The 142,812-nt window shown below is 33.7% G+C and overlaps 13 protein-coding genes, 1 long non-coding RNA gene and 1 pseudogene across 26 annotated transcripts; 8 read left to right on the forward strand and 7 right to left on the reverse strand.

Moving 5' to 3' along the window:
• Positions 1-1,562: 1,562 nt before the first annotated feature.
• On the reverse strand, positions 1,563-8,262 carry LOC129294467 (protein EMBRYONIC FLOWER 1). Of its 4 annotated transcripts, none has more exons than XM_054932865.1 (8): positions 7,986-8,262; positions 7,100-7,244; positions 6,822-7,012; positions 6,021-6,436; positions 5,835-5,939; positions 4,362-5,695; positions 2,108-3,775; positions 1,563-2,005 (listed from the first exon to the last, which is right to left on the reverse strand). In XM_054932865.1, the coding sequence occupies exons 3-7, from the start codon at positions 6,917-6,919 to the stop codon at positions 2,135-2,137; spliced, it is 3,594 nt and encodes a 1,197-aa protein (XP_054788840.1). In that variant the 5' UTR covers positions 6,920-7,012; positions 7,100-7,244; positions 7,986-8,262; the 3' UTR covers positions 1,563-2,005; positions 2,108-2,134. The 4 variants fall into 4 exon arrangements, with proteins under 4 accessions (XP_054788840.1, XP_054788839.1, XP_054788841.1 ...); XM_054932864.1 differs by lacking the exon at positions 7,100-7,244 and adding an exon at positions 7,508-7,640; XM_054932866.1 differs by lacking the exon at positions 7,100-7,244 and having other exon boundaries at positions 4,374-5,695; positions 7,986-8,261.
• A 16,849-nt stretch (positions 8,263-25,111) lies between these two features.
• Positions 25,112-29,225, forward strand: LOC129294593 (protein tesmin/TSO1-like CXC 5). Its single transcript, XM_054933010.1, has 7 exons — positions 25,112-25,174; positions 25,331-25,522; positions 25,605-25,664; positions 25,961-26,058; positions 26,135-26,229; positions 26,715-27,130; positions 28,702-29,225. The coding sequence occupies exons 1-6, from the start codon at positions 25,112-25,114 to the stop codon at positions 26,930-26,932; spliced, it is 726 nt and encodes a 241-aa protein (XP_054788985.1). The 3' UTR covers positions 26,933-27,130; positions 28,702-29,225.
• On the forward strand, positions 26,938-35,156 carry LOC129294594 (uncharacterized; annotated as a pseudogene).
• A 2,691-nt stretch (positions 35,157-37,847) lies between these two features.
• LOC129294279 (uncharacterized) lies at positions 37,848-45,318 on the forward strand. Its single transcript, XM_054932503.1, has 13 exons — positions 37,848-38,146; positions 38,366-38,439; positions 38,523-38,606; positions 38,725-38,853; positions 38,962-39,048; positions 39,336-39,389; positions 39,558-39,648; positions 39,729-39,799; positions 39,890-39,959; positions 40,394-40,446; positions 40,621-40,714; positions 44,010-44,107; positions 44,927-45,318. Exons 1-13 carry the CDS (start codon positions 37,882-37,884, stop codon positions 45,014-45,016), a joined length of 1,260 nt encoding a protein of 419 aa, XP_054788478.1. The 5' UTR covers positions 37,848-37,881; the 3' UTR covers positions 45,017-45,318.
• A 355-nt stretch (positions 45,319-45,673) lies between these two features.
• Positions 45,674-49,509, reverse strand: LOC129294281 (protein PEROXIN-4). Of its 2 annotated transcripts, none has more exons than XM_054932505.1 (7): positions 49,241-49,509; positions 48,557-48,701; positions 48,382-48,432; positions 47,929-48,048; positions 47,710-47,838; positions 46,982-47,111; positions 45,674-45,964 (listed from the first exon to the last, which is right to left on the reverse strand). In XM_054932505.1, exons 3-7 carry the CDS (start codon positions 48,385-48,387, stop codon positions 45,876-45,878), a joined length of 474 nt encoding a protein of 157 aa, XP_054788480.1. In that variant the 5' UTR covers positions 48,388-48,432; positions 48,557-48,701; positions 49,241-49,509; the 3' UTR covers positions 45,674-45,875. The 2 variants fall into 2 exon arrangements, with proteins under 2 accessions (XP_054788480.1, XP_054788479.1); XM_054932504.1 differs by having other exon boundaries at positions 48,557-48,619; positions 49,241-49,508.
• A 2,887-nt stretch (positions 49,510-52,396) lies between these two features.
• LOC129294324 (TOM1-like protein 9) lies at positions 52,397-59,362 on the reverse strand. Of its 2 annotated transcripts, none has more exons than XM_054932584.1 (10): positions 59,011-59,362; positions 57,754-57,832; positions 56,636-56,734; positions 56,430-56,543; positions 56,121-56,281; positions 55,278-55,359; positions 54,656-54,741; positions 54,317-54,511; positions 53,386-53,879; positions 52,397-53,142 (listed from the first exon to the last, which is right to left on the reverse strand). In XM_054932584.1, the coding sequence occupies exons 1-10, from the start codon at positions 59,109-59,111 to the stop codon at positions 52,538-52,540; spliced, it is 2,016 nt and encodes a 671-aa protein (XP_054788559.1). In that variant the 5' UTR covers positions 59,112-59,362; the 3' UTR covers positions 52,397-52,537. The 2 variants fall into 2 exon arrangements, with proteins under 2 accessions (XP_054788559.1, XP_054788560.1); XM_054932585.1 differs by having other exon boundaries at positions 53,401-53,879; positions 59,011-59,350.
• Positions 59,363-60,396: 1,034 nt separating this feature from the next.
• LOC129294325 (D-amino-acid transaminase, chloroplastic-like) lies at positions 60,397-63,397 on the reverse strand. The gene is given in 6 exon segments (XM_054932586.1): positions 60,397-60,718; positions 61,208-61,360; positions 61,363-61,880; positions 62,322-62,500; positions 62,753-62,799; positions 63,019-63,397. Coding segments are annotated over 6 exon segments (1,191 nt in total). The 5' UTR covers positions 63,218-63,397; the 3' UTR covers positions 60,397-60,623.
• A 2,806-nt stretch (positions 63,398-66,203) lies between these two features.
• Positions 66,204-71,834, forward strand: LOC129294137 (uncharacterized). The gene is given in 10 exon segments (XM_054932282.1): positions 66,204-66,459; positions 66,462-66,866; positions 67,196-67,527; positions 68,613-68,662; positions 68,665-68,850; positions 68,853-68,950; positions 69,904-70,052; positions 70,393-70,486; positions 71,353-71,424; positions 71,534-71,834. Coding segments are annotated over 10 exon segments (1,569 nt in total). The 5' UTR covers positions 66,204-66,321; the 3' UTR covers positions 71,579-71,834.
• A 3,317-nt stretch (positions 71,835-75,151) lies between these two features.
• Positions 75,152-79,980, forward strand: LOC129294138 (aspartate aminotransferase 1). 2 transcript variants are annotated; one of them, XM_054932283.1, is made up of 12 exons: positions 75,153-75,422; positions 76,102-76,173; positions 76,527-76,588; positions 76,679-76,762; positions 76,884-76,983; positions 77,089-77,209; positions 77,332-77,495; positions 77,741-77,878; positions 78,135-78,256; positions 78,830-78,924; positions 79,144-79,264; positions 79,691-79,980. In XM_054932283.1, the coding sequence occupies exons 1-12, from the start codon at positions 75,207-75,209 to the stop codon at positions 79,773-79,775; spliced, it is 1,380 nt and encodes a 459-aa protein (XP_054788258.1). In that variant the 5' UTR covers positions 75,153-75,206; the 3' UTR covers positions 79,776-79,980. The 2 variants fall into 2 exon arrangements, with proteins under 2 accessions (XP_054788259.1, XP_054788258.1); XM_054932284.1 differs by lacking the exon at positions 79,144-79,264 and having other exon boundaries at positions 75,152-75,422.
• A 1,092-nt stretch (positions 79,981-81,072) lies between these two features.
• On the forward strand, positions 81,073-82,162 carry LOC129294442 (uncharacterized). Its single transcript, XR_008589391.1, has 2 exons — positions 81,073-81,753; positions 81,824-82,162. It is a non-coding gene; the product is annotated as an uncharacterized LOC129294442 (long non-coding RNA).
• A 1,112-nt stretch (positions 82,163-83,274) lies between these two features.
• On the reverse strand, positions 83,275-89,501 carry LOC129294441 (uncharacterized). Of its 5 annotated transcripts, none has more exons than XM_054932824.1 (7): positions 89,246-89,501; positions 88,537-88,664; positions 88,109-88,212; positions 87,905-87,992; positions 87,539-87,600; positions 86,946-87,094; positions 83,275-83,641 (listed from the first exon to the last, which is right to left on the reverse strand). In XM_054932824.1, exons 1-7 carry the CDS (start codon positions 89,356-89,358, stop codon positions 83,632-83,634), a joined length of 654 nt encoding a protein of 217 aa, XP_054788799.1. In that variant the 5' UTR covers positions 89,359-89,501; the 3' UTR covers positions 83,275-83,631. The 5 variants fall into 5 exon arrangements, with proteins under 5 accessions (XP_054788799.1, XP_054788797.1, XP_054788798.1 ...); XM_054932822.1 differs by having other exon boundaries at positions 87,530-87,600; XM_054932823.1 differs by lacking the exon at positions 83,275-83,641 and adding an exon at positions 86,643-86,781 and having other exon boundaries at positions 87,530-87,600.
• A 1,452-nt stretch (positions 89,502-90,953) lies between these two features.
• On the reverse strand, positions 90,954-94,055 carry LOC129294145 (sulfite exporter TauE/SafE family protein 3-like). 2 transcript variants are annotated; one of them, XR_008589302.1, is made up of 12 exons: positions 93,673-94,055; positions 93,285-93,444; positions 92,970-93,170; positions 92,807-92,871; positions 92,619-92,646; positions 92,451-92,521; positions 92,277-92,363; positions 92,101-92,176; positions 91,772-91,993; positions 91,585-91,678; positions 91,344-91,484; positions 90,954-91,262 (listed from the first exon to the last, which is right to left on the reverse strand). XR_008589302.1 is itself a non-coding variant. In XM_054932292.1 (12 exons), exons 1-12 carry the CDS (start codon positions 93,892-93,894, stop codon positions 91,186-91,188), a joined length of 1,419 nt encoding a protein of 472 aa, XP_054788267.1. In that variant the 5' UTR covers positions 93,895-94,047; the 3' UTR covers positions 90,954-91,185. The 2 variants fall into 2 exon arrangements, 1 of the variants encoding a protein (XP_054788267.1); XM_054932292.1 differs by having other exon boundaries at positions 92,101-92,151; positions 93,673-94,047.
• A 37-nt stretch (positions 94,056-94,092) lies between these two features.
• LOC129294595 (purine permease 1-like) lies at positions 94,093-95,020 on the forward strand. Its single transcript, XM_054933011.1, has 2 exons — positions 94,093-94,111; positions 94,389-95,020. Exons 1-2 carry the CDS (start codon positions 94,093-94,095, stop codon positions 95,018-95,020), a joined length of 651 nt encoding a protein of 216 aa, XP_054788986.1.
• Positions 95,021-118,579: 23,559 nt separating this feature from the next.
• On the reverse strand, positions 118,580-125,545 carry LOC129294596 (sulfite exporter TauE/SafE family protein 3-like). Its single transcript, XM_054933012.1, has 13 exons — positions 125,368-125,545; positions 122,141-122,367; positions 121,783-121,942; positions 121,504-121,696; positions 121,332-121,395; positions 120,635-120,662; positions 120,457-120,530; positions 120,255-120,341; positions 120,123-120,173; positions 119,821-120,042; positions 119,641-119,734; positions 118,946-119,086; positions 118,580-118,823 (listed from the first exon to the last, which is right to left on the reverse strand). Exons 1-13 carry the CDS (start codon positions 125,543-125,545, stop codon positions 118,747-118,749), a joined length of 1,596 nt encoding a protein of 531 aa, XP_054788987.1. The 3' UTR covers positions 118,580-118,746.
• Positions 125,546-128,539: 2,994 nt separating this feature from the next.
• On the forward strand, positions 128,540-133,935 carry LOC129294771 (signal peptide peptidase-like). 2 transcript variants are annotated; one of them, XM_054933253.1, is made up of 12 exons: positions 128,540-128,750; positions 128,859-128,976; positions 129,718-129,833; positions 129,939-130,090; positions 130,197-130,282; positions 131,049-131,176; positions 131,674-131,724; positions 132,111-132,197; positions 132,285-132,354; positions 132,800-132,936; positions 133,093-133,170; positions 133,709-133,935. In XM_054933253.1, exons 2-12 carry the CDS (start codon positions 128,937-128,939, stop codon positions 133,787-133,789), a joined length of 1,026 nt encoding a protein of 341 aa, XP_054789228.1. In that variant the 5' UTR covers positions 128,540-128,750; positions 128,859-128,936; the 3' UTR covers positions 133,790-133,935. The 2 variants fall into 2 exon arrangements, with proteins under 2 accessions (XP_054789228.1, XP_054789227.1); XM_054933252.1 differs by having other exon boundaries at positions 128,541-128,737.
• The last annotated feature ends 8,877 nt before the right edge of the window (positions 133,936-142,812 follow it).

Genomic DNA, 142,812 nt, shown 5'->3' on the forward strand with positions numbered 1-142,812 from the left:
GGAAACGAAGGTGCGAAACTTTATCAGGGTTTGGCCGCGAACCATAAAACTGAAAGTAGCTGGTTATTAAAAAAAAAATGTGGATCTTTATACCAACAAAAAATTATGCAATGATCTCATCATATCTGTGTTTGAGAAATTAACTTTAAGAGAATAGAACATACAAATAATCTTCACACTCACAATAGCCAGGTGCTGTCCATTGATTCCATGGCAAGCTCAATGGTCGTGAGAGTGAATGAAGCTAGTGAATGACGAAGCATGAAAGAGCAATGATGATAACACACAATCAAGGGTTGATTTGAATTTCCAACTTTCTATCCCCAGTCATATTACTTTATTTGTGACTTTAATTAATTGGTGATTCGGCACTATCACACACGCACAAAAACCATCTTCCTTCCAGTAGCAGCTCTACTACTACAAATATGCAGTTTCTTGTAAGATTCGTGAGGATAATTCTTTGGTCAACATTAATTTGTTCGTGTTTGGCTTTTAGACTTAGCCTCCACGTGCAAATTCTGTGGTATGTCCTGCCATAAAGTTATGGGTATGTATCAACGTGTATAAATAGATCAATATTCATTTAACTTATTGGACTTTTATTTTCGATAAATACCTTCGATATTTAGTATTTTATAAAAAAATTAATAGAAGTTTAAAGGCAAAGCAAAGTCATTATTATAGTATTTTGAGATAAATATTAAATCAGAAGAAATTTGTTCTTTGATCAAGAGACAGTTTCTAATAATTGGGAGAAGTACATTCATGTCTCCTATAATATAATTAAATATCACAAAATTCATTAGCATTGCAAAATAACATCATTTGTTATGTGTTGTGTGGACCTAATCGTATCGTATTTCTAGACAAATAAATATAATTTTCCAAAATTTGAACTCTTTATTGTCACATGATGTTGAAACGAGTAGAAAGTAGATGATGATGAAACATTATTTTCCCCGAAAAAAAAAATCAATGATGAAAAAAATAACGCCTTATATCTCCTCATAATTGCCTCCAGAAAGTAGCGAAAAAGCACTAAATTACAGCGTCCACCTTTATATCTCTGGAGTCTGGAATGGCATCATGACATTAGACTTCTTCGTTTCTTTATGCTTTAAATGAAGGTGGAATAAATGAAAACTGGAATGTCTATGGAAGATTACTATATTGAGAGATTGAGAGTGAAGGAAACAATTTTAAATTTTCAAAAGCATAGAGCTTGCCAACTTGGCGAAAATATAAATTGCAATTTGTAACGGAAAATTTGGTACCATGGCACTTAATATAATTACTCTAAAGTTTATATTTTTCATACTATAATCTTATACTGAATAATATTGAGGTCATGTTTAGACATTATCAAACCTTAGGAATAACTTTTTTTTTTTTAGAACAGCCTTGGGAATAACTCGATCCGGGAAAAGTAAGTTGATAATTATTGTGCTAAATAATTGAGCTTTCCCGGATATCCCACCTCGGTAAAAATCGCGACAGCCCAAAATGTCCGACTCACTGCCTCAGTGCCCCTTTGAAATATGAGTAGGAAGAAACTCGCATTTGAACAAACTATATCTGTTACATTGATTTTTGACACTTTACATGATAAGTTACAGCTACAGTACTATCAACGTGAACTTATTAGATTGACCAATTACATTGTTCAATCTTCCGTCTAGTGGCTGATGGGGCCTGTCAGACAAAATGCACCACAACAAGCCCTAAAAAGCTGAGGGGGCTATCCCAAGGCTTCCCCATTAAACACAAAATATAAATTTATAGTAGCAAATCAAATGCTACTCACAGAATGTTGATTAAAATACATAGATATAAAGGTCTTCTGCTTGCTTTATATCAGCTTAACATCAGGCTTCGCAATCAGCCACATATGAAGTGGCGGGAATCTCACTTTCAAAATCGAAACCATGCTCTTGCCCTGAGAGTCACTTTGATACTCCTCCTTAAATATTCTCATGCAGCATGTAAGGGGGCACAGCAGTTGCTGACATTTTTTGACAAGAACAGAAGGAGCAGGTATCAAAGAAAAGCTTTATGAGTATAATTACATTAGACTTGATAGCAAAAAGAGATTCTGAGAACCTACCAGATTCTTGAATGTTAAAGGACTTCTCTAATTTTCATGATCCTTTATTTTGGTTTCCTTCAAATTTCTCTGCTGTTTGCATCCCTGAAAAGTAACCAAGCTGGGCCTTTTCTTGTGATTACTAGGTTTCTCAAATTTCAAATCTTCCCCTCTGATCATGTAGATATTCCCCAAATCTGGCAGGGTGAAATCAGCTGGATTTCTATTTATGCTGCAAGAATTGGAAATACATCTGTCCTTTGAAGGTGCTAAGGTCACACAACTACCAAGAACTTCCAATTTACGTTGCAGTGAAGTTTCTGTTTCTGTTTCGACATACGTCCAACTAAACTGTTTATTTCCTCTATTCTGCAAGACTGGGTTGGAGCTCTTAATCTTCTTCTTTCCAGACTTTGGGGATACTTGATTATTGAAGCTTCCAGATTTAATAAATTTCTCTTCATGCTGAATTGATGAAGATGCACCCAAGGTTGGTGAACTAAGAAAACAACCATGTGATTTATTTGATAAGTAATTCTTGCTGTAACTATCAGATGATGGTTGTTTCAGAGAACTGAGCGCCTTATCAATCTCCAATTTACTATTACAATTGCCATGATAAGAGGGCCTGTTGAATATTTGAGCACCAACACAAGCATTGATGGGTTTAACAGACCTCATTCCCGCATCCATAAGGCTGAGTAAATGCATGGCTGGTATTATCTCATTAGAATACGAATCCAGAGATCCCCTCATATTTTGTTGAGGCTCTATTCCATTATGTTTGCATGGAAATGGGTATTCTTCATTCATCTTATTGAAGGTTCCAGAATCTGCATTCCTACTAAGCTTTTCAAGGCCAGTAGCATTTAAATTCAAGCAATTAAGATCAACATCCCTGTTCATGTTCTGCTTACGTAGCTTGTCAGTTTGGAGTGAATTCATACCTATAGCAGTACGAGTAGATTGAGAGACAGCCCTTTTGGGTATGTCATATCCCAGGGACAAATGATTTGGGGTTAAGGATGCCCAAATATGAGAAGCTTTATCATCTGGATGCAAAATAGTCTTGTGCAAGCTACATCCTCCCGGGACTTGCAAAATAGAATCAGTGGATTCACGCTCTGCATTACTTCCATTCATCTTGCAATTTTGAGCACTACCACAAAGGCTGGATCCCATGGGTGAAAAATGAAATCCATTTGGTGGCCTCTTTTGGGAACTGGAAACTTCAGACTGAAAGGAGGACTGAGGTTGACAAAGACTTTTCATATTCAAATGGTTTCCAACATCAATTGGAGAAGAGTAGTGAACTGACTTTCTTTTGCCTGACCTCACATTCTCTCCCCGCAAGGTCATGCCATTTTCCCCATGTCTTCCCTGAGGTTTTACTTTCTGACCCTCTTGTAACAAGGTAAATTCCCCTTTTCCATAAACGCCAGCGCCAACTGTCATCTGTGTTTTCCTTTCGTTAGTAGATCTCGTCAGCTGATGGCTTCTATTTTCTGCTTCAGAAAGACGCCTCTCATGCTGATTCTTTGCCATCAGCTCCACAATTTCTATGGGTATATCATCTAATGTCCCCTGCTCAGACACTATGTTAGCTGTTTGATCACCACTGGTTTCCATGACACTTGCATGCTCCAGAGCTTCAACTGGTTTTTGTGTGTTTTTTGAACCAATAATTTCCTGCAAACATAAAGTTATTTCCTTTGAAACACTTGTACCCTATGTGCTTGATTATTGAGCCAATAAGAAGACATTCATGCAATGAATACATCAGAGATAAGAATTTCTTTTCCAAAGTAGTGGTTCACCACTAACACAAACTAAAAAGACCAATTCACAAGAAGCCCAACTGGCCACTACCAAGACAAGCACAGGCTATTGATAAGGAACTAAAAGTACTTTGAAGAATCATAAGAAGAAGCTAATCAACTAGCACGAATGATTACTGGACACATCACAAGATTAATCTGACTTTTCTTGTTGATGCCAAAAATCCATTTTGTAATTCAAAAAGTAAAAAAAAAAAATTCACAATGGAAAAGGATGAGGAAATTATACGAGTACAAAACTGATTAACATACTAAGATACTGTTCGTGCTCCACAAAAAATAAATATATCAGTAATTGAAGTTAAGAATGAGAAAGAAAAACTAACTACAAATACCATTTGCTTGTCCTGGAGATGATTCCCATCTTCAACCAGAGAGGCATACTCATGCTTTTTATCAGTAAAAATCATTCTAAGGGGCTTTTTACTTCTACTTACCTCACGACTTACCCCTTTGTCAGAAATAGCATCTGTTATCTGCTTGTAAGGAATGCTTGACTCTCCTACAACATCAGTTTCTCTGCCTTTCCTTATAAGATTATGTGCTTTTGATGTGCCCTCTTGTGAAGACAATGAGAAAGGTAGTTGATTCTCAATTTGACTGATGCATTTTTCGTTGTAAGCCTGAGCTTCCAAAAAACTGTTTGGAGAAAGATGTAGTCCCTCTATTACTCCTTTTTCATTCGTTATGGAACCTTGTGCTGAAGGAATCGGAAAAACTACAGGCATATTTGACATTAATTTTGCTCCTGTAACAGCAAAGGAATCTTCTACAAGCTTGTCATTTTTCCAACAAGATAAGGAAGCCAGATCCCCACCAACTTGCAGCATCTTCCCTTTTTGTTTGGACAAATTGCATTTATTTCCTAATTTTAGAGCATGAAAAGGAAAGCAATCCATCCCTTTTTCTGAAAAGGCACAAGAAGGTGATGTGATAGAGAGAGTTTTAGATGCATATGCCTTACTCACAACATGCATATTCTCCTCGTTTTGGTGTGGATAAGATCTCAAATGTTTGTCAACAACTTGTATCTTCTTCTTCTTCTTATTACCCATTGTAAGGCTTCTACCAATTTCAGGTTTACTCCAGTAGCTCTTCACATTTTCTTGTAAACCTATTGTGGAATGCACATCTTTAGATCCAGTATCCAGAATAGTGCCATTTACTTCTGCATCTCCCTCTAAGTTTTGACTTTCATTGTCCACCCTATGTGAGGAAATTTCAGCAGGTTTCAGCTCTTCATCCAGGAGAAATTTTTTTACATTCTTATCTGGATTTGTCAAGTCTCCCTGAACATCAGCAATACACAGAGAAATCGGCGGCGTCTGGAAAGCTGCAGATGCCTCGGAAGTACCATCAGATGGGAACCCTTGCATGGCAAACTTGCCAGTCTGTGTCTCAACACTTTCACTTAACAAGTCAGTTAGCAGGCGCACCTTTCGAGGCTTCCTGCGAGGCAAACCAGATGACTTTTCTAGATGATGATCCTGAAAATCATTTCCAACCAAATTTTCTGTAATTGTTGATAAAGCCTTTTGACTAGCAACTGACTCTATAGGGGAATGTCCAGTTGTGTCATGAGTAGTATGGTCTGCCACAGCAACTGCCTTGCCAACCTCCAAAACTGAACAAGTTTTGTTTAGTTCTTTCTGGCATTGGTCATGAGCAGAAATAAGTGTTCCTCCGTTACAAAACTCAGAAGAACTCGGGTCTGCACATTTGAGATTGCTTGTTGCAAGCTTAACATCAGAAACTTCATTACCTTCAAAGACTATCTCGAAAGAAAAAAAAAAAAAAAGATACTTGAGCTGCATTTGAAATCAGTGTAGTGTTGCTACAATCCATAAAAGTATTCACAGGTAAGGGGGAAAAATTACTGTTAGTTGACAGCTAATATAATTAAAATTTACCTTTACCATTTGTAGGTGCTTCCAGTGTGAACCATGGATAAACGTCAGGTGGTGAAACACTAGTTATTTGATGATTAAGCCTGCCCTCTACACCACTCTCATGATCTGAAGAAAACATAGAAAATCAAACCACACATTGTAAAAGACTGACCATAATACTCATGTAAAACTGAACCTTTAACTTACCTATCATTCTGCTGTTTACAACTTCAGCTGTCTTCTCTTTCTCATTATTAGTCCATGAGCAATCATTTTGACAGCTTAAATTAGTAGAACTATTAAGATCAATTCCTCTATTTTCAATAGTATCAGGTGTTGAAGCTAGCTGCAGCTGAATATCAGACCTGACAGCTGCATTACTAAAGCAATTGCTAGCAGATTTGCATCCAGTACAGCAACAATGAAATTCTCCTTGGTTATCTTTATCACTGCCTTCAGCAACAACTTCTTGCTGACAAGTTTGACAGCACCGCCATCTGAATTTGGGTACATCTAATGGCGGAAGCAAACATTGTTGATCCTCAGACTCACCATGGTTCCCTTGTAAAGGAAATGGCCAACACAATTTCCAGTCCTTTTTACGAATTTCAGATACATATCCGCTACATCAACAGTAAAAATATATCGGACATGAGGAACATAACCTTTTGAAAACGGACCAAAGATCTGTTATTCCACAGAAGAAAAATTAATTAAGTATTTTTTTTCTTTTTCTTTGCAAAAAGAATATGACTAGCCAACAACATAATGGATATAGCAATCTTCAAAACTATTCATTTGATCATAGTCTTGCCACTAAGTTAATAAATTGACTTCAACTTTGCAGTTCTGGAATCTGTTAATCTGAACATAGTGTGAATGGAGATATAGAAACAATATATGTCTAACTTGTCGTTCAAATTGCTTTTATATATCAATCCACCAAAAATAAACGATACTCAGAAATCATGCAAACTTAACTAGAATGTTTGTATCTTCAAGGCCTACCGTATTGAGAAATGATGATCACATTTTCCTGCATCACTCTTTTCAATAGAATTGGCAAGATCTATGGAGATGGAGTCAATCTGGATAAGTGATCCCATGACTTTGATGACAGTGTTTCAAGACATCCTTTGAATGAATGGTTCTCCACAGCGATGTTTGCTCATCTCCGCAGTAAATACAAGCAACCAAAGCTAGAATAGCATGAATAGAGTTTATATTATTCGACAGTAGTAGAATACCATAGTTGTATAATGGAAACAAGTTAAGGTTCTACGTACAAACTGAGTCAAGATTCACTAATTGAGTTATGATAATCACCACATTGTGAGAGATTTATTTTCATGTAAGCAAGGAAAACACCTTGAGACATATGAAGATATATTAAGCAAACTTCCCGGCAAACTGCTAGGGTTTATGCAACTCCTTACAAATCAAAAGGAAAGACGTGTTAAAGAAGACGACTATTACGGTCAAAGTGGAATAAATTATATGAAATCTTCAAACACGGTGATTAGACACATAAAATAACAACATTAAACAGTATGAAATCACAGAAGCCCTAGTTTCCCATCAATAACTCCAACACTACATAAGCTCAAATTTAGTATCTCCATTGTTTAAAATCATATAACGTAGATAACAAAGCCCGCGCAACCATCTAAGTTCATAAAAGGAAGAATACGTACATGAACTAAGACTCACTACATACTAGGGTTTTTTAAATTCCATGAAGAAAACTAGTCATGTTATGTCGCAAATATCTAAGGATAGGAATTGACTTCCGAAGCCCACAGCGCGCCCGCATTATGAAGTCAGAACCTGGTTAGAAAACAATCTGTTACAAAAAACTAAAATTTCAAGGTTCATCGGTCAAGATGTATAATTCACCTCTTATTGACTCACAAGCTCCGTTAAATTGAAAGTGAATAACCCAAATAGCAAGGAAAATGCGAGAAAAGTGTTAAACGGCGCCAATAAGGTCAAACGCAGATAAAATAACACAAAGCAGAAGCTAAACTGGACATACCATAAACAGTACTGTCACTAAAATATCTCCAAAAAAAAAAATCTCAACAACAGCCGGAACTGGTCCCGATTAACACGGAATCAACAACCAACTCCAAAACCAGAGCAATAAAAAGCAATCTGAAGGCGAAAGCGTACCTAAACTAAACTGAGGGCCAGCCCAGACGATCCATCCCAGCTAGGCACCGAATCTTAACGGCTCATCGAAGTGGTAGTAGTGAAAGATAAAGCATTTGACGGGTAAGAGATAGAGGGTAGCTCAGTGATGGGATTCCCAGCGCGGTGGCTGCAATTTGAGTGCGAAAGACACAGAAACCCTAGAGAGAGAGGGGCTTTCGATTCTTTCGAGAGGAGAGAGGAGAGGGAAAGAGAGAGTTTTTATCCTTGTCCTTGCAAGATGGTGGTGCTGTCTGGCGTTGTATTTTAAAAACGCCATACCATGTCATATCTGTATGTGATCCATCCCCTTAGAAATTGTAAATCTAGAGAAAGGGTGTGAGGACAGAGAAACTTACCACCAATCATCACCTGCCAAGTGGCGAAAGTGTGCGGTTCTCATCACTAACTAATTAAAATAACCAGCGGGCGATTGTAAATCGCAAGGAAACCCTAGATGGGAGGGCGGGGGAGGGAAAAAACAAAAAGGAAAGGAAAAGAAAAAGAGGGGAAAAGCGGGAACAGTCTCGCGCGTTGGCGACACGCCCTTTGTTTTCGGGTTGGATTTAACAATTTGTGCCTGTCGTGTCAACGAAGGCTAAAGGTGCTCATGCTCTATGCACATAAAACGGTTGTGATTAGTGCGTGATTTTTACGATTTGTGAAGGAGGGTGGGCGTACGTGGAGAGATATTCGAAACCCTAGGTCTTTTTCTTGAAAGGGAAATTAAAACGAAGGGCAGCGGGTGCGTAACCCTAACATTTTATTGCGGTTGGAACACATAAGCATCTCTATCCAAAATCCCTTGTTAGATCTGAAACGAGTGAAAGTGAAGATAAGGTTTGCTTTCCATCAAATGAATGAATGACATGCTCAAGTGACATTTTAATGGTTTTATCGATATCAATACCTGTATATCATAACTTCACATAAATGCATCTTAAATTTTGCATCTAAAAGTCAATTAATTAATTAAGCTTGGCATGTAGTAATAGATTGTGAATATAGATAGACACATTTGATGAGCTACAAGAAAATTACGGCGAGATCAGTTTATTGTAACTGATTAGGCATTCAATTGTCGTATCGACTGTATTTCGAATGTTATGTGAATTGTCATAAAAAAATAATAATATCATATGCACGAACGCCTGTTTGAGGGCTATCCAAAATATAATATATTGAAAACAAAATTAAATATTCAGTAGAAGACTCCAGATAATTGATGCTTATGGTTAATTTTTACATTATCCGAGTGATTGCTTTTATTTTGAAATTTTAATTTCATAATATGATCTGTTTAATGTCAAAACTAGCATTTCATAGAGGTCAGGGCTCTGTGTTTGTTGCGTGTTAATGATCCCTGACATATTTCCAAAATTCCAACTCCGCAGCGCAATAAATAGAATTAGAATAGGTTGCTTGGTATGAAGCTCCTGATCGCACATGTATAATGACTTTTCCGATTTTAGAAAATTATGCAAAAGTACAAACGGCATTTCAACTGGAATCACTCGAAACAAAACTCCCAGATTAACTTCTGGGCTAATTAGTTTTGATTTGAACGGAGTAACAAATAAGAGCAAATCCAGTGAACATTTTCTGGGTTTGGATTGATGCTGCCACTTTATCTTTATGACTTACTTTTTCTCACTGGGCACACTTTATATCATACAAAAGAATAGTTATAAGTTGATCATGCATGAAAGACCTAGCTATATGTTGGACCATAACTAAGAAAAACGACTCCTTTATGTTTTAGTTTCTGCGTCTGAATTTATTTCATCCGAATTCCAGATCTGGAGAAACATGTGCGTGTGTGCATTAGTGGTTGTATGAGTGGCTCATGGTGGATAGGTTGCTCTTGTTATGTTGGGAGAGGGGGCCCTATGAGTCATGATGCATACGGATATAAAAGCCACCATAAAGAAACAGTGTATAGTCTTTCATGCCCCATGTGGTCATTTTGTAATGCCAAATAAAGCCTGTACAAATTTTACACTTGTCCGACACACACACACACACACACATTTTCTTCGCTCATCATATCTCAAATTTTATATTGACGACTATAGTGTATACAACTAAGCTTGTTAATTAACCCAAACTTTTCGTTCATTCCTATAATTAATTTAGGGGAATCTAATGCTTTCCTCGACCAGACTTTAAGCCGGCGCATGCCTCTGCGTTGGTCACATCATTCTTGTTTAATTAAATCTCTCTCCCAACATACTAAATCTAATAAATATCATATATATCATATATATATATATATATATATATCTTGCCGCCGCCAGTATCCAAGTCCTTATATATATAACGCTCAAAGCAAGCTAATCTAACGAGGACAAAAGGAAGCACCAGAAAAGTTCGTTATAACTTACAATACGAAAAGTAATCCTTCGCGGCTTTTTTTTTTCTGGAAATAAATTACCAGCTGTCTCCAATTTTTATGGGCTTTATCATACGAAAATTAAATCGGTGGCTCCCTAATTTCGACAGAACCATAATTATAGCCTATGAGGTGTTTGATAAGATCAACCTTTTTCAGCGCACTTGATGCAAATTAAATTATACATACTATTATTGTTTGTCTTTCTGCAGCTTATTACTATATGTAAACAATAAATGTAAGTGTACGTGTAGTATATATAAATACCACTCTTCATTCCTTACTTTCCTTCTCGTTTGCTTTTGCCTTGATCTCTGACCTAGAAGCATGACCAGGGGTTTTACTTCACCTTAATTAATTCATCGATAACAATTAGCACAATTATCTTCGTTTAATTATTTAGAAGTTTCGATATTTAATTAGATAAGATTCGCAGCCGGCGATCGAGCTATCAGTGATGAAAAAGTTTCTGACATAATTAATCCCGTTCCTAACGGCTGGTAACTAATCAAGCTCAAGCTTCGTCATCGTAGTATCATTCATCACGATCATCAGATCCATGGGTCGTTGAAATTAGTTAATTGAAGCTTTCAGATCAAAGCGAGTCTAATAATACAAGATTTTGGGTTTTAATCTCTGACGAACGAGCCTCGAATGATGAATTGATTCAGGATTATGGGGCTTTCAAATTACCTGTTTGGCCGAGGAAAACGAAAGAACGAAGGCCCCATTAAGATCGTATATACAGCACTGGATCTGCTTTTTTCAGCTTCGCATTACTCGTCATCATGTCGTTTTCGTGTCTTTCTGATAATTCACAATTCGAAAACCTCTCGCATCAGATGAACTGCCTCTTTTATGGACCTGGAATTCAACACGTTCGCCGACATATGTATAATTCCAAACAGACACTCGTTTTCTTAACAGCCACCTCTGTCCTTGTCCTTAATTTTAACTGGAAAGTGACTCGCTCTGAGTAATCTCATGGATGAACAGTTGTGAATGGGTAAAAGAACAAAGATCTCGATATAACTTGCAGTCTTGCAGCAATGAAAATAATGGAAGCCGAACTGCTTCAGGGTTGGCAGGGCTTGATGGGACAACACTGTGTGATTATATATTTGCAAAAGCCAACATACATGCCGACTTAATGCGCAAATTTAGGCTTTGAAAACATAGGTGCCCACCCCCAAATAAAATGGATATGTAATTTAATTTGCGTCAATTGATTAAAGCTAATCATATGGCGTTAATTAAAACGAATAAAGTGCGAGGGGATGATTTAAATTGCAGATCCGAGCTCTGCTTCGTCTTCTGAGCAAGCTGTATGCGGTGGGAAATGTATTCACTGCGAAGAAAAGGTCAGTGACGTCGGTGGAAATGACTTGGGAGAGGTGAGACGGATAAGTGAGAAGCTTATGATTTTTTTACGTGTCGTTGGTTTGAAGCCCGAAGGATCATTTTCAAGCGAGAAACAAGACAGGTCAAACTCAAACGGATGGCCTTCGATCTTTCGTGCCTTCCAGCATGAAGTGACACGTATATTCGACTGCGGGATATTTTCCATTTTTAAACTCTTGATTCGTTTAAGAGATAGTTGGACAGGCGATGCTTGATTTGCATTGAGAATTAAATTCTTTGCAAATGCAGTTATGGCCAATTAAATTCATATTGTCCGCTGTTGTTAATTTATAAGATATTTTTAAAAGTAATTTAATATTGTCTTAGAATATTAGATGTTTTAATAAAAAAAACTTATTAATGGTAATTATTTTAAAGATAAGAGTGTAAATTTAATAATAAATTATTTTTCAAGAAGCATCTTGTATCCTATGTTATTGGGTTGAGTAAAATAAATTATCAATTATAAAAATAGAGCTTGATGTCCAAACCGCCGTTTATTTCCTAACCTGATGTCCAACGCATCTGCTTCACATACACTCTTCACATATTTCATCTTTTCTGTCATACCACCACCACAGCTCCGCCGGCAAGTCTAAGGAATTATCCAACTTAAAGTCTAGGGATGTGCCTAGCGATCCTGTTGTGGATCAGGGAATCTCGGGCATCTATCGTCTTGGAACACACAATTCTCAAAGTCTCGTTGAAGACACTGGTTAACGAAAGCTTCAAAGTGGTATAACACTGCCTTCGAGTACTTGGCGTTCAGGGACAGCTTGAATGGTTGGGGAAGCTGGTTAAGATTATGAGGGTTTTACATGATTGCTTCACTGATAACCTGCCTTCCGATACTATCTGCAAGAACCCCTCTACCATTACTTCCTCACTTACAGGCATCACATTTTCCACGCTTCCAAGCCCCACCAGATGGTTTTCCTCTCTTAGGCAGATTTTTGAGCTTTTCCATGAACACGGCAATCCTTAGTCAATCTCGATGCTTTTTCCAGCTCTTCACGACGATAACTCTTCAAGTACTCTAACTTTTGTTTAAGCTCCCAAAATTAAGATTTCATCTCTAAAACCTCCGTTGAGGTGGCATCTCTTTTCTCATTTGCTTCAATGAGGTCTTTCATTAGTGTCTCGATTGACACGTTTCCCAAGTACTTGGGAAGATGAGAAACCTCCTCGGTCTTTATTTTGTTTGGGGAAGTCTCGTCCTTGTCATGCTGCTTCTTTAGCCGAGGGAAAACGGCTAAGAAATAACCCCCTTACTCTTAGGTTGCGATGGAACATCGAGACGAGCGAGAATCTGCAAGAGAGACAAGAATAGTGGAACTGGAAGTGTTGGCGTTACTCGTGTTTTCAGATCCTGCAGGGATGAGGGGAGGCTAACATCTATTGCAGGAGGACAGAGAGTTGAAGTCATCCGAGTTGTTTCTTTCCTGGACTTGAAGTAGTCATTACCGTTGGTGGTGGGTGATGGTTGAAGGACAGCAATGTTGTTGGCACTCGAACCATTTACGGATTTGGAGTCATCAATCGGGCAAACATGAGTGCGAAGGCTGGGGAATGGGGTACGGTGATTTTCGAATAATAGAAATATGCGTTTTCGTAAGAGTGGGGTGTGGCAGGTGAAAGCTCGAAGGTGGACGCGTGTGTTGGGCCCCATATATCTGAAAAGAAACGGCCATTGTGACACGTTCAGTTTTTTTTATAGGTAATGATTTATTTCACACTATTTTACAATATACGTAAAAGATATCAAATACTTATTAAAAAATAATTTATAATTAAATTTTTATTTTAATATTGCCTCTCAATAATTCACTATTTAAATAATGATATTTTTTTATTATTTTAATTTTTTTTGTGTTAATATAAGATACATGACGCAATATTTATTATGTTTTTTTAATATTACTTCTATTCATTAACTATAAGAGGAAATGCAGTTCAAATTTTTTTTCTTCATTTAAATAAAGATGAAATTGAAAGTTTACTAGGATAAAATTTTTGTCCCTCATATTAATTTTTATTGATTTAACTGTTTAAATTTGTCCTTGTTATAAACTTGGTCTTTATTATTTAAAGAGTATGTAACACTGTTAGAATTTGCCAACGTGAATAGTATAATATTGATGATAGACCGCGTCAATTACTCCCTCTAAACCAAAATATAGAATATTTATAACTAATTCATGATTTCAAAAAATGTTAATTGAGAGCTCAATTCTTTTAAAAATTTATCTTTCTAATTATACCTTCATTAAATACCTTATACAAGTGCCTTAGTAATGATAATTAAAATTTTAATGCATCATTTTTTTAAAAAGAATAATGATATAAAACGTTTTAGTTGAAAAATAATATAAAATTTACATAATATGCTATATTTTGGATTAAATAAGGCTTTTAGAAGATGCCTTGTATTGCGTTATTGTGTGAGTAATAAAAAATTGACTTGAAAATATTAAGAAATAAAATAATAAAACACGGCGCAAGGGATTTGATCGATGAAAATTAAACTCATGGTTTGAGAGTTAATTTGTTTTTATTTGTCTACATATATATGTTAAGTTATCATCAACATACCTTACATATTAGATTAACTTGATATTCAATTTGCATTTAAAAACTTAAAAGACTAACATGATAAATTAAGAAAATGTAAGGGACCAAATCAATAAAAATAAAAATTGAGGGAAAAGTTTTGTTATTTCAAGTTAACTCTTCATATAATCAATGTTGATCCTATTTATAGGACACTCACAATTTCTTATGTTCATCTTTGCTCTTTTTTCTTTTATTAAATGCTATTAAATATTAAAATTAATTATTTTTGTCTTTATTAGAGGTTGAGGTAAGAAATTATCAAATTTTAAAATAGGGTTGATGAGGTTAATAATTTTATTAATTTCAATAAAATAAGTTAAAAGTAACTTATAAATGTATCAAATGGAGTATTTTATTTTTAAATAAAATTAATAATTTATCATATGCTTTTTAATTCCAATGTGTGGTTAAATATGATTTATGCTCTCATTCACAAATAAAAATTAATACAAAATAAATTATTATTAAAAATAAAATTGAATTTTTTTCAAATAAAACTCATTATTAATTTTTATTTAAAAATAAATTTTTTGAGAAGTTCTTTACAAGCTTATGTGTGGTTAATATTAATTTGAATAACCTTGTAAATATAAATAAACGCGGTGATGAGAGGATATGCTTACCGGCCGGAGTAATTAATGGGCATGGCTCTAATACAGATTGTCATTATTATTGAACAGCTTGATCGCTTGTCACTTAAGTGAAGGGTGTGTCAGAACGTACGACTTCTCCAGCTACACTTAACATCGTGCTCTATGAATAATTCCTCTTATTCTATCAATAAATCACATTTTTAAAAAATTATTTAATTATACTTATAATTATAGTGTGATTTTTTAATAATATTTAAAAAATATTTTTAAAATTATTTTTATAAAAAAACAATATAATATTATTGTTATATTTATTTCATGAGAATATATTTAAAATTATATATATTTTTATTTATTATATTTTTATATTAATATTAATGAGGTTGACAATGATAATTTATGAAAAGGATCAGTATAATTTAACTTGATTTCTCACCAAACCCTGCTGAGATACGTGGCCTGCTCAATGTTCTAAAAGAGTCAGAAACGGAATTATCTCTAGTCACGCGTCAAGTTTGGGCTGGAGCTTGGGACAACGGCTGTGCAAAAGTTTCATGGTCTGATTTGATTTGGTCTGACTCAAAAAATCAATCCTATTCAATCTTATAAAATAGTGGTTTTATAGGATCAAAAAAATTAAAAAAAACAAGATTAATTTTTCAAGTAAGACTAGACTAGAGATCAAATATTTGGACTAAATGGTCCGATCTAATCTTATATAATTATTTTAATATAATTAAAATTAATTTATAAATTGTTAATTAATAAGTTTTAGTCTTGTAATCGAAAAAAAAGTCTTAGTCTTGCTTGCAGTTTGCACTTTGATCGAAAAAAATCAACATTATTGCACAGCCTACTCAACAACACTCTCAATTACTCACTCGACTCTACTCTCATTCTCAATTTCTTTAGTACGTCGAAGCCCTAGCTCCTGCCCTCCTCCGGTGCATCACCAGTCCACCTCCGTCAATCGCATTTGTATATTGCATCATCTAATTATATATTACATTTTTATAATTATTAATCACTTTATATATGTGTATATATAATTTATTTTTAACAAATGCTTCAAGTGTTATTGATGCTAAGGAGATAATTATTTGAAGATTTGTTGAGTTTGTTTCTGTTGAAGCTAGGAGGATAATTACATGACAGATGTAATGTAGTGTTGAACTTTGTTGAGTGTTTTGTTGAAGTTAGATTTAAATCATTTGGAGTTTGGATTGTAATTGAAACATTTTTTTCTTGATGTTGGAAATCATTATGAATTATTAAATTATAAGTATTTTTATTATCTTAATTGAGTTTATTAGGTATAAAATGGGTTATTGTTTATCATAGAGAAGAAAAGGAAAAAAAAAGACTAAGTGAGTACTGGACTAATAGGATCAATCTCATAGTCTTGTGAATTAAGTTTAGTCCTATTAATTTTTAAATTATCATAAAATCAAATCAGACTATGAATTGTCTAATTCAATTGTTTTTCAAAAAAAAAAAATTAGACTCCAAATTAAATTAAAATTCAGTCTCATTTCATCTTTTGTGCAACCCTGTTTGAAACAATCAACAGCTATGCTGCGAACTGCAATATTACCGCCACGCCGTATACAGTGACAGGCGCAATAAAGACATTTTGCCGGGTTAACAGAAAAAAGGATTAAGACATGTTAAAAAAAAAAATCATCAGGCAAACATTTCTATACTTGCACGTCCAATGATCTATTATGCGGAAGTTATCATTTACGCGTAATTAATCAAAAATCGCATAAAATTAAGTGAATATATACTGATCTGTCTTCAACTTCAATTTATATACTCTTTGTTGGTTATTATGTACTGAACATTTATAATCATTTTACGATCATCAGAAAAAAATTAGATAAAATCTTAATTTCTTTAAAAACTTTTACATCTTTCAAATATGCTTTTATTAAATATCTTATTTAAACATTTGAATAATAACAATTAAAATTTTAATAAGTCATTTTTTAAAAACAACAATAATACATAATAAATGAAGTAAAGATAGATGTAGTTAAAAAATAATTATAAAGATTATTTATATTTTTATATTTTGCATTAAGCATGACTTATATAACACATGAGAAAGTATTTACCATTGACTAACCTAGAAGCGAGGAAATAAAAATATTAAATGGGCTTATACTTATTCATATTTTTAAATGGCCTGGTATGGTCTTCGTGACATTTGCAAGCATTGGATGAGCTTACTATTCTACTAACAGATAATACTCTCTCCATCCCAATTCTTAAATTATAACACACTTTTAAATAAAATTTTATATATCAATAAAGTTCATTAAATACGTTTTATAACCTCACTTTTATTGAAATAAAATATAAACTTTTAAAAATATCCTTCATTTAATAATCTATTGATAAAAAAAATATTGAAGAGAGAGAATATATGAGAAGAGTAATAATAAAAAAATATTATTAATAAAACTTATTTTTTATCAAAGTGTCTTATTTTGAGATACTCAATTCTCCTTAAAGCGTCTTATAATTTTGGATGAAGGGAGAACTTAAATACAGTAAATATTTTACTGGCACGTTGCAAACTTTGATAAATTATTCAATAATTCATTATTTTTCCAACGGAATCGTGGCTACACCAGTTACCCCGAGACGTGCACAAAATTCAGAAGAACAATAATAATTTACAGTTCATTTCAAAAAACTTCGAAGGTAAGCCCCTTGCACTTTTTTTTTTAAAAAAGCCAATAAGTGGATTTTTTCCTTTAATTTTTAGTTTTGAGTTACTGGAAATCTGCATGATACGTGGAAGAAGAAGTGGTCCATGAACGATGTCGAGTACGTGGTTGTTTCCTCGTTTATGGCGAGCCCCGTCCTCAAGTGCCATCCATGCGTTTCCACGCATTGTATTCAGAGAGAATGACAGTTAGTGTATGTAGATAAAAGATGTTTTTAACCAGGGGTAGAGCCCTCAGCTTTTATTAAGAGGGACCAAGGTAATAAGGCATATATAATGATTAAATGAAAGTTTTGTATATATACATCATTGATATAATATAAATATTTTACACGCAGACACACACACACATATATTTATATTTAATTTTACACATATATAACAATATATATAATATATATTAAGTTTTACTCATCAATTTTTCACAGTATAAAAATTATTAGTTATTATGTTTATGATAAATGTTTTAATAATTTCTTCTTAATATAAATTATCATTAAATTGATCAAAATTTTATCATTCCTTTGAGTATCAAATGATTTAAATATATCATTGAGATTTACTATTTTATTCTTTCAATTGATAATCATAATAAATAAATATATCAACATATTAATAATGCTAAATTGTCATAAAATTTTTACGTCAATAAGATCATCAAAATATATCAAAGTAAAAATCATTCATATTATAAATTTTCATAGCTTGATTATTTAAAAAAATAATTTTTTTTAGAAGAACATTTTCACCAAGCTTCTTAACTTTTACATGGGTGATTTTATGATAGCCATCAAACACGTAGCATTTAATGTATTTTGAGATTTTTGTTGCAATGCTCAACAAAGCTTGTTAACAACAATTCTCATAATTTATTTAATTATATATAAAATAAAAGAAAAAATGAAATTAATATTTTAAGAGCATGTATAACATTATCTTATTGTGAATCATATCTTTAAGCTATTGAAATAGCTGTTCTATATATATGTAAAAGATTATATATGAAATGAAATGAGAATTTCATCTAATGTTTTATAACTTTATAATGCATTAACTTAATTATTGGAGCCAAAAATATATAACTTTTACATTTTGTGAGGGAAAAAAATTTAAATGTCAGGGGGCCGTGGTTCCTATTGGTCTCCTTTTTTCCACCCTTGTTTTTAATTGAATCACACAAGTCAATAAAAATTGATTATTTACTTAAAAAGCACACTAATATTTCAACTTTGCCCCTAATTCTTATAAATACAAAATGAATCATTTTTTTGAAGTAAATTTATGAGTACTTATCTTTTTTCCTTTACAATTTAATAAGAGTATAACGATTCATTTATTAAAAAATATACTCACAACTTCTTATATATTGAGATACAGGGAGTAAGTTTTAAGAGAAACTAGCTAATTTAAAATAAGTTTCAATCAATTTTAGAATGCTATCAAAGTCCTTTGATTTTTTAGTGATAAAATATTAAGTTCAACATCTTTAAGAATTTACAAGTCTGATTCAACTTGTTTTTTAAATTTTAATAAAAATATAAATGTTCATCTTTAATATTAAAAAATATTAAGTCTAATTATTCTAGAGATCTGCAACTTATTTTTTTAATTTTAATAGAAATAAAAATGTTCATCTTTATTGTTACAAATAAAAGGCGTAATAAATTTTATTTATTCTTCAACACTATTAAATTTTGAAAAAGAATACAAATTTATCAAAATAAAGTTATAGAATTTAGAGTTAAACTTGCAAATCCTTAAAGATTTTAGGCTTGATATTTTACTAATGAAGGACCACAGGATTTTGTTAGCACTCTAAAATTAGTTAAGAGTTAACTTTAAATTAATTGATATCTCTCGGACTAAATGTCATTCTCCCTTACATTTGTGACAGTGATCGGCCACCGTAATTTAATTTTATCTGATAAAAAATATACATTATCTCGTTGCTGATAAGGGAATTGAAGCTTTTATTTAATATCCAAGTTTGTGAATGATACGAATTAATACTCTTTTGTTATCTCAATGGTATCGAAGTGAATTTTTCTTCTAAAAAAGAGGACTATAAATTGGGTATGTTATGAATAAATTAGATTTGACAATAACAACTTAATTTTACACTTAGCTTAGCTCAGGTGAAGACAAGTGATCAGGCCCGTGGTGGCTGATAAGGGTTAAGTTGGGGAAAGCGCATGTTTATAATTAAACAAATAAAGCATTAGTTAAATTACTTATCTAATCATCTGAATAAATAGGTGCCCCTGTTACACGTCTTAACAAAACCTCGCGTGCGGGTCGGGGGGGGGGGGGGTAAATCAATCGAATTAACTCGTGGCAAGTCACTTGAGACAGAATCTCGAAGGAAGGGGATAAATCAGTTTAATTTATCTGGTGAAAATGAAACCATTGTCCACACCTCCAGCCATGTAATCTTCTGATCACAGTCAAGAACACGCAAAAATCAATATCACACGGTATGCATATTTTAAGGGCTTCTTCAGACGAGGTAAGAAGGTGATGAAGTACTACGAAGTGAAAGAACAATGAGAGGTGACAGCCTTGTTTCATCGTGTGATGTCATTATTTTTATTCTCGCCGTTAATGTTTTTATTGGTCCATGCTAAGTGTGTGTTTCATAGTTCAAAGTGGAGGCGAGTTGCGTTGTTTCACTAATTAGTATCAATTGCAGCATGCTTAAGCATCTTTTTGTTGCTTTAACCCTACTGCACGGTAGGCTGTAAAATGGATGTTACCAATAACACCAAACGTAGTCTAATTTGCTGGGCTATACCGTTGAAAATAAAGTTAAAATTTATTCGAGGATAAGATATATGGAAAGTATAAACTTTTTACGTTAATTCTAGTTGGGTTTAAAATCTCCAATATTATTGGTGTAAACTGTAATCGTGATTTTGAGAAGATCTGGCCAGAGATGTAGTCTCGCTGTTCGAAAGATAATGAGTATATATTTTTTTTTTCTCCCAGCAAAAGATGGTCTGAACTGAGACGAGATGGTTTATATGGTCTCATGCATTCGTTATGTTTTTATGATTAAGATGAACCTTATAGTTTAAATTTTTGACTGAGCATAGAAATGGTTAAATTTAACTATACACAATGTAAATGCTCATTTCTGATGAGTCAACGAGGTATAAATTATTTTATATAGTAGCAAAATGGTTAGATTAGAACTAAAACATATATACATGCCAGTACATCAAGAAACGAGTCACAATTCAAGCATCAATTTATGAAACTGATAGTAAGGGCATATACATGCATGATAAATTAAAGATTCTGTTTTGACAATGCAAAATATATAGAAAATAGAAAATAGACTCTGCATAATATATAGAAAATAGAAAAATGTTGCTGCACTATAATTAATTAGCCCAAAGAAAGCCAAGAGCATTATATGTTTGTTTGTTTCTCAGGACGGGGGGGGGGGTTTGCCAATTCATATCATTTAAAAGAATTATTTTATTCTAATATAAAGAACTTGATCAGATATTTATTACTCCCTCCGTTCAAAAAATATAAGATATTTTTAATCGAATCTCATCTCCTAATAAAGTAATTACTTACTTTCAAACTAATCCAATTTTTTCATATTTACTTCTATTAAACACCCTATAATAATTATAAAGTTACTATCAATAGGGATATAAAAAAAAAGGTACTAATTATACTTCAAAAAATTAAAAATATCTTACATTTTTTAACATTTAACTCCTTAAAAAATATATTATATTTTTAAATGGAAGGAGTATATTTTTTTAATATTCCTACTATTTAAATTTATTAGTTGTGAGAGATAATGTAATGCAAATTAAAAAATTACTTAATCAAAAATGAAATTAAAAAATTGTTTTATTCACTGACAGAATTAATAACTTAATTACTTTTTATTAATTCAGGCAAGATAGTTAAAAACGTTTTATAATAAAAATAAAGAAAGTACTCATCAAAAAGGAAAAAAAGGAGCACTATTCAATACCGTGCAAGACAGAGATGGATCAAAAGTACTGTATTACATTTACATATATTGGGGTGGGGGATTCTAATGACATAAAATATGAGTGGATTAGAATTCATGTTACCAAGTTATTTTAAGAATTCATCTTTACCATTTTTATGTATAAAAATCTAAACTAAATGCAAAGAAAAAGCGGATTTCCCCTCCTAGATCTGTCTCTAGACTGTAAGATGAGAATACGAAATTACGAATAGAGGACTCCTCCTGCCTGTAGAGATACTTTATCCGATGATTTGTGAAACAAGGTTAACATAAAAAAAAAAAAAGAAAAAAAGAAAAAGAGGGATGGGGCGGGGTGAAGAAAAGAAAAGAAAAGAACTCGGATAGTAACACAAGGTCACATGCCAAACACTGCCCTTGTTTGGTTCAAACACGTCAACGATAAACCGAGTCCCTTTCTGCTTTGGATTCAATTAGCGCCAAATTCTGCACGCGTCATTTTCCGGAAAGGGGTCGCTGCTCCTTTTTGAAATCCCACGCTCAACGAACCCTTTCGGAGCCTACGCAAATCTCAGCTGTTAATTACAACTTTCAATTTTGCCCGTTCGATCGTCCACTGCTCTCATCTCGCCGTTCATTTTATTCCATCCAATTTTCAAAATCTCGAGAGGGAGAGGTGGCACTGGCATGGTAGTGTCTTCCTTGCAGTCTCTCTGGACAGATTCCCTATCAGCTCACCGGCATCACTCTCCGGTCACATTGTCTCGCATTGCAAGTGAATTGGGTGTCTGCATGCTTCTTTTCTTCAAAATCGGAATCTTTATTCCTCAATCGGCGTCATTCACGATTTTTGTTGATTACATTCAGTTCCCAATGGTTTTCTGTAACGTGCAGTTATTAATAGTGGAAATCTGTGCTTAGAGTGGACGACGTTTTGTTGTCTTTAGTATCCGTATGGGCCGTTTTATTTTGTATCCAGTGAAGGCTTTGACCACATGTCTCGGAAATTCACTCCGAGACATTAACGTGGGATTTGAAAGCCAAGTGGCTAATTGGTGTTAAGAGTTTCCTGCCATCGTTGATGGAGCAGAGTGGAAACAATTCTGATTTAGCACCGCGGAAATTGGCTCGGCAATTGGATTTCACGGCCATCGGTGGAGATTCAGTGAACGTAGAATTGCCGAGGGCATCTGAATCTCAGACACACTTAGAACTACTACAGCAGACGCAGAAACCACTGCCACAATCGATTTTGCGGCCACAATCACAATCGTTGGAGTCGCTGGCATACTTGCCGACACAACTAAAGCTGCCTTTTCGGTCGCAGGGGCAGCAGCCATGGTCTTCTTCACACCGCCACAACAAGCATTGCAATCTCAGGTCAAGCAGCAATCGCAAGAGCGGCCGCAGCTAGTTTCACCTGTCCGTCGAATTCCGCACCTGCGCAGAAAATTTCGATGACGACGTTACAGTTGTAAGTCTCTTGATCTGTACCATTATGATTTCTCCTGTATTTGCTACACTCACTCATGCGGGGAGAGTAAAATGCACCCGGGTACCTCAAGAATGCTCAATTCGGTATATTCGAGTGGCACCGATGGTGAAGATAGTAAAAAACTAAAGACATTTCCTCACAGGCATGGGTAATCTTTATCGAAGAGAAAGAAAAAATGATTATTGGCAAAAGCAATTTCATAACATAAACTGATATATATGTAATTCTTCGTGGAAATTCAAGAGATATGATCTGGAGACAGAGCGACATGAAAATTGGTAGCAAGTTATCACAGAAAAGGGGGTAGTTTAGTATCAAGACTAAATATTATTCTTTACCAAAATAATAATAGAACTAGAAAACTAATGTTTAGGGTCATTCCTAAATCCAACTTCTTGTAGTTATAAATTATGCAAACAATACATGTTTATGTTTTATTTTATTTTTATTTTTTCTTGTCCTCATGTAGTTTTGGAACTTAATAGGATCATCTTGAGGGTTATTTTAATCTATTTGATGTATGGCTGAAACCTGGAAACAATATAATGTGGACTTTCAGAAATTACACTATTAAAACTCAAAAAACTAAAATTTATGTACAGCATTTTTTTTTTTAAGGAGTAGCACTCAGATTATTGTCAATAAAAGGTTCAAGTTTTTAGTTGTTTTCGTTTCAATGGGTACAATTAGAATTTTATTTTTTTCTCTTCAATTAAGTTTCACCTTTTAGGGTGAGGCCATATTGCACAAATTGGCATTTCTTATATATGTGGGCTCACGGGCGCGCGCGTTTTTCCTTCAGGAAGCAAGAGTCTCCTAGTTCACGACCTTGGCATAATGTGGAATCAAAAAACAGAACTCCAAAGAACCAAAAAACAGTGCAATTGCAAGAATTCTCGATGCCTCAATTGTAAGCACTTCAGCTTCTCTGGACTTATATCTTATAAATAGCATTTTATCACATAATACTTAGCTATATATGGATATCTTGTGTGTATGTTTCTTACTCCTTTACCCTCAAGCAAAAGCTAATTTTGCAAATTTTAGGTACTGTGAGTGTTTTGCAGCTGGGATCCATTGTGATGGCTGCAACTGTTTAAATTGTTATAATAATGTGGATAATGAGTCTGCTAGACGGGAGGCAATTGGAATAATTTTAGAGCGCAATCCAAATGCTTTCAGACCAAAAATTGCTAGCAGTCCACAAGAACCACGGGGTTTCAAGGTCGGTAATTCAACTCCCTCAAGTTTTATAATATTGCTTGACCAAGCTCTTTATATTGATTTTAACTGAATAAAATGGGGCTTGCGGTATCTGTATCATAATTTCTGTTTTTGAAGGGCCTATTGTCAGGCAGAGTTAACTTATATATAATTTAATTTCAGGAAGCGACTCCTTTTAGAAATCCATAGATGCATTGTTAAATGCTTCAACTCTTTTGCCTCTCCCATATTGGTAAATGACAGTTCAATTGCATTCTGAGACTTCAATTCAAATGTTCTGATCACAATGATAAAATTATTTCGGTGGCATTCCTTTTTGCCTTTTTTGTGCAGTGAGGACTTAGATCTGTATTGAAAAAGATAAACACTGCCTGTATTAACAAGACTATATGGCATGAGTTGATGTGCCAAAGAGCCAACAAAATTCAAAATTAGATGATTCTTTGTTGTCATTCTTGTGAACCGACTTACCTCCTTAGCATAGAATGACTCCTTGTTCCTATGCTGATATGCAACATGTTCTTTGCCTTTTTTTGCTTTTGAATTTTAATATCACTTATAGCCTTCTATAATAATAATTTATGCAGAATCAAGTAACAAGCTAACCAATGTTGATCACTCACGGTTAGTCAACAGACTTAAGTGTTTATTTTGATTAAGATGTATGCTTATACAGAATCATGGCCTTCATATCAGAGGGGACAGGCATATATGTTTTTGAGTTTTTGTTAAGCCTCAAGAAGGTGCTACTTCATAAGTCAAATCACGAATACAGATTTGCCAAGAAGTTTAAGTGCTTGAGCTAATGTACTTGATGATATTAGCTATTCTGGATCTGGCTTTTTTTATTTCAGCTGACCTTGCTTGTGGTGCTTAATAAATATCCTGAATAAATTCAGGAAGAGGCTGAAATTCAAGTATTAGGGAAGCATAATAAAGGATGTCACTGCAAGAAATCAGGTTGCCTTAAGAAATATTGTGAGTGCTTCCAAGCTAATGTCCTCTGCTCTGAAAATTGTAAATGCATGGACTGCAAGAATTTTGAAGGAAGTGAAGAAAGAAGTGCTCTTGATCCAATTAACCTCAAACAGGCAGCTAATGCTGCCATCAGTCAAGCAATTGGGTCCTCTGGCTATGGGATCCACATGACACCCAAGAGAAGAAAAACTTAAGGAAATATTTTCTGGCAAAGCTGCCATAGATCAAACTGTTTTGACCGCTCCATTTCAACAGGTGCTCCATTCTCCCGCTCCCTTGTTATATTAGAATGATTTAGATTCACTTAAATTATCATTTGGCAATTTTTAACATGCAGCTTCCTTACGTTTGGAAATCATATGAATTCAATATATTTATTAAGCCTTCAAATCATGCCAGACTATGAATATCAATCTCTTACCTTTAGTTCCTTCAGACTTCTTTTTGATTTGCACTTCAATTTCCCTACTACTTTCCAGCCCCTTTCAATTTTCTCCATTTTCTCACATTAAAATTGCAGAAAATAGTTAATATATTTAAAATTTAATCAGGAAAATGATCCAGTGGTTGCGACACCTGCTCCGTTTGCGTCTGTTGCGTCTGACATTGGCCATGCAACAAATCCAGGGTCTTCAAGATCAACATACAGGTATGTGTTTTGAAAACATGAATTGAACATTTTATCTTATTTTCTTAAATTAAGTTTACAATTGCTCATGCTGAAGGTCACCATTGGCGGATGCCCTCATGCCAGAGGATGTGAAATATCTCTGTTCACTTTTTGTTGTTCTATCAGGAGTAGCCGCAAAGACATATGCAGGTTTTGATTAACACTTAGATGCATCCTATCTTCTCTTGTTTATGAGTATTTTTGTGTGGAGTTTTTATGGTAATAGAAAAGTAACTATCCGTTGCACACGGGAGTTGAGTTTTATAATCTGTGTAATTAAAAAAAAAAAAAGAATTTGGCTCTAAAAATTTAGTACTGATTGTATATCGTTTGAAGTTAAGCACTAAATTTGCATTGCTTAGAATTGTGTTTATGGGGAACTAGTTACATTTTATTAAGCTTGCGGGAACAAAGGAATATATATTCATTGAATTATTGGAATGAGGAAGGGGTTCAGTGAGTTCCCATATGCTGAATGTTTGGTTACAACAAAGTGTTTTCAGCGCCGGAAAAATTTCAATTTCAGCATGAGTTTTCAATGGTCCTTCGTGCAGGAGTTATATTATTATGTATATCAAGTCAATACTTTTCTGTCAGAATGTAAATTGCATCCCAATTTTGTTTCAACTTTTCAGAGTCAGGAGGCAGGGTAGACCAGCAAACGGAGATCAAGAAATTTGAAGCTTCTGTTGCTTCATCAGCTGAATTACTGCAAGATAATGAAGAAGTCCACAAGCCTGTTTTGATGATCATGCAGAGAAAAATGGAGCAGAGAGAAGTGGAACTATTGATTCTGGATCAGATGGAGTTGATATACAGAACTACGGGAGGCCATTGTCACCAGGAACGCTAGCATTGATGTGTGATGAACAGGATGAGATGTTTCTTTCCGATAGTTCTGCCAATGACTTGGTTTGCAATGATCAAAAAATGATTCAGAAGTCATCAAATTCTGATGTTTACATGCATATTTACGGAGAGCAGGAACGGCTTGTGCTCACCAGGTTTTGGGACGTTCTCCGTGGACTCGTCACTCGTGGAAGCATAAAAGGTCAGGGTTCTAGTGTTACGATATATATCTTTCTAAATGAAAGAGAAATTCTATCCACACCTATTTACATGTCCTTGGGAACCGGTATCCTGTTTACACCTTTGCGATGATAAATTATTGGGAGAATTTTAGTTAAGAATTAAGGAAGAGATTTAATTTCAGGTGGGTATAAAAACATTATAAAATTTTAGTTTAGTCTAAAGTAGAAAAGTCGAGAGAATTTCGATGGTAAAAGAACGAAAATACTTTTCATTTGTTATATAGAATCATTAATTGTTAATTTTCTTATTGTACTTATATTAATTTATTAATATCATTTATAAATTACATCCGTTTGTCAAATAATCAATAACATTAGTTGTTAATTTGCTAACTTTACTTATTGATTTACTAATATCAGTTGTAAATTACAAAACTTGTCGGTGATTTACAATTGATATTAGTAAATTACAAGTTTTTAGTAACTTACAACTAATGTTACTAAATTAACAAGTAAAATTAGCAATTTAACAATTGATATTACTACTTATAATTGAAAAAACTGATGTCAATTTTTATATAATTATTTACATGTTAACTCATGTAATTTACAACTTATATTTGTAAATTAACAAGTGGAGCAATAAAATTAACAACTATTGATTCTGCATAATAAGTGAAGGGCATTTTTGTCTTTTTACCATCGAAATTCTTTTGACTTTTTTTTTTGGACTGAATTGAAATTTCAGAATGTTTAGAATCTACATGAAATTAAATTGCTACAGTGATCTTTAGCTGAAATTCTCTCTAAATTATTTGGTATGTCAGGCATAGTAACTCAGCTGACTCTGGGACAATAAGAGATCCCCTTGTACTGAATTGTCCAGCTCAACATACCTGTGGAGATAACTTGGCGTTCATCATCAATATGATGTGTTTATATATATATAGATATATGTACATATAAATTAAACTAGCGAAGTGTTAACAATCTTTTTTCCCCATAAAATATGTTTGTGTGTGCGCGCGCGCACATATATAACAAAATTTTTGAAGACATACTATAATTTTCGGTGATGTAACAATAAATTTTGTATTCACTTTTGATTTATTAAACCACACGCGCTCTCGCACATTATAAATTGTTTGGCATCCTTTGATCACAAATATCTTAGTTTCTCGAATGCAATGAGATACTGTGTTATTTGTGATACTTTATTTGGTTTGACAATTAGCGATCTCTTGCAGTATAAGATACTAACGTTTAATTGCACATCTTAACCAATGTTCTTTATTTCTTAAATTTTTAAATTTAACATTTCAGCGTTCAGCTTAAATAAATTATATTTTATGGATTTGTACTATTTCTATTTTTAAAATTTCACAAAATATCCATATTGATATTTATTCCCTCTTCAGCCCTATAAAAAATGGAATTCTTTTTTTTTTTCCCAAAAATATCTGTATATCAACAAATAGTTTTCTTGTAGAATTACCTAGCAGAAGATGATACTTTTGCTTGAGCTTCTTTGAAGATTTATTGCAAACCTGCGATACTGTTTTGCACTTTAACTTATCTGTTAATTCTGCAGAAGCGATGTGCTCTTCATTAGCCAAGCAAGAGGAGGAAAGCAAACAAGAAGCAGCTGATAATGGCAATCATGGAATTGAAACTGATTTAAGAAGTGAAAGAGAAAGGAACTTCACAGGCACTGCAATGGCATAGCAAAATCCCACATCCCATTAGCCACTGAAGTATCTGTGACAAGCAGCGCAATGCCTAACGGCCACGATAATGATGATCTGTCATTGAGGATAGGTCTGCCGACGGGAATTGCTGGGTTGATATAGTCTCTTGCATTGCAAAATACTTTTGATTAGTAAAGAACATGATTTTTTGGGTGTTGAACAGCCAGGAAAATGTGCTGGTGACGTGCATATATTGTTAGCTATAGGTCAGGTTCCCAGCTAAGATTTGGGAATAACTATAACTGGAATATCTTCTTTCATAGCATCGATGTCTAAATCCAAGTCTCAGTCAGTCAGTTCCTTGCTTAATCTGACGTTTCTACATGCAAATGTATGTTATCTCGGGCAGAAAAGAGTTTATTGAATGTGGTTCATTGCAGTCAACGTTTGCATCATGCTGTTGACTATTGATAGGCTCTGCCATCCGCTCCAGCCTCGTTGGTTCTCACTTCTCAGTTCCCACCTTTTTATTTCTTCCCGGTCTTCTTTCGTTCTTCTTTTCTCTGTTTTTTGTTTTTTTGGGATAAATACTGAAAGAAATTCTTTCGTTTTGGTTCAATTTAAGCCCTTCCATGAGGAACCTATTTGGGCCCTTCTCATTAAAGCTGGTAAAAGGCTAGCGAGGATATAATTACCTCTTATCTTAACTTCATTTAAAAACGGAAAAATTGACATAAACGAAATTGGAAGAACTTTGATATTAAATATTAATTTTTGTTTCTGGCAAAAAAATAAATTATTAAATTATATAAAAAAATAAAATGATTTAAATTATAGAGAATACTTTACCTTCTTTATCATAATAATAAGCAATGTGAAGGCTTGACTTCTTATGGCTGACATGAATGGAATATGATAGATATACTATATTGACTGGCTATCTCGACACAAGCCTTGAAGGGATGATTCAATTTGCTCTGCGCTCTGGCGATTTTTATCTGGTACCTGTATAGATTGAAAGACAGGCTTTTCGAGCTGAATACTAAAAGGAAAAAAGAAAATGTACTGAAATGCTAAATGGTGAAAAATAAATACTAAGATATTATTACGCTTTCTGGAATTTATTTATAAGTCTGAAACAAAATTGTTTTTAATCAAACGAAAAAAATATTGGAGCACATAAAAATGTCAGGACCCATGTTTAGTTACTGATATACTTCTCCAATTCCCTGTATAAATCATTTCTATTAATTTTATCAATATTAATATAAAAAAGTATAAAGAATAAATGTGTATAAAATTTTAAATATGATCCTATATAATAAATTCTAAAACTAATGTGAGGTTTACTTTTTTTTCTTTTATAAAAAATATTTTTTAAATATTACTTAAAAAGTTACATTATAATTTATAAATAAAATTTATTTTTTTAAATGTGACTTATAAATAATAGGAGTGGCTAGAGGACAGCAAAACTAAAAATAAATTAATCATATTAAACAATACGTGCCTATTGCTTAAGTTCGAAGCAATCATCAAGTTCCCCGTGGTTGCAGTGAATTATTGATTCCCCGATGCTCTCATCGTGTTTAAACCTGGAAAATTTTTTTTTAAAAAAAACCGAAGATATCCACCATAAGCACTCTATTCTCTTCGCAGAAAGAAACTAATTCCTCGCTGTTCATAAACAAGCTCAAGACGATCTTGCGAAAGTAGTTAAGCCAGAACGTCTTCAGCTCAGGACCTCATATGGTCAGACGCAGTGATGATGAAGAAAAATACTAAGCATGAGGGTATAATAGTAAGTTTTGCAGGAACATTTCAACCAACGCCTCGGGGGGAAAAAAAATGAAAATCTCCACTACTCGTTGTTTGTTTCATATCCATCCAAACATGGCAAGCATGTCGGGCTTGAGTGGAAAAAGAAAGAATCCGAATGGCCAAGCTATCTGGTTAACAAACATGAAAATGCTGATAAAGCTGACAACATTATCTGCATGTATGTTTCCCTTGGGAGAAGCCTCAGAAGCTTCGATCAGATTTCCACCAAGTCCTCCAAAGCAGACGAGTCTGCGAAGGTACGTACTACGTAGAATTAATATCCGAATCTAAGCATCTCTTGTTACCCTGAACAAGTCTAGGACTAACGAAGGAAAAATGCACGTCTCGATTTTATACAATTTCCAAGCTATCGAATTGACCATAGTTTGTGAACTAGCTAAAGAGATCAACGTATTTGACTAGTCTGTGTTTTCTATTCGCACTTGACGATTGAAATTTGTAGCCATGTTTCAGTTCCGCTGCGTGTGGAGTTCGCGAAGCCAGTGGCCAAGCCTCTATATCAGGACTGTACTCTAAATTCCGCTAAGGTTCCCGCTTTCCATCGAGAGTCGAGATAGGGCCTTTTCGCTGGCATCTGATTCCCCCCCCTTGTAAATTCACGCTCTTAAGTTCTACCAGGCAGGCTTGGAGTCTTGTCCAAAGGCAAACATTAGTAACATTGAAAACTCACTAAAAGAGGAGAAAACTCTATTTGATTACAGAGGTAATTTGAGTTGATCAGAAAAGCTTTGATTCTACATTAATATGCATTTTTTGGGATTTGGACACTAAGCGATGACCGTGTATACATTAGGGAGGAGAGCAAGGACGTTTGCCTGCTCTGATTTTGAGCTTGAAGGGAAAGAAACATCAAAGAAGGCCTGCCGTTGTTCTTCTACATGCCACGGGCAATTCTAAAGAATCCTTATACCCCTTACTTAAGGTCCCTACTTTCCGGAATCTCCTCTCGTTTTCTGCCCTTTCAAGTCCTGTAATAGATAGATTAAGTGGATCATTTTTCACTATCTTGAGTTTCTAATTTTCTTCTCTTCATATTTCAGGCATATGCTTCACGAGGATATGTAGCAATTGCCATTGACTCTCGCTATCACGGTGAACGTGCCAACAGCACAACCGCCTATCAGGATGTATGTATTTAATTTTCCTTTGTTTTCACTGAGTTTTAATGTGATCGATGATTTACACTATAATTATGGAGGAAAATAGATTAAGCTAAGTTCAAACTTATAACTTAAAAATTTAGGTACTTTCATTTGTATGATATGATTCAATCCACCAAATAAAGTAATCTTTAGGATTTCTCGTTATTATTCACTATTCCTTTCTAGAGAAGAAATGGACTCTTTTTCTACTTAAATATGTACTCAAAATCTTTCATAAATGGATTAGTTGCAGTATAATTCTTGGAACTGATCGTATTTCTGTTTACATAAACCAGGCTCTTATATCTGTTTGGAAAACAGGAAACAATGCCATTCATATATGACACGGTAATTTACGTATCTACTTATTGTGTTTTTTATCATACAATTAGTTATTCAAAGATTGAATCACTATCTATTCCAAGATTTGAAAAAGTTGGACGTAGATGATGGGATTTGTGGCCTAACAAATGATTAGTTCTGTTAAAAGGAGGCGCATAATTTTATGCTGTGGCAGGTCTGGGACTTGATGAAATGGCAGATTATTTAACTTAGAGGGAGGATATAGACATTTCTAGAATAGGGGTCACGAGAATCTCTTGGACGTTGGTTTAGACTTTAGACATTGTCACAGGAATATGTATGATGCCACGCCTGATTTAACTCGTGATTCATGTAATTCCTTGTTGCAGGAATGCATGCATGGTTTGCTGCGTTTGCAGACACCCGTTATGGTGTGGCAGTCCCAATGATTGGTGTTCAGGTGACATTGAATTGTTGAATGAAATATATATATTAGTTGTGATTATGTGCTCTAGAGACAGGAAGTTGAAAATTTATGTGCTATCTTCCTGTAGGGGTTTCAATGGGCCATTGACAATGATAAGTGGCAGGCTTGAGTTGACAGTATAAAGCCTGTGTTTGAGAGTTGGAAAGTGTCAAAACACATGAAGATCTAAAATCTTATTGCATTTTGATAAGCTTTTTTCACTTTATGTGGTTTACTATGCTTTTTATGCTAGTATTAGGTTGTCCAAGTGTGGGTAGATTTCATACAACATGAGAAGTCTCATATTGAATAAAATTGGGCTTAATAATTTCTATAAAATAAAGAGGAAGGATTTATAAACTTGAGTTTTGAAGTGTTGAGTTAAGATGTGGAAAATCTCAAGGACAAAACTTGGCTTTGGTACCACTTGGTGAGATTGTCAAAATGACACCACATCTTTACTTTTAATTCAAAACCTTAAAACTCAAGTTTATGGATCCTTCTTTTTGATTGTATATTAATTATTAAATCTAATTTTATTCGATATGGGACTTCCCGTATTGGCTTTGGTCCACTTACATTTAGATAATCTAATACTTAGATTCATGCATCATTGACATTATGATTCATACAAAATCAATATCTGGCAATTACCGGTTTGTATATCTATTGCTTGATACATATTTGATATGTTGCTTCAATTTTCCCCTTGTAAAAGCGATCTCTTCTTTCTCGTTGTGCCATTCATCATAGATTACAATTGCATCGCAAAGTTGAAATAGTATGAGTAAAAACCTTTAGTGTAAGACAGAAATCAAACTGAGTCATATTGCGTATTTATTGAAGAATGATGTTAGTGAGTGCATATCCTGATTTGTACATCCCTGATGTCCTTAGGGTGATTAATGCAGTGGCTTGTGAAGACTTGGGTAAAAGTGCTATTGACAAAGAAGTTGTGAAGAAGGTCAGCCAATTTTTTATGACTATTATCATGACTCTCCAAATGAACTTGTATTGCTTTATCGATCATGCATTGTCAATGCATGAAGAAATGGTACAGACCAATAAAACAGCCTTGTTCAAGTTATTCTAAGCGTCTAGGCACAGATAATGATTTCATAGTTCCATATTCTTAACATGTACGGGACAGGATTGCTCCCGGTCTAGCTTCCAAGTTTGACTCACCATACTCAATTCCAGCTATTGCACCACGTCCCTTGCTTATTCTAAATGGTAAGATCCTTGCTTGGGCTTCAAATTTTTTTGTTTTAGTTTGAGCTATTAAACATTTTCAAACTGTACCTAGCAACATTATTCTTCCATACAAATTTATAAATGGACAAATCAGTACGGAGAATAATTCTTCTTCTTCTTCTTCTTCTTCTTTGGTGGGAGGTTTAGTGAATTTGGAATTGAAGCATTCTCTTGGACAATGTTAAGGGGCTGAAGATCCTCGATGTCCCTTTGGAGGTTTGAAAATTCCAGAGTCAAATGCACGGCAGGCATACGGAGAGTCTCACAGTCTGAATAATTTTAAGGCATGAACTTCTACAGTTTGAATTCAAACTAAATATACGTTCCTTCTTCTTTAGTGGGCTGCAATTTCCAAAATGTGTAAAGCAGCATAAAAAACCTCTAATATTAAAAAATTGGAAGGAAAGTTCCTTGGATTGGAGTAATTTCCTTGCAAAGTACATGGGAAACACATGCTGGTATATCATTTGCGCATAGATGATGAGTTTTTAAGCCTGAGCATCACCATTTTGCCATTTCATTTCCAAAATCATACGCCATGATCTTTTTTGAGTGTATGTGTTTTATTTGTTTCTTTAGCATGCCTTATATTTGCGCTTGCTGGGATAAAAAACTGTAGTTAAATACAGACCAAAGTACTTATAATCCAAACAATTTAGGGGTTTAATGATGGTCTGAGCAGTTAGGATGGAGCTCTAGTTGATTTATTCTCATGGGATTATAAATTAATGAAAAATAAAGTTACCAAGACTAGTGGGGGACAGTTTTGAATTTTATTTTGTTGAAAAGTTTATCTAGCTTGGCCAAAATCAAGCTCGTGATTTCACCCATGACTTAATCAAATGGAATCAATTCATATTATTTTTTACCTAGGAATAAAAGTTCTGCCATGCTATTTTCTTTCAATGATAAAGTAGAACTGCCTTACTTATCGCCAAGATATCTGTTTCTTCATTTATATTTAATCGCTTTAATATACAGTTGATCGCAGAACCTGGAATTGCGCACCAAATGACACCTTCCATGACTAAAGAAGCATCTGATTGGTTGGACAGATTTTTAAAGGCCTAGTTTGGGATCTAAAATTGTTCTTCACGCCCTATTTGAGTGTAAATTTTCATACTAACTTGCTGGCTTATTCCTGACGCCTACGGCCTACTTGCCCGGGTTCATATTTTTTGTGTCTGAATTATGCAGCACTCCTTATCTGTCGAATGTATCCTCTAGCATTTCTCTACAATATGCAGAATTGCAGAATGCAGCCCCATGATTCTTTGTAACTTAAAATTAGCCTTTCATGGTTGCTAAGGTTGGAGTGTGTTTGATTGCACAGTAAATTTGGTTTTCATCAGTTGCTTCATCATTGTATTTGCCGTAGATCCAAACCACTCTTAATGGCTGTGGGGGGAGAATTGTGGGAGAGTTAAAACAAGGTGTTCTAGATGGACCAAAGGGCTTCTTTCGAAACTCTGATGACACCAATAAAAAGAAATAAATGAGTTTCGATGTGTTGTCACTTGTCAAGCCGTCTTATGAACTGAGTTAAATCAAACTCATGCTTTAAATCTGCAAGCCTCATTGGCTTCTGTAAATCTCAAGTTCTTTTACAGAGTTCGCCGATGGCTATGCCTTCATACCACAGCTCATATCCAAATGAAAAATATTCAGGTGAACCAAAATGAAAAATGGTGATAGATGCATGGTTATTTCGTTTAAGAGATAGGCTGAGAAGAAAAATTCACGGAACCAAAAAAACCAGTAGCATTAAGATACTAGGATTAGAGTAAAAAGTAGGCAATAATAGAGATGTTTTCTGTCACTAACTCGAGTGATGGTTAAAAAAATTTGTCTGGAAGAGCTGATACTTTTCCTTGAGGTTCTATCAAGCTATATTACAAATTAAACTTCCAAGTTCCAACATGTTTAACTTGTACTCTCCGTCTTTAACTTACATAGAAACAGCGAATGGCATTATGCTGTTGGCTGTTGAGATGCAAAATCACATTATAGCCGTATGGCAAACAATAAGTTAACTAGCACTACTTAATTGGCCTACTTGCGAGCGCAATTTCCTTGAATTTTCTCCGAAGTCTTGATTGTTCTGAAACACTTTCCTCAAAAGCACAAGAGTCAGGCCCTAATTTGGCCAGTTGCTGTGCCGTTCTATACAAGTGTACTTTGTACTGATATTACGACATAAAAGGCAGGAAATGGAGCTTCCATGCGACTTCTTTCCCTTCAAATGATGGGTCCATGTCTGGTTGGACAGCCTAGAAAGAAGATGATTTAGGTCCTCTTCATTAGAGCAAAGGCAATGGAAAGATTAATTATTCTTTCTTTCTTTAATTTTTTTTTTACCATGATAATGATTTTTCTTTCACTTCCTGCGAAAAAGATAAAATATGAAACAACTGACCATGGGAGATTGCTACTTTTATTTATAAACAAAACCAAAGAGAACTCTTTACCTTTTTTCACAAAATTAATCTCAGAAATTGAGAGACAAATAAAATAAATGAATAATAATTTCTTATTACATAATTATCTGACGGGATCGACTTGTCATGGATGACTTGTAAGGTGTTCGGTTTGATGCCTAATCTGTGATCATTTATTGACGATTAAAAAAAAATTCTTTTAATAAATAATTTGTTTTTTGTTTGTTTTATTTTTCTTTTACTTTTTGGCCAACAGGCAGTCAGGACTTAACATGTTATTAAATGTTTGACTGACAAATTTTTATATATGCAAGGTGTCATACATCAATCATGATTTATGATATTTTAATTTAAAATATAAAATATTTTTAAAAAAATAAATATTTTAAAATGTAAGATTTTCATATTGTTTTTAAGTGTTTATAATAAAAAAATTATTTTACAATCAAGTTAACTAGCACTACTTAATTGGCCTACTTGCGAGCGCAATTTCCTTGAATTTTCTCCGAAGTCTTGATTGTTCTGAAACACTTTCCTCAAAAGCACAAGAGTCAGGCCCTAATTTGGCCAGTTGCTGTGCCGTTCTATACAAGTGTACTTTGTACTGATATTACGACATAAAAGGCAGGAAATGGAGCTTCCATGCGACTTCCTGGCATATTTTACAATTATGGGTTCTTTCCCTTCAAATGATGGGTCCATGTTCTGGTTGGACAGCCTAGAAAGAAGATGATTTAGGTCCTCTTCATTAGAGCAAAGGCAATGGAAAGATTAATTATTCTTTCTTTCTTTAATTTTTTTTTTTACCATGAAATGATTTTTTTTTTCATGAAACAACTGACCATGGGAGATTGCTACTTTTATTTTATAAACAAAACCAAAGAGAACGCTTTACCTTTTTTCACAAAATTAATCTCAGAAATTGAGAGACAAATAATAATGAATAATATTTCTTATTACATAATTATCTGACGGGATCGACTTGTCATGGATGACTTGTAAGGTGTTCGGTTTGATGCCTACTGTGATCATTTATTGACGATTAAAAAAAAAATTCTTTTAATAAATAAGTTGTTTTTTGTTTGTTTTATTTTTCTTTTACTTTTTTGGCCAACAGGCAGTCAGGACTTAACATGTTATTAAATGTTTGACTGAAAAATTTTATATACGCAAGGTGTCATACATCAATCATGATTTATGATATTTTTAATTTAAAATATAAATATTTTTTAAAAAATTAAATATTAAAAATGTAAGACTTTTCATATATTTTTTTAAGTGTTTATAATAAAAAAATTATTTTATATTTTTTTAAATTAAAACATTTTATTAAATATAAATAAATATAAAAATAAAATTTATTAATGATAATTAATTATTTTATTTTAAAATTTATAAAAAGCATTTTACATTTTTTAGTTAGGGAGTGTTGAGTATTATTATTTTTAATAATTTTATTGTTAAGTAATGTCATGAGTTCGGTGAATGCAAGAATTTCTTTCAACAAGGAGGAGCAATGAAATAAATTTCAAAAGGGGCAAAAATATTAACAGGAAGTGAAATACTTAAATGCAAGACATTGATTAAATATATTTTAAGGAAAAGAACGGCCTGCGAAATCCCGACTTGCGACGGAGAATGGCGGCGGTGCCGGGAATTCCCACTGGGACCGCCTACTCATCCTTGAGCTGCCAGGTCCGTCTGTCGCACGTGCGTAATCTGTTAAGGCACACGTGTCACATGCCCCCGCCAAAATATATTGTCATTCATAAATACGGATCGCATGCCATAGTCAACGTGGTCACTCGTCGCTGCACAAATCGCAAAATGGGAGAAGCCATTGATTATCGGAAGCTCCAATCAGATTTCCTCCTTGTCCTCCGTGGCAGGCGAGCCTCTGAAGGTATTCAGAATCAATATAGGATTACCGAAGGAAGCATCCGCGTTTCACTTGAATCTTCCTTTTTCCATTATTGTTCTCGATTTTATTCGATTCCTTAGCTATACAATTGAACGCGAGTAGTGAACTGGCTGATAAAATCATCGTGTTGAACGGCGTGTTTCGACTTCGTATGCAATGAATATTTTTACTCGATGTCTGAAATTCTTACTGTTGTTTCAGTTCCGCTACGCGTGGAGCTCGCGAAGCCAGTGGCGAACCCTTTGTATCAGGATAATACTCCACCTTCTGCTGAGGTTCCGACTTTCTCTCGAAATAGTCCCTCTTCTCTTGCATGTGATTTCTTTTTCAGTTGATTTGATTTATGAACCTATACCAGGTAAGTTTGGAGTCGTCTCTGAAGGCGAACATTGAAAACTTTGAACACTCGCTGAAGGAGGAAAATCTCTATTTGATTACGGAGGTGATTTGAATTCATTGGATCTTTTATTTGAATCCAGAAAAAAGCTTTAATTCTACAATGATATGCATTTGTTGGTATTGAGCGTATGGTAATGTATCAAGTGCTGACGGTGCATTAGGAAGGAGAGCAAGGACGCTTGCCTGCGCTGATTTTGAGCTTGAAGGAGAACACAAATCAAAGAAGGCCAGCCGTTGTTTTTCTACATAGCACGAACAAATGTAAAGAATTCTTACGCCCGTTGCTTAAGGTGGCTACTTTTCCTATTTTTCTCTGGTTCTCTGCAAATTCTGTAATGGATTAAGAAGATGCTTTCTCTCAGTCCATGGTTTCTAATTTTGTTCGCTTTATGTCTCAGGCATATGCTTCACGAGGATATATAGCAATAGCCGTTGACTCTCGCTACCATGGTGAACGCGCCAGCAGCACAAATACCTATCGGGATGTGTGTGTGTTTTTTTTTTAATTTGTATTTCCCCTCTTTGCTTTACTAAGTTTTACCTTGATCGATTATTTGCACTGCATTATGTAGAAAAAGAAATCCTGCTTAAGTATTGCCTTAATTTTATGTTACTTTTATTGATCATTTCTCTTTTAACTGAAGAGATCGAAAACTTTTTCTCCTTGAATGTGTGTCTGGGTCCTTCATAAATAGAATATTAATTACAGTATAGACTTAGAAACTGATTATAGTTTGCTTTTCTTCCCCTGTTTCTTTGTTTTGGAAAAAAGGCTCTTATTTCTGCTTGGAAAACGGGTGAGACAATGCCATTCATATATGACACGGTAATTTCTTTATCTATTATGTATTTATGCTGTTTTTCTCATAATAGTTACTTAAGACTGAATTGTGCTATCTTCTCCGAATGAAAATTTGAAACATATCATGGAATTAGTGGCCTAACATATGGTTAGTTTAGTTAAAAGCAGGTGTATTATTCTCTGTTGTGGCAGGTCTGGGACTTGATAAAATTGGCAGATTATTTAATTCAAAGGGAGGATATTGACTCTTCTAGAATAGGAATCACCGGGATATCTCTTGGAGGTTGGTTTAGACTAGTTGAAAGGAATATGTCTGACGCCATGTCTAATGTAACCTGTAACGCATGTTATTCCTCTATGCAGGAATGCATGCATGGTTTGCAGCATTTGTAGACACCCGCTATGCTGTGGTAGTCCCAATGATTGGTGTTCAGGTTACATTGAATTTTTCTAATGGAATATTTGTTGATGGTGATGTGCTTTAGCGACAAGTAATTGAAAACTTATGTGCTAAGATATTGTAGGGGTTTCGATGGGCCATTGACAATGACAAGTGGCAGGCTCGGGTTGACAGTATAAGGCCTCTGTTTGAGGGTTAGTACCATTCAAATAAATTAAAATATTTTCACTAAAAAATCATTTCCCAATTTGATTTTTTTTTCTTTCGCTTTTCCTGTTTTATTGTCTTCAGCCTGATTCTTTCTTCTTCTTCTTCCTAGATTTATATATTATTGATTTTATGCCTTATATAAATTCAATGATCCTGCGTGTTTCAGTTCGTGCATGCACTGCTTGATTTATATTTGATGTATAACTTAATTGTTTTCACAGCGATGACATTTTCTCATTCATCATAGACTAAAGTTGCATGACAAAGTTGGAGTAGAGTTTGAGTAAAACCTAGAACTGCAAATAAGACATGAAACTGAGTCATATTGGGTATTGATTGAGGCATGATGGTGGTGAATGCATATCCTGAAGTTGGTGTTGTATATTCATTCCTAATGCTCTTAGGGTAATGAATGCAGTGGCTCGTGATGATTTGGGAAAGACTGCTATTGACAAAGAAGTGGTCGAGAAGGTCTGCCAATTTTTTATGACTTTGACACTCTAAATGAATGTCTATTTGCTTCGATAATTGATATATTTGTTGCTTTGTCATAAATGTAAAACTGGATTGTCAATGCTTGATGCATCGGTACTGACCCATCAAACAGCTTTGTTCCAGTTATTCTGTCTGTCTCTGTTATAACAGGTATGGGACAAGATTGCTCCAGGCCTAGCTTCCAAGTTTGACTCGCCATACTCAATTCCAGCTATTGCACCCCGCCCCCTGCTTATTCTAAATGGTGAGATCCTTGCTTGTGCGTTTAAATTTATTTTGGAAGAGTTATATACGAGCATTCACAAACTTTAGCTAGAAACCTGATTATTCTGTTCGAGTTCTTAGATGTACAAATCAATTAAACCATGCCATGATATAACCTTGTATTGTAGTCGAGATAGTATGATAGACCTAACTCAGTTGAATTATTTTGGGTGTTCAATTTTTGTGTGGTTCTGATGCAACCCAACAAAATAACCAAACTTGATGCAGAAAAAAATAAAGGAACAGTGAGCAAAAGTTGAGGGAAATGCTGAGGTCTAATGTTAATGTATTCAAAATGCTAAGCCAATGTTACAAGAGACACCATTGAGTTAGATCAAACCCTATCCCTTGTTACAACCAAAATACCAGATCAGAAATAACACAACATAAAACACAGCACTGCGCTACTAAGCATGCCCTTAGGCTTTCGAGAGGCTTGTCTCTTCTTACAACCATATTCAAAATATAACCTCCCTTTCAAAAGACACTAACAACTACTTGATGAAATATAAGGATATCATATTTTGAAGAAACCTAGGCTAGTAGATTATTATTATTGTATTTTGCTTTAGCTTGTGAAAAACCTACGTAGGTTGTAGCTTCTTTTGTGTTATTTTGTAAAGAGGGAAATTTGAACCTTTGCTTTATATGGATGAGCTATGAAGCACCAATACTTCAAAAAATTAAACGTATTCATATTTGATATGATACTTGTAAGATATTTTAGCATTTGTATCCCATATCCTAACATTTGTAATATAATTTTTTTCAATAATTGTTTACTATATCACTTAAAAACTTGAAAAAACCCTTTATATTTTGGTTGATTGTTATAAATATCCTTTTATTGTTTTAGAAGTTCTTGTTTAAAAATCAAAATACCTACGCCTCTATCATAAAATGTTGAAATATATATTACAAATATCCCTACACCCATATCCTTAACTTTTGAAAATTTTTCGTATCCCTATATCATGCTGTATTGTATTGGATACTTATACCCATATCTATGCATCCTAGTGGACGAGTGATTAAGGTTTCCTTAATAGGTAGGAAAGTTTACTTTAACTAAATTAGGCTTTGCTTTTGTAATGCAAACTTGAATGAATGAATTTCTGGGTTAAGTGAATATTCTCCCTTTCAATTCTGCGTTTCTCTCCCTCCATTCCCCCTCCCTCTCAGTTCTCATCTCTCATTTCTCCCTCTCTCTGTTTCTATATTTCTCTATTTTCTCCCTACTCTCTCCCTCAGTTTGAATCCGTACAAGTATGTGTGAGTGCCTCTTATATCAGTTTGGTATCAAAGCCTCATTTTGAGCGCTCTTAGGCTCTTCCAATTGCTGGAGAACAGAGAAAACTCGCCGGAAAGTCCCTGCAACCTTTGTTTTAATGCTGCCTTGCCCAGAAACCCTGATTCGTGTTTAAGATACCACCACCACTATGTTTAGGAGGACAAATTTGGTCAAAACCTGAAGTCTTGCTGCCTTCCGACATCATACACACATCCACATGCCAGTGGACTCTCTGCGTGTGAACTTCACACACTAGCCATGCGCTACCATACAGAAGCCTCTAGAACCTATTTTTTGTTTTCTGAGGTGTTTTGCAAAGTTCCCTCTGTTCTGACCAATTTAAGAGACCCAAATCATCAGCTAAAGCCTAGTTTGGGATAAAATTTCATCTTTTAGTCTATAAAGCTATGTTGGTGAGGCTGATAACCCTCTGAGAGCCTGTGTTTTCATTGTTTTCTGTGTTATTTTGCATAGTTCCTTCTATTCAGACCTATCATATGTGCAAGAAATCATTTACGGAAGTTTAGTTTGTGTTCACTAGGTTCCAAATTACTAATAGTTACCTTGAGAAATCTTAGAAGGCTCATAAGGAATATGAGGATCAAAAAATTTAAGAGTTGAAGGAGTATATGAATAGTAAGTTTGACAAAGCCTTAAGAACTCTCAAATGTTTAGGCCACCAAAGGGGTATGGAGATAACTTTCTCAAAACAAGATTATGATATTTTCAAGGCACAAGAGAATGGTACACTCATCAAGAAGGCTTCACCAATACCGGTTGTACCAAAAAGAAATTCTAATGATACTAGTGGTCTTGAAATTGGAAGCTTAGCTATGGAAGAAGTCAAGGTAGTAAATGAGGCCAACACAAAGTTTATTAAGAAACAGGAGAATGAGGCTGATTCAGAAGAAATCTCCATGAAATATGAAGGCATGAGTCTTGAATTGAATCAAGGTTTCAAATTGGTAGTCAAAGATCTTGAGTCATAGGCTTTAGAGATTTATCAAGTTAGGGAGCATGACGAGAGGAGTATTCAACTTCACCAAAATTCTAGTTTCCCATTGGTTATGAAAGAGAAGATTGTTTTTCCACTTGATGATAACCTCAATAGCAACCTTGTTCATCGAGAAGGTTTTCCAAATCACTATGATCAGCTTGCTTACTCTCCACACTCTCATTTTCCACTACTTTATATGTTGGAAAGGATCTCCAGATTAGCTTTAGTGGAGTTGCATTAACTTCTTTACTCTCCGGGGGAGAGTTTCATCAAGTAGGAGAGAAATGATAAAATATAAGAATATCATATTTTGAAGAAACTTAGGCTAGTAGATTATTATTGTAGTTGCTGTTGCTGTTGTAGTAGCAGCAGCAGCATTTTGCTTTGGCTTGTAAGAAACCTATCTAGGTTGTAGCTTCGTTTGTGTTATTTTAATACTTTTAAGGTTTCTGTTATTAGTAGGAAAGTTTAGTTTAAATAGATTAGGCTTTGCTTTTGTAAAGCAGACTTGAATAAATGAATTTCTAAGTTATGTGAATGCTCTCCCTCTCAACTCTGCATTTCTCTCCCAACGTTCCCCTTCCCTCTCAGCTCTAGTCTCTTATGTCTCCCTCTTTCTGTTTCTATATTTCTCTAATTTCTCCCCTGTTCTGTTCTTTTTTCCCTACTCTCTCCCTCAGTTTGAATCCACGCAAGTGTGTGTGTATTTTACATCACTACTATAAGCCCCAAAAACACCTTGCACAATCTCCGACACCACTTTCTGCTAAAACGGCCCTAAAGCCACCCTGAGTCAACTCTAAGCCTGCATAGTTTGCTCCTTAAGAACAAGAAGAGCAAGGGCAACGTTCTGCCTCTCCTAAAGTGGCTTTCCCTTTCTTGTATTTTCCAATGTTTCCTCTTATAGGTTTGTGCAGCTAAAGTGATTCTATCAGGTTCTTTCAAGTTGTTTGGAATTGAAATACTCTTCTACATTGTAAACTTCAGGTGCTGAAGATCCTCGATGTCCCCTCGAAGGTTTGGAAGTTCCAAAGTCAGATGCACGGCAAGCGTATGGAGAATCTCACTGTCTGGACAATTTCAAGGTATAGAATTCTAAAGTTTGAACTCGAACATGTTATTCTTTCCTCTGCTTAATAAGAAGATTTCATATGTAGAATGCTGCACCTATCTCAGTGATGCAACAATTCGTAAAAAACCTGCCATACCAAGGGGGGGAAAATCTTTTTTGGGTTTAAAAAAATGATGATGAGGGCAGCAGATTTTAAAATTTTTTGGGCATAGTGTTATACATACATACATACATATGAAAAATCTACCCCCCCTCCCCCCACCTCTTTTTGGGGCGAGAGGAGATTGGGGCAAATCACCCCTAAACTGAGTAACTCCAGCCCGCCCTTGGCTAAAGATTGAAAGGAAAGTTACTTAAACTGCAGTCTTGCTCTGCTATCATAGCCACAAAAAAGTGCATGTACACATAAATGGTGGGTTGTTTGCGTGAGCGTAATCCATTTTGCCATTTTATTATTGAAAATCGAATCATGTGATATTTTGATGACGTTACGTGTTTTATTTGATTCTTTCTGCATCGCTCACATTTGCATCTGTGCTTAGACAATGGGCCATTGTTGCACACAAATAAGACTATTTGTTCAAACACAATCAAGGAGGGGCTGGGGGGTAATGAAGATATGAGTAGTGAGACGAGGCTCTAATTGATTCATTCTCGCTGTATCAATAATTAATGAAAACAAAAACTGCCGAGATTAGTTGAGTAAGTCTTGGGTTTTATTTTATGTAGTTTTTTTTTTCATATTTTATTTTGACATGGGGATAAAAGTTTTTCCATCACTATTTTCTCTTAAGATATACATTTTCGTTTACATCTGATCTCTTTGCTATAGCTGATCGTGGAACCTGGAATTGAGCACCAAACAACACCATCCATGATGAAAGAAGCATCTGATTGGTTCGATAGGTTTTTGAAGGCTTAGCTTGTGCCCTCAGATTTCTCTCTCTCTAAAATTCCAGACCAGCGCATTTCAGATTCCTTGGTATATGATCCGTGGGAAATAATAGCTTGCTTTGTCCCTCAATGTATCCCCAGGACTTTCCTGTCTCTCATTCTGTCATTTAACGATGTTTAGTGTGTGCTTGGTAATCAGTTCATTTTGATCAACGTCTATATCCTCCTGATGTAATAAAAAAATAAAGATGTTTGAATAGCGGTGGTTTCTTTCACAAATATGACGAAGTAGGATTGTTTGAGGGGAATAAAAAATTATATATTCGTTCTTGTCCGCTACAATACAAGGTTTGTTTGAGAGTTTTGATTCAAATGCTAGGGTTCATTTCCTTGTCTATCATATTATTTTTTTCCCATAATACACCTATTTATTAGATTGTTTTTATCTTTGCAATTTTTTTAACTATTGAAAGGCAGAGATATTTTTAGAAAGGTGTCACAAATCATCTATGCAGTAATTTGAAATAACTAATTTGTTTTTTGGGAACATTTCGGAAAATTTCTGATGCCAGTACAGCATTAGTGATCTGACACTATCGGGTATGAGCATCTGGATATTCTTGGCTGGATATTTATTAATTATTTTACTACAAAGAAAGTCATCACTTTTATAGATACCATCAAACACCATGAGAATCATCTGCTCGTGTCTTGAAATCTATAATTTGAAGTGAATATAGACGAAGAACTGCCCGTAGCAGTTGCTGGCTACCTTAAAACATCTGAGGGTATTAACACATCACACATAACATCCATATATTTACGCAGGACCATTTCCTGCAGCTAAGAAATACACAAGGAACGAGTTCTCTGGATTCTCAAATAATTCAGCCCTTCTTTGGCATTGCTGCTAGTCGAGTGTACATTCTGGCCATGGACTGGTACCCTCTAACATCGCCTGAACGCAAAAGATTACCTGTGCACAAAAATGCATAAGTAGTAGTAACTTTCATAACACTTAATCTGGTTCTTTTTATAAGTCATTTTTACCAATTTCATCAATATCAATATAAAAAATAACACAAGGAATAAAAATAAGTAAAATTGCAAATATAACTCTCAAATAAAAAGCAAAAAGTAAACAAATAATATAAGATTAGTTTTTCTATCTTTCTCTCTCTTACTTTTCAAGGGTAGTTTGGAGGTTTCAATTTGAAACAAAATAATCCAATTAGCTAGTGACTTACAAAGTGAACCAGATTATGCTTCTAAAAGGTGATTAACATACAAGACTGGAGGAGTAATCTTCAGAAATTTGGATTCTTACATCACAAAAGTGAACATAAATATGATGCTTTCAAATAAAATAAAAGAGCCAAAAAAAAACAATGTAATAATGAAAATATGAAATATGAATCCCATATTTCTTGTGTCACTCTTCAAATGTATAAATCCATAAATGCGTAGGATCCAATTTACTTCCCAATTACATGTGCATGTTCAGCCCAAAAAAAAAAAAAAGAGTATAGCAAGCATACAGCTCACTCTTAAATCGTCAAAAAAAAAAAAAGAGATAACTTGAATTTGTCAATTCATCCTAGAATAGAAAAATGTGATAGAAGACAGTTATATGATCAATAACAAAATTCGGAAAAAAGGGTGTCAAATTCAGGCATTATGTGCAACTTAAGATATCATAACGCCTGCAAAACAGAACCTCTTCTAATGCAAGGCGCCTCTCAGTTTCTCGAACACAATTGATGCAGAAATTACGGTTTAGAAAGAAAATTCCCATATGACCCATACCTTACGAATTCTGTGTCTTAAATTAGATCTTAAAAAACATGATGAAATACATTACCAGGGAGGACAACTAAATGAGGTCTTGTACTTGAATAGATACCTTTCTCCTTACTTTTAAATCCTATTACTAGAGAAGTGATTATAATCATAAATTATAAAATTGATCAAGAAGTGGAGAAAGTTCGTGAACCTGAATCACAATTCAATGGACTGTCAGGTTCTGGATGGGCCATCAGAGCTATTATAGCCCTACAGACAGATTGAAGTGTCCAAGCTGGGCTCCAAGCATTTTTCAAGATATCCAGACATATCTCACCTGTCTGAAAAGGAAGATTACTGTTACTAACATATTAAAACATCACCAAACATCAATTTGCCAAAGATAGACGTCCACTGTGAGTTGTTTATAAAACTCAACAAAGCTAATAGTGGGCATAGAACTAAGTCTTTTCTAACCCATCAAATGCTGATAACCACAGAGTTCATTGATTTTTTCTGCCATAACGAAGCATCCTAGACAAGTGGCTAAGACATATTAGTTACATTATATACACCTAGAGCATATTTGCATGAAGAATTGCAGATTTTATTTTTAATTTTAAAAAAGATTTCGAGATCCATGTTTACAGAAGACACAAGGACCCATTGCTTACAACATGGATTGCAAGCGTATTTAATCCATTCATTCCCCAATCCCCGCACAAACCATGTATAAAAGATATGACATTGGCATCAATTTCGACCCAATTTAGAGCAAAATCTCACAGATGGCTTGATTGGGAAATTGTTCTTCAACAAAATAAATCATAATGATACATTTCTTATAAATGCCTTTTTCCTCCCTAGTTATAGTATGCTCGAACTTTATAGGTGAAGCACCACCAAGATGAACTGATAGTCACCTTGTGGGGATCCTACCTTAAAATGTACATTTGGGTGAAATATTTTAGTCAAAAACCGAACTTGAGGAGGTTGTAGAGGATACTGCTCCGGAACAGCAAAAGCAAGCTGGAAAACACCCCCCTCATAAGGAGTCTCTGATGGTCCCTACAGGGAAATGAAAGGAATCAAACTAAACCAAACCAACTTGAGCAAACCAAAGATGTATTATGCTTTCTTCTATATGACTAAGCATACCTTGATAAGGGCTGTCCATTTGAAAATGTTAGAATCATCACAGACAAGTTGAATATCTGGGTCAGCTGTTTTCTCTCGTTGAACCTCTTTATATTCCTTGAACAATCTTGCTCGTGATGCCTGTATAGAGCACATAATCCAGGTTGCATTGTAAGGCATTTATTAAAAGTTATGCTAATTAAGAAACATTGCATCCGGAACCCGCAGAAAGTGCAATAAACCATAATTGTCAGTGGGAAGATAAAAACTAGTGGGGGAACTTTGAAACAAGACAGTATTACAATCGTTGCATAAAATATTAAGAGCACATTTGAGTACAGCCATTCAATTGCTTCTATTCTAATAAAATATCCAGCTAGTCCTTTCAATTTGTAAAATATCTCCATAAAATTCACCAAATATAACATACATAATAAATCAGCAGAGCAAAGAAGGTATCTAATGGCATCCAACCTGCATGTCTGATACGATCACACTGGAAACAAACCTCAACGGAACTTGTAACTGCAAAGATAAATATTCCATTATTCGTGTGCCAAAAATGAGAATCATAGGCAGACTATATTACAATCAGTGGGGGCATCTGCCCCTCCTGAAATCTCTGAAACATGCATAATTGATATCATACCCTTTTAATTTTTGCTCCAGATGCCTTAGCAAGCTAATTGATTCAGGCAGCTCCTCCAAGCCACTGAAGAATGACAATGATAACACTCTCACAATTAATAATCTTCCAATTTCATCTTGCAATTTATGACCATGAAAAGTGTTGCCTGGAGTGAGTAAGGTGTGCAATTGATTGTTTCTGTCAGTTGCTTCTAAATTCACAAACCAATAAGCAGCAGAAATGATTTAAACCCAAGCTTCAATCAAGCCAAGTCATTTAAGAGATCATGCATCACAAATACTTCGAGAATTTTCTAAATTGATGATAATCTACAGAGATTAATAAGCATAATGCCGATACGGAACAAATCCAACAGTGCACAAGCAACACAATCCAAAGCATACAAGTCGCTGGTAATAAAAATGAAGAGGGCACAACTATAATGGCCAACACACCATTCAAGCGAAAACTAGAGTAATCACAGTTAGAAATCAAACTCAATCTGTAAATATTCACAGGTGCAAAAGCGCCAATATACAAACGGTAACACCACTTCCAAAGCCAGAATATAATGAAAAAATTAAAATAAAGAAAGAAACGGTGAGATGGCGTCCGCCACAGGGTTAACAACCACGCAAGGAGCAGATGAGGCGGGAAACAAATTCAAACCTAGATTCAAAGCCAGATTAAACAAGTCAGTCTTACCAGAATTTTGGGGAAGACGAAGCCCTAGGGTTCGAATCTTCTTCAATAACTGCCGGAGAACAACCACGCAGGGCTGATAACGGTAGACGGCGTCCAACGGCGAACTCGACCAAGTGCGGAATACTTGTGCGTCGACCAAGAAAAATGGATCCCCTTCTTCTATCAAGCGAGATTAGGACTGCCCGCGGGCGTTTATTTTTTCCCCCTCCCAAAATTACCAGAAGCGGGCGGGTTGAGACTTGAGAGTATCGGATCGGGCTGTCATCAAGTGGTTATGGGGTCGGGAAACGGATCAAGAAGTCGATTGACCCGTCCAATATCCTCTTGGGAATTAGGGTTAGGGAGGGCCGGTCCAATTTCACTCTGGGCGTTATCCTTAATGTGGTAAAAGGAGTTACAGGCAAAACAAATAACTTTTAATCATATTTATAGGAAAATCAATTGATGCATTGATCTTTTAATCTACAAAATATCGAATGAAAATTTTGATATAATTTTTTTTGACAATCCATCAACAGATTGTAAAAATTTAATGACTTTAGATATGATCTAATTTTAGTTGCTTTACACAATTTTTACCGTGATTTTATATTAAAAAAAAAAAAGCAAGGTCGAGCCCATTAGTAGCTAACGGATTCATAGGGTCAGGAAACCATGAACTTGCTTTTTCGTAACCCTAAGCATAGAGTTCAGTAGCCTTCAAAGATGGGTTCCAAGATGCATGGGAAATTTAAATGATAAAATCAAAAGAAAAAATTATTATAAATTATTTCATATGTAAGATAAAATTTAAAAAACCTATTTAATTTTCCCTTAAAAACACATGGAACGTTTTCGCCTTTATCTGAATGTACTCGCGCTATGACTGGAGTGGCAAAATCATCCGTTGTGACTCCTAATGAGAAGCCCCCTCGTGTCAGACTCTTTTCTTTTCCATGTCTGTATTTTTATTATGTAAAAACAAAAATGAAACATTTCGCGTTAAATATCAAAATTAGAGAACAAACCTTATATAAACAATGACCAGATAATCTTAACCCCCAACAAAATAAAACGATAACCAAATGACCGTCCTAATTGTCTAATGGATTAACGATTGAATGACGGTATGGTGCCCAACATTTTTTGAGCAATGACTTTTTATAAACATCATGTGATACTCTGTTTCTTTTTATCCTCTTCCCTGGATTTCATTGCGAGAATAGAAGGAAAATAAGAAAAATTATTGCTTCTCATTTTATTAAAAGGAAAAATATGTTTGGAAGAATTACAATTAAATCTCACATAAAAAAATTAATTATTATAGGGCCTATTGATAATTGAACTAAACTGCATTGACAATACAATTTAATTCAGTTATTAATAGATCTTACAATAATTAATTTTCTTATATAGAACTTTAATATGATTCTCCCAACATGTTTGCATACATAGACACTAATTATTAAGGTACTGAAAATCAGATCGATCATTGAACTAGTTAAAACACTGGATTAAGGGTCAATTGTTTAATCGGAGGTCAAGCCAAAATCAGACCGGTCATAATAAAATATAATAATTTAAACAAAATCACATTAATTCTCAATATATTTATTCATATTCAAGATTTAATATCTCATATAATATACAATAACAATTCTAACAATAATAAAACACAACATTTTAAATATTCATCCTTACATTCTTTCAATCATTAAATAGCCTAAACTTAATCATCATCAATACTAAAATTTTAATTAACTTCATAATTTATACTATCTGAAATGATAAGAATTATTCCAAAATAACAAAGACTATAATAATATAAAATTAAACAATAATTCGTTTATAGGTAAAACCGTGCAGGTTTTCAAAATATGATATATTAATAATATAAAATATTAATTTTTTGCCTATAATAAGTATTTGTTTCAGCTTTTAGGCTTTTAGGCTGGAGCTACTAACCTTTCGCCCTGTGCACCACCAATTAATAATGCACATATATCCATTAGTTGTCCTCTTTCATCCACCCACCCTCAGATATATCTGTTGGTTATTAAATAGCCTATCTCAATTTTTTCTTGGACAGATAACTTTTTTATTATTGATCAAGTCAGTTTTTATTTTTCAAATTTATTTACTATTTTTAATTTATTTATTTTTCTAAAAATAAAAGTGTAATGTATCGCAGTAACCAGAGTCCAAAAAAGTAAGAAACTTTCTCCAGAGCAAAACAAATCAAGTATGATAATGCATCTTCTTCATCTTTCCTTCTTTCTTCAAACTAGAAGCAACAGACCACGATGAGCAACTGAACGAGAAAAAAATGGATAAACCTAGACGCACAATCGAGAACGTCGAGGGTGAGACAAGGAGGCAAGCATTAAGTTGCTGAACTGCTAAAGTGAAGGGAAGCAACAACGTCAACAGAAGACAGCAACGCTGGCATCGACGGTGAGGTGAAGTTTTTCAAACAAAGTGCACAGTGAGATACAAAGGCCAGACGGCGATTCTTCAGAGGGGCAGAGCAGCGAAAGTCAAAGAAGATTTGAATTTCTAAAATTAAGGGCTAAGGATTGATCGATTTTGACTTCAAACAGAGAAGACGTTTCAATTTTTTTTTAACCCAACCAATTCAGTGAGTTATCCGGTTTATCCCGAATTAATCCCAAGATGACCCAGTTAGGCCGGGTTAATTCAACAATGAGTTGGTGCTTAAACTAAATCGGACAACTGACTGGTTCACCAATTGAACCAGCCGGTCCAATCCAGTTTTCCATTCCATGCTAATCACCAAAGATGTTTGATACTGTAGTTTTCACACCTTAAATAATGCTAATGGATACCCCATGCCTGTGGCCCAAAAAATAACGAAGGGATATTTACGAGCTTCTTCACCTCCTTTACAGAACCATCATCAGTCTACACTCAACAGTATCTATTTACAGCTCTATAATCGCTAACATGGTACCTTCCAATTTAATGCAGTGTTGAAAAGGAAACCATCCTAGCTTCCTCGTCCACATCTCACATGGTGGTTAATGCCTAACGGCCCTCCTGCCAAAACAGCTCCCGCGAGAGGGGAGGAGGAGCGACAACTCTTGATAACTTAACTATGACGAGTAGGAGTAGGATGCTCTGGCCAGTTTTCTTTTTAGTGTCTTTTTAGAATGAATGTACATAATAATCACGATGCCATTTCCAGGCAAGCAGCAGAATATGGCACAATAACAACATATATATGGGAAAATGGGGGGAGGGGAAAAATTGCAGACCGAAAGTTAGCAAATAGGTGAAAATTGCAAGCCAGTCATAGTTTTACATGCTACCAGCTCGACCTGGAGTGGGTTTAGATTTGAATTTTGCCATGTCAACAAGGTCCCCAAATAACTTGTCCTCTGGTTTGGAAGGTTTGCCTGGTGGCATATAAGATGAGGAAGAAACCTGGTAGGAGTTTCTCAAACCATTATCATCTCTAACAGATAGGCCGTACATTTGCTGCTCAAGGTATGGGACCCCTTGTTGCTGACCGTAGCCATATCCCGAGAATTGGTTGCCATACATCTGTTGAGGATACATAGAAGCCAAAGGTGCAGCTTGCAACTGAGGAGAAACCATACCCATATATGGTCCTGCCCCACCCTGCATATGCTGAGGGTGAAAGCCCAACGGATTGCTGTGAACAGCATGGCTATTCATCGGTGACACAGGGCCATTAGCATTCGGCTGCATATACATTCCAACAACTTGGTCATTCGCCAATGCCGGAATTCCCTGAGCATGTGCACCACTCTGAACATGCGTCATAACCACTTGAGTGACTTGCAGTGATGCGGGATAATTGCTGCCTGCTACTGGACTACCGTTATCAGTTGGTTGAGCTTCCCACGGCGGTGGTGGCAACGATTCACTGTTTTGCACACCTAGAAGACATAAAAACGTGAGTTACACAATTACCAGAGTACGGAATTTGAGAGCGCAAATCCTAACATTTACATTCTCCATTAGACAGCAACTCATGCATTTTTTGACTGCTAATCAGCTGTGAAATTTGAAGACAGATGAATTTGTCATCACAAGAGCTTGCTGAAAAGGCAAGAGAATGTAGAGCAGGATTTGTGCCCTGTAGAAAATGTTTCAATTAAAAACTAAAGAACAATGTGCACCATAAACTGGTGAACCTGACGGCAGCTGCTGCTGCTGCTGGGCAACCTGACCATTCCAGGTAGGACCTGTGCTCTGTGAGTAAAGTGATTGCTCAAAATGAGGTGACCCAACATTAGTCACACTTCCATTAGCATAAAATGGACCTTGTGAAGTTATGGCCGTCTGCTGTTGTTGACCGTGGGGGGCTAGTGGACTGGTCTGTCCACCAACATTAGTTGGCTGGGTTAGCTGTGTGGAAGTCAGTTCACTGTTGCCATTTGAAAACACATCAAAAAGAACAAGGGCATTCTGCTGAGACACGGGATTTGTTGGTTGCTGTTCTCCTAGAGAAACAAGAGCAAGTGAAGTCTCTGCTTTTGGCGAGGCATAATCATCACCACTGAGCAAGTCCATCTTGGGATCAGCCTTAGCATGAGGAGCTGAACCATTAGAAGTGGGAGGAGCAGGAAGCAATAATTGATTCAATGTTTGAGACCCACCTTCAGCGCTTGAACTGAACATGCACAAATGAAAATATTAAGGTGCAAAGAAACAAAATAATAAGAAAACTTACATAACTGGAAGCACCTTATTCTAGTTAAGTCAACATGAAATGCAATTTCATACATCAAGCTGTTTCTACCTTTGCCTGGAGAAAATTCAGACTCCGCATGACATGAAAATACATAAAACCTATCATATTAATAATATGTCTGCAGCCGAACATCCAATACCTAGTTCCCCAAAGACAAGATCCTAAGTGAAATAACCCAGATACAAACACAATTGACAGACAATAGTTGAACATGATTTGACTAATAGGATTAACTATTGCCAACAAAGTCCAATTATCATTACATAAATTCTGCTGGTCAAAAAGAGAATTAGTTAGAAATACAGCAGCTAGATAGCATGGCCAGCAATGTAAAGCAATAGTAAAGAATGGATTACCTCCCATCAGTTTGTTTACTTGCCTCTCCATTATCAACCAAAGGACCAACATCTACTAGTGCTCCAGCAGGCTCAGACTTCACTTTCTCTGTTTGATTTGCAACAGAAACACCTGAAGCGATGGCTTCATGCTTTGCTAATACTCGCTGAAGATCATCATTGAGAGCTAGACCTTGGCATAGCAGCGATTCATCCCTGAAAAACAGAAAACACCATAAAAATAGCTTTCTTTATTTTATTTTATTTTTTAATTCCATTGGAAGCAAGACCAAAATGAAGAGAATAAGATAATATTGCACCACTATATCATAGTTTGAGGATAAGAATATTAGGGCTTACGAAGTTGAATTAACAAGGTGTACCACCCTTTGCTTGTAGGTTCGACACTGCTCCACTAAATCAACAATAACCTCCTGCCTAAGGCCCTAAAAATAGAAATAATGGTTATATATAGGACTTTGTCAATGCAAAAATGATAAAAACAACTTAATTTTGTGTTAGAGGAAAAACATATTTAAAGCATGCTTTTCAAGGGTTCAGAAAGGCCAAATTAAACCAAAGAAAGAAAGGCCAAATCAAGCACAAAATTTTAGTTTAAGAGAACAATCATATAATTGTTTACCAGTGTCTGATTTTGAGTTTTGCATAAGCTACACCTAGATACTTGAGTGTAGTACATTACAAGGACATAAAACCAACACAAAACAATAAGCCTTATCCCACTAGATAGGGTTGGTTACATGGATTGTACAAGAACATTGTGCTCTATCATCAGCCAAGCTAAATTCAATAACTGATTCATGATAAACCTTACCCTATATAGTATCCCTGACAGGGGATAAACACTTTGAACCCAATCAGTAGCCAAATTGACAAAAGCCAAGACTCTATGACATGTTTGCCACAAAATGTATTTTCATACAATACATCATATTTTAAATGTTCAAGTAAAGCAACTTACTTCTTTGTTACTTGGCTCTATTGCAGTAAGCATTTCTGCAAGAACGTCCATAATACCACGAGCATTCTGAATTTCGCTCAAACTGGCAGTAGAAAGTTCAATTCAAAAAAAAAGTATAATGGCATGAAATGCTATTGCTATGTACAACATAGCATAAGAAGTACAATCAACTTATGGCTGATTGTAACACCAACAGCAGAACATATAAAATGTACAATGTGCTAATCTCAATCCAAGGCAGGTCATCAAGTCCTATTTCTTATATTTAAGAGAATGTATTACGAATAAAAAATGGGTGTATCAAAACTTCAATTCATTTTCATAGCATATAAGCAAGAAAGAACAGAGAGCCTCCAAATCATACTGATCACTTTTATGCTATGCAGGATAGATCAAGAAAAGAATAAGCAAAAGGGAAGAAAAGTGAAAACTTTATCCAAACTTAAATTAAGATAGTTTCTTATTTCCTTTTATTAAATATTTGATTTCATCCCCAAACATAGCCCAACTATAACTCTGAAATATATGAAGCACAACCATCTTAAATGAAGAAATACAAAACAAATATGCAAGACTAGGCCAATAACTTAGAACATGTCATCAGAGCTGCAATGAAAAACTGTCGCAGATAATATGATGGTGATACTGTCATTTTGGTCAATATGATAATGATAATTGGATAAGTATATATAGCAACAAAATCTCTGACAAGTCACAGTCCATAAAGAATGTTAGAGGTTGCATGAGTTATAGATTAAGAAATGGCCACAATCAACAACATAAACAATAAAGCCAATTGCCCACAAAGGGGAAATAGATGAATAAAAGGAGATAAAAATGTACCTTAGAGTTGGAAACTCAGGCTCTGCAGAGGACTCAGCTGCATCCTGATGGGCCTCAGAGTTGCGTAAATTTTGAGGATATGATGACAATGGTTGTGTTTGTGGAGGTGTGAACACAGGTGCAGATTGTTCAGACCTTTTAGGGAATACTGCCCCAGCACGCTGAAATAAACAAAAACTTTAATTTTCATCTTTCAGAGGGAAATATGCTAAATGTTCTTATAAATTGGTTTCCTCCACACACAAAATGGCTTGTTAAAAGATAACATTGCCAAACAATCTCATATAAATAACTTTTTGGTAAACATACCAGCAGGTCCTGGTATGCAGCATAATATTGCGGGTATCTAGCCCTTGGTCCTCCAAAAGCTTCTTGCCAAGTATCTATAAGAATCAGAATCTTCTCTCTGACATGAAAATCAGGCTACAATTGGCACAATAAATTAAGTCAACATTCACAACATGGAAGTTGGCATACCATTGGATAGTAGTGAAAAATTTCAGAAATAATTATACCTTCTTCTTTGCTATTTTCACCATCTCATGAAGCACATCTCTCTCCGCGACATGCATGTGAACAATGTCCCCACAATTCTTTATGATTGTCTCCAGTAGCTAGAGTAGACCATTATAAAACAAAATGAGCTTTTCTAGTCAAAAAAGATGATAAAGGAATGGTAAATAAATACAGGCAAGCGATACTGCTTCCCGTCTAAACAGACACTATTACCTAGAAGGGTTCAGAGGTGCTCTGACAATGAAGGCAAAATAAAACAATCACAAGAATAATGCATAATTAAACAATCATCATTGAAGTTTAAACAACACACTGATAGTGAACCCGCTCTTTATAAGTATTGTGCAAAGACTTCCTAATTAAAAATCTAGACAGCGACTGATAGGCACCCAAGCTGGAAGAGAAATCCTCCCTTGAAAGGTAGCTATTGAGGTGGGGAGACTAAGCAGTTGACATTACTCGATGTAGGATATAGGCATCTCATGCTACTTTGGTCTCTATCAATAACACGTGAAAGCAACTATGCATGGGGCTATTGAGAAATGGCCACACCGAGAAATTGTCCATCAGTCTATGGATAGTCAAACACAAAGGAAGACATCCACTCTGAGAATATGTTCCAGTTTAGTAGAAAGAGAACCCATCGCAGCCATATTCAAAGGTAAATTCTTTTGTTATCAAGAAGTAACTGCATGAGAAAGATATGATAAATGATTGCCAGAACATCCTTCATCCCATAAAGTAGTCATTTTCAAAAGTTCAACAGGCATACTAATAGAGGTAATAACTCAGTAGACAGCTAGACATCAAACAATATCACCTATGTGATATTCCATTTCGCCATCCCTGAGAGACTATATCACGATAACTCCAACTGGTTATTTAAAAAAGAATCCACCTAATCAAAGCACTAGTCAGTCTCATTCCATCTATCTAATAAAGCTAATAAAATTTCCAATTTCATGCATGAAGATTAAAAAATTGATAAATCTTACAAATATTGGTCAATTATGACAAAATTTCTCAGGAGGACATCAAACTCTTGCAAATTGATAAATCAAATCAACCAATGTTAACATCCAAACTGAAAAGGTAAAATCAATGCTTTCATGCTTACAGTTAGTGCAAGAAGTTGAACTTTTGAATTCTTGCTTCCAATCCGCTTCTTTATACCTTTAACAACATCCTTGGCTTGCCTGTTAAATCATCACCAGACTGAGTTTGCAAACTCTGAGAGCTTAAAGGGGGAGCAAAACTTGAACTCATGCATACAATTGCAATTATGCCCCCCTCCAAGAGGGGGAAAAAACTAAAGTTGAGATGCCAATACATGCTTAGAGAACAACAGATATCAACTGCAAAACTGCAAAACATCACAAAGGTACATGTTCAGATATGCCTCCTTCAGGCCCTCTTCACTCCTTTCTTTTTAGGGTCAACATGAGGTCCAAGTTTGGCAAGGATTCAAAATCCATATGCTCAATTCTTCTGTATATAGTAACGTTAAAATGTTAATTCCTGCTTTTGTTTTTCTTGCTACAGGTAGACAAACTGTGGCCTTGCATTCTCTGTTGGAATTAACAGGATAAGAAACTACTACTTCGCATACGTAAGAAACGTATATTTTTCAAGTTATTCTACCCAGTCCCAGTTTTGCAAAATATGTGGGGAATCATAAATTCTCAGATGCGTTTAAAAATATTTTTTATGCATAAGCATGTATAACCGTTCGTCCCACAAAATGGAACTAGCAAGTAGCAACTTATGGCGAAAAGTAGCAAATTAGATATCACCCAGCACATGTCTAATCGTCTGATTAAGCGCCAATTCCTGACTCCAGAATAGCCAATAGCGAGCTAATACCACTGGTTAATCAATACCATAAAGTTTGGCAAGTCAAAAAGATAGATGGATCAAATATAAAATCCGAAGGCGTGTGTTTAAAATTAACAAGCCAGATCAAAGAGGGCGAAGAGGGAAGGCCTGATAACGATCAGTTGATTAATTGCCACATCGAAACCCAGGTCCAACATCTAGTCCAAAGTCCAAAATTCTTCAGCCGAGATTTCAATATTTCATTACTTTTAAAGCAATATACAGGTAACTTCACTATTATGAACAAATAAGAGAGAGCTAAGGAGAATTTGCAAGAAAGATGAAGTCCCATCCGTCGATACAGTTAAACTCTACGGCTTATCTCAATCGCCGATTGGTATTCCCGAAATCACATAAAAGAAGTTTCAGTCGCAATTTTTTTTTGAGAAACCATACTACAATATTGATTCGATCAAAATACAAACAATGTCACACATAAAAATACATATTTCAGTTATATAAGAAGAAGAAAGCAGAGAGAATCCGGTGCTATGCATACCCGGGGTCGCCATTCAGCATGTCACAGATCTCGATATTCATTGCCCAGTCAGGACCAATGAGCATGTCGCTCGTAGCTCGTTCTACCATAGAATTCACCATCTCGGCTCGCTGAGGACGATTCCAATCTGGTGATCTTTAACAGAATACCAACAAGATCGAATACAGTTCGGGCAATATCACAGGAGGAACGGGCTTCTGTTCCTCTTCTCTCTCCTGCACGCTCTGCCCCACGAACTTTGCTTAGTTTGCTTGTTTGCTATGTGAAAATCTTTTAGGGCAGGTTTGGATGATCGGAGTTCTTTTTAGAATAAGAAGATCACAAGAAAAAACTGAGATCGAATATTAATAAAAGGATGGGAAAATTGTAAAATAAAAACTTTAAAAATCAAACGATTGTTCGTTAGTTATTTTCACAAATAATGAACAAAATACATCATTAATAACATGGGACAAGAAAATACATTATTTTTCCATGACAATGTGTTAGTGTTTCTTAATTTCTTTTTTTTTTAAATCACACGTAAAAATAATATCAAGGATGTTTGCAGGGTACTTCGAATGTTGCCTCCGTCCTGCAGTCTACAATATATATTTAGCATCATGAAAGTTGAAGCTAACGTAATTTTATAACCAACCATCGTAAATTAAAATAACAACCAAAGAAAATACGGAGTAAATACAGAAAGAATCTTGTTCTGTGGAAAATGCAAACTCTACTGACTTTAAATGATAATAATGCTTTAAATGATAATTCATCTGGCCACAATAACAATTGAAATAACTTTTTGGACGGGAAAAAAAGTGAGAAAAAAACAAATAAGATTACCTTTTTCGAAGCAAGTGGCATAGATAATAACCATACAAGCAATACTGCAAAAGTTAAGGTTATATTCTCCATTAGCGTCCAATAAATTAATGCTCATGTCAAGCATAACTGCCCTCACTAACGATTTATACTGGAATTTGGAAGTTCAATCATGCCGCTATTGCTTTCATCATTTTGCTGCCCACGCATGCATGTCACTTAGTTCATCATCGGTCTGGCAGATTAGGCCATTATCAGTTGAGAATATTGAGACGCTTCTTCTTCTTGTTTTTTTTTAATAAGCGTATTGAGACTTTTCCTTCACTGATCTGCAAATTGGTGCAGCAAATAATTCAGTGAAGATCCTTCACTTTTCTTTCTTTCTTTCCTTTTTCTCACCCTTTTCATTATCATGAGTCCCTACTACATACTTTTTCCTGTTCCTTTTTTGTTGGTCATACAGTTCCTTTCTGATGAACTCCTTCACCGTCGCCTGTGTTTTCCAATTTCGCCCCAAAAAGAAAGAAAGAAATGAAACTGATAAAAGTAGCAGCAAGTTGGACTGGATTGGCCGTAATATAAGGATAGAAAAGTTATTTACTTCCTCTCGTCTGCGTCTGACACTAACAAGATAAACAAGTTTTGAACATGCTGGGATATCATTAAAAAATAAAAGGGCTTTACAACACAAACATTGTTCACAGGTAAGCGATGACAGGTTGACAACTCCACGATAATTTATAATTACTATTTTCTGCGTTTAGAAGCTCCATCGTGATGAGTCAGGAGAAGGAAATGAAGTCAGATCAATAAGAAACAGGTAAACGAACAGTGGGAGGGCCAGATTTCATGTCCTCTACAACTAAATTCAAGAGAGTCTGGGCTATGGGGCCTTCCTTACCTGCCAGAAAGGAAAACAGAATCAGCTCACAGACAGACGAGAAACATTAATTTTACTAAGGAATAGTGATTAAAGAATGGTATTCCAGAAATCTCAATCAAACATGAAGCAACGGAAGTCTTGACAAAAGTTTAACTGTCTAAGCCATCTTGGAATAACAACAGGAAGTACGAAGTTTCAGAACCCTGATAACATCATAAAACAATGACTATGACCCGAATATAGCCTAAGCACACTTGATTACAAAAAGGAGCATGTGCCTTAAGGGAATTAATAACTCAGATAGAAACACATTTAATATTGTCAAGGACGGAAACAAGCTTCATAAAGAACATTGGTAATTGACCAGAAGGCAATTTGCTAAAGTCTTATAGAAGCCATATAGATCAGTAATCAATGGAAATGCTTTTCATTTACATTAGTTTATTTATTAAATAAATAGCATTCATCTTTCCAGAAAGCAAGTAGTATAAGGCCATAAGCACTGACCGCCTCCAATGACCTGATCATCCCACTGCACCACAGGGCAAACAAGGACTCCACTGCCAAGAAGCATCATTTCATCTGCCTTTTTCCCTTCCTCCACTGTCACATTTTTCATCCTTATATCCCGAATCCTACCCTCTTTCACCAAACTCTCGCAAGAGTTAAGACTCTTTTGGCTGTACAACCACTTAGAATCTTGTCAAAATGAGGCATGAGAAGCTCCTTCTCTTTATTGACGAAAGCCACATTCATGTTAGGCCCTTCAGCAACAAAGCCATCATCATCCAGCCAGATGCCAGCAAAAGCACCAGCTTCTTCAGCTTCCATTTTTGAAAGCACATTTGGAAGGTAATTCACGCTCTTAGTGGTTGCAAACTGAGGAGGTTTAATTGGGACAGAAGAAGTCACGACTTTAACTCCCTTGGAGCTGAATGGGGACAGATTCTGAATTACAATTGCATAAAGACCGGATTGGTGGCAGCCAGAGGGAGATAGCTGAAAATCACCAGGTCCCGCTGAGAGCCAATATCTCAATGATCCATTTCTACATTTGGAAGCACTTGCAGTTTGTATGAGTATCCTTCGTATGCTTTCTCGATCAAACGGGGGGTTTATTTTGGACCTAATAGCTGACCTTAAAAAACGGTCAAGGTGTTGATCCAGCTCATACAGGCATCTGGAATGCAGAAAACACATCAATCTCAGTCTTGGAAAGTACAAAATAATTGTATACATATAAATACAAGACTTTATTAAAATGAACAAGTGTACTTTATTAGTTTATAACCTTGTTTGGGAGTAGTTTTTTCTTTTTCTTTTTTGCTTTGGGTTTGGGGAGGAGAGGACAGAGGAGGAGCGTAATCTTTCTTCTGTGCAAATAATGTTCAACTTTCGCATTTTCAGAACTAATTATTGGCATCTAGAGTATATCGAAAGACGTGATACTAAATAATATGTAGACATGAAACTCCATTTAATTTATCATGCTAGTGTCCTTAGTTGTGCTGTGCTATATCTAGTGTCCAGATTGTCTAGAGTTCTTTAAAAATTAAAATTTCATATACGCACAGCACAATAAAAGAGAGGTCTCACTATGAGGTGGAAGTTAATCACTAACCCATCCATTATTGCTGCGGTATCAAAGACACCATGGCCCCTGTGAACCATGTGGTCGTCCATAGGAATAACCATAGCAGCAACATTTGTTGTTATCCCACCAAAAATGCTAGAATACATGGCAAGGAATTGCTGCTTGCCCTTTGTCTTCTCTCTGTATGCTTTTAGCTTCTCAAAGGCCTTTTAACAAGGAAGAAACGAAAGAATCCATTACTAGTAATCTATTAATTCTTCAAGGACAAGCACAAGTCAATTTCTATGTCCTCGTGATTAGTGAGGCACTTGAATTATGATACTCATTAGCAATAGCTATAGGTATGTATTAAACCATTTCTAGCTAAAGGATCCTCTGTTACAAAACTTCCTTGGTAAATTAACCACTTCAAACTTCTTTAAAATTAAAAAGAGGGCAAAATAAAAAAAAGGTTGGACCTCCAAGCCGGTCAAGAGAGGGACATCAGAAATTCCACTTTTAGAATCTGCAACGTAAATACATTCCATTAGTTCAGTAATCAAGATCATTAACGATTGAGATCCCAAAGCACTTAAACTGGATTTTTTTTTTTTTGGTCTTTGTTGAGGGGGGGGTGTTAGACAGGTGGGGCCAGATAAAGGGCTTGGGATCCCATTTCGTATGATTTCATACATCATTAAGCAAGAGCAAGTGGTTCATTGCAAATGGAAAAGTGGGAAACGTACAACTAAACCTCCGGGATGATGGGAATTTCTCGCAACCCTAGTTTTCTTGATGGAGCCATCTTGAAGAAAGCGTTGCGTCAATCCCAGGAAAGGGAGATTTCGTGAACCTGAATGTGAAGCTAGATAAAGATGGGGTCGTTTCGGGGATAAGCGTGGGATTTGCGGTACGGGTTCTTGAAGGAACGAGACAGGATCCATGGCCTTGAGCAGAGCAGCTCTAGCTCTGAAAAGCGATCAAATAGCATCTAGATTGTTGGTTGACTCCGGCAACTCATCGGCCTTGTCGAAGGGATGAAGTAATAAAGTAATTAATCAGCAAGCCAGACAGTACCTCATGACAAAACATTCCATGGGAAAGCTGGGAGGGGAGAAATGACGTTTTTGGACTCAAAAGAAAGAAGGGAACTTTAGCAGATTTAGTAAATATTGTATGACTAAATAAACCTAATAACTTATTTTTTTAAAATTAAGATAATAGTTATTTTTTAATTTATTTTAATATAAAAAAATTAAAATTACCTTTAAGCATCACATAACTTTAATTCTCTCACACTAGTTTCGCTTTCACCCACCAAAAAACGTGAAGATAATATTGCACTCTTAATCGTGATTGTGAAGAAATTAACAGTAAATAATGAAACATCTCATATCAATAGATAAACAAAGTTAGACATTTAGCCAGGAAGTCACAAGAATGTAAGGCGAGGCAAACTAAAAACTACAGATTCAGGTTGAAAAATCACGAATATGAGGTAAGGAAGTCTAAAATTGCAACTTTTACATAAAGCTACACTAAAATTGTAGATTTAAGGTGAGAAAATCTGGTCAAACTCTGTTACAAAAGTCAGAGTTCAATCGAGAGTTTTTTGAGATTTTGTTTGATCTGTTTTGAAAAATTGATCATGTATTTTTTGTATTATTAATTTGCGATATTACATCATTAATATATGATTGTATATCAATCATAAATAAATTTATGTTTGATTGTCAGGTTATGTTGATTTACAATAATATATTAGTGATATACTATTATATATCACTAATATATAAACCATATAAGTGAAAACTTACCAATTCTTTTATTATTAATATATAAATGTACATTAATGATATAGTATCACAGATTAATAATGGAGTTTCTTTTTCAATGTCTAATGTCCTCTTCGTTATATTTGGAAAAAACAAAGAGAGAAAGAGGAAAGATTTGCGATGAAGATGGTGATCCAGGCAAATTAAATCAAATATTCTGATAAAGAAAATCGGTATACAAGAAATGAATATGATGATTCAAGAAAATTAAATCCAAAATTTGATGAAGAAATATTTAGAGATATAAATCAAAGAGAAAACACACACAATACAATTTTTTAAGATACAATAAAAGATCCAATAAGCTAAAAATTAATTAAATTAAATATATTATGTTTTAATAATATATTATTTTGAGGATAAAAAAGAAAAACAAATCAGTTGAAATTACTCCACGTCTCGGATAATATCATTTTTAATTAAACATTATTTTCCATGTTTATTGTTCAATTTTAAAAATACAGGAGCTAAGTTTTTTTAAATACTGTACACCAGTTGAAATATGAAAAAAAAAAATCCGAGGTGAAAATGATTCAAACGAAGACTTTTTTTTATATTTTTATGTTGGCTTTTTGATATTTTTAACATTCCTCTTCAAAACAAATATAGGCAATTTTTTAAATAAATATTATAGACTTTTTTATCTATTGTTGTTTTTTTTTAAATGTCGGTTCTAAAATCTTTGATTGATATTTTAAAATTCTGGATTTTTAAGATGTCGATATTCTCACTATTTACCCTCAAAATGTCATTTCCCCAGTCCTATAAAAGCTGGTATAATTGCAATTTGCAAGGTGGTTCTAGTAATTAAGAGCACTGTAAAAAATAATAAATTAAAATTGATTAAAATAAAATATATCGGACGGGTCATTTAACTAATTAAAGTAGTGATTCACAGTTTAGTAATCTAATCGAGTTCGACTCGTAGTCAAATCATTTATGATTAAATTATTATATCAAAATTTTACATATTAAATTTATATTATATTATATTATGTTATAAGCAATATCTTAAGAGTATTATTTTATAAGATTAAATTTATAAAATGAGATTTTATGAATGTTTACTCTTTTCTTAATGAATACCATTTTATTAGTGTATAATGTTGATAATAAATATTTAAAAAGAATTACTACCTGCTGATAGTAATTAAAAAATTACTGTAAGGTATATGAATTGAAAGTTAAGAGGGCAACCTTATTCAATGTTCATTAATAAATGTCAATTACATAAAAAATGATAAATTATAAAATATTTTAAGAGACTTATTAAAACTAAATTTTAAACATAAACTCATGTAAAAAATATAAATAAATACTTAGAAGTTTAAAAGTTAAAGATTTCTGTTTATTATAAAAATAATTTAAGGATTAAAATTGATTAATAGATATTAATGAGAATAAAGAGAAAAAAAACAGCCTTTATTTATGCTGTGCACACTCGTTTGCTGCTCCTACCTAAATCCCACGTTGAAAAATGTAAGAAGGAATTGAAGGGGGTACTGACGGAAAGCATGTGAGCTGCGCTGTATGTCAGCAAAATTTACAACTTTGGATCCGGTTGTGTATTGAAAACGAATTTTATTTTTTCGTCTTGAACTTGAATTTTGTTTGTATTATATTTTTTCGATTGGTTCTATTATTTGAACAGGTTTGGCTTTTCTCCATTTTTGATCAATTCAAAAAAGGTTATTTTTTTTGGAGTCATTCAAATTGAATTAGCGATTAATTTCCAATTCAACTAGTTGAAATGACTAAACTGGTCCGATTTTAAAACTATACGTATAACATAAAAATGTTACCTCAAGACCTTGATAACAGACACATGCATCAATCTATTAAACTTCAAACATTGGCCAAAAAATTAAAATTAAAATATTCTTTATTAATAAACTGCATTAATCCTTTTTTTTTTTCTTGGACTGAGATATTTTGCATATGTGAGCGTCCTTCTTTCCAGCAATAGTCACTACCTTGAACCAACCCAAAACATGAACACGGAATATCCAATTGGGGCCCAACTAGAGCCCAGCGGGTTTTGTTCATGACTATCCGTCATCCGATTACAAGGAACGAACAAACAAACAACAAATGTTTTTAATTGAAAAAAAAAAAAGAAAACCTAAACCTAAAGAAGCTCGTTCTGCATCTGCGTCCTTTTTCCCGGTGACCGTGAGCTAGCCTCTTCGAAGTTCGGTCCTTGCATTACAGCCATGGCTTCCAACGAGTACAATGATGTGCGTCCCGGATACGATGACCACCGCCAGCCACCATCGCAATCTCAAGACCTGGGCTATGATCCGAATTTCGTACCCGATTCTGTGAAGTCATTTGTAGTCCACCTCTACCGCACCACATCCGAGAGAAAAATGTGTACGAGATCCACCAGATGTACGAGAACTCGTTTCAAACTCTCTCGGAGCGTCTCTTCAAGGACACTCCGTGGCCTTCTGTGGACGCTGTCGCTAACTACGTTGACAATGATCATGTGTTTTGTCTCCTGTATCGCGAGATGTGGTTTCGTCACCTCTATGCTAGGCTCACGCCAACGCTTAAGCAGAGGATAGATTCCTGGGACAATTATTGTAGTCTCTTTCAGGTTGTGTTGCATGGAGTTGTCAACATGCAGCTGCCCAACCAGTGGTTGTGGGATATGGTGGATGAGTTCGTTTACCAATTTCAGAGCTTCTGTCAATATAGAGCCAAGATGAAGAACAAAACCGAGCAGGAAATTGCAATTTTGAGGCAGTATGATCAGGTAATTCTGCTGATGGCCAAAGTGAATTTATGGGCATTGCATTATTTTATTACTCTTCTGTCGAGACGGGGCTGCGGGTTAAAATTAAAATTTATTTGTTCCTCAGCTTAGAATTTACGTTATAGAGGGGGACATATCAACTAGGCAAGAGATAGGAAGTTCCTTTAATGCAACAATCTTATCTCAAAGCAATTCAAGTTATCTGAGCTATTGTTCGCCCGTGCTGGTTGCCTGATCATTAGGCCATAACCTGCATGTCTTCATGTCTCGTCGTGGTAGAATCTGTCGTTCATATTATCCATTAAGAGCAACATATTACCATGTCACAGGCTTGGAATGTGTATGGCGTCCTCAACTTCTTGCAAGCTCTTGTCGAGAAGTCCATGATTATTCAGATTCTTGAGCAAGAAAAAGAAGGCCTGGAACAATTTACTGCTACTGATGGGTATGATTACAGCGGAGGGAGTAATGTCTTAAAGGTTTTGGGATATTTAAGCATGGTAGGATTGCTGCGAGTTCATTGTCTTTTAGGTGATTATCATACTGGTCTCAAGTGCTTGCTTCCTATTGATATTAGTCAACAAGGCGTTTACACCAGTGTTATTGGAAGCCACATTACCACCATATATCATTATGGTTTTGCCAATCTTATGTTGCGGAGGTGCGGTAATCCTTTTTTTTTTATGCATCCCCCCCTTTTTTCTTTACTCTGGTTAATATTTGACTGTTTAATTACTTCATATGCATGCTTCTCTTTTATGATGCTATATTCACTAACTTCAAAATTCTTTTCCTAACTTTGATTACCGTTTCATATCTCTTATTGATCACTGGAGTTAAGATATATGGACCTTTAAACGGTGAAAATTAACCTTTGATTCCTTATGATTCCATTCTGATTGTTTAAAAAAGCCCTTAATTTTATTTTCGTTTAATTACAGTAACAAACACCCTTTAGCTGTTTTTCCAAAACCAGAACGGAAAAACCAAAGGGTGTTTGGTTCAACTAGTTGAGAGAGTTGAATTAACTTATCTTGGAGTTTTGTGGGATATGTGTCACGTTAAATAAATATGCCAAAAACATTCTCAAGGTACCCTTGAAGCCACCATTGGTAACGACGGTCCCACACAGCTGGGGTTTAAATTAGCCTGGGTGAGAGGTGGTGACACCGCAGGTTTCATAGAATACCAAGCGATGGAATTAAAAAAAAAAAAACAGAACAGGAAAAATCGTCAAACCATGAATGGTGTATTTTTAGCCATTGACTCTATAAACCATGCCTGTGATGGACTAGCTTGTATTGGAGTTCCTCTTCATTGTCTTCTTGTATTATTCATCTTGACTCAAGTGCTGTTCTCCTGAGATATTATTGACTGAAGATGACATTACCATATCCCTTTTTGAATATTTTCTCATTGTTACTTTTCATGGTCAAGCATTTATTTATTGAGAAAGGAATTTCCCGAACATATATAATCCTAGTTGAAGTTGTACGTCTATGAACCCATCTGATGAGATTGTATTCTGTAACATATAACTTCTGTTGATCCTTTCCAGGAAAGAAGTTTTTATTTATATATTTATTTGAGTTAGTGTACTCCGTTTGTTGTAGCTTTGTTGCTATCACTTTTGTTTACATTTTAAGTCATAAGCACTGTAGTGTTTTGGTTTGGGTATTGTTCTCACATTCTTTTCTTCATCTTCATCGTTTAAGCACATGGCCTAATTTGTAGCCTTTTCTTCAGGTATGTGGAAGCAATTCGTGAATTTAACAAAATTCTCTTGTATATCTATAAGACAAGCAGTATCATCAGAAATCTACACAGTATGAACAGATACTGAAGAAGAACGAGCAAATGTATGCCTTGCTGGCTATTTGCCTTTCGCTCTGCCCCCAAAACAGACTTGTTGATGAAACAGTGAACTCTCAGTTGCGGGAGAAGTATGGTGAAAAAATGATTAGGATGCAAAGATATGACGATGAGGCTTTGCTATCTATGATGAGCTCTTTTCATATGCTTGTCCCAAATTCATTACCCCATCAGCACCTAGTTTTGAGGAGCCTCTAGTTAATTACAATCAGGTATGCTTTAATCCATCTGAGCCAATAGAAAATCTCTGGATTTAAGTGCTTATTCTTCGTAGGTTTCCAATTTGAAGCTTCAAATTGATGTTTGAATTTTCTGTTTAATATGGTATCGGTTACTGATTACCTTCCATTTGCAATTATGAAAGGTGGAACTAAAACTGTGTGAGTTAGGGTCGTCTACCCCACCCCCTAAAAGAAATGTGAGAAGAGAATGAGAAGGGTCTTTCAAAAAGTTCAGTTGAGCGGCTGGTGAGCTATGTTGAAGTGGATTTGAACTTTTCAAACTCAGAGCTCTTGCTAACACGATAGAGTCATATGGGACTGATTCTTTTGCATGCATTTTCCTTTGAGTATTTTCTTTTTTAAACAGAAGCCATTCATATACTGGTACTTCCCTTGGTATCCAATTTCAACATGTTATGCGGACCTAATTTTAACCTTAGCGTCCTCTCTATTTAAATTAAGGCTTTATACTGATCTGGTTATAGTTGCTTTGCTTGTGGGGATTAGTGTTTGGACAGTCTCTGGTCACCCTTTTCCTCTGTGAATTGCTGATTTCCTTCCTCTTTTTCAGGATGCCTATAGACTTCAGTTGAAACTGTTCCTTTATGAAGTGAAGCAGCAAACAATTGTTGTCAGGTGTCCGGACCTTCTTGAAAGTCTATTCAACAATCTCTCTTGCGAAACTTGCAAGTTACATGGAAGTAGACGAAGCCAACTTAAAGGTTACAACACTCTACACACATACAATTCTTGGTCATGTTTACTTGCGTCTGTATATAACTGGCCTGGTATGTGTGCTGCGCACAGTGCTCAAAAAGGCTGTTATCCCAAGTCAAATGGTTTCCTACTATAAGTTTTTTTTAGACTAGACTAGGACTAGAAATGTATCCCCTGCAATAATTTCAGGGAAAATTCAAAATTGCTGATTTCTTCCTCTTTTTCAGGATGCCTATAGACTTCAGTTGAAACTGTTCCTTTATGAAGTGAAGCAGCAACAATTGTTGTCAGGTGTCCGGACCTTCTTGAAAGTCTATTCAACAATCTCTCTTGCGAAACTTGCAAGTTACATGGAAGTAGACGAAGCCAACTTAAGGTTACAACCTACGACACATACAATTCTTGGATCATGTTTACTTGCATCTGTATATAACTGGCCTTGTATGTGGTGCTGCGCACAGTGCTCAAAAAGGCTGTTATCCCAAGTCAAATGGTTTCCTACTATAAGTTTTTTTTAGACTAGACTAGGACTAGAAATGTATCCCCTGCAATAATTTCAGGGAAAATTCAAAATAAGCATGGCTTCAAGGACAGACGCATTTTTCACAGCTTGTGAACAATTCGGCTCCCTGATGTGATAAATTGATATATCTATAGATATATAGATTATTTTGTAAACAATTATTTCACATCCTTTCTAATGCGATGCTTGGCAGGACTATTTTGATGACATACAAGCATAAAACCCATGCCGTTGATGGTGATGGAAAAGTTATATCCAATGCTGATGTGAATTTCTACATTGATGATGTAAGCTTTTTAATTATTTCTCCTTTCATAACCTTTCCTCTTCAAGGGATTCTGATCATAAATACTGGCTAAGTGTTAATTTAACTGTTAACAGAATTCCTAGGCCATATAGATACAGGAAAGTTGTTCTGTTCAATTAAACTTGAACTTGGGACAAACAGAAGCATTTTCTGTCAGTTTCTCTCGAATCAATGATGAAATCTCTGCTCCATAATTCAATATGGCATCCGCTGTCTGTTGGTTGGCCTTTACCTTTGCGGCTTAGCTGACTAGTTTCTTGCTTTCTATTATATATTTATGCAAAAGTGAGGTTTTAAAAATGCAGATCTGTTGACCTAGTAGTCTTCTATAATTATTATCTCTCTCTTGGGTTACATCAGGGTGATTCGAAGAATGGAGAAGTTTATGGGTACTTCTCATGGTCTGATATGCTGAAGAAGAAAAGAGATCTTTGGGACTTTTTGGTCCATGAATGAGGGTGATATGGGTCTCGGCAATTTTCTGTTCAAAAATTTTGTTTTTGCCCACTCATCAAACAGAAATTTCTCATTGGTAAAACCACTTTGGAAACCAAAGGCTTTTCCAAGGTCAACTTGTCTCACTTTGATTAAACCAGTTATTGTAATTTCAGAGATTCCTTTCAGCCCTTGGGGAAGGATTGTTTTGATTTCCAATCTTTGGTGTTTAGTCCCTCGTCTCTAACAGATATTAAAAGCAATTGGAGGCGTTTTTTCTTTTTTTTCGTATTGTTCTCTCTTTTTCTTGTGTGTTCACTTTGTCTACTTATTCTTCTATCCTGTATCGAACCAATTGTTTCTTTCTTAAATAGTGTTGTATCTTTCGATTGACTGAATAATTTACTGCAGGATATGATTCACGTTGCAGAGTCTAAGCCCCCTAAGCGATATGGGGATTACTTCTTGCGTCAGGTGGTCAAGGTATGTTTATTCGCTGTCACTTGACTGTGAGACTCAGTTTCATGGTTCATGTTATTAGATGGGCACTTGGTAATCCTGGCATAACATTTTCATTTGGTGGTGTTTGTAGCTTGAAGGCGTGATCAATGAGATAGACGGTGTAAAGCTGGAATAAGCTGCATGTACCTTTTGCCCTTCTAGGCGGATTTTTCCCTGAGATGGTACTTTGTTTTTGCGGTAAAGGATGCGATTAACTTTCTAAATGTAATACTAATCTTGGCTTTCCACAATCGAGCAATTAGTTCTTCTAACTGAGCTAAAAAGTTCATAGTGCTTCAACTGTATTGATGAGTTACTGTGATTGATGTTTTCATGGTCGAACAATGGTTTAAATCCAGGAGCTTCGCCAGTCCTCGACTGTTATTTGTTTAGACCATGATTTAACAGATAGTTCAGTGGGCCGTTATTAATGCTTTAATTTGTATTGTAATAGTAAAACGAAAGAAAAGGAACAAGTACAAAGGAAAAGAAGGGAAAGGAAAGTGTATATGATGGTTTATTAATTAGCTATTAACATTGCCAGCCATCATAATTCAAAAAAAAAAAGTGAGAGATTAGTGAAAGACAGAAGAAAATGGCGATGGAAATGGAAGGGGGAAATGTTACTGAGGAAGAATGAGTAATTGTCGTCTAAAGAAAAAAAAAAAATGTTCCTTTGAAGAATTGAGATGATGATGATGTTAATGTTTCCTTCTGCCGTGCGCATGCTTTTCCGAAATAGTTCATGTGTTTGTTTTTCTAATTCCAGCCTGAATCTAGCCATGGAAAGCTCGCCGGCTGCTGAGTCTTTTCTACGATAAACTTTATGTTTAACCTTGTAAAAAATAAATTACGTGATATTTGTGGATGAGAAATTTTAAAGAAAATAACAGATATCTTACTAGTTAAAAAAAAAAATTTAATGCTGCACTAATGTCATGTTTGTTAGGATAGAATCTCAAATATGGAAATAAAATTGGGGTAAAAATTCAGATAGAGTGATGATTGATATGTATTAATTAGGATTTTCAAGAACCTTGATTCTAGAAAAAAAGACTGAATTGAATTCTTTCCTTGCTTCTATGAAATCGAGTCAAACTCTTTGAAATTCAGTCTTATAACTCTTCTACCTTTCAACTCTTTGATCAACTATCGTCGTACTCCACTAGCTCCCCAATTTCATTACTTTCTTGATGGCAAAGGTGAAGGATGGAAGCACCTCACAATCTACTGCCATCGGACTTTACAACTATCGTTGTGCAATCTACAACCATCGCCTCTACTTTTGTTGCCACCATCACCTCACCTCTTTTGTGCAATTGATGGGCCATTTCATGGGTGAGAGGTTTTAATTTCTCTGTAACTCTTTTCCTTTGTCTTCTCCTTCTTCTTCTATTTTATATGTCATTTGTTGTCATGGAATCAAGTTCCAAGTGATGATTTATCCCCAGTTTCCTCTAGCCACCACTTCTTTGATATTTATTGCGGACAGCAAGCAGGTTAAAGCATTAATATTTGAAGTGGCTTTGTGAAACATTAAAAGTAGAATTAATTTGAATGGTTGCTGCTAGTTTTGTGCAAAATTGAAAGCAGGTTGCAGTGGGTTTAATGACCATAATTGATTTTGTGTAGCATATGCGGAGAAGTAGCTTTGCGTGGTGTTCAATAATTAAAAAGGAGAGGGATGATAAAAGGGATACAGGAGGCTTTTTTTGTTTTGGGTAGAGAATAGTCTTGTCCTTTTTATTTTAAATATATATATATATATATTTATTAAACTTATATTAAAATTCATCTTTATATTAAACATACTTTTATAATTTAATTTAATTTAATTTTAATTCCACTAAAAACTATCCCATTATATCAAAGGGGGCCTAAGTCCTATATGTTCACATAGGATTTGAAAATCTTCGAACTAATAGGAGTAAAAGAAAAAGAAACTAAACAAATTATATATATATATATATATATATATTCATTGCTATTAAAACAAAGTAATAGAAAGATGTATTTAGAAAAATTACCGTATGAATTGATTTTGGCCAAAGCATTGCATCTTCTCTCTTTCATGGTGCCCGGAGTTCACGGGGTTAAAAAGCAGGCATGGGGTTGGTTGACTTATATTTTGGACCGGAGGGAGCAAATTGCACGAGAGGGTGGTTGTTGCATTCAAGTTGATCTGGACGCGATAATCGAAGCTAAGCCTTATCGTTTGATATCAGCTTCCGCCTTCCAGTCGTGACTCCTTCGTCTCCTTAGACAGTTAGACTCCACTTCTATTGGGGACAATGGCTTAAGATTATTATTATTGACCGTCTCTTTCGTATATGAAATATCAAAATCGAAAATAATAATAACAAATAGTTTAAAACATTAATAATAGCTCACGGTCACGGATTCCTATTTTTAAATGAACAATAAAAATATGATATTGATCGATAGTACCCGTACATGATAATAGATTTGTTATTTTTATACATTTAAAACAAATATAACGCCTGTTCTGTTCATCGAAATTGAGGTGGCGGGCAAGACTGTCACTTCTCTGAAGTGTCTAACATTTTAATTTAAAAAAATGGTTCTAAAAGGTATGTTAATTAGCAAGTACTTTCCATCTCATGTACACTTCATCTATTAAAAAATATAATATTTTTTAATTGAATCTTATTTTTAAATAAAATAATTATTTATCTTTAAATTAATACTATCATTTTATATTTACACTTATGTAATAAAATATTTTATTTTAAAATAAATATAAAGTGATTATTCAATAAGGATACTTACAAAAAAAGATAATGATTATATATTAAAATACTAAAAATGCTTTCATTCAATCATTTAAAAATGGCTTATACTTTTCAATAGAGAGAGTAAATTATTTTTAAAAAAAATTTATTATTTTGTTTGTAGGTTACTTTGTATAAAAAAAAAATCATCAGCATTTCCCTTCACTCGTAACGTCAGTTATACGAGCAATAGTAAAGCTGTTAATAATATTGCTGGTTTGATGGAATTAATTTCAGTTCTCACTTTCTTGATTTTAAGCTTCTTTTTAATAAGTTTTTGTGAGTCAAATAAAATAATTTATATATATATATATATGAGAGAAATTATTTTTAAAGATAAGATATTTAATAAAGGTAAATTGAGAAACTTTTTAAGATAATATTATAATTTAATTATTTTTTATTAATTTTTAATATATTAAAAAATAATTAAAAATGAGGCAGAAGTATAAGTAGGAAGTAGTAGGAAGCAACACGTGGACCCATAAACCCAATCCGAGTCGTTCGAGTAGAAGGGGACGTGCATCCTGCCCCGCGTAACGTCAGTTTATGGCGTGCCGTGATCATAAAGGAGGGCGGGAAATTCGTTTGACTGTTCGAGAGTCAAGGCATCAACATACAATCATCGTCACCTGACGTTTGTCTTATTAAAAAATACTTGTTGTATTTATAAGTTTTTTTAATATATTTTATTAATATTAAAAAAATTTTAAAATTTATTAATTTTATTTAAAATTTAATAAATTTTTAACTTTATCATTATTAAATATATATATTTTAATAATATTTTTTTTACATTTAATAAAAATAAAAAAATTATAATAAAAATTTGACAATGACTTATAAACAAGACGAATAAAATTTTTCTCACCTTACCCTATAAATAATTACAGAGGGAGTGGGTGAGTGGTGATTATTTTACTTTCCGTTTTGATTCGAGCGAACCATCAAAAGCTTCAAAACCAATACAGCATGCGCCCACCGGTCACCATCCCTGGTTTTTCTACCTCTTCCTCTTCCTCCTCCTCTTCTTCTTCCCCCTGCGATCGCAGACTTGCCGCTCTCGCCAGACACCTGATCCCGATGGATTCTCACGACACTTCCGTCTCCGCTTCCCCAACCTCCGCTTTCCAGGCTGATTCTGTCTTCGCTCATGTTGTTCGTGCTCCCGAAGATCCTATCCTTGGGGTGCTCTTTTCTCTTCCCTTTTTTTTTTTTAACTATGAGCTAATCAACTTTACTCTCTCAGAAAAGTTTATCAAATGGCGTGTTTGGTGTTGTTTGGCTCTTGAATTGCCTGACTTCTCTTGTGACTCTGATATAAGATGAGGATCAATGTATTTTATCACATCGGAAACTAGTTGGTGGCTTGTATTTTATGTTAGTTAGAGTTCTCCCACGGGAACAACAGCTAACAGTTGCTTGCTGTTTGTTTTCTGAGCCACCTCACCCATGGGGAGGGAGGGAATTTACTTGTTGATTGGCCTAAGGTATGATCGCGCTGTTAACCCAATCGAAGGACCTGGTCAGTTCGAACCTTCGGGTTTCTTTTTTGATTTTCACGGAAAATCAAGTGACGAACATTGCTACGTTGTCCTTAATACATCGATAGAGTATTACATGTGAATGCTATTAAAAAAACAAGAAAGAAAGAAAGAAAGAGTATTACGTGTGAATGCTCTTGCTGCACGGCGTTTAGTGGATTGTTACGTGTTTTGATTGTTAATCCTCATTTTTCAACATATGCAATCTTTTGGCATTGACCCCATCTACGCTTTCATTCGAGGCCTTTTTGAGATATGTATATTTATATTTTTCTAATGGTGTTTGTTGTCTGGCTTCTTTTTTCTGTCTTGTTTTAAAATAGGTCACTGTAGCTTACAACAAAGATCCAAGTCCAGTTAAGTTGAATTTGGGTGTTGGTGCTTATCGAACTGAGGTGAGTGCTATTCGGTTCCAGTTCTGGTTATTAATTTTCTGCAAACAATGAGCACCATGGGACAGAGGACACATCCTAAGCTTTCAATAGGTTAGGGCTCTCCTCATACAAATCCAAATTCTTCCTTGGCTTCCTCTCCCACTACATTGTAAATGTTTCCCGCTACTAGCCTACTCTCTCACTTCTCCACCTCTTGTCCCGTGCGACAGCTAGCTAATGTAGACCTTGGCCCAACAACTTTAGGCTCACCAGGGAGACCTGTAATTAAGAATTTCCAAATATATGGAGATGACAAGTATTACTTCATGCTTCAACTCTGATTTGACTAACTTGGTTCAACTATGCTATAACAGGAAGGAAAACCTCTTGTTTTGAATGTAGTGCGACGAGTAGAAGGGCAACTGGTTAATGACAGGTCAGTGGGCATCCATACTTTCTTTGTCCTTATTTGAATTGTATTATTATTGATATTGAATTGTGAGGAAGTTTACTCTGCTACTTTTAGGTCACGCAACAAGGAATATCTTCCTATTGTTGGATTGGTCGATTTCAATAAACTGAGTGCTAAACTCATTTTTGGTGCTGACAGGTTAAAAATATAAGCATGCCCCCTTTTCTTTTGTTTTTTGTTTTTTGTTTAAAAAACATATCTTTAACGAACCCTTACTTGATTTGAAAGATAACTTACCGGCTTATTTTGTTGGATGTAGCCCTGCTATAAAAGAGAACAGGGTAACCACTGTTCAATGCCTGTCTGGAACTGGTTCATTAAGAGTTGGGGGAGAATTTTTGGCAAGACATTATCATCAAGTAAGATGCTTCATCCTCAACTTTCCTCCTCTCATTTTCCTTGAAAACTGATTACTATAAAGTGCCACCTGCCAATTTACTTCTTTGGCTTCCTGGTCTCTTCAGCGGACCATATACTTGCCTCAACCAACTTGGGGAAATCACCCAAAGGTCTTCACTCTAGCAGGGTTATCAGTCAAAACCTATCGCTACTATGCTCCAGCAACACGAGGGCTTGACTTTCAAGGTCAGAAATTACGTGTCATATCAGCTTATGAAGTGCTTGATCCTGATCTCTTCTGTATTTTTGCAATGTGCATCACGATTCTGGTTTTGTATGTTAATTAATGTTTTTCTAGTATCTAACAGGACTCCTAGAGGATCTTGGTTCTGCCCCATCTGGATCTGTTGTTTTGCTACATGCTTGTGCCCATAACCCTACTGGTGTTGATCCAACCCCCGAACAATGGGAGCAGATTAGACAACTGATAAGATCAAAAGCTTTGTTACCTTTCTTTGACAGTGCTTATCAGGTAGGCCTCTTAATGTGAAGAGCATCTTTGTGTATAATAAGATAGTACTCCGTCGACCACCTGAAAAATAGAAAGTGAGCCCACAGAGAAATTGAAATTTCATTATCTAAATTATTAGCATGATCCCTTATAGGCCTTGTCTGCAACATATTTTTTTTGTTTATTATGCCTTAAATACTCAATATTTGATCTTTTTTTTAAAAAAAACAAGTGTGTTTTAAGGCGATCTTCTTTTGGTGCTGTAGGGTTTTGCTAGTGGAAGTCTAGATGCAGATGCACAGTCTGTTCGTATTTTTGCTGCTGATGGGGGTGAATTACTAGTTGCCCAGAGTTATGCAAAGAACATGGGGCTGTATGGAGAACGTGTTGGCGCTCTAAGCATAGTAAGAGTTAAAATTCCGAGTGCAAGTCATCAAATGTTGGAAACACTGTAGGCCTTTATATGCAGCTCTCATTGCATGTTGTATCTTATTGACTCTAAATGATTTGATCACTTCTTGGATCTGTATAGTGTTGCTAGAAATGATATGTGTTCCCCCCTCTTGTTAAATAGTTTTTCCAGGCATCAAGTGTTGGTAACTTTTGGTGTTTGCTTCAGAGAGCTGACTCAATTTTTTTCTTTCTAAAATCTTAATTCAGGTCTGCAAATCAGCTGATGTCGCAAGTAGAGTTGAGAGCCAGGTGAAACTTGTGATCAGGCCCATGTACTCAAATCCTCCCATTCATGGTGCATCTATTGTGGCTGCCATTCTCAAGGATAGGTAACCAGCAAAGGTTCTCTGGTTGCTTTGTGCGTTGAAATAAGCAAAAAGGGGGTTTGTTGTTGGCTATCGTTTTTCATTTTCTTTCCTTGCCTTCTTCTGTGATGAAATCTAATTTTCAGATGGTATTGTCACTGTTGATGAATCTAGTGATTCTAATTAATTCAGTATATATACAGGCCATGTCCCAATATATGTTTAGTTCTGATAGATGGGAAATTCTATCGAGGATTGTTCATTAGAAGAGACAAATTTGGTAGTTTAGATATCTTCTTTTATACATTATGCTGTGCTTTGGTGCTTCCAGTTACATATCAATTATATTTTAAGGTAGACTTAGTTTTTAAAAATAATTGTAAATGATGTTCTATACTTGTTGAAAGTGAACCTCATTGAAAACATACCTCGTGTTTAGACATCATTGAATTTGATATATTTATTCTTATAAATAAAATTTAATTTAGAATTTTTCTATTATAATACTGCTAGAATTGAGATTCTGGTATATATTGCATTTTTGGTATATCTCCTGAACTCTTCTGTTATGAAGATCTTTTGTATCTCCACTTTCAGGGATCTGTACCATGAGTGGACTGTTGAGTTGAAGGCAATGGCTGACCGCATTATTGCAATGCGCCAACAACTTTTTGATGCTTTACGTGCTCGTGGTCAGTTTTCTGATAGTCTCCCCCCCTATTCATAGTTCTCTTTAGTTGTTTCTGGGGTGGTTCATTGCCTTGGTGGTTATACTTCTGTCCTATGTTTTAAAATTGTTTTTCAATGTCTCCTTTCCATGTGTGCCCTCACCTGTTTCTAACTCCTAGCTCTTGGTTGTTTATGATGTTGCTTATCTGAGCTTTATTCATTTTTTCTTTAAAATTGAGCAGGTACTCCTGGCGACTGGAGTCACATTATTAAGCAGATTGGAATGTTTACTTTCACGGGATTGAATGCAGAGCAAGTTTCCTTCATGAATAAAGAATACCATATATATATGACATCTGATGGGTAAGATGCTCTATGTTGGTATTCAGGATATCTTTTAGTGTGCATCATACATTTTTTTGTTATTATTTTCATTTCTTGTGCCCCCAACATAAACAAGTGAAATTATTAAAGCATGCACAATTCTACAAAATACAAATCACTTTTGGTGGTGGTATGCATGACTAACATCAATTTTAAGCAAGCATGGTGTATGATGTTTGAAGTGTTCGTCCTGATGTGTGCCATCACAGACTCTAGGCTTATGGAGAGCTCTTGTTATGCACCAGCAGCGATCATATCCAGAATATGAGTTGATGTCCGTCTGTTTTTTATAATATTGAAACTTATTTATATCTTTTACCATTGATCAATGTAGTCTCTCACAAGCGTTGTGGGAGTTATCTAGGTGGAATTTCAGATCATCCAATCTGTATGTTGAATGTGCAGGAGAATTAGCATGGCCGGTCTGAGCTCTAAGACCGTCCCTCATCTGGCGGACGCAATACATGCTGCTGTGACTCGGGTGGTCTAAAATATGAAACCAATACGATCCGATTTCTCTCAATCCTCTGTTCCTTTTTCAGAGAAATAGTACCAGCAATTAGGAGAGAAGGCAATAGAAAATCTACTTTTGGATGGCATTAGCATGTTAACCCCCCCGATGTGGAGGACTTCATTCTGTTTGTTGTAACATCAATAAGAAGTTATGCTTTAATTTGTTGTGAGAATTTTGAACTGAGATTCACTTTTTTTTTTTGTTTGGTTTAGCGAAGAAGCATGCGAGGTAATTGCCTTCTAAATGACTGAAATGCAGCAGATTTTAAGCCGCTCCCTCAATCTACTTCAGCACATGCTACTTTCCAGGTGCAAAAAACAACGGAAGTGTAAAGGAGTTGAAAAATTGCTACAATTTTGGGTATATAAGCTTGCAAGAGTATGGGATTTGAAAGTTTATGATGGATCAGTAGAGTTGGGAATGCATGTGAAGTTTATTCAAGATCGAATTTAAAATATTTTATCCTATTTAAAAAATTTATATGGATAAGTTTAAGCTTAAAAGCCAGCTTGAATATTCAAAAAAAAAAAATTCTTTATGTTTTGAGTTAATTTTAATTTTTAAATAATTCTGTTAAGTATAAAATATTATTTTGATTTTAAAAGAATAAAAGAAAAAAATAACTTATAAATTTTGTACTTAAATAATTTTGTTATTGTTTTATTGTACTATGTATATTTTATTCATGAATATTTTTTTTATTTATAAATTAATGTATTAATTTTTTAAATATTACTTTTATCATGATTATATATAAATATTTTATATATTTTAATTCTGATTAAGTTAATTTTAATTCATAATGATCAGATCACTAATTAAAAATTATTGTTTCAATTATTTTAAATTTTTAAATAAATTTTAGATAAATTATATTTTTTATTTTTAAGAATATGAGAAAAATAATTATAATTTTATTATATAAAACAAAATCATTTAATTAAGAATAAAATACTATTTTTAAATTATTTTTTAAAATTTTTATATTGTTTAAACATATAAGAGGTATTTATTATAGCTTATTCTTAATTTTTAATTAAATTTGGTGTGGATGATGAATAAATAACTATTCAAGAATATTATTTTATTTATTATATTTATTTAGTAATATAGTTAAAAATTTGTACGTGATCAAATTTTATTTTTAAAATTATTTTAATTTATTTTTTACTTTAAAATTAATTATCTCATCTTATAAAAAAAATATAAGGTATATTTTTTTTGGATACTTACTCAAAATTTTTTTAAAAAATAATTGGGTCTTAAAATATAAATCAATATTAAAATATATTTTAAATATTATTTTGAGATATTTTATTGATTAAAAAAATAAAAATATAAATATAAATATTTTTAATTTTTTAAAAAATAACTATAGCAATGCATTCAACTATATGGTATTTTAATATAATATGACATAAAACTTCAATAATAATTTATATTTATTATATTTTTATATATTTTTTTAAAAATATTTATTTTATTCGGGTATTTATTTTTTCAGGCATATTTGAGCTGATCTAAATAGGTGCAAACATTAAAAAATAATATTTTTTTTAAGCCCAATTCTAAATTTTTTAACCTAAATTACTGATTTTAAAAATAAATATCCAATCCAAGCACAACTAATATTTAAATGGAGACTACTTGTTTGTTACTCCTACTTAAGGAGTGAATTATTTGGGGGGCTAAATTCTTTTTTAACTATCATGTATAAAAAAAATTATATTAGAAAATATATTTAATATATCTTTTTAAGAATAGTTTTATATATATATATATATATATCATTAAAAAGTAATTTATTTTTATAATTACAATTACAATGAAAGATATTATCAGCTAAAACAAAAGTGGGTGCATCGATTGAGAATCGTGGGTTTTGGAGGAAGGTTTGCTATTATAGCATGCAAGAGTTTGGATGATGAGGAATGAGAGAATATCTAGCAAGAAGGTAATGTCTCAAACTTCATGGCTAAATGGGATCGTGTGTTCAAGTCAAAGGATATATGATTTGGCAACAGTGTTCACGTAGACATTTGAGCAAGCTCGTTGGGATTGAAGATGACTTGGCATCGTGGTACCAAATTAATTATCCTTGAAACTGACTGCTTTGAGGAGCCACATTCAAAGCTGTAATCTGCAAACTGCAAAGGATGTGATCGAGTTAAGGGATCTTCTTGAAAGGAATTGGCATGTTCGCTTCTCTATTTGCAGCCGTCAAGCTGAGTGGTGCTGTGGAGATTGTAGCAAAGCTCAAGTGACAATGTCTGGTTAAAAGGACTCGTGCCTTAAATGTAGGCTAAGTTGTTTTGGATGTCTTCCCTTTCTATTAAGATTAAGAATAAAATAAATAATATTCATTCTTTTGTCTCACTCAAGATAAAAAGTATCAAAAATATAATAAAACAATCATTATTTTTTAAAAGTTATACTCACCTAACCGAAGTCGATCTTAGTATAAAGCTATGACTACTCATGCATGAGGTCTTATATTCGGGTTTATATAAGGCTTTGTTTGGTTAGAAGAGGGGGAAAAGAAGGGGATGGCAGGGAAGGAAGGTGAGGGGAAAGGAGGGGAGGAGGGGAGGAGAGAGGAAGGGGAGGGGGCATCTCCCCAATTTAGGGGGGTTTTGAAAGGGAAGGGAGGAAAAATTTTAAAAAACTTCCTTTCCCCTCCATCCCAACCAAACAGGGTTGACTCGATTCGAATCTCAATTAGCTAAAGTCCAGAGTGACTTTAACTATGGAATGATTTTTTAAAAAATAAAAGGTAAGTTATACTCACATTACATAAAACTTAACTTAGGTCCATTTCAACGACGGGGTAAGAATGGGAGAAGGTAAGCACCCGTTAGATCATCCATATGAATCGACAATGCTTGGTCAGTGCCATGTGTCATTGTAACAAACATCCCATATATGAGTGACTCACAGGTATTACTAGATAAGATTAGAGAATATTCATTTTCAAGATTAGAAGACTCAATTTAGATTTACATGCACATATTTAGTTATGAGATAATGCACATAAGTATATGGCTAGACATGCTCATGTAATTAGAAATGCAAATTGCACATCTGCCTCCCTATCCTAAAAAGGCAAAGTCAATTTCTAAAAATTACCTGTTTAAAGAGAATTGCATGTAGAATAAATAATACAAAGAAAGCAACTATAAGTGTTACCTTTCAAATCAAGTCGAGTTTCCTTGCTATTTTTGTCTTGCTCAATGTGTTCACAATCTCATTAAGAAATGAGAAGCTTCACTCTTACAGTTACTAGCTAATTATGAAGTATAAAACCAAATAATGATAATCTATGAATGAAAGCTGGAACATGCTCCTCTAACCTACTTTGATAGAGGGGGAGATGCACAGCTTTGCATGTATGCAGTAATCATAATTTTTTTCAGTAATGAAACCCAACTTGACTAGCATCTATTAAAGCAATTTCTTTAAATTCGACGAGGTAGTGTAAAAATTGATGGACACTTTATTCCATAATGATGAACAACAATCTTGTATGACTGCCTCAGATAAAAATAATGCAAAACAAGTTAAAAGAATCATTCTCTTGTAAATATAATTGAGACTAGCAATATATAAGTTCTCAGGATGAACTTATGGAGCTTTATTAAAAGGTTGCCTGTCATTGTAACAAACATCCCAAATAGCTTCCATGGCATCTTTGGAAGCTGCTTCGGAGCAATTAGGATTTCTAGACAATGTTGCCATAACTCTTCGCCTCACACATACTTGTCCATGCACGTATTTTGAGATGGCATCATAACAATTCCCATTTGTAATGACAAATGCCACTTAGATAGTTAGGTTAAATCCCACTACAAGCATAGTAAGCACAATTAGTCCAATCCAAGTTGGCAGTATGACAGTAGTTGAAGCATGAATCAATTCGTGAGCTATTACTTGGTTGAACTTATCTTGTAAATTTATCTTATCCATGCATACTATTATCCCTTCATCGAGAAGGTAACCACCAATTTTGTTCGTCTTGCAATTTGACAACTCTGAAGAAATTGTTGCGCACAGGACAACCAACTTTCTCCAAGCATTCCCTCAAAAATCGTATCATTAAATTTTGGAGGCTTTTTTTATCATGGATTCGCATTCCTTTATGGTTTTTCTACCGCTGGAAGCAGACGATGAAGCCACTTGATCTTCCATGCCTCTGTTGAGAGATGAGGGAACACTAAGCACTCTAGGCCGAGATTTGATCTTATGGCGCTTTAAGTAAATCTATTTCTTTTGGGGCAGCCTCTTCTTTCCAAACAAAGTTTGGGCCAACCTTCAAGACTTATTTGGTTTGCAAGGGAAGTGAGGGAGAAGCAAAGGTTATATAGACTTTTTTCATAGGAGGAAGACATTATGGAATTACTAAATTACCCATAGTTAAAAACATTGAAGCATTGTTTTTAAAATTGGATTAGACCGGCTGGATTGGTGATTGGAGAGAAGAATGATTTGGTTTCTTACTTTAGATGATTTTGATAACTGAGCTGGGTTGGACAATTACAAATCGGGATTTGAGTTGGAAACCACTTGAAGTCATTCCTCTTTTTTTTTTTATATTGGTTATTAAGCATAACTTTATTCAATGTCAGACTTCCTAAATCTATTTAAGTCCATTCACACTTAGACAACCTAACAATTTTTCCCTTAAGTAGGAGTTACCTTTTTAGGGCTAGTACAATTTTTACAGACTACAAACAGTGTAATGTATACAAGACTCAAAAGTGTGCGTAATGATAGGTTTTCAGGTCCCAAACGAAACTTGGTTTTGATACCATGGTCAATAGGTAAAAGAGTAGTAACCAAGTCTTTATGAAAATATATGTGAAAAGTGCAAATAGAATTAAGAATCTAATCAATTCTATAGTTTGGAACCACAATGAGCTAAGGAAAATTGGATGAGGATATTGAATTAAAGAAAAACTCAAAACTTCTCATTTTTTTTAATCATCGATTGAATAAGAAAAGAAAAGAAAAAGGGAAAGAATGGCAAAAGAAAACTAAAGAAACAAAGGATAAAATGATAATCGAATTTCAAAAACATGAAAAGAATATAATATTTAAAGTGATTGAAATTTTAAATTATTATAATATAAAAAAATTTTCAAATTACAATATAAATGTAATAAGAGATAAATTAGAAATCAAAATCCATTGGTCTTCTTTTAAATATTCAAATTTGTAAGTTACTTTATTTTTTTGGTCTTCTTTAAGCTATTCAAATTAAATTTATAATTGCCAACCAATTAAAATTTACTGTTATTTTTATGAATAAAATTAAAATTATTCTTTTAATTATAATAATTATTTTATGGGTTCTTGTTCAAATTCTGATATTTTTATTTTTTATACATGTTACATATATATATATATATATTCTTATTTTTATTTAATTATTAAATTATCAATTCATCAATTGATCTAACTAATTGATCCATGAAAATAATAAATTATAGGTATTTTCAATTTAATGCACGATACAATTTTTAAAGCAATGTATTAAGGTCATCTAGTCCTCTTGGAACTAAGTTCAAGAGCAGAGAATAATAAAGAGGCCTCGAGAACATTAATTAATTTAAATTAAATTTTAAATATTAAATTTCATAAATTTAAAAGTTTAATTCTCAATTTTACAACTTATGCTTCAAATTTTAACAACAAAAATAAATTTATTTATTTTTTAACTATGTTAAAATTTAAAAAATAAATTATATATTCATCACAATAAAATTACAAAGTTAAAAAATAAATTTGCAAATTCTTTAAATTTGACTCTCTTAAAACTTACCAATCATTCTCCCTTTTCCTTCTGGGTATTATCTCAATTTTTCAATCAAATATAAATTTACCCACAAAACCATCTGTTTGTCACGTGTCAAAATCAGCGTCACTTCTTTCCTTCCATTTCCACTCCATTTCTTTTATTTTATTTCTTTTCTAAATTTATTATTTTACGAATCGAATGGGCCATTGAAGGGAGCCTGTTAAAAAAATTATAACGTGAGGTTCTATAATTAAAAAATTGTGGGAAGAGTTCTCAGCAAAGCAATGGAATTGCTGATTGCATTGCTGATTTTCCCCCCACTTATCTAACATCAACGTACATGAAATTTAAAATGTGCGTATGTGCGCATCTATTCATAAATTAGGGATAAAGGAACTCATCTCAACCTTCAAGAAAAATATACACTGCCAGATTCTAGTTATATAATGTGCAGTGTTTTAAAAACTAAACCGCTGGCTCTTAATCTGATTCGATTGACTCCTCAAAATCAATCACAAGAAAACCAATCAAAAATCAAAAAAATTAATTAAAAACCAGAACGAATCCCTTAAAAAACCAGACTAAATTAAAAAATATTAAAAAATATTAAAATTAAAAATTAATTAAAACAAAGAACAATCAAGCATAATTAATATGAATAATCATTTTTCCGAGCATTTATTAATATATTTTTTGAAAAATATAAATATTTACATTTATTTTTCATTTAATTATGATACATAAATTAAAAATTAAAAATTAAAAATATATTATTTTATTATCAAACCAAGAAACTGTGAACCAATTTCAATAATCAATCCAATTTTCACTGTAAGTGAATATTCTTAACACTAGTCTAATCTGCCCACACAAATCAAAGTTCAAGATTTTAAGGTGACAATTTTATTTCAGACTTTACCATCAAAATATTTATTTTAATTCGAGATCGCGAGTTTTTCCATATTTTTTAGTCGTTTCAGTTTTAACGAATCAAATTAGGCGAAGTTAGCATGCAAGACAGGGGAAAACGAAAAACCAAACTCGAAAGGTTACTTAACAAGGAATTGTAGTTGGTCACCTTCGACCGCCAATAAAGTGTCGAGCAAGGCTCTGCATCAGGTACCGTCGCACCAGAGGTACAATGATAAATCGTTTTCCTCCCCCTCCATCTCCCCCTAATTTTTTTACCTGCCTCAAATACATAAGCACACACTACTAGCTCTCTTAATCCAGGTAAGCATATTCTGCAATTTCAACTTCTACAAGTTTGGTTATTCAATCAATATCTTTTATCAGTTGGGTGGAAGATTGGTCACCAGTTATCTCAATTATATCCAATCAGAAATGCTTACATGAAATCCTCCTCCAGTTCCTGCAATGATTTACTTGCGGATGCTATTTGCTTATTGGACGTCATGTTTTCTGACACCATCAGACCCTTGTAGCTCCTCAGTTCTGCTTGCCTCTCCTTTTCAGTTTTGTCCAATTCCTCCCGCCGTTTCTGTACAGAGAAACAGGAATGTATATGTATTTAGGCAAGACAGTTCGCCGTGGTACTAACTGGATATCAAGAGAGAAGACATTTCGCCAACTAAATGCATGCAAATTTAGTTTTTTTACATATTCTACAACCCAGAGACTAATGTCATTCAAACTAATTTTTAAGAATCAGACACCCAAACCCAAGAAATCCAACAGTTCTTAGCACTCGTCACACACAAAATCCACAAACAAAAAAATTCCAAATTGACAGATAGAGATCACACTGAAAGCATTGTGCCACGTGAATTTATCATGAAAAAGCCATCTTTACATTCAAGTTAAGCTCTAGTGAGAGAGGTGTCGAGGCTGTAGAGTAGGGTGACCTGTATAGAAATTGGGAATTTCACAGCAATACTTGGCTCACTATTACCAGAAGTCCAGAACAGCAACCTACCAAACTCACCTTTTCCCTCAGTTGCTGCTTCCTTTCTGCTCTTTCAGCAGCAGTAACTGCTTCCCGCTCAGCTGCAATACACATGGCAAGTACATATCATGATTAATTAACAGGCTTCGCTAGGGCAATATCAGATAATATTTAAATTCAAGATCAGACAAGTCAAATCAAATTTACATGCATATGTACAATTACGATGCACAAGTAGCACATTAGACAATAGCTAGATATGATCATGTAATTAAAGATATAAATTGCAAATTTGCCTCTCTAGCCTGAAAATGCAAATTCAATTTCCAGAACTTAGATGTACAATTTACAAAAGGCATCTTTATGTAGAATAATCATAAAAAGGAAAGTAAATATGTTACTCACCTTTCAAATCAGGTTTCCTTTCCACTTTTGTTTTGTTCAACCTGTTCACAATCTCATTGATCCGCTTCTCCACTCTCACAGTTCGAACCTAATTAGTAAGTATAAAACCAGATAATGACCAATTATAAATACAATCTGAAACACACTGTTCCCTACAGCTTTGAGAAAAGAAAATGCAAAATCTCTACACGTGAATAACATTACCATTTTTGGGTTGTGAAAACCAACTTGACCAACATCCATGGAAGCAGTTTTCTTTAAATTGGACCAGGGAGTGTAAACAACATCAACATTGTTCACCTTGTTTCCTGCCATGAGTTTATTAAAAACAAATGTAAGATCAAAACAAGAGTGGTAAACACAAAAAGACGTTTATTAAAAACAAGAAAATAGTGACATCAGAGGGATGAAAGTTATGAATACGTTTCTTTAAACCTTATAACACAGTAGCTATCAATCTGACATTCGGTCATAACTTCTAGGGTGCGGAGCTAAAGAAACCATAATTATCATAGAAGCAGTAATAGAATTGTGAAACACTATCAATTTGCTTGCTAGACTACACGAGTGACCATTAAATCAATTAAAACTAAGGCTTAGAAGAACAGACAGCCAGCCTTTTTCCTTTTTACCTTGGATTGAATTTGCTTTCACAAGCTGAGCACAGTCCTCCAGCAAGCCTTCACTTATATCATCGATGGTCTGACCTTTATGCAGTCTAAGATAGACATGGGCAGAAGACATTTTATCCACATGGAACCTGAAAGGAGCGAACTTTATCGTTATAGCTTCATGCTGGGGGACAAATATCTAAACAAACCCTACACCGGGAGAAAGAACGTATATTTGCCTGATATTATTACACATTCATATTGCAAGAATGTATGGCTGTATCACATGGAATCTAAGGAGCCAATTGTTAAACCTTAAAGTTCCAAATAACAGTATTGAAATCATAAAGAGAGTTATCTCTAAATTGTAGTAGATATTTCTGTTATTAAAAAAAAAAAAAAACTCTAACTTGGGTAAATAGCAAAGACAAATCAAAATAAAAATAGAACGGCAGACAAATGTTATGCAAACAATTTATCACGATACCGGAAAACAAATAGACAAAGCAATACATATTTCTTTTCGGAGCAGTAAATTTCTACGAAAACACAATGAGAACATTAGAAAAATCGAGCATTAACAGCGGCAAGAACAAATACCAAATCCAATAACTACGCGTAACCGTCAAATATTTGTTCTCAAAAGGAAATTGCAATCCCAAGCCCTATAAGTTTGTAAACATAACGGTATCGGAAATCCAATAAAAACGCAGAGGCGGAGGCGGATTACCAGATATCTTCGATGAAACCGTATTTGATAAGCTCCTCGTTCTCGTATTTGTCAAGACCCATGAAGATGGTGTAATCGCCAGCTTCTGGCCGTGCTTTGAAGTAGAACACCATGGTGTTTCTTTGCCTTTACGCACAAGCGGAAGGAGCAAGCGAGCGATCGACCAAGCGATAGTGTGTCTTAGGGTTCTGAGTTTGAGAGGAATCACAAATCCATGCCCCCGGGCAGCCAATATAGGAAAAGAGCCCTTCTCTCATGTTAGAATTTTTTCATGTACACCTCCGGTTGTATTTATATGAGCTGGCACGTCCGTTGGGGGATTTTATTATTTATTACAATTTTTTTCTATTTTCTTATATTTAATAGTGACGTAGAAAAGCACAAAACTTTCATCCAAAAAGAAAAAGAAAAGCATAAAAATTTTTTGATGAAGCATTTATTATGGATAAAGTATGAAACTTATTAATTGTTAGATACAGTCAATGTTTTAATTTTTCTTGATTTTTATAAAAAATATTAAAAATTATTTATAAATAAGATAGAATTTAGAAGTAAGTATTTCTATAAAAATGAAATGGAATCTGAAAAAGAAAAAGGCACAATTTGGAGGAATTTTCGTGTTCCAAACAAAAAATAAATAAAAAGGGAATATTTCCCTGATTACAGAAAATAAGAAAATTAAAAATTCTTTTTTTAAGGGAGAATGACAAAAAAATTTTAAAAGAATCAATTAACTTTATTGTGATAAACTTATAATTTCTATTCTAAATATTAATGGAAAAAATAAATCTTTTTCTTTCAAACATGTTAAAATTTAAAAAATAAATTATAAATTCATCACAAACTTTTAATTATAATTATAATTATAAAATTAAAAGATTAAATTATAAATTTTTAAAATTTGACACTTGAAATCTAACTTAAATTACTCTTTGTCATTTTTCCTTTTTTTAATTGAGACAACAAAAAGAAAAATATTTTTTAATTATTCCAGTCAAATACATGGATAGCTAAATGGATTTTCTTCATTGAATGAATAGTCCATTGTCCTTGAGTATGGTTTAGTTAAACTTCATAGTTTATATTTGATAATTTAGAGTATTAGTAGTTTATATTTAATGTAGTGTTTTCAGACTCAAATGATCGAACCTTCACCGAGAGAAGAGAGTAATCTAATTCAATCGTTTGACTCATTCTAATAATTGACTCGAGTTGGCCTACTTTAACCCAGACAATTCTTAAAAGATCCAAAAAAACCAAAACTCAAAATGGTTAGACTATTTTGACTCATTTTTCATTTAAAAATTATTTTTTTATTTAATTATTTATAACTGATTCAATCACTAATTTAATTGATTAAATTATGAGAGTTGTGACTCAGTATCTTTCAAATTCATTATCTAGTTTAAATTAAAAAACATTGATTCAACATGTACATTATTAATTGATATTTATTGCTAAAGTTTGATCACGGCAATTCATAATTGTAGTGGAGCTACAATGAAATAATAAAAAGTTAAGCTGAAAATGAGTTAAGAGGCCATGATAAAGACAATTATAAGTTGAGAAAAATTTAGTGCAGTGATTATTAATCAAGCCCTATTTTACTAGCAAGTTTCTTTCAGATGCTGTTGAATGGAGGATTATTTACTTTTATGGGTCTATTTTTTTTAATGAACAATTAATAAATATTTTAAACACTTGGCCAAAAGAAACCAATAATTATTTTGAACAAGTGTCAACTATTATATAATAAACTAGAATATGGACAAAAACTGGAGGGCTAGTCACACGTATATCCCCAAAACAGTGTGCTATGAATATAAAGACCAATCACATTTATAATATCATTCTTATACAACCTCTCATGTGAATATCGCATACGAGACCATAAAACTCTAGAGGCAACCACATTGTGTACAGGCCATGAAACAGAGCCCCTATTTGCAGAAGTCGTCAAATCCCATGTATTCATTCCGCTGAATCTTTTCAATCATGTCTGACGTACCAACTCCACCTATAAACAAACCCAGAATGATATCATACTTGAGAAGCAAATCTGCAACACTACACTCATAACCTTTTGCAGGATACTCACCCAGTGCAATTGTACTAACAAATATTGTGAAGGCTAGAACAAAGATAATCAGAGACGCCCTTCCAAATAATGTAACCAGCTTGTCAATGATGTACTGCCCTATGTATGCTGAAATGGCTGCCACAGTGGTGAGATAGAAAGCTGCAAAACTCAACACCGATCACACATTACTTACAGTTTTGACCCAAAACAAATGAATAAAAGGCGGTGATTGATGAATACTAAATACTCTCAAGTTTACCGTAAGGGACAGGAAAACGGTTCAAAAGGTAATATTGCACAACAGAGATGGAAGCAGAGAATGTCATTCCTAACGTGGCTGTGGCACTCGCTACCTGCACAAATTTTCAGCATGAAAAAGCTTAAACACACTTTGGATTTCGATGTAATTAACGTCCTTAACACATTCTAATGAAAGGTAAGCTCACCTGAGGAGCGATTCCCAATTCCAAAAACAAAGGACCCATGACAAATCCGCTGCCTATACCGAGAAGGCCACCTACAATTCCAGCCGTGACAGCACAAACAATGGCGAGAATCAGATGGTGCAATGGCAAACGAGTGCCTTGATCTCCTTTTGAAGGAATGGCTTTCCAACCCTGATAGAGCCCAATTGCTTGGTATAGATACACTCCAAACGAAACTGGCACCTGCAAAAAAATCAGAAAAGTGATGCCTCCACATTTTTTTTTATAATGAGGATGCTTCCACATTTTAAGCTGTATATACCTCATATCTGAATATACAGTATGCTTACCTGTAAAAAATTTACTATCCAGAATGTGACTGAACATGTTGCTGTGCGAGTCTGTGAATATGGATATTATGTTTGCCTGTTAGTTCGAGAAAATGTTCTTTTTTTTTTTTTTGACCAATAGTCTGAGAAAATGTTCAGAGTAAAAGGAGGAGGATGTCGGGGAAAACGAAAGTGACCTTGACAATCTGCAGGACAAGGTATGCTAGCCAGACAAAGCAAAGAATTCCGAACTCTTTCCAATAAACGTTGCCAATAATGGAAACCTGAATCAGCGGTTCCATTGAAGTAAACAAGAAGAGACTACAGAGATGTTAAGTCGATCATGATTCGCATATATATAATTTGCAAACCTGAGCTTTTTCAGTGTCCATTTGAGGCCCTGCTGGAAGAGACTTGTACTCTGCTAACCCACTAGCCGTTGCTGCATAATATAAAAAGACAAAGCCCGAACCTAGATTTAGTAATACATAATTGAGCATTCACTAATATAACCCTTTATAATTAATAGCTACACGAACCAGTAGACTCCAAAAGCTTGGCGGTCTCCTGCAATTTGACATCCAAGTGATATTTAAAAAGAAAAACGGTACTAAGTCTTTATATAATCGAGTCTCTAGGGATGGTTTCTCTAAACCCGGGACTATATATATGCAACCTAATTAGCAAGGATTCAGTTGGCGTGAATTTGTGGTGTGTATATATGAACCTGTTTTATTATGGTTTCCTTTTTCCACGTGTCAGCGCCCTTGAATAATGCCTTGATTGAGGTACCTGTGTGGGCAGCCAGGTATGTAGCAAATCAACGATATTGCCAAGTGGGGATTCAGTTTATTAAGTAACTAATAAATACCTGTCCGAGCATTCATTACCTGTGAAAATAATGATTAGGAGGAGAGTGATCATCCAATTTGCAAATACAACACTTAAACTGACCCCTATGGTAATCCCCAGCATGAGCATGGGCATCATGAGCAGCACCATATTATAGTCAATCATGGGTATATCAAACGTAGGATGCTTCAACTTCAAGTTGAAGTAAACGGTCGAGATGGCTGCACCGGTGATCATGCCTGTCACACACCAGACCAAGCCATTCTTAGTTCAGACAGAAATAAAGGGAAGCATTAATTTTCTGAATATATATGACCGAGTCATGTGTCACGAAGATGTAGATTGAATCTTACATTTTGAAATAGCAGTTGCTGATTTTGGATCAAACCCAATAATGAGCATTAACATTGGAACAAATATGCCGCCGCCGCCAACACCCCCCACACTCCCAAACGCTCCTCCCAAGGATCCAATCAATGTGCCGACAACGATCTGCCATCCAAATCTCATTTCCTACGTGTTCATCGTTAGAGCACATGAATAATCAAACTTCTGTTTCATTATTCAGATGGGAAATCATTGGAACAGAACATTAAGAACCTCAAACGACACAAACTAGTAGCAGTATGCTTTCTGTTACATAATTTGCACCTTGAGGTTTTAGAGCGAGCTTGATACATATCAGAAGAGAAAACATGTCAGAGAAGGTTCAAGGATAGCATGGGGAGGTGAGAAACTTACTGGCCAGACATGTTGATAACCAGATCGACCAGGTTTCCATAGGAAATCTATGGCGTTGACAAGATAAGTAGAAAAAGGGTATGTATCGTCGTTGGAACCAGCTGTTATCTCGCCTGGGGATTCTCTTTGAGCCGAAACAATGACTAAACCTAGCAAGAAAGTGGAGACGACAACCATGGACGTGTTTGTCCAGACCCGACAATGAGCTCCGATTCGCGCCATTGAGAAGCGTTTGAGAACCAGTTGGTGTTACTTCTTATCAGGATAGATTTTCCTGTGAAAAATATGATCATCGTGAATTATGAATCAATATATTACATAAAATTGGACCAATCTCAATGGGCTACCATTCAATCAAAAATAATTAAAATTATTGGTGCAGGATGTGGTCGTGACTCTTATTTTATTATGGATAACATAATGATTGAAATCAGAGGCCGTCCCTACGGGAGAAAGACGAATACGGAGCAGCTGAATGATTAGGTTGGGTTAAAGTAGGGTGCGTTTGGTAAACTTACTTTTCACATTCTAAACGTAAATTTTAACTTTTGAGATGTGAGATGTTGTTTGAAATATATTTTTAAAATAAAATATACTTTTTAAAAGAGCTTTTAAATGGATATGAAACTAAAAAAATAGAAAGCAACTTTTAGAAGCTTTTCAAACGCAGATGAGAAACATTGAGCATTAATGATTGGTACCTAATATTGCAAAAGACCATGATGCCCTCATCTCCTCCTTCTTCACGTGCACCGACAGTGGCCTCTCTTTCATTTTGCGTATTCTCTCGCTCGCTCGCTCGCTCGCTCGTCCCTTTCTCACTGGTCTCTCGTCCGTCGCTCTGTCGCTACTCCTCCTTCTCTCCTCCGTCTCTCCTCCGCCGTCTAGTCACAGATCCCGAGCTCCTCATCTCCAGCATTTAGGCACCAGCAGCGGCCCTTTCATAAGTTGCCTCTACTTCCTCCACAGCGGCAAACGCGTCTGGCTCTCCAGCTGGCTCGAAACCGGCGGATTCCTTGTCTGCCTCCTTCCCCTATTCATCTCTTTCATTCGCAGCCCCCTCTCCCGACAAGCCAAGCCCTTCATCTTCATCGACGCGCGCTTGTTCCTTTCAGCCTTCGTCATCAGTGTTCTCACTAGCCTCGACGATTACCTCTATGCTTGTAGCTCAGCTCGCCTCCCCATCTCCACGTCTGCTCTGATCATCGCCACCCAGCTAGCTTTCACCGTCGCCTTTGCCTTCCTTCTCGTCAGGAAAAAGTTCACCCCTTTCTCCATAAATGCCGTCATCTTGCTCACTACTGGAGCTGGTATGCTGGCTCTTCATTCATCTGGAGATCGCCCCTGAGGCGAGTCCACCAAGCAATACGTGCTGGGGTTCGTGTTAACGCCGGCGGCGGTGGCCTTGTATGGTTTTTTGTTGCCTTTGATAGAGCTTATGTACGGCAAGAGCAAGCAAAGAGTGACGATTGCTAATATATTAAATTTCATAACATAATTTTTTTTAAAATTAAATTTTATATTTTTTCTTATTGTTTAACATTTTAAATTTTATATTATTTTAAATTTGTTTCACATTTTTAAATATTGCTAATATATTATATTTATATAATAAAAATTATAAATTATCATAAATTAATGTCCTTTTTGGTCATTTTATATTAAAAAGTACATTTCAAAAGAATAAATTTTTATTAATCCAAACAACTTTTAGTTTGTCAAACTTACTTTTGAAAAAATATATCCAAAGTAAATTTTATTACAACAACTAACTTTCACTAAACTGACTTTTATCAAATGAACTTTTATCAAACTACTTTTGACAAACTAAAAATTAAACACACACGTAATTGTCACCGTTTGTCTTGGGAAGAGGTTGTCCCGTTAGGAAAGGATGAGATTTAAGGGCCTATCAAGTCAAATTTGGTGGCAAGTTTCGAATGGTAATGTTCTCATACTCAGGGCATGCTTGGATTTTAATTAAATATAATTAATTGTAAAAATAATTAATTAATATGATTGATTTTGATTTTAATTGACCATATTTTTGAATATAGTTTTTTTAAAATTAATTTTGACAAATTAAAGATATTTAGATGATTTAATAAAAATTAATTTTAAATATAAAAATTATCATAAAAGATATTATTTTTTAAAATGTAAATATTAATAAAATTATATATAATATTGTTAAATTTTTGAATTCTATTCAATAAATAAAATATGTTAATGTTAATATAATAATAATAATATAAATGTTAAACAATATGTGTAAAATAAAAAGAAGCCAGGACCTATCAATAAAAAAATAATATGAAAGTTGAAGAGAGGGACACGAAACTCTCTGAGGATGTGACATGTGGACTGCAACACCTAGTTTCACAAGTCTTGCCACTTTCCCCTCGCTCCCAATCTCCCACGGGCAAAATAGGGGCTTACAATTTGAGGGGTATGGCTTGGTATAAAAATTTTGACTCCCGACACATGGATCTAATGTTAAAAATCAATTCTGATAACCTCCCCATTCCAGTTTACAGTAAAACGTGGTTAAAATACAAATAATTGATTATAAAAAAATGACGGTGTTTGGGTGATTTTTATCAAAACCATGTTTTGATTCATATATAATCAATTATGACGCGTATCCAGACAGCCAGTTAGCGTAATGTTTCGAACAGGGTTATTTTTAAAAGAAGAACATCTCAACGCAATTAAAAAAAAAAACATAAAACTTGGCACTATAGGTGGGAGACAAATTGAAGGCGCTCACTGAAGCGCATCTCTCCCCGGGATTCTGGGCACATGCATATTTCTTCAAGTGGGACGACGGCAATCCAATGTTTCACGAGCATGTCTTTAAGTACATGTAACAAATAACACGTTAGGCATTTCTAAAATGCTTATCAGGTTATCAGGCCATACGTACATTCCTGTCAGCACTCTACCGGAGACCCGCTCTTTAGCTGTGAACCATGGCTGTTGGCTGTTATTCAAGCCACGGAAGCTGGTGTGGTGAAGGAGGATCCGGCTTCGCTCATCGCCCAGGAAAAAATTTGGATGGCCCAGATTTGTTTAATTTCAATTTTGATTTTGATTTTAATTTTATATTTTATAAAAATAAAAATTTATAAATTTTTTTGATAAATACATTCATCATCAATCTAGACAATACTGATTTAATTTGAGTGGTTCAATTTAATATTATAATTTTTATAAACTGACTATTTAGATATACTTTTGACAGTTCAGATTTAATATTAAATTTTTATCTGTAAGATTTAGATTTAAAGTTTTTATTTTTAATTTTAATTTTATATTTATTAAAATAAAAAATATTAAAAAAATTTAATATTGAATCTATATTGTTCACGATATATCTAAATAGTTAATTTATAAAAATTATAATATTAAATTAAACTATGCAAATTAAATTAATACTGTTCAAGTTAATAATAAATATATTTATAAAATATTATAAATTTTCATTTCTCATAAAATATAAAATTTAAATTTAAAAAGTCTAGACCATTTAAATTTAATCTCCAGGTGATCCAAATTTATTTTGAGTGATAAGCACCAGTTTAGTGCTCATCATTTGATGAGCATATGGACCGTCCAAATTTTTAAATTTTATAAAATTTATTTTTTAAATTTTATTTTATATTTATTATAAAAATTATAAAATTTTAATAAATCTATTTTATCATCAGTCTAGACAATACATATTTAATCTAGGTGGTCCAATTTAATATTACTTTTTAAAAATTTATAAATTGACTATCCAAATGTACTATGGACAAACTAGATCTAAAGTACATCTGGATAGTCAATTTATAAAAAAATTAATTATTAAATTACACTATTTAAATTAAATTTATATTGTCTAAATCGATGATAAAGTAAATTTATTAAAAATTTATATTTTATAATTTAATAAATATATATTAAAATATAAAAATAAAATTGATAAATTTAGATGATTAAGATATCCAAAACCAAATACATAGGCACCTCGGCGAGCACCGAAGACGAACTTGGTGAAGGAAAGTTGTTATCTTCGAGAGAGGGTACACTGTTTGAGTCATCTTTTGTTGTTTATCACGAGGATTATCTAATAATGACGTGGGAAAATCTCCTCCGCTACTCTAAGAATCAAACGAATGACATTGAATTATTTACTTTGTGCTAGTTCAAACTTCAGATATCACTATTTCTTTTTTTTTTTTTGAATAAACATGGCAAGCTTCACAGCTTGATAAACAAAACAAACTAAGCTACTCCAACAGGGTTAATCTATTTAGAAACAAATATATTCAAACATTCTAATGGCACCAAAGGAATAATAATCATTTCAAACCCTCTTTTATAGGCATTTTTTACACATTGATCTGCACATCTAACTCCTTTACGATAAGTGTGAGTGATCTTAACATGAGGCATCTATGACCAGGTTTGTTTGATTTCTTTCACAGTGTCATCAAGCAGATGAGGAAGTCTATCATCTTTAATCAGCAAATTCAACACACCTAAAGAATCAATGAACACAATGACAACTTGCATATTGTGTTCTCCATTGATAAGATAAGCATTACAAATTGCCATTAACTTTGTAGCTAAAAGGTTCAGGATACCCAAGTTTTGTTTAAAACTCAATATCCAATTACCTCGCCAGTCCCTTAGTACTCCTCTACTGTTAAGACAAATAAGGCCTTATGTGTTAAGCCCAATTAGCTATGTGTATCCTTAGGTCCAGTAACCATGTGTTAGTTCATTTGTTCTGCACCTATTTTAGTTGTAGACCTATGTTATTTTGTAAATATCTGTACATGGCATTTATCTAATTCTTTTACTCTAGGGTTCAGTGCCCTAACTATAAATAATAATAAATGAAGAGAGGCAGACATGCCACCATTTTACACAATCAGTTCTTCATATTTTTGTTCTTGGTATTAGAGCAATTACAAGGTTAATCACTATGGAAACCCTAAATGCTTCTCGCAGCAATAGTGGTTCTCTTGGGTCTGCTTCAAACTCTCTACTCTCAGTAAATAACCTCCTGAAAAACATTGGAAATTCAAATGGCATGAACCAACCATGTGCTATCAAGCTGGATGGCACAAATTTCCTAATCTGGCACACACACATTCTGCCTATTATTAAGAATCACAAACTCCAGTGATATCTCTATGGCACAAACAAGTATCCCCCTTAATTTATCACAGAAAACAATATGATAACATTAAACCTGAAATTTGAAGACTGGGTAGCTGTAGATCACTCTTATTTGGATGGTTATTAAATACAATGCACCTTGATGTCTCTTCCCAGGCGACCACTATCTCAACATCTACTGGTTTATGGGAGGTAGCACGCCAACTTGCTGGAGCACAGACTAAAGCTCGAGTCTTAATGCTTAAAGCAAATCCGCAACACACAAGGAAAGGACCAATGAAAATGGCAGATTACTTAGCCAAAATGAAAAATCTGTTAGAATAGTTATCTATAGCTGGTAACTCTGTATCACTTTTTGATCTTATTATACAAGTTCTTGCTGGACTTGATGCTGATTATAATGCTGTAGTAGTTCAATTAGCTCGTAAAGCAGAGGAACTTAACTGGATTGAATTTCAAGCTAAATTATTAACTTATTAACTTATAAGAGTCGCTTATATCAACTTCATTAGATTTTTAGCCTCTCTTTGTCTAATAGTTTAGTCAACTTGGCCAGAACTGAATCATCTACACCATGTGCTTAGTATGGTGGCCATAGTTCTAGAAATTTTCGTGGCAGGGGTAGAACAAATTATGGCTTTAATAGTTATAAAAATTCTGATCCTCCTCAGTGTCAACTTTGTGAAAAATTTGGTCACCAAGTGGTACATGCTTCTATCATTATGATAGAACCTTTATTAAGCCTCGACACAAAAATACTTAAAATTTTGGTGGCTCTAACAGCTTAAATTCTAGTGCTAATCATGATTTGAATGCAGCTTATTGGGCTACACATGAAACCATTAATGATGATGCATGGTATCTTGACAGTGGGGTAACAAATTATGTGACTAATGATGTACCCTATCTTAAAAATACTGTTGATCCTACTGATAAGATGAATATTGTTGGTAATGGTGATAAATTAAGTGTTAAAAAGATAGGATCTACTAAAATTCCAACTGTACCTCACAAACCAATCAAGTTACTAGATGTACTCTACTATCCACAGATTAAAAAGAATCTATTAAGTGTCTATAAAGTGGAAAATAACAATGATGTTGATGTTGTGTTTAAGAAACATGGTGTTTCTGTGAAGGATCAACGGACAGGGGAGACAATTCTCAAAGAGAAACCAAGTGAAGGTGGCATGTTTTGCATTAGTGAGAACAGTCATAATGGTGAAGCGAAGCTGGTTTTTGCTACAGTTGAAGAAGCTGACTATTTATCATTTAGCAAGTTTAATTCTAGTAGAATTTTATGGCATTATAGACTTGGACATCCTAATACTATGGTGCTGAACAAAATTATTACTGATTGTAACTTGAAGGTTTCTGAGAATGAAGATATTTTTTGTGAATCATGCAAATATGGAAAATCATATTCACTACCCTTTAAAATCTCTATCTCACATGCCACTAAGCCACTTGCACTGATATATATTGATCTATGGGGACCATCTCTTATAGTTTCTATGAATGGGTTTAGATACTATATCCTTTTTATTGACGACTATAGTAGATATTCTTGGATTTATCCATTAAAATCCAAAGATCAAGCCCTTAATATGTTTCTACACTTCAAGAAATTGGTTGAAAATCAATTTGATTACATGATTAAAATGATTCAAAGTGATTGGGGAGACGAATATAGAAGTTTTACCAAGGAACTACAAGATGCAGGAATTCAATTTCAACATTCTTTCCTACATACTTCATCTCAAAATGGTAGAGTTGAAAGAAAATATAAACACATTGTAGAAATGGGTCTAACACTATTAGCTCAAGCAAAAATGCCTCTATTCTACTGGTGGGAAGCCTTTACAACTATCACTTATCTTATCAACCTATTGCCAACCCCTGTCTTAGGTGATGTTTCACCTCATTTTCGTTTACTTGGCCAATATCCAGATTATGACAAACTCAAAGTTTTTGACTCTGCTTGCTATCCTTGTTTTAGACCTTATAATCAATACAAACTTGAGTTTAGATCTACCAAATGTTATTTGTGGGATACATTAATGCTCATAAAGGCTATAAATATTTTAAGTCCTACTGGAAGGGTGTATATTTGAAGACATGTTGTGTTTAATAAAGGAGAATTTCCATTTGCTACAGGTTTCATAAATAAAAAGATCATACCTGAAGAGCAATTTCATCCAAAGGTCTTCTTCAAGCTAACACTAGCATCAGTAGATAGGACATGCATTCATGAAGTTTTTACACCTTTACATAATAGTAATGTGTCATCCTTGTCACCAACTTCACCGGAAACTTTGAGTTATATTACTCTACATGACATTTCTACTGCTGTAACACCTGATGCAGACATTGAAAATCAATCTGTAAGTCATGACTCACATGCAGAGAATTAAATAACTCAACAAATATCAAAGTCTTCATCAGAATAAATTCAACAGGCTATTCTAGCAAACCAACATCATATGATTACTCGAAGTAAGGCTGGAATATCTAAACTAAAAGTACCCTATGTTGGTATGACTCTAACTGTACAAGATGATAAATTTGAGTCTAGCAGTGTTACAGAAGCTTTAAAATTAAAAGAGTAGAGGAAAGCAATATAGAATGAATATAATGCCCTGATTCTCAATAAAATTTGGGTGCTAGTTCCTTTCACTAGTGAACAAAATCTTGTTGACTGCAAATGGGTATTCAAAAGGAAATACGATACAGATGGGTCTTTTCAGAAGCACAAAGCCAGACTGGTGGCAAAGGGTTTTCAACAAAGTCTAGGCATGGATTTTGAGGAAACCTTTAGTCCACTTCTTAAAGCTTCTACATTCAGGTTTATTCTCACCATAGTTATTACATTTAACTGGCAAATACGTTAATTGGACATTAACAATGCTTTTCTAAATGGTGATTTACAAGATCAAGTACTCATGAAACAACCAGATGGTTTCATTGACTCTTAATTTTCAAATTATGTTTGTCTTCTAAGGAAAGCATTTTATGGTTTAAAACAAGCTCCTCGAGCTTGTTTTGACAACCTATAGACAACCTTATCGAGCTGGAAATTTTTACATTCTAAAAGTGACACTTCCTTATTTTTCTACAAACAAAACATGCTTGTTATGTTTGTATTAATATATATGGATGACATCATAGTCACAAGCAACTCCTCTACAGCTCTGAATCTATTTATCAAACAACTTAACAAGATCTTTACACTCAAAGATCTCGATCAATTACATCATTTTTTAGGAATTGAACTTTCAGAGATGATATTGGCCTCTGTCTTAAGCAAGAAAGATATATCCAAAACATTTTTAAACATTCTGGTATGTCTAAATCTACCCCTGTTCCAACACCTATAGTAGTCAACAGGTACTATTCGAAATATGATGGTATACTACCTAAAGATCCTACCACTTACAGACAGATTATTGGCTCACTACAATACCTGATCCATGCATGGCCAGATATCATGTTTGCAATAAACAAACTCAATCAATTTCTAAGCTCTCTAATATCAGTTCATTGGCAAGCCCTAAAGCGAATTCTAAGATACCTCAAAGGGACGTCAGATTTGGGTTTACATATGAAACCAGGTAATCATCTTACCTTAAAGGGCTTTACTAATGCCAACTGGGCCGTCTGTCCAGATGATCGAAGATCTGTTGGTGGATACTGCGCCTTTCTTGGTGACTTCTTGATTTCATGGTCAGTCAAGAAATAGAAAGTCGTTGCTCGCTCTAGTGCCAAATTCGAGTACCGTGCTCTTGTTGATCTAGCATTTGAGCTTGCTTAGATTCAGTCCTTCACAGTCAAACTCGGCCTCTATCTTAGAGAACCACCAATTGCTTGGTGCGATAATCTCTTTATGTCTGCCCTAGCCTTGAACCTAGTCTTCCATACCAGGATAAAGCACATTAGACTTGATGTTTACTTTGTCCATGATTGTGTACTTGCAAGCCAGCTGTCTGTCAAATATGTCCCTTCTAAACAATTGGCTGACATATTCACTAAAGTTCTCTCACACACGAAGCTACTGGACTTTCAAAGCAAACTCGAGAGTCAAAAATTGCCCATCCCTCATTTGCGGGGGCCTGTTAAGACAAATAAGGCCTTATGTGTAAAGCTCAATTAGTTGCTTGTGTCCTTAGGTCCATTAACCATGTATTTAGTTCATTTGTTCTACATCTATTTTAGTTGTGGGCTTGTGTTATTTTTGAAAATATCTGTATATGGCATTTATCTTATTCTTTTACTTTAGGGTTTAGTGTCCTAACTATAAATAATAATGAATAAGGAGAGGCAGACACGCCCCTATTTTACACAATCAATTCTTCATATTTTTGTTCTTCCACAGGTTGCATGTCCTTCTATAGTTATAGACCCATCGACATCGAACTGCATTTCACCTTCTAGTGGTGGTACCTAGTGCGTGTCCTCACGGCATCTTCTGTCTAGTAAAATTCTTCTTGATCCCTTCGCAGCACTCTCCTCCATTGGTTGGTGAAGCAGCGCATGAACATCACTATTTCTGTCAACTTTATTTTGTCCTTTCCCCATTTTTGTTTTTTCATGGCTTTGCCTAGTAAAGCACGAAATCTTTCCTGTCCTCACTGGCATTTATTTATCTGTGTCCTTTTCAAATCAAATTCTAAAATCATGCTCCTGCTTCCTTCTTATCCAAAAATCTGCCGCCACATGTACGCCATTTTCTACCACTCTTTTTTTCCCCCTTTCAAGCACATGCATATGTTTTTAGGAGAATTTTAATAATGTCTCACGTAAATAAATAAATTATTATAAAATCTATTAATAATTGATATGAGGTCATTTATAATATACAAAGAAATTTATGTCAATTATTAATACACCTTGTAATAATTTTTTTTGTGTGAGATTTATATATAATTTGTTCTATGTTTTTTCCCGTCTAATTTTTGGTCAACGCATCTATCTGCACTAGATAATTTCCCTCAATTTTTCTAGATATATTTGTTATTTTTTCGACATTTTGGAAATTTTTCTCAAATTTCTTTAAGACGTAAGCCACTTCCTTCATTTTTTTACCAAGTTTGTTTGTCATTTTCCAACCTTGGGCGTTCTTCTGAATTGAGTCATCAATTGCTTCGTGTGTACGTGTAAGGTAATTCTGTCTTCCTTAAGTTTTGTTTGTTATGTTAGTTAATTAAATCCTCGGGAGTTAATTATTCAATATATCATTATAGCGTTCATCCATTATGTTGATGAATTTCAGACCACTGGGAGGCAACAATTTGCTTTGAAACGGGGCACCTGATTCCTTCTATACCAAGCAGTTAAAGAGTTACTTTTTCAGTCTTCTATTTTTTTTAATCAAAAAATACCTATTATTATTAATTAAAATTATGGGTAATGTTTGTAATTAAGCCAGGCAGCATATTTTGCTTGATTGTTATTAGCTTTTGAAAAAAGAAACAATAACAAGGTTGGTGGCGGACAAGGTATGTCCTACTAATCCTGATAATGTAGAAACAAAGTGTGGACATAATCACCCAGGCATAGCTCAGCTCTCACGGATTTAATTTCAGTGCTCATTATTACTTAAGTAATTTGGACTGTCCAAATTTTTTAATTTTAATTTTATATTTTATTTATATTTATTAAAATATAAAATTTTAATAAATCTATCTTGTCATCAATCTAAATGATTTAATTTAATATTAATTTTAAAAAAAATTATAAATTAAATATCTAAATATATTCAAGATCTAGTCTGTCTATAATACATTTAAATAGTTTATTTATAATTTTTTTAAAAAAATAATATTAAATTAGACCATTCAAATTAAATCAATATTATCCAAATTGATGATAAAGTAAATTGACTAAAATTTTATAATTTTTTATAATGAAAATAAAAAATAAAACTCATCAATTTAGATTATCTAAGTTTTTCATCTGGACGATCCAAATGCTCACGTTGATGAGCACCAAGACCGGACCCAGCTCCCACATGCAGTGTACAAGGGTTCTCTTACTTTCGTTGATAATTAAAAAATGTATTTCTTTTTCTTGTAAAACAATTAATGAACAAATTAATTAATATTTTCACTAACATGTACATCAGGCAATTAAGTAATATTTTCACTAGTCATATGTGCACCAGGCTCATTCATTGTACCGAAATAATTCAAGCTATTTGGTTGAATTCGCCTCCTGTACGTTTTTAAATTTAATTCTCAATAAATTATCATATGCAAGCAGGGCTACACAAAGATCAATTAAGATTGGATTAGCCTTCAATATGAGATATGGTCTGGAAATGACCGGGCTGGATATTTCGGTCGAATCTAGTTAAACCAGGTACCTAGACCGGGGTGGACTTGATCCACCAGACTACAAGATCAATCCATCAGAAAACTTGTGGACCTTAACAGCAATGGTCTCCGACTATTTTTTTTTTTTAAAGTCAAACGGCATATCCATCAGAAAAAACCCAACGAAGAACTAAAAAAATACAAAATACAAAATTAAAGACGAAGTAGGATGAACACCACGCTATCATAAATCACATTGAATTTCGTTCGAAAAAAAAAATGCCATGGAATTAGTGTCCATCTTGGAATTAAATCCTTTATCCAAAAGAAAAAAAAAACCTTGCAGGGACAAAATTAGTGTTCATATGGAATTAAAACATCTAAAGTTGGAATTTACAAAATTTCTGTAAAGTTTGCCTTCTAAATAAAGAAATGAAAGATTTTATATTTTATAAAAAAAAAGAACTTCACCAAAATTCATAGATATCAAATTTAGATTATTTAAATTTGGGTTTTAGATGGTGGGGGAAAATTTTATTAAAAAAAGCTATGTATAATTTATTCATTTTAATATTTAAAATAAGTTATTTTATAAGATAATAATACTCATAATTCTATAATATTTCTAAATAATAAAAAATAATTCAGGCAAGATCATTTATTTAACATGTTTAAAATATAAATATGAAGAATAAATAAAAATTTTATATTTTACTATATTTTTGTATATTTCTAGGTAATTAAATATGTATGTGTATAATATATATTCCTTCCGTTAAAAAATATAAGACATTTTTAATCAAATCTCACTTTTAATTAAATAGTTGACTACTTTTAAATTAATAATATTTCTTTATATTTACCCCTATTAAACATCCTGTAATAAATATAACGTCATTCTGCAATAAGAGTATTTAAAAAAAATAATAATTACACCTTGAAAGACTCAAAATGTCTTACATTTTTAAATATTAAATTTTTTAAAAAATATTTTATATTTTTAAACAGAGGAAGTAACTTTATTAAAAAATAATAATTTATGTGTGATTTTCAAATTTAGTAAAAAAAAAATTCTAACACATGGGATACAAATATAAATTAAAGTTTCGCTCCTTTTTTCATGTCAAAATGAATACTTACTATTGCCAGGGAAAAAATGAATGCTTAATATAAAAATAATTATTTTATTTGTATTTAATATGCTACATTAATATTATGCCCATGCAATCAAGCTGGGTTGTTGTGTCAAAATTAAATTATTAACATGTGTGTCAGTCAAAAGCCAAACCGGGAAGGACAGGTTGCGAGTTGGGCTCCGCGCCTATGCCCGCCCCTATATATGGAGACTTTTTTATTGTTATTTTATGGATTAACATATCTCACGGTATTTCTATAGATTTTTTTATCATATTTATTTAAGGTAATTATACATTTCAGGATTTAAATACAAGAATTCAAGATAAATTGATTTGACTTTCTTGTTTAGTTGAACCAAAAGCACTCCACAGACGTGAGATATTATCTAAAACAATGAGATAGAATATTTCCAACTGCTTAGCTCCGGGTTAATAAATCTTATTTATTTTAAAAAATGAACATGGCAATTTTGAATATTAAACTTATTGTATATATGTATTGTTGAGATTTTTTGCTATTAAATTTATTATTAAAGCAACTTATGTTGGCTGTGTGTGTAAGGGGTGCTTGGAAGATCAACTTTTATTATTATTTTTTAAGCGTTATTAACATTTTTTAAAGCCCTGGTTGATATGATGGAATCATTTTTTATAGAATTATCAATCATAAATGTCCTTTTCAATTTTTTTAAAAAACTTATACACTCCTAACTACTATAATTGGTGAGAGTACAACCATCATTCTCAATAGAACTAAAAAATCACGTGGGCGAGCGCAGAGGTCTCGTAGTTGTAATTTTATAAAATCGAACTGATTCCATCTTCATCCTTATAAAATTGGATTCCACCAATTGTATTAGAATTATAATTTATAGGAATCATAACTCTAGACTACCAAACATACCTAAGCCAGATTTCATTTTTATTTCCATTTCTAAACTCAAAATTTAAGGATACCCAACAAGGCCTAAAAATTATTGAATAAAAGTTAGTTGTAACTTATAATTATAAAATATTAGATTATTTTAGGGGGAGGTGATGCTGCTATTTTAACCATCTTAGGGTCTATTTGGATATTTGCTAGGAATCAATTTTGGGATTAAAATTATAATTTTGCAAAAATTTATTTAAACACTCTCATTTTACAAAACTCCATTTAGCTTGTAAAACTCTATTTTAAAAAGGCTGAAATTTCTTTTATTTACAAAATTCTATTTGACTCATTTTCTTTGTATTATTTATTAATATATTTAAAATTAATTTTTTAAAAATTATCCAAACATCTTTCATTTATCAAAATCAATTTTAAAAAATACATCCAAAGTTCCAAAAATCATCACATTTGAATAATCAATTTTTTGTACAATTAAGTTTTTTTCAATTAAAGTCCAAACACACCCTTGCAAACTTCATCTTTTCATCGCTTAGAATAAATGTTTAACAAATATTGTTATTTTCATATATTATTAAGTAAATGATATGAATGAAATTACCAAAAACAAAAAATACAAGGACTTGGTAGCTAGTTCAAACTTGAAGGGGTTTTTTTTTTTTTTTAACAGAGGACAACTTATTGATTACTAAAAAAGTTAGTGCATATATTTAAAAAAAATGACCCAATTAAGAGATTGGACTATAAAAACAAACGATCAAACTGAAAATATAAGAGGAACAAAAGAAAAACTAACAACATCAAAAAACTAAAATAACGTAAAGCTAACAACAACAACTCCACGGCACAAGGCTGACGGAGAGATCCATGCAATCTAGACAACACCAACTGAGGAAGGAGAAGACTGACAAATTGAAAGTGAAGACCTTCGAGCATCAGATGAAAAACATCTTCCAGACCAATTAGGAACTGTCTTCACGGAAGTGGGTACCACAAGGGTACCAACTAGAGAGTTAAAATCTCTTAATACAATGGCATAAAGCCAGAAGTCAGAATCTCTTAACCAATGTTCCATAGACCTAGCTCCTCAAGTAGCCAAAAGAAACAAAATAGGGACTACAAAACACCAAACCAATAAACCAGAAAACATGAAAACTGTATAAGGTAGCCTAGTATAAATACTACCCATTTTTTATTTCTCAATCATCTTTAAGGGCACACATCGAAGAGGCGTACCAGAGGAAAAAGTTTGTCAAACAATTGAAGACGAGGGTTTAGAAAGGCCATAAAACCCAAATTAGGTTTTCCGCACTGAAACAGAAAAAGAAGATGCCCCGAATTGAAAAAAAACCAGAGCCAAAACAGAGGTCAGGAAGTTAAAAGAAAACAAAAGGGAAGAGGAGAAACTTTTCATGGTTAACAACAAAGAAAGAAAATAAAGAAACTAAGCGAAGGACAGAAGAGAGAATGAAAACAGAGGTAAAGGGAGAAAATAGAAACAGAATTAGTGGAGTGAAAAAAATAGAGTTAGTAGAAGAAGATGAAGAAAAAGACAAGATGAGCTTGAGACAAAGGAAGAATGAACAAACGAAAGAGACAAACTTTCCGGTGGAAGAAGAACCGTGGCAGTTATAACAGTGAAAATAAAGGCAGTGGTGAAAAAGCAAAAGGCAAAAAGGAGAACAAGAACTAAAAAGACGAGGAGCGAGAACTGAAAAAAGGAAACAGAGATGGGGTAAGTCAGCAAAGAAAGTTGACTGTGCGAAGAAAAGCGGCAGAAAACAAAAGACAAATGATGGAAGAGTAATAAACAAGAAAAGGAGCAAGACAAGGAATAAGAACTGGAAAGAAGAAATGGCAAAAGAGAAAGGCTACAAAAGTGGTCAACTGAAAATGGCGGCAACGGTGCAAGTAGCCAAGTACAGGATTAAAGAAGAAACGATGGCAAGACGCTAGGTTAAAAAGAGAGAACAAAACGTTCTCTAGGGAAGAGGGAAAATTCTCTTCATGTTACCTCAAACCAAAAGGATTCATAACTAAAGGGCCTAAAAAAAATCTTTTATATTTTTTTATTTTTTCAATGAATTCAAAAAATATATATAGGATTTATAGCCTACTAGGCTCTTGGGGCTGATTGATCGCTCACGCTTTGAATTTCAACTAGTCACATTTACAATATCATTGTTATAAAACACGGTGACTTACTCTTTACTGCATGAACATTGAAAGCGACCATAAAACTTCAGAAGTACATGTCATGAAATAAAGCCTTTGTTTGTAGAAGTCGTCAAATCCCATGCATTCACTATCGGTCCGCCGAAGCTTTTCAACCATATCTACACAGCACCCAACTATAAACGGAACGCATCCGAAGGTGATGCAATCTGAATCATTCAAATTTTTATTTTAAAAAAATAATTTAATATTTTTGTTTTATATTTTTAAGAATAAAAATTTTAATAGTTAATTTTTGGTTAATAGAAATTTTGAAAAATATTTAGAGGTAAGCAAATTAGTAGAAAATGATTATTAAATCTAATTTAAGATATAATTCTAAATTAAAAAAATTATTAAAAAAATATTAATTAATTAAAATAAATAAATAAATATTATTAAATTATTATTATTATTATAAAAAGAAAGAAAGAGAAAAGGTATGAGAAAGAGGAAGGAAGGAAAGAAGAAAACGCAATTAGCTTTCGGTGCAATCATTACGTATATATTATAATAATAAAAAAAAGGGAGAGAGAGGAAAGAAGAAATAATAAAAAAATGTGGGACCCACTGAATTTTTATAAAAACTCACCTGTTTCCTTTCGTTTCTTCAATTCTTTTCCTATGCACGAGCTGAGGCGGAGAGAACGCGAGTCGCTGGTGCGAAATATCTAAATTTTTAAGGTGAGAGTTTTTAATAGGATATTTAGGGTGTGATTTTAAGCTTTTCAAGACTAAGTAAGTGTTCTAAAAAAATTTTCTTAGTCATCCTTCTTCTTTGGTTTCTGAGTTTGTAGTGGTAGAAAATTTAAGATCTGAAAGAGGGATGAATTTATGTTGAATAAATATGATTTTTGAGGTTGTCAATAGTATAATAAATGTTTTAGAGTATAAATTTATTGATGATCTTTAAATTTGTGACTTATGAATCAAATTCTAAACTAGATCTGAAAATATATGTTGATTTATTGAGGTTTAGATGATTATTTGGGATGAGAAATGAATTATTATGGTTATAGGATTATGATTCTAAGCTAGAGACTCAATTTTTAATTTTTGGATATTTTAGATACGAATTTAGAAATAAAAAGAAAATTTTGATAATAGAAATTAGTTTAGAAGTTGATTTTTAGATTATTAATGTTTATTGATAATTAAAAGAGGAGTTAAAAAATTTTACTTAATAGTATTAATTCTAGATTTGTATTAAGATTGAGATTAGGAATTATGTTATATTTTTAATTCTATTATTAGAATTATTTTATTAGTTTCAAAAATTGAAACTAATATTTATAAATAATATGTTATTTGTAGATTGTATTACTGGTGAAGATTGTGGTGAGAGAGAAATTTTAAGGAATAATTTATTGAAAAAGCCACAAGGTAACCATGCTTTTAATTTGTGATTAGTGTTACTTCATGTTAATTGGGTGATTATTGAGAAAATTATGAATTTGTTTGATTATTGTGGGAGGTGTTGGGAGACTTGCTATTGTTGTTGTATTTATGTGCCACGTGGTACGCCCCTATTGGAGCTCAATAGGTGGCTTGTAAGGGCTCGGGCTAATCTACCTTTAGCCGGGTAATTTAGCACCGAGTGAGGGCTACGGCTCGAGGTTAATGGAGGGATATAAGGATGGTTGTTTGTGTGTATTGTAATATTTCTTATATTTGTTGGAATTATATTATTTTTAATTCTCACTTAGTAAGCACACACTTAACTGTTTGTATACACTATCATAAATTGGCTTTGGTTACTGGGACTTTTGAGTCTCATTATGTGGTTAACAATTTTTAGGAGAAGAGCCACGAGTGACACGTAAAGGAGTCCCAGAGGCTTAGTGGTATAGATCCATTGTTTCTTTTGGGTATTTAATTTATGATTTATAATGTGTTATATTGTCAATATTAGGGCTTGTTGTTTATTGTCAATTATATGAATATATAAATGTAATCATGCCTTTCAAACTATTTCTATTTTTAGTATAATTTGGATGACTGTAATTTTAATATTTGGTTTACTTTGGATTGGTTAAAATGGCATGATTATAAGGCCAAATAACTGGCTTATGTTGAAAATTGACTAAATTGTTTATTTTACTTGTTGGGAGTATAAAGATGGACAAACGTGATTTAGCTTAATAGCATGTGGGAGGTAAAAATTTATCTGAAATGTTATAGTGTATGAGTTGAAGCCAATTATAAAATATTTTATATTGAAATTATTGATATAAAAATGTGTTGGGTGGCTGTAACCCAACTATGATTGAGTTAAATTATTTTAAAAAAAAAATTTGATGTGTTACATGGCTCCCCAACCTTGACAGAGCCCAATTGCTTGGTATAGATACACTCTAAAAGAAATGGGTAATTGCAAAATAATCAAAAAAGTGATGCTTCTATATCTTAAGATAAACCACATGCGTACACAAGGTATGCTTACCTGTAAAAATTTTACGATCCAGAATGTGACTGAACATGTTGCTGTGTGAGTCGATGGATATGAATATTATGTTTGGCTATTAGCTCGAAAAAAAGTTTTTTTTTATTTGGTCAATAGTTGCAGAAAATGTTCAATGTAAAAATATGAGGATGTAGGGTGGGACGATAGTGACCTTGGCAGTCTGCAAGATAGTGTATGAGACCCGGACGAAGCAAAGAATTCCGAACTCTTTCCAATAAATGTTGCCAATAATGGAAACCCGGTCCCAAATTAATAGTTTAATTCAATGAAACAAGGGCCAAGAATTTTTCCCAATAAAAGAAAAAGAAAAGCAGAGTATGATATGAAAGATGTGAAGTCCATCAATATGATTAACTCATAATTTGCAAACTTGAGCTTTTTTAGTGTCCTTTTGAGGCCCTCCAGGAAGACAGTTGTACTCTGCCAACCAAGACACAATATCAGCAATATCCAACTTGAGCTTCGTCTAACTTGATTCAACAAGGACATGATTAGAATAGAACACTTTGAACTTAAAAGACACTAAGTCGTAACAACATGCTTTCTATTACGTGATTTGCATCTTAAGGATTATAAGAGTGATCCTGACTTCAGAAGATAAACACGTCAGCTTAACTGTGTGTTAATATGATACTGTTGGAATTGGTTGCTCCTTTAGTTTATAAGATTCCATTTGCTTTGCTAACCTTCTTGCTAAAAAAAAGGTCGTAGTACCCTCTATGATTTTGAAATCCTTGATCATCCACCTCCTTGTGTCTCCTCGTGATGTGGAGAATGGTGAAAAAGTTTGGCTTAAGCGCAGTTTGGTTTCTCATATAACTTCTTTGTTCTTGTTTTATGACAGTTTTTAGCTCTTTGGTAAAGAAGAAGAAGAAGAAGAAGAATTAGTTGCTCCTAAACAATTGAGTTCATACTGATCAAATCATAAAATTGATTGCAATCAAATATATAAACTTAAATGAAGTCCTATCTCAATTTTGAGCAATTACAAATACTAAATGCGAAGACATACATGAATCCATTGCTTTGAATCAATGTTTGAATTCACAAACGGCTGTGTTTTCTATATTATTATCGGGAAGAATTTTTTAACATCTTTAACAAGGGAATAGAGAATGTTTTTAACCAACCAGCAAACCTGATAATCATGATTCCTGTTTATAACTCAAGTTTGTAATATTTACAATTTAACCCTCAACAAATTATAAATATTACTCCAGTTTCTACGCATTAATTCCGTGGTAATTAAATCCTTGAATTCTATTGCTAGGGACGTTTAGTGGAAACCAATAGCATGAGGAGGTGGGAGACTTACAGTCCCAAACATGTTGATAACCAGATTGACCAAGCTTGCTTAATAAATCCATAGATTTGAGGAGGTACCTCGAAAATAGGTCTGTTTGGTTCGAACCATATATGTCGCTTGGGATTTTTGTTTGAGCTGAGGCAAACGCTTGAGCTAGCAAGGGGCTAAAGACAGCCATGCACATGTTCCTCATGACTTGCCAATCCGCACCGAATCGAGCCATTGAAAAGTACTCCTCGCTTTCAAATTATAAAATAAATTAAAATAAAATTATACATGCTAATACAATTTCATAATGACACCTTATAAACTTTTCTTTTCAAATAAAAATATAAATATTTTAAAAAATACATTTCATTTGATATAACTTTAAATTTATAATCATTTCAATTCTTTAACCACTTAAAAATAATATTGAAAAAGTATTATTAATTTTATAATGATACATTATAAACTTTTATTTTCAAAATAAAAATATATAAATTTTAAAAAATATATTTCATTTAATATAACTTTAAATATATAATCATTGTAATTCTTTAATCACTTAAAAAAATATTAAAAAATATTATTAATAAAATGTTAAATTCTTATACTTTAATTGAGATAATAAAATTTATTCATCTTATAATTTGAAAGGGATGGAGTACTAGAAGGAAATGATAAGCATGCATAAAAGTAAGAAAAATATAAGAACCAGCGTAATAAAATTCGTGGGAAATAAATTAGAAATGGATAACCAGATTTTCCAATAAAAATATTATTATTATTTATGAAAGAAGTTATGTAACAGCGAAATATTGAAAAACTTTATCGTTCAAAACCATAACTAGTTAAACGCAGGGCGCACTTTCGAGACCTGACAGAAAAAGAAGCAGGCAAAAGAGGAGAAAAGGCACCCGCACCCGCATATCACTCAACTTGATGAGGAGGGGAATGCGTATCAGTCCCACGTCGTGTCGATTAGAGAAAGAAATAATGTCGTGGTGGTAAGAGCCTCGTGGCTCAGGAAGGAGCAGCTGGAGAGTGGAGATAGAAGAGTTTCAGGTGATGGCCGATAAGATGCAAGGAAGGAGGCACATGATCTATAATCCAAGCCCAGCACGCTTACTTATCCCAACATTACAAGTAAAGTGTCTTGAGATGATATTCATTTATCACTTTATCAAAAAAAATGTAAGATGTGTTAAATCAAATTTTACTTCTTAATAAAGTAATTATTTATTTTTAAACTAACACCATATCTTCATGTTTATATCTATTTAATAGTGCAATTTAAAACAAATATAAAGTGATTTTTTTATTGTTGGGCACTTTTAAAAAAAATGCGATAATAATACCTTAAAACAATAAAAATGCATTATATCTTTTACCATTCAATCCCTTTAAAAATGTCTATGTTTTTTAATGAAGAGAATATCTATAATAAATTTGTGTAGTAAAATCCTCAATTTATAAAGTTAAATAATACACTTCATAGTTAGAGTTGAGAATATAAGTCAATTTGCACTATATGAAGTGGTGCCCATATTGATTAGGAAAAATATGTGTTAAGTTGGGTTGGGTTCAATCCATTTTTACAGGGATTATAAAAATTTTAATCTAATACAACCTTTCAAAGTTAGCTGGTTAAATAGGCTAACCTGCTAACCTATTTATTTTTTTAATTTATTTTTTGTATGATTTTTTTAATATATGTTCTAATTTAATATTCCTTTATGAGTCATTCTAAATTTAACAAAAAATAAACTCATAATATTTGTATAAAATATATAAATTGAGTCGACTAAGTATGTCATGCCCCATGTGGTGTATACCTATAAAATTTCTCCTTTTTTCTTTTTTTAATTTATTTAAAATAATATGAGTTAAAAGGGCCAGCCTTAACTTATTTGGATTAACCCATATGGTTCATATGTTGTATGGTTCAAGTAAAAAAAAATTATTTTTATTCGGATCAATTTTTTCCAACTTAGCTAGACACTTATGATTAATTATTTAGGTTAACATATATAATTTAACCCATATTCCTGAATTTACAATCACACATCCGTCAGTTATTAAAGGGAAAGTTAATTTTTATAAGATTTTTACTCAATTATATTTCAATCTTTAAATTTTATTTTATTATAACTCAATTCTTAAAATTTGAATTTAGTTGTAATTCAGTTTAGCATATGTAGGATATTATATTATGACAAACTCCTGAGTCCTGACACTATTTGTAACTTAGTTATAATTTAAGACTAATATTTTAAATTACTAAACCCTGTTAATCTTTATAAAAATTATAAAGATTAAAATTTTAAAATAATTTTAAAATTTAAAATTTTTATTTTTTAAAATATAAAAATTAATATTTAAATGGTTAAAACTCTATGAATTGAGTTGTAAGAGTCAAAGTTCAGAAATTAAATTATAAAAATTAAAATTATAAGGATTAAGTTATAATAGGTTAAAGTTTAGGAATTAAATTATAATTAAATTAAAATTATAGGTACTAAATGATTAATTTTTTCTTTATCAAGATTGAAGTTAAATCGAAGTATTTAGTGCTGGGTTCTTTTTAACAATTTAGATAAGGACATCCTAATTGAAAAAAAAAACAGAGAAATTAATGGATACTCTTTCATCATTCTTGTCTTAAAGATATAAGGTGTATTTAGAAGAAAAAAAATGAGTATTTTTATCTCTTGACTCTAGCTATTATAAGTACTTCCTATCTATTGGGAAAAATTCTTAGATGAACTTAGTATGTCACACAATTCGCGATTCATCTAATAAAAAGTATAACATTCATATATTAAATTTAAATAAAAAGGAAATTTTAAAATTATTACGTTTAATTATTTATGTGTGTGTTATTGGTTGAATTGAATAACCTGTATCCGAATCCAATAGTTTCACTTTCAGGAGCGGTGGAAAGTTTTTTTCTTTATATAAAAAACAAATTCTTTTTAAATTTTATTATTATTTTTATTATTGACGATGCGTGTATGAGCCGTAAGTTTCTTATCAATTACTATTGAATTTCAACATCAATGATGTAGTGCTAAGCCGTGACCACAAGTCCTCTTAATTTAAAAGGTCAGTGTTTCATCAAATTTATTGGAGATCGTTCTTAATTTTCCACACTATGCAAAGTCATTTTTTGGTCCCAAATGAATTGAAAACAGCGTATCACCACTCAAGAACCATTTATGCTTCGGTTAGTATGAGAGAAGAGTGAGGAGGAGAGAAAAATAGTATCTTTCCCTACTTAGTTATGAAAAGAAAATTGAAAGGGAGTGAAAAGTAAGAGAAAAATAATATGTAAGATCTACATGTTTTATATCTAACTTTTCTCTTTGAATATTAAGAGATTTTAGAGAGAAAATTTAATTTTAAAATTTATTCAGTAATTTTTAAATTTTATATTTATACTTTAGTTACATTTTAATCATTGACTGTGGTTAAATAAGTAATATATTTAATTTTTAGATTAATTAAACAAATAAAGATTCTAAATTTTCAGTCAGGTTTTTTATATTTGATTTTTCTTTCTTTTTATTTTCTCTTGCTTAGTCAAGCATAATAAAAAAAATTGCATCTCTTCACCCTTTTCTTTTCTTTATTTTTTTTCTCATCCTATTTTCTCTCCTTTCAATTTTTCACTGTAAGCCAATCATAGCATTAGTGTGTTGTGGCTCTGAGGCTGATTGCCTGATGCAAGACAATGGCTTGGTCAAGGTTAATTCAAACAAGTTATATATTTTTTTTTTTCTGACATACAAAAGACAAGCTATAGCCTGAACAAAGTTCACAAACAAGTTATATTATCTATTTCATGCATCACATAGCGAAGATGATACTACTCCCATGTTGTATATAGATTTAATTTAATAAAAATAAAGAAAACTTGAAACTAATAGACATAAAAAATTTTTTATATAAGATAATTTATTATTATAATTTTATGTTTTATGCATTGTTTTTAGTATTTAATTTTATTAAATTATACTATTAATATAATTTAATAAATAATTAATTTTACATTTTTAATAAAATATTAATATTTATTTTAAGATAAATTATGCCACATTGACTTATTTTTGTGGGTCTGTCATTGCTGTATATAAATATAAGCTATTTGTAATTAGTTTAATCAAACTAAAAAAAATAGGTAAATTACTGATAATGTTTAGGAAAAAAATATTCACTCCGTTAAAAAATATAAGGCATTTTTAATTTTTTAAGGTGTAATCATTACCTTTTTTTTAAGTGTCCATATTGATAATGACTTTATATTTATTATAAGGTGTTTAATAGGAATAAATATGAAAAGATAAGGTTAGTTTAAAAGTAAGTAGTTACTTTATTGAAGGATGAGATTTGATTAAAAAATATTTTATATCTTTTAATGGAGAGAATATATTTAATGCTTATTAAATGTATCGTCTTTTAAAATATGTGTATGTATCATACATGCAACCTCTCACCTTTGTATAACAGGAAATTATGAAAGAGAAAAATTAAAAGAAGATAATTAATAGTCATACATTTTCACGCAACATGATTTATAAAAAAGACTACCAATTTTGTTCTAAAGATAACTTATATACAAAACAATAAATAATATATAATCTAAAAAATCTACTTAGTATTGAAAATAAATGATTTTATCAACACGTGAGTTAATACAAAATAATTTTAATCTAAATTGGATCCCTAAAGATCTGTTTGGTTGGAGGGGAGGGGAGGAAAAATTTTAAAAAACCTCCCCTTCCCTCCACTTCACCAAATGAGGGGAGAGAAAGTTTTTTTAAAGTTTTTCCTCCCCTCTCCTCCACAACCTCCCCCCCTAATTTGGGAGGATGGCTTCTTCCCCTCTCCTCCTCTCTTCTTAAACTAAATAAAACTTAAGGCATTGTTTGGTTTAAGGGAAGAAAAGAGAAAGAAAAACATGGATCCCTTCAAATTGTGGGGGGTGGAAAGGGAAAAAATTTTCTTCCCCTCCTCTCAACTAAATAAGGTCTAATAGACTTTTTAAATATCTAAAATGTGTTTTGACACATGTTGAGGTTTTGAGTGTTTTTTCCTTCCTCCTAATTTCATATCACCAGATTAAAAACTAAGTAACCTTATTAATCCCCTTATTTAAATTACTTTAAAAGTATGAGGTCGCATATAATCTTGAGTAAACCTCCGCTTAGATTTCAAAATGATGCATATTTTTCAAAATGCAGACTGATGAAACATATTTTTAAGACTCAAGTCAAGCGATAGCCCATTTTATATGTGGCCGCATCGGATATATGATTTTACATGATATAATATTTTAAAATACAAAACTGTAACAGATCACTGTATTCATAAATTGTGAATAACGCGATTAATTTTTCAAACTCAATGAAACATACAATATGCTCATATCATATCACCCAAAACACGTCAAAATATTCAATTTTTTTTATCGTACTTGGACCAATCACAATTTACAAAATCATTCATAATCTCATCACCCCAGTATTACCTGGTAAACAAATCCTTAATGGCAGGAATACGATCGAAAAAGCAACCAGATTACAGGGGTCAGAGACTCTAATTGCAGAAATCGTCAAATCCCATGTATTCATTACGCTGAATCTTTTGAATCGCGTCTGACACACCAACTCCACCTGAAACCCACCAAATTAAAGCATCAAAACTAGGTCGACCAAAAGCTCAAAAAATCTCTCGTACCGTGTAAGAAATAAAGAAAAGTGCAATACAATGCTCTAACTTTTTGCAAGACACTGACCCAATGCAATTGCGCTAACAAATATTGTGAAGGCTAGAACAAAGATAATCAGAGACGCCCTTCCGAATTTTGTAACCAGCCTGTCAATGACATGCTGCCCTATGTATGCCGCGGCTGTTGCCACAATCGTAAGATACACAGCTGCAAAACCCAACATGAGTTTTCGTATATTACTCACACAGTTTTGAACCAAAACAAATTAATAAAAAATAAACTATAAAGAAGAATATGACATTTAAAAACCCTCAAAACATTATTTACAGTTAAGGACCCTGAATTTATTTTTTAAAAAAAAGACCCTAGTTATCAACTCATATTTAATTAATTTTTCTTATTGAATTTTTTTAGCTCTCATCTTTCACATTCTTAGAATTCATTTTTAATATTTTCAGCACTCAATTTTTCAATTTTCGAGTAGTCAACTCAGATGTTTTTAATACATCTTTCATATGGTTTATTTAAAACTGAAAACATGGAAGGCAAATATTGAAAATATTTAATATGACTAATGGAAAAAAAATAAATAATAAAGACTGAGTATTCAAGCTGCTACAGACGAGCAATGAAAATGTGGAAGATAAGTATAAAAATTTAATTTAATTGTGGTTAAGAGTCATGATCCTTTTCAAAATCTTATGATTTCAAGGTCGTCCTTAGCTGTAATTAATATAATTGAGGATGAGTCTCTAGTTTACCGTAAGGAACAGGGAAACGGTTCAAGAGGTAATATTGTACAATTGAGATAGATGCGGAGTATGTCATTCCAAGCATGGCTGAGGCACTTGCCACCTGCACTTGTTTTTTCAACATAAAAGACTCATATATATGTACACTTTGGATGTATGAAAAGAACGAAAGGGAAAAGAGAAACTGACTTGAGGAGGAATTCCAAATTCCAGAAACATAGGACCCATGACAAATCCGCTACCTATACCAAGAAGGCCACCGATGATTCCAGCTAGCGTAGCACAGAAACTACAGAGAATCAGATGGTGCAATGACCAATTCGTGCCTTGATCTCCTTTCGAAGGAACAACTCTCCATCCTTGATGAAGGCCTATTGCTTGGCATAAATGCACTCCTAGAGAAGCTGGTATCTGCAATAAGTCATAAAAGTTATCATGCATCAGCATTTTAATTTAAGCTATAGCTCATACACGTCCATTAATATCCTTACCTGTAAGAAATTTACTATCCAGAACGTGGTTGAACATGTGTCTGTATGTGTCTGTGAAAAATATAGTTGAGTGGTTAGTTCAAGGAAACGATCAGTGCAAAGGAGGAGGATGCAGCGAACGACGAAAATTACCTTGACAATCTGCAGGACAAAGTATGCGAGCCAGACGAAGGAAATAAGTCCCAACTCTTTCCAATAAATGTTGCCAAGAATCGAGACCTGAATCAATAGTTCAGTTCAAGTAAATTGTGCGCGCGCGCGCGAGAGAGAGAGAGAGAGAGAGAGGCTATGAAAGATATATTACGTGAAACATGATTACACATGATTCGCAAACCTGAGTTTGTCTGGTGTCCTCCCTTTCAGGCCCTGTGGGAAGAGAGCTGTAGTCTGCTGCCTCGCTAGCCGTTGCTGGATTGAAAAGCCCATGCCATAAACTGTTTTAGTATATATAAATATATATGAGCCTGGACTGAGTTAGCCCTTTCATGGAAATAATCAATAAGTACACTAACCAATATACTCCAAAAGCTTGGCGGTCTCCTGCATTTTGAAATCCAAGAGATAAGATTTATCCCGCAAAAAATGAAAGGCAGGATTATTGAGTCTGTTAATTGAATTCGGGGATCGTATATCTGATTATCTCTTGCCTTGGGACTAAATGTAACCTTACTAGCATAGCATTATGATCAATAGACAAAGAAATGTGAGGATACTTTTTTTTTTTAGAAAAAAAGAAGGCGAGGAAATAAAAAGTAAATAAAAGTAATTATAAAGGATATACATGTTTGTAAGCTAAGCGCATAATGCGTTAACATCAAGATATGAAATAACATTAAAAAAAAATACCTTTCGTGAGTTGAACAAATTTTGTTAAATTCAATTATAGGTGCAAATTTTCAAACAATATGGCAGCATAACAGAAAGGTCTATTCCTACCAATTCCCTTGTTAAGATATTTTTTAAAGGATTGAATGTTAAAAAATATAAATTATTTTTAATGTTTCAAAATATAATTAATGTATTTTTCTCTAAAAATACTTTTAATAGATAAATTATTTTATATTTATTTTTAAGTAAGACACAAATTAAAGAAAGATAACTATAAAAATATGTTGTTTGTTTAAAGACAGTTAACTAATTTATTGAAAGTAAAATTCAATTAAAAATGCTTTGTAATTAATTACTACTGTCAAAGTATAGCTCGAGAACCTGTTTTATTATGGTTTCTTTTTTCCACGTGTCAACGCCTTGAAGAATGCCTTGGTTGAGGTGCCTGTTGTGTGTTCACAAAAATAGCAAATCAACCATGCATGTTTCTGAAGTGGGGATCGAGTTGAAGTAATTAAAGCATCTTCAATCTGAACATTCATTACTTGTGAAGATAATGATTAGAAGAAGAGTGATCATCCAATCCGCAAACACAACACTCAAACTAACTCCTACGGTAATCCCCAGCATGATCATTGGCATCATAAGCATCACCAAATTATAGTCAATTAAGGGTATATCAAACGTAGGATGTTTCAGCTTCAGGTTGAAGTAAACTGTCGAGACAGCTGCACCCGTGATCATACCTGCAGGCTCACACACCAGATCAGGCCATTCTTTCTTAGTTCATGAGACAGAAAACAAAGATGTGTGTGAATGGAAACTCGATTACATTTTGAAATAGCGGTTGCTGATTTTGGATCAAACCCAATTATGAGAATTAACATTGGAACAAAGATGCCGCCGCCGCCCACACCGCCCACGCTCCCAAATGCTGCTCCTAGGGATCCAATTAGTGTCCCCACAATGATACGCCATTCAAATTTCATTTCCTACATTTATAATTACGACACATTAGTATATAAGAGCAATCAAACTTGAGTTTCATCGAACCCTTAGCTTATTTAACTAGCCTGGAAATCATCGGAACGGAATATCTTTGGTTAACATGGATCAGCTGTTTTCGTGTAGGAAAGCTTGGTGGAAAGAAATTAAAGAAATAGCAAATTAAGGGGATTTGAGAAACTTACAGGCCAGACATGTTGATAACCAGATTGACCAGGTTTCCACAAGAAATCCATGTCTTCGACTAGGTAAGCAGAAAATGAGGCTGTTTCGTTTGAACCAAGTATGTCGCTTGGGATTTTTCTCTGAGATGAGGCAATTACTAAAGCCAGCAAGGAACTCAAGACAGCAACTATGGGAATGCCAATGTTTCTCATGACTCGCCAATCTGCACCAAGCTGAAGTCTTGCCGCTGAGAAGAGTGAGAATCACTTGTTATGCGAAGCTGAATATGTAGAACAAATTTTATAAAAGTTATTAGTCATATATAAAGTATAAATAATACTCCATTAGTTAAAAAATATGAGGTATTTTTAACTGAATCTCACTCCCAATAAAGTAGTTACTTGTTTTTAAATTAACTCTATTTCTTCATATTCATCCTATTTAATAGAGTGTTTTACTTTGAAAAAATATAAAGTGATTTATTTAATAGGGATACTTTTGAAAAAAAAAATAATGATTACACTTTAAAAGATTAAAAATATCTTATTTTTTAAACATCAAACTTTTTAAAAAATACTTTATATTTTTTAACGAAACGGAGTAAAATATCATAAAATGAAAGGCAAGAAGCCCGAGAACCAATATTAATCGAGAGAAACAGACAATTAATACTGAAATGATGGTTCATTTATGTACAAGAGAAGACGCAGTGTGTAAGAACTTGCAATGGAATCGAACCAATGACCCATCTTGTAGCTTCTGGAAGATCTGAACCATGTCCTTATGCTGCACAGTTACAGCAAGTTCAATCCCTCAATACCTGGATCATGGACAACATTAATTAAATCCCTCGACAAAATCGTGGGAATGGCAGCTGACCTTTGGCATATTTATGATGGATAAAGCACTTAGCCTGCTATTTTGATTTATCTGTCGATTTACATGGCTTTAATATAAAAACACACAAGAAAAGATAAGTGGCTGAGAGAAGGAAAATATATTTGTCGTCATAGGAAGAAGGAGCTGGTTGAGGAGAGAGCGTCGTTCCCGGCAGTTTGGGCTGCAAGAGCCTGCAGGAGTACAAGGAATTAATATCTGACATATTCAATATTCAATACCCAACCCTTTCCAATTTTATTATCTTAATTATCTGGCCCAAATAATCATCCTATGCAAACCAGATTTTTTTTTTTGGCCATGATAGATGCAAGTTACTCAGAAGATGATAATACGTAAGAATTAAATGCTGTATCAATACAAACACACAGTTTTTTATTTTTACCAGATATATATATATATATATACATGCGTAAAATTCGAACCAGAATATAACTGTACTTTTAAATATCACCTGTTAAATATTTAAATCTGCCGGGTTATTCCATTGTTATTGCAAGGGTCATTCTACTTTTCGATTGTTTGAATCTGCCAGCGTTTTCCTTTCAATCAGAAAGACAATAGTACTCTCTCTCCATTATGTCTTAAGTAATAACACGCAGATATTTTCTCAAAATCTTGTTCACTTTCGAAGAGATGATGACCTTGAAAAGAAATATGAGCCTCTTTTATCTCTCTCAGTTTTCAATTTTTTAATTCTTTTTCTTCCCACTTGGACAAAAAAATCTTCTTTCTGTTTACTCTTCCATAGTTTATTTCTCTACAACTTTTAAATTTCCTTCCAAAAGATAGGACAGGACAGGCATATACATATTTTTGGGTGAACTGAACCACCCGAATACCTTATCAGAATTCAATAATATTTTAGAAGTGGTCGACAGAATTTGTGTGTGTGTGTGTGTGTGTGTGTGTAATTAAATTAAAAAACAGTCGTCACGAGGAATAGATGATCCATGAGTTTCTTATATATCCAAACATGAAACAACAATATCAACAATACTAAGTGGTGACCACAAGCCCACTGCGTTTAAAGTAAGGGCCAATGTTTTCATTAAATTCACTGGGGATCGTTGTTTTTCTTCCCACTCAATAAGTGGGTAATGCTTGGCCCCAGATGCATGTATTGAATTTGAAAATAACATGTGACAACATAGAACAACCATCTAATGCGTTGTCAGGAATCAAAAGCTTCGTTAATCACGTGCCTGTGAGGCTGGTTGATAGATACATCTAAAAGCCCGATGCAAGAGACTATAGCTCCGTCAAAGTTTTTGACAGGGGAAAAATTTAAGCCACCTTTTAATTAATTTAATTTACGCCAATCATAAAACTATGAGGTTAAAATGACGCTAAAGGTTACTTAAATTTATTCATTCAAATCAATCTCTCATGGTATAAATTTGTGGGTGGTCTTCAAAATTCTGCAACGCACCTTTAATCAAGATTCCCATCCCTTTGATCATTTCTGCAGATAAGTTGATCTTTTGGTCCTTTATACCAGTTTCCCAAACGCTAACATCAGCAATCTCATATCATTTGACATGTAAAAATATAGGCGTCATTTGCTCAAGAACTAGCTTGTGGTTTTTTGAAAAGATTAATTTGTTTTGTGTGCATTGGAATAGCCATAATCAGTGTAATTTGTATCATTTTTGAGTACGATCGATTAATAAAGTGGATCAGTCTTGGCATGGAACATTATGCTAAAAAAGGTGAATCGAGGATGATTGATGAGGCCACAACAAAGATACATGATCTTCCCACTCCCACACGCATGTTCTGAGAACGATACAATTGTAGAGATTTTTCAATCTCGTGCATCCGTCATTCATTCATCCTTTTTTTTTTTAATCAAAAGCTGGAATTCATTCAAAACAAGAAGCAGTACAAGGCACCTGAAACAAAATTAGAGGAAGCAAACCTCCTTCATCATTCACCTCCTAATGCAAAGTCAGGTGGTGCATGATCAAATATCCAGAATGAGCTACCAAAAAATAAGCTTCCCTAGCAAGAGAATGAGCATGACTAATGACATTCTTAAAAACAAAATTAATGGAAATAGTTCAATTACAATAAAAAAGATTACAAGCTTTTTGATAATATCATGGTAAGAGTGATCTTCAAGATAACCTCTAATGATGAGGTTAATAACTTCAACGTTGTCAAAATAAACTTCTACATACTTAAAACTTTTAAGCCAACAAAGTTTAAGGCCTCCATAAATTTTTAAGACTTCAATAATGATAGGTGAATAGTTATCAAGTTTATAATTAAACCCTGTCAACTATCCTCCATTATCATCACAAATAGCAACTCCGTTGAGAGAGGAGCCATCAACATCAAATCTAACTTGCAACGTATTGCTCCCCTAAAGCAACAGCATTGGAGCGAAAAAGCCTCCACCGGGCACCAGCTCCGCCCACCCTCCCAAGAGCTGCCCCACCAAAAAACCCATCCCAATTATACTTCGCCACCTCAATTCCATCTCCCGTACAGTAACCAGCGTCATTATAATTGTAACATACCATAACTCATAAATTCAATATAACAGGAATAAGGAATCTGAGTTAATGCAGGAAATCGCGCGTCAAATAAAACTGACTTTAATAATTAATACATGACAGTGAAGAATGGCTTGTAAAATTGAGCCTTCAAATTTTAAATTTGATGTAATGCCATTTTATTATTCTTATTTGTTTATTCTCCCTCCCTTTTTTGGGCAATGGCTCAATGCTTTCTACTACACCGATGCATGATCCATTCTCTCTCTGTCTTATTATTCTTATTTGTTTATTTGTTTATTTAATTATTCATGTGGCTCAAAAAAAAAAATTATTCATGATTTCGTCACGGCTGGCTCTACCAAGAGGTTCCCCTCATCGCTGTGGGATGTCGCTCTAATAACAGATGCATTCCAATTTGCAAGTGGCCCAAAGAGGAGTTTGCTTTGTTCCTTTTAAGAGGGAGTGAGATGCCTTTTCTGAACATAAGCCTAACTTGGCAGGCCCAAAGAAATCAAGTCGCGGAGGATGAATTATTATGTTATAATAAATTTTTAGAACCATAAAATAATTCGAAGCACGTATTTCAGTAAATTATTTTCGATTTCAATGCAGAGAATGAAATTTCTTTTAAAATAAATAAATAAATAGCGCAAGTGAATAGAGTTCCGATACTTTAATATTGATTTCCTGTAAAAAATACACCAATGAAGCTTAGTTTTTTTAAATGTAGTATTTAAACATGGATATTTTCATAGGAATAAGCTGCAAGCTGATAATTTATAAATATTGCTATGAAAATAGCATGAGAGGCAAGGAAAAAATTAGATAAAACCATAATGAGAGAATGAGAGAAATAAGAGCTCATTGGAATACAACAAATCCACCTTATATCTATGAGCACCGATACAATCAACTAAATCAAATAAAACATATAAAATAATAATAAACAAAAGATATTGGAGTAACTCAACGATATGAGAGAAATTGAAATGTATGAACACCCGCAAAATCCTATAATATGTACAGCAAATATGGTTTATTTATAATTTTATAATATATATAGATAATAATATATTTTAAATAAATAATAATGTAACATTAAAAATAACTATTAATATAAAATATTTCTGACATCATTTCATTATATTTTTTGTTTTGACTAAATTTTATTAATGTCTTGTTTAGTTTCAAAATTATGCTCCACAACCTATAATTATTTTTAAAATAAGAATTTTTTTAATTTAAAAAATAAGAACATTAATTCATTGAAATTTTAACCATTCGAGTTGCGGATGGCATTAACAATTTTTTGTTGGCAGTTTTGTTAAGGTTTTTACACATATAATCCATGTTATAAAATTAACCAAACAAACAATCCAATATTTATTATATTTTATATTGTGACTGATTTATTTTATTTTTCAATGACATATAATTATATGTTAATGATAAATTTCTTATAAATTTTTAATGATAAATATCTTGCATATTAATAATAGACTTCTTATATATCAATATAAACTAGCTATATTCTCAGATTTTAGAAAATTTGTTTTATATTTTCTTGGATACAAAATTTTTCAGTTAGTATGTTAATTCATCTTTTTTATTTTATTTTAAAGGATGTCACCATAACTTTTTTTGGGATACCGTAACTTTTAATCCCTTATGTTTTCATGAATTATTAATTTGGTCCCTCATGTTTAATATTTATTAAGTCAATCCTTTACATTTACTTTGATTGTCATGTTAATTCTCTAAAATTTAAAATATAAGTTAGCCCTTAAAATAAGTTGATGTGTAAATTATTTTGCTGGTATGTAATATATATGTGGATAAATGAACACACTTCGTCCCTTTTTTTACATTCCTATTTTATAATTTTTAATTTCTAACATTCCCTCCTATTTTTCAATTGGGGCATTTTAAACTCTCACAAAAAAAAGTTAGGGCATTTTAAAATAGTTTTAGAGGCAACTCGTGTGTGGCCAAATATATCTTAGGATGAAACAATGAAGTACAATTGTGATGCAGTGAGAGGAGACCGACATAATCTAACGATGGTTGTGTGTGATAGGCTCTAACGACAACGACCAAGCTGACTAGTTCTCAGGAGCGAAGACATATTGCGACAGTCTTCATAACCATCTCATCTGCTTCATAATTCGTATCGCTCAAAACCTAGGCAACATTAACTTGACATGCTCCTCTTGGCTATGCATATCAGACAAAAAGAATAGCCAAACAATAGATTGTGCGAGAAGGGACGGTGCTATGTTTCGTTTGGATATTCTTTTAAACAAATGTTTGGATAATTAATTTCTTAATTCACGATATGTTTTTTATTTTGTTTTTCTCTTTGTCCACATCAGCAATATATTCCTTTTTTATTAACTTATATGGCTGCCATCTCACAATTCTGTTGGCCATCTCATCATAATTTAATAGTGTTAATTTTTCTTTAAAGGTTACGGATAGCTTCAATATTTTATGAAATATAAAGGACTAAATTGATAAAATTAAATACGAGAGACTAAATTGATAACTCAAACAAAAATGAGGGGTCAGAAATTGTAGCACCCTCTTTTTTGTAAAAAAAAAAAAAAATTAGTTTTCGGGTTATAAGGCCTCCAACGAGACGTTCCAGTGACCAAAGGAAATCCGAGCTGGCAATTCCTAAGTTTGTGATTGGTTCGTGCACCTCAACCTACGTGGGTCAGTGAATGGGAGCTGAGATCCCCCTCGCTTCCGTAACTGCGTGCAATAGCCAGTAGATTCACCACGCACTTGCGCAGGATATGCCGATATGGGACGCAAAAGCCAAAAGCCGTCGAACCACAATATCCCAACCCGGCAAATCACAGTATAACGGGCAAACAACAACTCACCACGTATGAAGGACCATCGCCCTCGCTTTTGCTTCTATTTAGAGGCCTCTCTCTCATTGGCCGTCACCGACAGAACTGCTTGTCAACTAATACGGTAATACCACCCATTTTTTGGGCCAAAAAAATAAAATAAAATAAAATGCCAGTATCGATATTCCATTTTTGCAAGCGCTCTGGTCTTGGTAAAATTTAAAAGTTAAAACCCTACTCTTGAAAAGTGTGCAATTCTTCGTCTCTACCTTGGCCTGTCCGATCTGCAACGGATGCGGACTTAGACAGGAACAAGTTGCGTGGAAACCAAAACTACAACAATCTTCTGCGCGAGGAGGTTTCATTTCTTGGTCGAAATGCAAATTCTTATTTATTTTTTTTTTTTAGCATTTGGGCAGTTCACGTCGTACTGATCAATGATTTACTTTTCATGTTATTTGAACTGTTTCTGATCACAGGGGAGGCCATAAACAACTGGCTTCGGTCCAGTAGATCCACAGTTTTTCACAATAATTTGACATATTAAGGCGATAAAGATGAAAAACACGGAGCGAATTGCGAATTTCGCTTTAGCAGGTGAGCTTATGTTGCTGCTTGTTGGTTCTCTTGTACCTCAATCGACGTTCTTAATTCTTTAAATTGAGCGATGTGTTGTATCATTATCGAATTGATTGCTGATGTTCTTTTTGTACTTCTACGCAATGGGAGAGGTGTGCGTCCTGTGTTCTGTTCTTTGTTTGAACTGCAAGTGGACTTATGTGGACGTGGTTTTGAGGTGCTGACATATGCCCACTTGCTGGGCATTTACCTGTTTTTTGGAATTAGTGCAGCAGGATTTTGGCCTTGCTTCATGAGCCCGAATCTTTAAGTTGGTGGAGGGTGGGAAATCCGATTAGGTGGCTGTAAATATCCCTTAGCCTGTGGCCATTTTAGTGTAATGCGCATCATATATATCATGTTGCGGATTAAAATAAAGGGAATATTGACTATAATGCTATCGTATTAATTTGATGGCCGGACTAGAAACCAATACAAATTTTTTACTAAAGGTTAGGCTTCATAGTTGTTACTGAAAATGCTTTTGAAATCTTATGTAGTAATAAATTGTGATAAGTGTGTTGTTCCAGTGGTTTTGTTGTTCTCATGATTTTCATTTCTTACGATACTGTGCATGCGGGTTCTCCCTCAGTTAATTCAAAAGCATGGGACGGTTCAAGTGCCATATTTTCTATTTTTAATGCACAAGGGAGATGACAAGTGAATTTTTTGTTTTTCTTTGATAATTCCTTATTAAACACATGTAATATGCCATGGCAGGTTTATCATTGGCTCCACTTCTTATGAAAGTAGATCCAAACCTAAATGTTGTCTTGACTGCATGCCTCACTGTGTTTGTGGGATGTTATCGCTCTGTCAAACCAACTCCGCCTTCTGTAAGCAGTAGTATTTATCTTCACTCTTTTCTTTATATTGCGCATTGCACTTTTTTGTGGCTCAAAACATGAGTAACCTAAATTACATTGAGTTTAATTGTGCAGGAGACAATGTCCAATGAACATGCGATGCGGTTTCCCTTTGTTGGCAGTGCGATGTTGTTATCGCTTTTCTTGCTCTTCAAGTTTCTATCTAAGGATTTGGTGAATGCTGTGTTGACAGCCTACTTCTTTGTGCTTGGGATTGTGGCTCTTTCGTATGTTCTTTCCCTTGCATCCTACATTTTCCTTCTCATGTAATCAACAGAAGCTATTCTACTAGCTTGCTACTTCATCTCACACTTTTTTTTGTACTTTGTCCAGGGCAACATTATTACCATCTATCAAGCGGTTCCTGCCAAAGGATTGGAATGAGAACCTTATTGTTTGGCATTTTCCTTATTTCCGTTGTATGTTCCTCTTTATGTTTATGCCCTCCTGCTGAAAATTTTCTCCTTAAATATTATGGAATCATAATGTTGTTACTACCAGTTGTTTGGCTACTCAATGATGAAACTTTTGAGATGTCATTGCTCATTACTTCAGCAATTGCAACAGTGCAACTATCTAATTTCCAATAATATTCACTCAGGTTCTAAAGGGCTACTATAGCATGAATATGACTCGACTGCATGAATTTATCAATATATGAATAATGTGTTGGCTGGCAATAAAAGATAATTCAAAATTGATATAGTTCTTGTTGTAACTAGGGAGCAGGAGCAGAGCCACTTAGTGGTGAGGGGGGCAATGCACCTCCTCATTTTGGAGAAAATTATAAATTTAGTGTATAAGTTTTAATATTTTGCATTCACACCCATGAAATATTGAACTCTTTATCCTTAAGTTTTAATATTTTGCACCCCCTACCCTTGAGTTTTAAAATTTTGCACCCTCTCAGTCTCACCATTAGAGTCTTGACTCTGCCACTGCTAGGGAGTTTGGCAAGATAGTATTATCTCTGTTCCACCTTCTACTTGTCTGGCCAAACAAGTATTTGAACCTTTACTTCCTTGAATGGTCTTTGGGTGCTCTAATTTTTATCATGAGACGATCCTCCCATTTGTTGAGCATTTGTGTTGTTTTGTTGCTTTTGGTTGATTTCACTTGGTCTAGTTGACCTTAACTTGGTTGTATCATGCAGAATGATATTTTCCTTACACCTTTCTTGCACAGCTTTGGAGATTGAATTTACAAGGTCACAGATTGTTGCTGCAATCCCTGGGACCTTCTTTTGTGCATGGTATGCTAGGCGGAAGCATTGGCTGGCAAATAATATTTTGGGTCTTGCTTTCTGTATTCAGGTTTGGCACATCATCTATTGATGTCATGCCTCGTTTTTGCTTACTTTTCATTGATGTCTTCATCTGTTCTATCAGATCAATTTTTATCTTACTGTCAATAGAAGAAGCTGAGGGAAAAAATGATAGTACTTTGAGATTTTTGTGCATATACTCCTTCTGTTTTGATATATAAGAGAAAATAACTGTATCACACATTTTAAGAAAATCGATTAATTGTAATAATTGTGTTTAGAAATAAAAAAAACTAGACTAAAATACCCTTGCATTTAATAAAACAAGGCTGCATTAGTGGTTTGTTGTGAATGAAAATTATGAGTTTATGAGGGTTAGGAAAATTGTTATAAATGTTTATTCAGATATGTGATTTTGCTTAACAATGAAAACAAAACAACAAGTGGTAGTTTCTTTCTTATATATAGAAGCGGAGGCAGTAATATATTAGTTTGTGGCTTATGTTGAACAGTGGAATGAAATAACCCCATCTTTGATATTGGCAGGGAATTGAAATGCTTTCTCTTGGGTCTTTCAAGACTGGTGTCATTCTCTTGGTAAGCATTGTCTTTGATTGAGTTTCATGAGGCCTGAACCATTCCTGACCCTCTCAAATTTTATTACTAAGTATGTGTTTGGCATTTTGTTTTGTAGAACTGTTATGCTTTGACTGCAAATAAACCAAATCAACCACCTTTTGTACACCAAGAGAGCTTTTTGAGTGCTTATCCCAAAACACCAGGCTGCCGAGCCCATTTTTTTCTCTTAAAAATAAAGTATTACACATTTTGTTTGTTTTAGAAAGGACGATTAATAGATCTTGAGATTGGTTTACTCCCCCCTGCCCTCACCCCCACCCTTCCTTCCGGGTCCTCAATGTATTAAAGTACATGTTTATGCCATCCAGATTGTTAACAAAGGTTTTGGCTGACGTGGTTTGCAGGCTGGACTTTTTGTATATGATATTTTCTGGGTCTTTTTTACTCCAGTGATGGTTAGTGTTGCAAAATCATTTGATGCTCCAATAAAGGTAAGAATTTTAGCCAAGTGGAAATATGAAAATTCAACTGATTAATCTAATGGATAAACGATCCCTCTTATTCAAATACTTTTGCAGCTTTTGTTCCCAACTTCAGATTCTGCTAGGCCATTTTCGATGCTTGGCCTGGGTGACATTGTTATCCCAGGTAGTCTGAATTTTATATGTTGGTGTATTTTTCTTATGAAAGTGATCCTGTGTGACAATTCATTACTTGTTCTAGTTAAAGTTAAATTTACTTATATCATGCTTTTTTTCTTGGGATCCTTCGTTATTTAGAAATTTGAAGGCATTTACCCAGTGTTGCTTCATAAGAGGCAGTTCTCCTGATGGTTTTGATCTTTAACTTTGTTTCCTGTTGGACAACCTCTTTTTACCCAATTTTGTGAGGTGCCTTTGATAATTATGATGTGTCAGACATGAGACATTGGGTTACGAAAGACATTTATTTGTCTTTTAAAGATTACGAATGTTTATGACAAGCAGCCAATCGATATATGAGATGTATGCCCATATGTGGATGTCATACTCATGTGCAATCACTCAATTGGTTTATTATTAATATAAATTCTGACCACATGTTTTTGCTTCAGGGATTTTTGTTGCACTGGCCTTGCGTTTTGATGTGTCTAGAGGGAAGGCACCTCAGTATTTCAAGAGTGCATTTTTGGGATACGCTGTCGGCTTGGTTCTTACCATTGTTGTGATGAACTGGTTCCAGGCTGCACAGGTGAGAAATATATGGTTTTGATATCTCTTTTCGTCCCGTGTGTTTTTCTCCTCTTTTCTTCTTGGGTTGTGAATGGAGGTGGGATAGCACTTATTTTCTAGCAAAAGGCAATCAATCCTCTCTCATGTGTGTCCTGTTCTTATGTTCTTGTTTCAGCCTGCACTTTTGTATATTGTACCTGCTGTAGTTGGATTTTTGGCTGCTCATTGCATATGGAATGGTGATGTCAAACAGGTTATTTATCTGTACTTTCGTCTGTTTTCTGTTGTTTTTATCAGTTTGATTCACCTTTTATTTCTTATATTGTTCTCAATCTTTAGTTCTGCTGGAATAAATGTGAAATGTGTTGAATACTGCATCCTCGTTTGATTAGAATACTATTTTATATGACGGCTTGCTATCAATTACTATGGGCCGATTTGGTTGGATCGTATGCGTCAGGATGATGCATTTCCCTCATTCATAGTATTTGGTTGGGCTAGAGCTAGATAAAGGTGATTACTAAAATGCCCATTACATGATGTTGTGTTACTCTACATATCGTTGAACGCTGATTTTGAATATCGTAACCACTTCCAAAAGGCTCTTTGGTGTCTTCCATTCTACATCTTGCATTTGTATTATGACTTGATTTGGAGGATGTGATATCGTCAATTTTACGAGAGGCCGTTACCTTCGTAGTCTTCAAAATAACATAGGACTTGTGTCTGCATATGCTTTGTTATGATTGGTGAAGGTGTTAATAGCTTTCTACATTTCTGCTACTACACAGTTGTTGGAGTTCGATGAGTCAAAGACTGCCAGTTCATCTAAAGAAGAAAGTGATTCCAAATCTAGCAAGAAGGTTGAGTGAGTGACAGTGCCTTCAATACCGTAGAACTTCTCGTGTCAGGAGATATACTATTATTCTCTGGGGACCTCATTGCCTTTCAAAGCTAACTTATTCGGAAGAACGCCTCTGTAACAGATTTTGTGATCGAGAAAATTATTAGTATTTTATTTCTTTTTTTTTTAAAATTTTTTGGTTTAGTTATTTTGCTTCCCTGCTCCATTGCGCGTTTTGAAAACTTTTACGTCAAAATGCAAATGGCTTTCTTTTTCCTCTTCCTTTCTCTGACGCTTGTACGTGATAATAGGTTTCCTCGTTAACTTGGATATATTTGCAGCACGCGGGCGTTTTTTCTGCATTGTTGATGGTTTTACAGCTACACCATCATTCCAAAAATAAAAGAACGTGAATGAGTCATCATGTGGGCAAAAAAAAAAAAAAAGTCATCATATATAATGAAGCAAAAGAAACGACCCACCCCCACAAGACAACGAACCATAAGGGATCGATGGTCAAATTATATCAGAGCACGGCACTGGGAATCGAACTCATCGTGCATGTTGGTGAACTAAAATTAGTGGTGATTGCGGGATTGGGACTGGTCATATCCCATGTCCCATCCCAAAAAACCAACAGAATTGATTTGTGTTCGTGTTATCTCAAAATTCTCGTTTCGGGGTTCAGATGCCTCAGTAAGGTAGACAAAATATGAAAAAGAAACATGAATTGTAACATTTACGCAACTTACTATGTTCAAAATTGAAATAACGCTACATGAATATAATCATTGAGTGACTATTACAATTTAAAATTAGGAAAATCATACCTAAATCCTGCAGAAGATAATTTATTATTAAGAAATTTCATAAAATTTATAAAATATTCTTAAATTTTAATTTTTTAACTTGTTAAAGAGTATTTATAATTGGACAACAGTCATTCACAACTTGTTGTTATTTGTAAATGCCCATTGCTCAATTATAAATACCTTTTGCTCAATTATAAATGTGCAAAATTTGAGACTTAAAAGTATTTTATAAATTTTATAAAATTTTTTGATAATAAAATTTATTTTGTAGCGCCTACGTGTAATTTTTAATAAAAATGAATACAATCATAACTTAAAAATCAAGTGCATAACGATCAATAATGACAATAAAATTATAGAATTGCATAGTTTAAATACACTAGCTAAACACAATATCAAGTTATTAATTCTTCTTCTTTAATTAAGATATTTCAATAATTACATATTATATTATAAACAAAAATATATATGCATATTATTGATAAACTACTACATATTAATAAAAAAAAAAAATTAATATTTTAGTCTTTCAATTTTTAACTTATTTTTAACTCAATTCTTTAATTATGATTTATTGTAACTCAATCTTTTAACTTTTAATTCACATATAACTTGACGCTTATTTTTCAAAATGCTTTTAAAAATTAACCTTATCAAATAAGAGGCATAAAAAAAAATGTTCTTATTTTACTTTAAAATACCCTGCTCTTGCACTTTAATGTAAAATTTAAGCTAACATAAAAAAAGAGAATTAACAAAAGTTGAGGGACTGATTTATAGACAAATAAAAGTTAAAGGATTGAGTTATAAACAAATCAAAAATTGAGGGATTAAATCATAACGAGTCATAATTAAAGGATTGGATTATAAATGAAGAAAAAATTGGAGGAATAAAAAATTAATTTTTTTATAAAAAATATGCATATTATATTTCGGACAGGACATCCCGAAGATGGTCCAAATACCATCCCATATATACATACATACATATATATATATATATATGGTCTTGTCTCCCAAAATCCCATTCCACTTTTTTTGTTTTTTTTTTTTTGTTTTTTGAGATTGGGACAATGGGGACGGTATTGAAGTCAACAAACATAAACACCCCTCACTAAAATATTGCAGGAACAAGAAAGATATAGTACGATAGAGCCAGTCGGCTAAAAAAAAAAAAAAAATAAAAGATTAATAATCAACGCAACTCTGGCTCTCCGAGATATTCACGAGGTGTCAGTCTGTCAGGATCTAACGTTTTTTACTTTACACGCCCGCCCGCATACTGATGTGATTCAAATTAATATTTGTTTATCCGTATGGTAGTGTGGATTTAATAATTTTATTTTTTAAAAAAGAAAAATCATATTTATCTTTATAACAATTCAATCCCATTAAAATTATATGGAAAACATTGAAGGAATAAAAACGGTCATCCGTAGGCTAACGAAATAGGTTGAGAAATATTAAAAGAATAAAAATGGAAGAGAACTTTCTCCTCTGCCTTCCCGTCCTTTTTCCTTTCCGTTTTCTTTAATTTTTAACTATTAATTTTTAACAATTAGATCGGGATTATTATCATTGAATGGTTCAAATTTGATATCTTATTAAATATTTTAAATCACATTTGGTTATTAGAATGAAGTAAAATGTAATGAATTAAATGTAAACAATTTAGTATCTCAATTCATATAAATAAAAAAATATATATGTGTACCTGTGGAATCCATGAACGTCTGAGAGGGTTCGATTACTTCAAGTGTAGACAGGTGCACAACACACTGGCTCTCAGAGTCTTCAGAAAATTCAGAGATAATAGAGTAGAAGAAAATGAGTCATATGTTTGCGGTTCTCAACTAATCAACTTATAAGGATCAGATCGTAACCGCCTTATTAAATAATTAAATAATTATATTATCTATTATCTCTAACTCAATCAGTTAAGAGACAGAAAATAACTGACGGCTATTGGATTGTGGGTTGGGCCTCTATCAATTGGACTCACTTGTGTGGTCCACCCATATCACAGTCCACACAAGATCATAAGGACCAATCTGCTTGGGTTCATTAATTAATGTTAATCCATTATGAAATTTCAATAATCTCCCACTTGGATTACATTAATTAAGCAAGTAGTATAAACAAGCCATAAATAAAATTCAAAAAATAAAATTTCACAAAATCACTGGATTCTATGAGAAAATAAGTGATATAGCGTCTCATAATTTGAATTAAAACAAAATAATAATCTTTTTTAAAACGCAATTCAGTAAGATAATAACATAAATCACTGATCCCTATAGGGAAACAAGTGACATGTATAATGTATCAAAACAGAATCATTAAATCATATGGGGATACAAATGATATAGACGTACCTAATTGAACTGAACATAGAATGGTTCTTCTGACCACAATTTGGTAAAGAGACGACACAAAGTCACTTAATCGTATAGGAAAATAAGTGACATAAGGTGTTATAACATAAATCATTGAATCTTATGGAGAGACATATAATACAAAGCACCACAACATCTCTAAACCTGGATTGGAAACTCATTAGAGAAACAATACAAGATCATTGAATCTCAGGAGGAAACAAGTGATACAAGATGCATAAACACAAATTATTGAATCCTATGGGGAAACAAATGATATAAAGTATCTCATTGGTTTTTTTTTTTTTTGAAACAAGAACTAAGCATAATAGCAAAATTGGCCTTAAACTATCAAATGTTCTTAAAAAAAAACAAAGAACATAACTCAAACTCCCACTGAACTAAGGTTATCTTAAAAAAAAAAGATCAATAAAACCCACATAGGTAAGCCTTTGGTCATCCAAATGCATAAGCATACATTCACCACAAAAATGAACCAAATAAGTCTGAGTGTCTATAATCTTTTCTAACAAAATATTTGAGAAAAGTTCAAGGTAGACAAAATATCACATTAATAGTTAGAGGAATAACAAAATGCATGTCCAATAATACTACCCTCAACTATATAATCTAATAAACGGCTTTACAACAAGTGATATATATATATATATATATATAGGATGCACATTCTAAATCTTCATGGTCACAAATGTAAAAGAGGATCACATTTTTAATAACAAACTCTAGGTGTCATATACCTTTCAACATACAATAATTTTTCAAAATGATCTCAGTATTTTCTTGCTAGGATTTTGTAAGTATTTATTAGGGGCTACATGAAGTAAAATCTAGATCAAAGACCAATGCATATTTTAGCATCCTCAGAGTCATTCATAACGGAAGCGTACAAAATTCTTTATATGCAAAATGGTCCTCTCAGCATTAATTTTGAGGATGTTAAAACTTAAACAACCTTACACTCCTTAAATAGGTATCAAATTAAAAATGTGCACCAATTTCTAAACACTTGATTAAAATAGGTTGCCTGAGACAAATCAAAATTGTAATTAGACATATTAAAATGGATATTAATCCTTGAATAAAATATGTCAAATAGAAAATTTTATAACAAGGTGGCATGACCACAAGTATGTTGTCTCATCAATGTTTTCAGAACCGAACCAGACATTGAACCAGAAAAGTCAGCGGTTCATGGTTCACATGGTAATAATTAAATTAAAAAAAATTATATATGTATATAATAATTTAAATATAAGAAATACATATGAAATTGCTATTTAACTTAAAAAAATCAAATATTTTAAGTTTATCATGACTTAACAAGCTATATGATACAATATAATATCAAATGATTAAAAAATTAGTCATTTTAAAAAAAAAATTGATAAAAAAAGTTTTTTTTAAACAGTCCGGTTTTTGAAAACCGGATCCGGTTCCTGGCTTGATTCCGGTTCTCTGTCCGACCACCGGTTCGAAACGACTCAAATCAGCTCAATTCTTAAAACAGTTTTTTTCCTTTGAACTAGACTGAAAACCCGACCGGTCACGGTTCGACCGACCGGTCCGGTTCGATTTTCAAAACAGTATGTCTCATTCATTTGATTACTAGCTAGTGACTAGCTATTATCATGGAGCATAAGAAGCCAAAGATTGCTTTTCCCAAATAATTAACAAATATACACAAATTTGAATTATTTCACGTAAAATTAAAGAGAGCCAATAGCCTCATTAAACTTCAAATATCACCGCCTAGAGACTTGTTTATTCTCAGAGATGGTTTTAGATAGTTACACATCAAATATTTCCAATTAAATTCTACAAAACCATCTTATTAAGGTATTTCAATTCCTTCCTTCAAGTCTCTATTCGCCTAAGATAATTTAGTTGTAAATTATTATGACATCCATGAGTAATGTGATAATGTTCTCACCATATATAACAGGAAAGGTTTATTTTTAACAAGTGGATTCATTAACAACCTCATCGTTATGAAATGAAGTTGGTGAACAAACATGCTTAGATAAAGATGATGCTCTTAACAAGTAAACCAATAGTCTAGGCCCATAACTCTCACTATTTATTTGAAAATAAGATTCAAATTCGATTCACTTGATAGTGAGCAATAAAATTAGCACCGTCTTAATCCTATGCAATAGTAAACAATGAATTTCTTAATAGATTTTGAGATCGAGCTTCTTCAACTAAATATCTCACTTATGATTTCCAGTCTAATACAAATAATTTATCTTATATTATTTTAGACACTAGATTACTAAGCATCCAATTCAAATATGAATTAAGGACTTTATTAAAAGGGTTCTAACAAAATGTATTTAATGTTACCATACCTACAGGGTACAAGAAACATCAAAACATTAAAAAAAACCCTTATTTGCAAACTTGCCAAAAAATTAAATGCCCAACTACCAATAATAGTAATCTTTATTTTACCGATAGGGTCATTTACCAATACAGTATTCTGAGATAATTTCAAAGTTTTAAACACAAATTACACTGACAATGACATACCTATGGGATAAAATTCATTGTCAACATAACATTTTGAAATAATACACTACCATGATTTGACTCACTATAACTAAGCATACAATCATTAAGTGCAAATGGCTCTTGGCATATGGATGAAAATGAAAATTTCAAATATTTATAATTTATCCATCCCTCTAATGAAGTTGGATTATTAATTGTAGAACATTGCATATAGGGCTTACAATATAATGTATTTTACATGTTTGAAGTATCAAGAGCTCATCATAAGTTTAAAATGTATAAAAGAATAATATTCTAGTAACTCCCACTTAAATGAGCCTCGTCTTCCAAAGTTGTTCCAAACTTGAAACACTTCACCCCTCATGTTGGAAGTTCTTATGGGCTACTACTAATATTGTATGATCCTTCAATCTCTTCCCTCCTTGCGTGAAGTAAGATGATGTCAATAATTCATACTTATGTTGTGGTAATTTTATAAACCATAATCCTATACAAGTTCAAGACATATCCCATTTAACACCAAAAGTCCCATTATAACTGAGTGCTATTAAGCATTAAGTAACATTTATTGTCAAAAGTGTTGTCTCTAATTCCTTTCGTCAATGGTGATTTCAATTGCTGCTAAAGAGATTTGGTTGGACTTATACAAATGCATATGATAGGCTTTATTAAAAGTACTGGACTGCCAAGAGAGATACACTTGTTTCAGTTCTCTCAGAGCAAAGTAATTCTCAAAGTGGTAAGGTACATACTTAAGAACTTTCACAAATAATTATAATGAGTCTTATAAAGAGCCTTTACAAAAAAAAATAGTTGCTCAAAATAGAAACTGAAATCGCAAAACATAATATAGGAAATGATAATTATGCATGCATAACATAATTATAGTACAGAATTCCCAACAAGTAAATTTCAATTACACAGTTATCATTATGTACCAAGAAGGCTCATATAGGGCCTTAACAAAAGATAGTTGCTCAAATTACAAAATTGAAATCGCAAAACAGAATATGAAAAATAATAATTATGCGTGCATAACATAATTATAGTACAGAGTTCCCAACAAGCGAATTTTAGTTATGCAACTATCATTATGCACCAAGAAGGCTTTCATACCACATCGATTTGGCTCACACAAATGTCTTTACCCAAGAAATGTATTAAATATTTCATACCTATGAGGTATAATAAGTATCTAATACATCAAAAGTGTTATTTGCCTATCCTTAAAACTAACTACCAAAATCACATTAATAATGTTATACCTATAGGATATATCCATTATCAATACTATAAGATCTTAAGTGTTACAAAATTACAAGCTTCATGACCTTAAAACAAAACAATTTCAAAAATCCTTAAGGTCTTTAAGGAATTAGAGAACAAATATGGGACTTGACCAAAATTTTAAAAGGTGTTCAGGGGTTAAAATTTAATTTTGGAAGAGACTTGGGGTCAAACAACAATTCCAGAAGTTAAGGGACTAGATATTAAGTTCCAAAAATTTCTTGGGGTATGTCATAAATTTGAAAATTATAGGCCAAAAGAGGTAATTTTAAACTGGGGCAAAGTATAATTACTGAAATCCTTTATTTTTTTAATTACACTGATATGGGCCCATGCGATTTGGGCCGAGGACCAATTTCATTAACTGAATAGCCCACCAAAGCCCCTTGCCCTTTCTTTGTTGTTTTTTTAATGTCCTAAATGGGATTGGGCTTAAAATTTCGGCCCATGTTTTCAGTCTTTCATCACTAGGTGGATCCCTAGGACCCGATCCGACTGGATGCTTGACCCAGCTGGCTGTACTGTTCGGCAGCCGCTAACCAGAGAAGATAGAGTGACCACGTCCGACGCCGGCAAACACAACGCCCACCTCCAGCGAACACGACAGGCACCCAGCACCGGGAACCATGACTTTTGGAGGGCTGGAGGATGACGCCGGCGACCAGATGAGGAACACACGTCCACGACGTTGTGAACCAAAATCTCCAGTAGCAACTTCAAGTGACTGATAGTGGCGAAGATGACAGACTGAGCAGAAGACTCACGACTTCCTAAAGACGCACCAATGCATCAGCCTCCAACGAAACTGACAGTAGCATTCTCAATGAAGAATCTGAATTAGAGATGTACTATTGTGAAGCTGAGTGAGAGACACTGTAAACCAAAATCATAGATGTTATAGCCATTCTCCAGTAATGCTACAGTGAAGAACACGGCCTCATCGACGTCTATGAAGCTTAAGAATCCCATTCAGAATTTTTTTTTGCTGAACTCCGATTACGGTGACGTTAGGAACAAAGGAAAGAATTTACAAACTGATTCATATGTCCAAACTAATATAGGGAATCAGTCAATAATTCTTAAAATCACCAAGGAGAACTTTTTTAAGTTAAACTAGATATAATTAAAAGAATTTATATTCAATTAATCACATTAAATTGAGATACATTAAATTTAATATTTACAACATGCAATGTGTAAGCAGTTTAGTATATCAATTCATATAAACAAGAAAAGTAGAGAATATATGTGTACCTGTGAAATCTATGAACGTATCTCGAGTACAGACAGGTGCACAATCCACTGACTTCCAGAATCTTCAGAGAGTTCAGAGATAATAAAGCAGAATAAAATGAGTCGTATGTTTGCGGTTATCGACTGATTAATTTATAAGGATCAGACAGTAACTGTCTTATTAAATAATTAAATAATTATATTATCTATTATCTCTAACTCAGTCAATTAAGAGATAGAAAATAACTAACGGCTATTGGATTGTGGGTTATGCTTCTGCCCATTGGGCTCATTTGTGTGGTCCACCTATCATAATCCACACAAGATTATAATGACCAATCTGCTTGGACTCATTAATTAATGTTAATCCATAATAAAATTCCAACATTACAAAAATAAAGATAAAAATAAGATGATTAAAGGAAACAGGTGAGCCACGAGCATATTTATAAGAGAGAGAGATAATTTAGTTTATAGAGTTGAGAATCATGATTTATGAGACTTTCTAAAAAGTGTGATGATTTTTAAATTTACAATATATATTAATAAGTTTTTAAAAAAATTAATATTTTAATCCTTCAACTTTTAACTCACTTGTAACTTAGTCCCTCAACTATGACTCGCTGCGACTTAATCTCTCAACTATAACTTACCGTGACTCAATTTCTCAATTTTTGATTCACCTATAACTTGATCCTTATTTTTTAATTTTTTTTTAAATTCTTATCAAATAAGAGGGATAAAAAAATACTCATATATTATTTTAAAATATCCTCATTTTGCTCATTGATGTGAGATATAAGCTAACATGA

The sequence above is a fragment of the Prosopis cineraria genome, unplaced genomic scaffold (assembly GCF_029017545.1).
Source record: "Prosopis cineraria cultivar Desert tree isolate PC_DT_omini unplaced genomic scaffold, ASM2901754v1 PC15, whole genome shotgun sequence".
Lineage (NCBI taxonomy): Eukaryota > Viridiplantae > Streptophyta > Magnoliopsida > Fabales > Fabaceae > Prosopis > Prosopis cineraria.

Coding starts and splice junctions, on each gene's coding strand:
- LOC129294279 (XM_054932503.1), top strand. CDS start 37,882: ATGGCGGCGGTGCCGGGAATTCCCACTGGGACCGCCTACTCATCCTTG. Junction 38,607..38,724: donor ATCTCTATTTGATTACGGAG/GTGATTTGAATT, acceptor ACGGTGCATTAG/GAAGGAGAGCAAGGACGCTT. Junction 44,108..44,926: donor ACTGTCTGGACAATTTCAAG/GTATAGAATTCT, acceptor TCTTTGCTATAG/CTGATCGTGGAACCTGGAAT.
- LOC129294771 (XM_054933253.1), top strand. CDS start 128,937: ATGAAAAACACGGAGCGAATTGCGAATTTCGCTTTAGCAG. Junction 130,283..131,048: donor GCATTTTCCTTATTTCCGTT/GTATGTTCCTCT, acceptor TTTCTTGCACAG/CTTTGGAGATTGAATTTACA. Junction 132,198..132,284: donor CATTTGATGCTCCAATAAAG/GTAAGAATTTTA, acceptor ATACTTTTGCAG/CTTTTGTTCCCAACTTCAGA.
- LOC129294441 (XM_054932822.1), bottom strand. CDS start 89,358: ATGGTGTTCTACTTCAAAGCACGGCCAGAAGCTGGCGATTACACCATC. Junction 88,665..89,245: donor GGTTTCATCGAAGATATCTG/GTAATCCGCCTC, acceptor CGCTCCTTTCAG/GTTCCATGTGGATAAAATGT. Junction 87,095..87,529: donor TGAGGGAAAAGGTGAGTTTG/GTAGGTTGCTGT, acceptor TTCTCTGTACAG/AAACGGCGGGAGGAATTGGA.
- LOC129294138 (XM_054932283.1), top strand. CDS start 75,207: ATGCGCCCACCGGTCACCATCCCTGGTTTTTCTACCTCTTCCTCTTCC. Junction 75,423..76,101: donor CCGAAGATCCTATCCTTGGG/GTGCTCTTTTCT, acceptor GTTTTAAAATAG/GTCACTGTAGCTTACAACAA. Junction 76,174..76,526: donor TTGGTGCTTATCGAACTGAG/GTGAGTGCTATT, acceptor ATGCTATAACAG/GAAGGAAAACCTCTTGTTTT.
- LOC129294145 (XM_054932292.1), bottom strand. CDS start 93,894: ATGGCGCGAATCGGAGCTCATTGTCGGGTCTGGACAAACACGTCCATG. Junction 92,647..92,806: donor AGGAAACCATAATAAAACAG/GTTCATATATAC, acceptor GTCAAATTGCAG/GAGACCGCCAAGCTTTTGGA. Junction 92,522..92,618: donor CAAGCTTTTGGAGTCTACTG/GTTCGTGTAGCT, acceptor TATATTATGCAG/CAACGGCTAGTGGGTTAGCA.
- LOC129294596 (XM_054933012.1), bottom strand. CDS start 125,545: ATGGTATGTTACAATTATAATGACGCTGGTTACTGTACGGGAGATGGA. Junction 120,663..121,331: donor AAGAAACCATAATAAAACAG/GTTCTCGAGCTA, acceptor TTCAAAATGCAG/GAGACCGCCAAGCTTTTGGA. Junction 120,174..120,254: donor TTGTCCTGCAGATTGTCAAG/GTAATTTTCGTC, acceptor TATTTTTCACAG/ACACATACAGACACATGTTC.
- LOC129294593 (XM_054933010.1), top strand. CDS start 25,112: ATGGCCTTCATATCAGAGGGGACAGGCATATATGTTTTTGAGTTTTTG. Junction 26,059..26,134: donor TCTTCAAGATCAACATACAG/GTATGTGTTTTG, acceptor CTCATGCTGAAG/GTCACCATTGGCGGATGCCC. Junction 26,230..26,714: donor AGCCGCAAAGACATATGCAG/GTTTTGATTAAC, acceptor TCAACTTTTCAG/AGTCAGGAGGCAGGGTAGAC.
- LOC129294467 (XM_054932865.1), bottom strand. CDS start 6,919: ATGGGATCACTTATCCAGATTGACTCCATCTCCATAGATCTTGCCAAT. Junction 5,940..6,020: donor TGTAAACAGCAGAATGATAG/GTAAGTTAAAGG, acceptor TGTTTTCTTCAG/ATCATGAGAGTGGTGTAGAG. Junction 3,776..4,361: donor ACAAAGGGGTAAGTCGTGAG/GTAAGTAGAAGT, acceptor TTATGTTTGCAG/GAAATTATTGGTTCAAAAAA.
- LOC129294324 (XM_054932584.1), bottom strand. CDS start 59,111: ATGGTGAATTCTATGGTAGAACGAGCTACGAGCGACATGCTCATTGGT. Junction 55,360..56,120: donor CCTGAGTTTCCAACTCTAAG/GTACATTTTTAT, acceptor TTCTACTGCCAG/TTTGAGCGAAATTCAGAATG. Junction 54,742..55,277: donor TAGAGCCAAGTAACAAAGAA/GTAAGTTGCTTT, acceptor TTCTATTTTTAG/GGCCTTAGGCAGGAGGTTAT.
- LOC129294281 (XM_054932505.1), bottom strand. Junction 47,112..47,709: donor ACCCAAATGTACATTTTAAG/GTAGGATCCCCA, acceptor CTTCCTTTTCAG/ACAGGTGAGATATGTCTGGA. Junction 45,965..46,981: donor TCCATTGAATTGTGATTCAG/GTTCACGAACTT, acceptor TTTTGTGCACAG/GTAATCTTTTGCGTTCAGGC.